Here is a 128,309-nt window from a genome sequence, read left to right on the forward strand (position 1 = left end):
GCACAAGAACTCTTCCACAAAAGAATGCTTGCGCAAGAAGCTGTCAGTGTGGAGGTAAGGTAGCCTGTGTGTTTGGGGGGGGCTGTCATCCTCCCTCCCTGATGTGTGTGCGGGGTGGGGGGGGTCGCTTTCCTCCTCCTCCCTCCCTGATGTGTGTGTGTGTGGGGGGGGAACTTTCCTCCTCCTCCCTCCCTGATGTGTGCGTGTGTGTGGGGGGGGAACTTTCCTCCTCCTCCCTCCCTGATGTGTGTGTGTGGGGGGGGAACTTTCCTCCTCCTCCCTCCCTGATGTGTGTGTGTGGGGGGGGGACTTTCCTCCTCCTCCCTCCCTGATGTGTGTGTGTGGGGGGAGGGGGGAACTTTCCTTCTCCTCCCTCCCTGATGTGTGTGTGTGGGGGGGGAACTTTCCTCCTCCTCCCTCCCTGATGTGTGTGTGTGGGGGGGGAACTTTCCTCCTCCTCCCTCCCTGCTGTGTGTGGGGTGGGGGGGTTTCCTCCTCCCTCCCTGCTGTGTGGGGGTGGGGGGTTTCCTCCTCCCTCCCTGCTGTGTGCAGGGCGCCTCCCCGTGCCGAGGCCTTGGGGGGAGGGAACTGACAGGTTTTAATCTACTACGTCAATAGCGTAGCCGCCCCGCCCCCATCCATTGCGACCGCCCCTTTACGCGAGCAGCGCAGCTGCCCATTAGCCTCCCCAGCGCACGCCGGCTGCGCTGCCGCCCCCTTCCGTTAGCAGCGTAGCTGCCTCGCCTTAAACCGTCCTCTTCCCAGGTCTTGGCCCTGCGCATGCGCCAGGCGTGACACCCAGGGCTAGTCAGTCCCGCCCGCACACGTGGGTCACGTGGACACAGAGCGAACGTCCGCGTGCCGGGCGCGATGGGGGAGGGGTCAGTGGGAAAGCTTACGATCGGTGGGCAGTTATTTACACCGATGGGGCAGTGTGCGCATGCGCGAAGGGAGACGCCGAGAGCGGCGCGTGCGCCCCATGCGCGGGGCGGTTTCGACACATGCGCTGGGAGCAGGGACAGGGCGGGACCGGATGTGGAGACGCATGCGCAGGGCGGGGTCGCGGGCGGCAGTTGCTGGGAGGCGCAGGACGCGCATGCGCAGAGGGATCGAAGGTGCCAGAAGAAACCAAGCGGCGGCTGAGGCGGCGAGAGCTGGGTGAGACGGGCGGGCCGAGTTGTGGGGGGAGTCGGACCGGCGGGGGGCGGGGCAGGGCTGGCTACCGTGGGGGGAGGGGCGGTACAGGGGGGGCAGGGGGAGGCTGCGGTTGCCCGTGGGGGAGGGGTGGTACGGGGGGGGCAGGGGGAGGCTGCGGGTGCCCGTGGGGGGAGGGGCGGTACGGGGGGGGCAGGGGGAGGCTGCGGGTGCCCGTGGGGGGAGGGGCGGTACGGGGGGGGCAGGGGGAGGCTGCGGGTGCCCGTGGGGGGAGGGGCGGTACGGGGGGGGCAGGGGGAGGCTGCGGGTGCCCGTGGGGGGAGGGGCGGTACGGGGGGGGCAGGGGGAGGCTGCGGTTGCCCGTGGGGGGAGGGGCGGTACGGGGGGGGCAGGGGGAGGCTGCGGGTGCCCGTGGGGGGAGGGGCGGTACGGGGGGGGCAGGGGGAGGCTGCGGGTGCCCGTGGGGGGAGGGGCGGTATGGGGGGGGCAGGGGGAGGCTGCGGGTGCCCGTGGGGGAGGGGCGGTATGGGGGGGGCAGGGGGAGGCTGCGGGTGCCCGTGGGGGAGGGGCGGTACGGGGGGCAGGGGGAGGCTGCGGGTGCCCGTGGGGGAGGGGCGGTACGGGGGGGGCAGGGGGAGGCTGCGGGTGCCCGTGGGGGAGGGGCGGTAAGGGGGGGGGGCAGGGGGAGGCTGCGGGTGCCCGTGGGGGAGGGGCGGTACGGGGGGGGGGGCAGGGGAGGCTGCGGGTGCCCGTGGGGGGGAGGGGCGGTACGGGGGGGGGCAGGGGGAGGCTGCGGGTGCCCGTGGGGGAGGGGCGGTACAGGGGGGGCAGGGGGAGGCTGCGGGTGCCCGTGGGGGAGGGGCGGTTCGGGGGGGGGCAGGGGGAGGCTGCGGTTGCCCGTGGGGGAGGGGCGGTACGGGGGGGCAGGGGGAGGCTGCGGTTGCCCGTGGGGGAGGGGTGGTACGGGGGGGCAGGGGAGGCTGTGTTTTACCGTGGGGGAGGGGTGGTATGGGGGGGAGGCTGCGGTTGCCCGTGGGGGAGGGTGGCACGGAGGGGCTGTGGAGGGCAGGGTGAGGTGGCTCCCTGTGGGGGGGCGGTGGCGGAGGGCAGGGTGAGGTTGTGGTTGCCCATGGGGGTGGCAGGGTGAGGCCGTGGTTACCTGTGGGAGAGGGGTATGGGGGGCGGGGGAGGGCAGGGTGAGGCTGTAGTTGCCTGTGGGGGAAGGAGTAGCACAGGAGGGGCTGTGGAGGGCAGGGTGAGGTGGCTCCCTGTGGGGAAGGGTGAGGGGGTGGTGGAGGGCAGGGTGAGGCTGTAGTTGCCCATGGGGGGAGGGGTGGTACCAGCAGAGAGGGGGGGGGGGTCCATAGTTGCCCATGGGGGTTGTTCTAGCTGGGTGCACGGTGGGCTGTGGTCAGGGCTGGTGCGGAAGGAACATCCTCGCTGTGAGGAGGCCTGTAGCCTGGGGGGCAAGGCATGGGCTGTGCGTGGGGAAGTGATACAGGCTGGGGGTGGGAGGGCAAAGTCCTGTTCCTGTGGGGGAGAAGGGCTGGGGGAGATCTGAGGCACCCAGCTGTGCTGGCAGGTCTTGTTGTTTGTTCCAGTCATCTGGTTGCTGCCACCTTGTGGTGCCTTTGCTCCAGGACACCTGCGCAGGGAGCCACCATGTTGTTGCTCAGCCATGAAATCGGGTTTTACTGCACAGGCTCACAGTCCAATGCAGCAAGGGGAGTGGTGCTGCGAGCCAGGGGTGGGGCTCCTAGAATCTGGCCCCAGCTTGGGGAGGGGTGCGAAGGCTAGAGGTTAGGGTGAGGCGCTGGGAGCCAAGATGCCTGGGTTCTGGGCGAGGAGCAGGGCATCAGGATTCCAAAGTTCATGACAGAATTGCAACCCATCACTTACAAATGCAGGACTAGGAAGGGAGCACAAGGGCCCTGGCTCCCTTTTCCCAGCGCTGTGCAGAGTCACTCCTGCCACTGTCTGACCTGACAGTGGATTCTGGTGGCATGTGACTCCTGGGCTTTTCTTGTCCCACTCGACTACACCAAAGTGCTCCTGCTCCAACTGACGGTCTTGTCCTGTCCTTTTGCAGACGCTGTTCAGACGCAAGTGCCTTAGCGAGTGCCCAGAGAGATCTCGTGGTGTAGGAGTCCTTACACATTCTCCATTCAGCCCTAAAACGTGTTAGACCCCAAGTCTCCTCCCAGTCACCTACCCCAAAGCACCTCCTATTCACTGCACTGCCCAAAGCCAGAGCTGATTTGCGGGCGTGTGACCTGGAATGGCTGAAATGAAGCGCCCGGTTGTTTCCCAAAGCTGGGAGGAGGAGGAGTGCTTGGAGTACTACGGCATGGTGTCCTTACACCGCATGTTTGAGGTGATCGGCTCCCAGCTGACTGAGAATGATGTGGCTGTGCTTTCCTTTCTCCTTGATGAGACCCAGCCCTGGACCCATCCCCTGGACCCTGGGCTGTGGGCTGTGGCAGAGGAGAGTGGAGCAGAGACCCCCTCACCTCTTTTAGAGAGCTGGCAAAGGAGGAACCAGCACAGGCGAGCTCCAGTGGAGGCAGCCGGGAGCCTAGAGGTGGTGGCTGAGCGGCACCAGCCCAGGAATGGGGTGGAGCTGCTGCTGGAGCTAGAAAGGAGGGGGAGATGCGACGAGACCAATTTCCTGCAGCTCTTGCAGCTCCTGCGGTTGCTGACCAGGCATGACCTGTTGCCCTACGTCACTTTGAAGAGGCAGCGAACAGGTACCAGGGCTTTGGGGGGCCTGGGGGGGTTGACTCCAGGTTGGGCTTGGGAGGGTGGAGAAGTCTGAGGGGTGCTTGTCCCTGGTGGTGCTGTCCCAAGGGAACTCACCTTTCTTCTCTTCCGTAGTGTCTCCTGAGAGATATACCTACGGCCCATCTGTGACAGCTTCCGACCGGCAGGTGGATAGTTGTCTCGGCTCAGCCTCTGCAGAGGCCCAGCCCGATCAGTGGGAAACAGGTACAGTGGCATGGCGGGGGCAGGGGGAACATACCACTCTATCGGCACTGGCCCCTTCCCCTTCCGTCTAGTTAGGAATCATTAGAGCTATTGGCCTCTCTTTAAGGTCTGCACCATCTAAGGAGGCCTCAGCTCTTTGGAAGTCTCCACCATGGCATGTGGGGGTGGAAAATTCTGTGCCTGCCCCTTGAGGTGTGGGAGGTGGTTCTAAATCCTTCTCTTCTCCCAGTATTGGAGTAGAATTCAGAGGTTCTGGCTGCTGGTGTCACTTCTCTAGCCTTGAAACCCTGCTCCCTTTTCAGAGCTCTGCTCCAAGTCCTTGCTCTGTGTTTTGCAAGGTTCCTACTGTTTTTCTTTTCCCTAGGCTCCAACTCCAGCAAGAGGAAGCGGGTGAGCAGAGGCAGGGCACGGGCCAATGCCCTTGGTAGGCGGCGTGGGGCCAAGACAGTCGCTACCCTCAAGCAGGAGCCCCCATCCCCCACCAAAGTGACCTGTGGTAGGTGTCTGACTGGCACATGGCCAGGGTCCTCTCCCCCACCCCCCAACTCTTGAACCACGCCATGGAAAGGTTCCGGTTCCTGGTGGGGTATTGATGGGTGCCTCCTGCTCTCTCCTCAGCTGGGGTGGAGCAGGGACACTGGTCTGAGTCTCTAAGCAAAGTGCAGTCTCCTTCTGAATCAGTGACCTTAAAAGGGGTGCTGTGTGTCCAGGGGGGTGCCGCAACAGCTTTCTGGGGTGGGGGAGCAGGGAGCCTTGGCCCATCCTACGAGCCTGTGGGTCCTGTCCCCTTGGCCATCCCACTCTGTTTCTTCTCTCATGGTTCTAACTGTCCAAATGGCTACACCCCACGAGAGGGCGGGAGGAAATGTCTGATGTGCCAGGCGCTGGCCTGGGCGGGGCCTGACTTCTGCCCCGTTATATGCTGGTCTAGGTGCTGAGCCGGGGCGCGCTAGCTAATCCCCAGGCCAATGCAGACTTGGAGGAAGGAGCAGAGAATTTATTGGGGACAAATACTGAGCAAAAACTATTCCTGCTGCTGGAATTCTAATCCCAAACCAGCCTCGATTCCAGATCTGTCTTTAGCACTAGTGTGGGGGGCTGCTGCAGGACAGTTGTTGGGGTGCTCTTCATGCTTATTCTTTCAAGTCCTGCCCATGGCACCCTGGCTGCTGGGGCTGTGCTTTGTGGTCACTTGGGGGACACAAGGTTCAGCTTTGCCTTCCATCACCATGCAGAGTGGAGTCTGCCTCATCAGAAACTTACTCCTCCGATGTGCCTGTAGACTAGCAGCAGAAAGGCCAGGGAGGTTGGCTCCTGCAGCACTTGTGTGTGCAAAGTGCCAGGCCCAAGTGCTACTGAACTTCTGGGCTCTAGGCCTGCTCAGCTGGTGCCGTGCTGGGGAATTAGGCAAGTCGTGCTGCCGTTCTGTGGCTCTTTCCTCTGGTGAACCGCTTTGAGACATACAGCGGGAAGCACTGTCGGTGCCATGGCTCAGTAGTATTCAGCTCTGGGCTCGCCGAGCTCCCTCCTGTCTAGGGGAGCCCCACCCCGCCCCACTAGCAGGGGTGGCTTCTAGCCATATGGGTGGCCTTTGGGGGTCAGACCCGTCCTGAGGGTAGACTAAGTAGTGGAGTGATCGTGTTGGGCCTCCGATTCTAGGACTCTGGTCTGGCACATGACCGCTCCCAAATACCCACCTAACTCTTGTCAGCCCTCAGCTGTTGCCTTCATGGGGGTAGCCAGTTCAATTCCAAGATGGTGGCCTGGATTTCTATCTCCAAGACCAGCATATAACCCTAGAACCTGGCTCAGCCAGCCAGGTGCCGAGCGCCTGCGTCACCACCGCTCTTGTCCTGTTATCTTGTGTCAGTGCGATGCGAATGACCGGAAAAGCAAACTGCACAAAAACGCTCTCTTCCCGTTTGACCAATTTGCAGGCCATGGGTTCTAACGAAGAAGGTTCAAAAATAATTCAATGAGTGTCAAAACTGCAACTTCACGGTGCAGCTAAGCCATCCGGCGGGTAGGTGCACGGATCGGACCGTAAGCTCCCTTCCACACTAGATTGTTGCCTGTCTGTTTGATAATGTTACCTTGCTTCTTGGGGGCACGAATCCCAGGCCCGCTGGCGAGGCCCAGACGGCAGCTCTGCATTTGTAACTTTCCTGAGCCGCAGGAGGCGCTGCGCTCCATTCTTCCTTCCAGGCTAGGGCCTGGCAACCACACTGATTTTCCTTGGTATCACAATTTTTTTGTTGCTGCTGCTGCTTGATTTCTGCCAATTCTCTCTCAATCCACCGTTTAAATTCCAGGTTACTAAGCAAAAGTTGATGGTAAAGAGACCCTGTGTCTCTAATGCAAGCTACTCAGAACTGTCTCGCAAAGGTAACTGACTCCAGCGCTCCCAATCTCGCCGGCAGGTGTTGGTGAAACCCATCCTGTTTTGAATGTGTGCTCTAGAGCTCCCCTGCAGGGCCCAGACAGGCTACCCCACATGCATGCTTATTCAGAGAGCTCTGCCGTGCTGAGCTCACCACCCTACGGGACAGCTCCTGCGTCCCTGCCAAGAGGGGCCAGCTGCTGCACAGGGCACTGCACGATGCCACAGATCCCCAGCAGGGTCTGATGGGATTGGTTGCTGCATGCCAGCTCGCATGCTGGGGTGCCAGGGAGAATGGGATGGACAGAGTAGCCCCCAAACCCCAGTGTGCTCCATCCAGGAGCAGGCAGCTGGTGGTTCATATCTCAGATGGCCTCCACCCCATGCTGCTGGTCATTGCTAGAGCCATTGGAACAAGCTTGGAATCTGGTACCTTCCTGCCAGCTGCCCAGCTCATGCGCCCCCAGCCACCACTCTGCACAGCCTGGCTAACAGCCGGCCCCTGCTGTGTCACTGGCTCCCACATGCTCTTGCCAGACAAGGGGGAAAGTCCATGTGCTCCCCAGTTTGCTGAGGGGGGCATCTCAACCCCACGGCCTGAAGTCCGTCCATCAGTCAACAGCTGGCTCTCACCCCACAGCTGAGGTTCTTTGCTGTATGGATGCCCAGAGTGATTTCTTGCTGTTACCATGTGCTTAAAAACTTTGAACCCTGTTTCTCTCGGTCCACAGTTGAGATCAGCCGCCCAGAAAAGCATTAAGTATTGGTCCATGCAAGCAGGCTCTGGTAAAATCCAACCTCACTTCTGAGCGCAGTGCCCTTGCACCTGGGAGGGACTGGGCCTATGGGCGCTGGTGGGGCCTGGGTCTGTGTCTGTAGCAGGCTCTGCGCTGGTCTGAGACTAGCTCACCAACCCAGAGTGGAGGGAATGTGGCCAAACCCCGCTCAGCTGGTCGTTCCGGCCAATGGGCTCAGCTCACCCCCGACCCTCGGGATGGCGTATGGGGAGCAGCACTGAACTGCTTGTTTGTGCTCCCCATGGCTTTCCCGGCTGCTGGTAATAGTGGGACTGGGCACGCCTCGCCCACATCCCGTTTGGGCCTCCACATGTCTGTAACCTCAGCAGCTGCTCAGGGCCCCATCTCTCCGTCCTGGGGGAGGAGGTGCTCCCAGTCCAGTCCAGTCCTGCCCTGCCATCCCTTCTGAGGAGGGAGCAGGATCCTAGTGTGTTCAGGCCATCCAGGGCAGCTCCCCATGCTGTGACTGGATTTGGGGCCCTAGGCACAATGGGTTTTGCTGTGTGTGGTGCCAGTACAAAGGAAGGAAGCTGGCGGCTGCTCTGTGTGTCACTGGCATCTGGGGGGGTGAGCAGGAGACTTAAGGGCTTGGATTGTTGCCAGAGCACCCTGTGACTTCCTCCCCCTACCCTAGTCTGGGTCTCACCCCGGTTACAGCTTATCCCAGGCAGGCCACAGCCCTAATGGGTGAGAAGGGCGCCACATCCACTCGGGGCCAAAACGGGCTCCTTTCTTGGCACGCCCGTCCGAGCCCACCGCCACCAGACTGGGGTGACTTCAGGCTGCTCCCTCTGTGGAAGGTGGGGCGGGCCTTGGAGCCTCAGCTGAATGGTTTGGTTCTGGGGGGCACGGGCTCCGGCCGGGGCTGTGACTGCACTCTGAGTTAATGCTTCTACAGGTGAGGACCACAAGAGAGAGCCATTAAGCAGACGGCCTTGTAGAGCGTATGTAACACCCACCTGCCTCTCAGGTTCTCTATTTGACTGTATCTTGCTCTGTAGCCATTGTACTTCCCCTTTGACCCCCTTTCAATTGTGGCCTAACAGGCGGCTGATCCAAAACTAAACCCCACCTCTTCCTGGCTGCATGGCTACAGCCAAACCCCGCCAAATCTGGGGGAAGGGGGGCCAGAAAAGCAGCTCTGACCAGCAGCGCTAGCTGTGGAGACAGTCAGCAGTGGGGCGCTGATCTTCCACTAGGGTACGGCCCATGGATTGGCTGTGTATTAGAGATGGGGGATTGAAGGAGAGAGGTGCCGAGGGGCTGCCCTGTGGGCTCTTGAGGGGGGGGGGCTGAGCTGAGGCATGCCCACAGCTGCTCTAGAGGGTCTTGGCTAGCTGGGGCTCTGGGTCTGAGCTGGCAGGGGTACAGGACATTTGGCAAGGCTTGGCTGTAGCCCTGTGCCAAGAGGAGGCTCTAGGGAGGGGGTCCAGAGCCCTTCGTGGGCCAGCCCCATGGTCTGTTCAGAGCCGCCCTCCCCCCAGCGTCACACTGCATGAGCGCGCGGTCTCTGTGTGCCGCTGGCCTGTGCCCTCTCGCTCTAACGCCTCGTTTGTCTTCTTCCCTCCCCTCTGTGTTTCTCTGTCGCTCTTCCCCCAGACATCCGGCTGCGGGTGCGTGCCGAGTTCTGCCAGCACGAGCCGGTCCTGCGCCAGAACGTGCTGTCCAACAAGCAGCACCGCCTGGAGCGCCAGTTCGACATCTTCGGCCAGTCCAACACCATCCTCAAGTCCCGTGACCTGGGCTCCATCATCTGCGACATCAAGTTCTCAGAGCTCTCTTACCTGGACGCCTTCTGGAGCGACTACATGAACGGCTCGCTGCTGGAGGCCCTCAAGGGCGTCTTCCTCACAGAGTCGCTCAAGGACGCCGTGGGGCAGGAGGCCATCCGCCTGCTGGTCAACGTGGATGAGGATGACTACGAGGAGGGGCGCCGGCTGCTGCTGGAGAGCCTGGGCCCCCAGTGACTGGCCTCTGGAGAGCTTGGTCTGGGTATGTAGCTACCCCCCTCCCTGCTAGGTGTTAACCCGCCTCTTTGCTGTCACTGCCAGCCCCATCTGACCCTGGGTGCTAGCCACTCCAGCTCCTCCTAGGTACTAACAGGAAGCCACCCAAGGTGGGGGAGGGAGGCCTACTGGAAAATTGGGGGTCCCTCTGCCATCTCCATGGGGAGGCAAACCCTCCCCCACCTTCCTAGCACTTACCCTCCCTTTTTTCTCTCCCAGGTCTCCGTAGTGTCTCTTGGCCCCTGGAGCACGCCCATTTGGGACATTGACTCTCGAACAGCCTGACCCCCTTGGTGCTGCCACGGGGCAAACCCAGCAGAGTGCACCTCCAGGCCTCTGACTGGGCCGGGCCAGCCGGCTCCGGGAGCCCTCGGCCAGGGTTGGATCGAGCACGGGACTCACTGACGCCCCTCCTGCGTTGGCACGGAGGCAGGACAAGCAACTCCAGATGCGCAGGGCGTGGTGGCAGGGCTGGCTTCCCCGGCCAGAGCACAGCCACAAGGAGCCGTGATCTTCATTTTTAGGGGACAAACCTCCTTTTCCTCCTGCTGCCATTTTGGCAAAGGCTGGGGAGCGTGGGGGCCGCACAGCAGGGGCCTGTGTCCCTCTTAGGGATGCGTGCCTGTGCTCGGGTGACTTGTACATACTGTCGGGGGGGGCGAGGCGTGGGCAGTGGCTGCAGGAGTGTGCCTGCTGCAGCTGGGGAGTGGGCGAGGGAAGCTGCCCAGTGTAGTATTTAAAAAGATGCTATTTTTTTAAGTAAAAAAAACAAAAAAAAACAAAAAAAAACCACCCTCCCCCCCACCCCAGAATCCCTCCCCCGCCTGGTCCTTTTGACAGGTGGTTTTGCAGCCTCTTGTATCAGCAGATGGGAAAAATCAATAAAAGCAGATTTGTAGAGGAAACTCCTGCCCTGGAAGTGAGCGTGTTCCTCGGCGGCTGCACAGAGCCCCAGGGCTGGGGGGGGACACGGGCCTGGCTCCCCTGTCCTCTCTCCAGCGCCGGCTGGGCCCGGCTCTTCTCCCCTCCCTCCCCCGGCAGCCTTGGGGAGAGCACTGGGCCTGGCTCCCCTGTCCTCTCTCCAGCGCCGGCTGGGCCCGGCTCTTCTCCCCTCCCTCCCCCGGCAGCCTTGGGGAGAGCACTGGGCCTGGCTCCCCTGTCCTCTCTCCAGCGCCGGCTGGGCCCGGCTCTTCTCCCCTCCCTCTCCCGGCAGCCGTGGGGAGAGCACTGGGCCTGGCTCCCCTGTCCTCTCTCCAGCGCCGGCTGGGCCCGGCTCTTCTCCCCTCCCTCTCCCGGCAGCCGTGGGGAGAGCACTGGGCCTGGCCAGCCTGAGGAAACGCTGCCATCAGCTCTCCCTGGGGTGGGGCAGGGCCTCGTACATGGCCCCTGCTGTGCTCTACCCTGAGTCCCCCTGTGGCTGGGGGAGTTGCTGCCGTTGGGTTTCCTGCGTTGCTGCTGTGGGGGCAGGGGCGTTCCAAACCAGCTCTGGGGCTAGGCCAGGAGCCCTCAGCAGCGGGGCGGTTACTGCGGGATCCAGCTCCCAGCAGTGAGAGGCAGGGGGCCCAGGCCTGGGGATCTGGTCCCTGCGCACCCTGGCTACTAGCCACGGCCGGGCACCGCCTCCAGCAGTGTCTCCGCCTGCTTCCTTTGGGCCTGGCCTGTCTCAGCGGCCACGGGCCATGCAAAGAAATGATTTGTGGGCTTCTCTGCCTGCTGCTCGTCACTGGGCCTGCACTGCTCATGTTCGGTCCCCTTGCTTCCCCTTAGTCCTCAGCTTTCCCGTGGGCCAGTCCAGCCTGGCTCCATCCCCCACAGCCACTTTCTACCTCACGAATTCCAGGGGGGCAATTGGATTTGCAGTAGGGGTGTGACTGGCTAACAGGTGGGGCCTGGGCAGCCTCTGTCCACTGGCCCCCCCAGGCATGGGGTGGAGGCGCACTCAAGATGTCTCACCCCATAGCCAATTCAACAGGATTTCACACCCCTAACTTGCAGGCCATAGTCACAGGGTGGGTGTCCCCGGGCTTAAGTAACTGGCTTTATGGGTTTGGTGGTCTGTCCCTTCTCGGGTGGGCCCCACAGACGCTGGTGACTGCGGGGGGCAGCTGCTGGAGAGCCCAGGCCGGTGCGGTCGGTGCGGGGTTATGGACCAGGGGCCTCGCTTTGCACTGGGCTTCACAGGCAGCTTGGGCCTTAAGGTTCCTGGAGGAATTTTGTATCCGCAGATGCTGCCACCTCCCAGCAAAGCCCTTTTCCCAGCTCCCTGAGGGCGGCTGCGCAGCCCTGGTCCCGGGACAGAGCCGGGTCTGACCCGGCTGGGACCAGGGCTCGCTTATTCCTAGCAGCTGGTCCAATTGTTTCCTCTTACCCCTTTGCAGCTTTGCTTCAGAGCAGGGGTGGGATTGCTGTGGGCCTGTCCTACCCCAGCCTGGCCGGCAGCTGCCCCCAGTGGCTGGGAAGCGCAGCCCATGGGAGTGGGGGCAGTGCTTCTCTACGGAGTGCAGGACCCCTGCAGTGGTCCCCCAGGAGCTGCACCAGGTAGGTGCCCCCCACCCCCTGCTATACCCCACCACCTGCCTGCACCCACAGCTCTTCCGGCCAGCCTGCTCCCGCACGCTGCCCCTCTCCGGGCACCCAGAGGAGTTATTCCAGCCCTAGGGAGCCGCCGCGCCTCCCCTGCCCCTGGCCTGGAGCATGGCGGTGGGTGTCGTCTTTTCCTGCTTCTCAGATGGGGGGCACATCTGAGAGGCGGGTTCTTTCTTCTGCTTGGGGGCCAGGGGTGCATTGGTGGGTTTGGGTCAGTGGCCCCCAACCCAAAAACAAGGGTCTCCACCCCTGCTGAAGCACATCTGGGGAGGGACCCTTTGGAAAGGCCACAGACGTTCTGCCCACTGGCTCCCCCTTGGCCACGTGCGCGCTGCCCCCTTGGAGCGTCCGGCCGGGGGGCAAGTGCCATTTCCCCGGGCAGGCCTTGCTCGTTCCCGTCTGTGTGTCTGACGACTCTGCCTTGCTCCGGCTTCAGCCTGGCGCCCTGGTACTGCCAAGCGAGCTGTAATGGCTGGAGCCTCTGCCGCCCCCTGAAACAGTGGGGTACCCTTAGGGGCCACGCAGGCGTCCGGCCACGCTCGTCAGCCCGCATCCTCCCAGCTGGCCCCGGTGAGCGCCTGCCCTCACTTCGGTTCCTCCTCTCCTGCCACCTCAAGCTGGGCTGGTTCTTTGGGTCTGTCCCCTCGGGCGGGGGCCTCTCCCTCCCGTACGCTGCAGTGAATTCCTTCGGCTCTGCCGCAGCCTCCGGGCCCAGGCCCGGGCCCCTGTGCGAAGCCTCCTGCTCTGGGTGGATTTCAACTCAAGCCTGCTGCTGGGTTTGGTCTCCTGCTAGTTCTTCAAATTCGCCACGTCTCGGCCTTGTTCCCCCTTTGCCCTGCCCTGCCAGCTTCTGCTCCCCCCGGGGGTAAGACGGCTGGCTGGGCCGGCCCGCATCAGGGAGGCCCTACGAGGCCAGTGGGGGGGACTAGTGCAGGGTTGCTCTGCGCGGGTGCTGCTAACCCCGCTTGCCTGGGCACCGGCTGCCAGGCGTCCCTGCCAGCTCTGGGCGAGGAGCGTGCTCCCTGGGGCGGGCACGAAGCCCCCGGAGCCTGGCCAAGCGCCCAGGAGGAGGCAGGATGGCTGGAACCAAGGGTCTCTGGCTCCGAGGGGGCTGGCCCAGAGGCTGGGGCGTATCACAGGCCCCTCCTAGCGGCTGTACTGGAGCTGGGGGTGCAGCACTGGGGCGGGGGCTCCCTACCGCCTGCCCCCCCACACTCAGTGGCCAAATCCTGCCCTGCTGGCTGGGAACGAGCCCCCCCCCCGTGCTCTCGGGGTTACCCCGGTTTGGGGGGGCTGGGCCACGCCTCCTTCCAGATGTCACCAGCTCTCTGGGGGCCCCGCACGCCGGCCCCTGCCCCTCTCCCGCGAGAGTGCCCTGACCTGCCCCAGCCCAACTACGGCAGGACATGGGGCAGCGGTCGCCCCCCGGCATCCCTGGCGGGGGGGCTCTGGGAGGAAACCTGCAGAGGGGCCGGGGGGGGGGGGGGCTCCTGAACAGAGCCTCGGGCAGGTGGCCTGGGAGGCGCTGAAGCAGCTTTGGCCACCAGGGGGCAGCACAGAGGCGCCCCCTTTCTACAGTTGCTGCTGTTCGCTGAGTGGCCGCCAGGTGGCGCCACGGCACTATGGCTTTGTCCCCCCCCACACCGCGGCACCGCCCCCCCACGCCAGGGGCTGCCCAAGACCACCAGCACGGCTCCAGCCCCCCCCCCAGCTAGGAGGAGCCCAGGAGTCTGGTTCACAACCCCCCCCAGCTAAGCAAGAACCCAGGAGACAGCTCCTGCCCCCCCCATATAGGTAGAACGCAGGAGTCCGGCTCCCACCATCCTGCCCCCCCCCAGCTAGGTAGAACCCAAAAGTCCAGGTCCCAGACCCTGTCATCTAGGGAGAACCCAGGAGTCCGGTTTCCAGCCTTCCCCCCCAGCAAGGGAGAACTCAGGAGTCCCCAGCTCCCACCCCCCCCAACTAGGCAAGAACCCCGCAGTCCAGCTTCTAGACACCCCCCAGCTAGGAGAGAAACCAGTAGTCCCCAGCTCCCAGGTCCCCCAAGCTAGGCAGAACCCAGGAGTCCAGATCTCCCACCCCCCAAGCTAGGCAGAACCCAGGAGTCCAGCTTCCCCCCCCCCCCCAAGCTAGGCAGAACCCAGGAGTCCAGCTCTCCCACCCCCCAAGCTAGGCAGAAACCAGGAATCCAGCTCCCCCTCCCAAGCTCGGCAGAACCTAGGAGTTCAGGTCCCCCCCCCCCCCCAGCTAGGCAGAACCCAGGAGTCCAGCTCCCCCCCCCCAAGCTAGGCAGAACCCAGGAGTCCAGCTCCCCCCCCAAGCTAGGCAGAACCCAGAAATCCAGCTCCCCCCCCCCAAGCTAGGCAGAACCCAGGAATCCAGCTCCCTCCCCCCCGCAAGCTAGGCAGAACCCAGGAGTCCAGCTCCCCCCCAAGCTAGGCAGAACCCAGGAGTCCAGCTCCCCTCCCCCCAAGCTAGGCAGAACCCAGGAATCCAGCTCCCCCCCAAGCTAGGCAGAACCCAGGAGTCCAGCTCCCCTCCCCCCAAGCTAGGCAGAACCCAGGAGTCCAGCTCCCCTCCCCCCCAGCTAGGCAGAACCCAGGAGTCCAGCTCCCCCCCCAAGCTAGGCAGAACCCAGGAGTCCAGCTCCCCTCCCCCCAAGCTAGGCAGAACCCAGGAGTCCAGATCTCCCACCCCCCAAGCTAGGCAGAACCCAGGAGTCCAGCTCTCCCACCCCCCAACCTAGGCAGAACCCAGGAGTCCAGCTCTCCCACCCCCCAAGCTAGGCAGAAACCAGGAATCCAGCTCCCCCTCCCAAGCTCGGCAGAACCTAGGAGTTCAGGTCCCCCTCCCCAAGCTAGGCAGAACCCAGGAGTCCAGCTCCCCCCCCAAGCTAGGCAGAACCCAGGAGTCCAGCTCCCCCCCCCCAAGCTAGGCAGAACCCAGGAGTCCAGCTCCCCCCCCCAAGCTAGGCAGAACCCAGGAGTCCAGCTCCCCCCCCCCAAGCTAGGCAGAACCCAGGAGTCCAGCTCCCCCCCCCCAGCTAGGCAGAACCCAGAAATCCAGCTCCCCCTCAAGCTAGGCAGAACCCAGGAGTCCAGGTCTCCCCTCCCCCAAGGTAGGCAGAACCCAGGAATCCCCCCAAGCTAGGCAGAACCCAGGAATCCAGCTCCCTCCCCCCAGCAAGCTAGGCAGAACCCAGGAGTCCAGCTCCCCCCCAAGCTAGGCAGAAACCAGGAGTCCAGCTCCCCTCCCCCCAAGCTAGGCAGAACCCAGGAATCCAGCTCCCCCCCAAGCTAGGCAGAACCCAGGAGTCTAGCTCCCCTCCCCCCAAGCTAGGCAGAACCCAGGAGTCCAGCTCCCCTCCCCCCCAGCTAGGCAGAAACCAGGAGTCCAGCTCCCCTCCCCCCAAGCTAGGCAGAACCCAGGAATCCAGCTCTCCCCCCCCCCCCCAGCTAGGCAGAACCCAGGAATCCAGCTCTCCCCCTAGCTAGGCAGAACCCAGGAGTCCAGCTCCCCCCCAAGCTAGGCAGAACCCAGGAATCCAGCTCCCCCCCAAGCTAGGCAGAAACCAGGAATCCAGCTCCCCCCCAAGCTAGGCAGAAACCAGGAGTCCAGCTCCCGCTCCCTCCCCCCCGCAAGCTAGGCAGAACCCAGGAATCCAGCTCTCCCCCCCCCCAAGCTAGGCAGAACCCAGGAATCCAGCTCTCCCCCCCCCCCAAGCTAGGCAGAACCCAGGAATCCAGCTCTCCCCCCCCAAGCTAGGCAGAACCCAGGAATCCAGTTCTCCCCCCCCCCAACCTAGGCAGAACCCAGGAGTCCAGCTCTCCCACCCCCCAAACTAGGCAGAAACCAGGAATCCAGCTCCCCCTCCCAAGCTCGGCAGAACCTAGGAGTTCAGGTCCCCCTCCCCAAGCTAGGCAGAACCCAGAAATCCAGCTCCCCCCCCCCCCCAGCTAGGCAGAACCCAGAAATCCAGCTCCCCCCCCAAGCTAGGCAGAACCCAGGAATCCTCTCAAGCTAGGCAGAACCCAGGAATCCAGCTCCCTCCCCCCCCAAGCTAGGCAGAAACCAGGAGTCCAGCTCCCCTCCCCCCAAGCTAGGCAGAAACCAGGAGTCCAGCTCCCCTCCCCCCAAGCTAGGCAGAACCCAGGAATCCAGCTCCCCCCCAAGCTAGGCAGAACCCAGGAGTCTAGCTCCCCTCCCCCCAAGCTAGGCAGAACCCAGGAGTCCAGCTCCCCTCCCCCCAAGCTAGGCAGAACCCAGGAATCCAGCTCCCCCCCCCCCCCAAGCTAGGCAGAACCCAGGAGTCTAGCTCCCCTCCCCCCAAGCTAGGCAGAACCCAGGAGTCCAGCTCCCCCCCCCCAAGCTAGGCAGAACCCAGAAATCCAGCTCCCCCCCCCCAAGCTAGGCAGAACCCAGGAATCCAGCTCCCTCCCCCCCGCAAGCTAGGCAGAACCCAGGAGTCCAGCTCCCCCCCAAGCTAGGCAGAAACCAGGAGTCCAGCTCCCCTCCCCCCAAGCTAGGCAGAACCCAGGAATCCAGCTCCCCCCCAAGCTAGGCAGAACCCAGGAGTCTAGCTCCCCTCCCCCCAAGCTAGGCAGAATCCAGGAGTCCAGCTCCCCTCCCCCCCAGCTAGGCAGAACCCAGGAGTCCAGCTCCCCCCCCAAGCTAGGCAGAACCCAGGAGTCCAGCTCCCCTCCCCCCAAGCTAGGCAGAACCCAGGAGTCCAGATCTCCCACCCCCCAAGCTAGGCAGAACCCAGGATTCCAGTTCTCCCCCCCCCCAACCTAGGCAGAACCCAGGAGTCCAGCTCTCCCACCCCCCAAGCTAGGCAGAAACCAGGAATCCAGCTCCCCCTCCCAAGCTCGGCAGAACCTAGGAGTTCAGGTCCCCCTCCCCAAGCTAGGCAGAACCCAGAAATCCAGCTCCCCCCCCAAGCTAGGCAGAACCCAGTAGTCCAGCTCCCCCCCCAGCTAGGCAGAACCTAGAAATCCAGCTCCCCCCCCCAAGCTAGGCAGAACCCAGTAGTCCAGCTCCCCCCCCCCCAGCTAGGCAGAATCTAGAAATCCAGCTCCCCCCCCCCAGCTAGGCAGAACCTAGAAATCCAGCTCCCCCTCAAGCTAGGCAGAACCCAGGAGTCCAGGTCTCCCCTCCCCCAAGGTAGGCAGAACCCAGGAATCCCCCCAAGCTAGGCAGAACCCAGGAATCCAGCTCCCTCCCCCCAGCAAGCTAGGCAGAACCCAGGAGTCCAGCTCCCCCCCAAGCTAGGCAGAAACCAGGAGTCCAGCTCCCCTCCCCCCAAGCTAGGCAGAACCCAGGAATCCAGCTCCCCCCCAAGCTAGGCAGAACCCAGGAGTCTAGCTCCCCTCCCCCCAAGCTAGGCAGAACCCAGGAGTCCAGCTCCCCTCCCCCCAAGCTAGGCAGAACCCAGGAGTCCAGCTCCCCTCCCCCCAGCTAGGCAGAAACCAGGAGTCCAGCTCCCCTCCCCCCAAGCTAGGCAGAACCCAGGAATCCAGCTCTCCCCCCCCCCCCAGCTAGGCAGAACCCAGGAATCCAGCTCTCCCCCTAGCTAGGCAGAACCCAGGAGTCCAGCTCCCCCCCAAGCTAGGCAGAACCCAGGAATCCAGCTCCCCCCCAAGCTAGGCAGAAACCAGGAATCCAGCTCCCCCCCAAGCTAGGCAGAAACCAGGAGTCCAGCTCCCCTCCCTCCCTCCCCCCCGCAAGCTAGGCAGAACCCAGGAATCCAGCTCTCCCCCCCCCCAAGCTAGGCAGAACCCAGGAATCCAGCTCTCCCCCCCCCCCAAGCTAGGCAGAACCCAGGAATCCAGCTCTCCCCCCCCAAGCTAGGCAGAACCCAGGAATCCAGTTCTCCCCCCCCCCAACCTAGGCAGAACCCAGGAGTCCAGCTCTCCCACCCCCCAAACTAGGCAGAAACCAGGAATTCAGCTCCCCCTCCCAAGCTCGGCAGAACCTAGGAGTTCAGGTCCCCCTCCCCAAGCTAGGCAGAACCCAGAAATCCAGCTCCCCCCCCCAGCTAGGCAGAACCCAGAAATCCAGCTCCCCCCCCCCAAGCTAGGCAGAACCCAGGAATCCTCTCAAGCTAGGCAGAACCCAGGAATCCAGCTCCCTCCCCCCCCAAGCTAGGCAGAAACCAGGAGTCCAGCTCCCCTCCCCCCAAGCTAGGCAGAAACCAGGAGTCCAGCTCCCCTCCCCCCAAGCTAGGCAGAACCCAGGAATCCAGCTCCCCCCCCCAAGCTAGGCAGAACCCAGGAGTCTAGCTCCCCTCCCCCCAAGCTAGGCAGAACCCAGGAGTCCAGCTCCCCCCCCAAGCTAGGCAGAACCCAGGAATCCAGCTCCCCCCCCCCAAGCTAGGCAGAACCCAGGAGTCTAGCTCCCCTCCCCCCAAGCTAGGCAGAACCCAGGAGTCCAGCTCCCCCCCCCCCAAGCTAGGCAGAACCCAGGAGTCTAGCTCCCCTCCCCCCAAGCTAGGCAGAATCCAGGAGTCCAGCTCCCCTCCCCCCAAGCTAGGCAGAATCCAGGAGTCCAGCTCCCCTCCCCCCCAGCTAGGCAGAACCCAGGAGTCCAGCTCCCCCCCAAGCTAGGCAGAAACCAGGAGTCCAGCTCCCCTCCCCCCAAGCTAGGCAGAACCCAGGAGTCCAGATCTCCCACCCCCCAAGCTAGGCAGAACCCAGGAGTCCAGCTCCCCCCCCAAGCTAGGCAGAAACCAGGAGTCCAGCTCCCCTCCCCCCAAGCTAGGCAGAACCCAGGAATCCAGCTCTCCCCCCCCCCCAGCTAGGCAGAACCCAGGAATCCAGCTCTCCCCCCCCAGCTAGGCAGAACCCAGGAGTCCAGCTGCCCCCCAAGCTAGGCAGAACCCAGGAATCCAGCTCTCCCCCCCCCAAGCTAGGCAGAACCCAGGAATCCAGCTCTCCCCCCCCCCAAGCTAGGCAGAACCCAGGAATCCAGCTCTCCCCCCCCCCCCAAGCTAGGCAGAACCCAGGAGTCCAGGTCTTCCCCCCCCCTCCCAAGCTAGGCAGAACCCAGGAGTCCAGCTCTCCCCCCCCAAGCTAGGCAGAACCCAGGAGTCCAGCTCCCCCCCCCCAAGCTAGGCAGAACCCAGGAGTCCAGCTCCCCCCCAAGCTAGGCAGAACCCAGGAGTCCAGCTCCCCCCCCAAGCTAGGCAGAACGCAGGAGTCCAGCTCCCCCCCCCTAAGCTAGGCAGAACCCAGGAGTCCAGCTCCCCCCCCAAGCTAGGCAGAACGCAGGAGTCCAGCTCCCCCCCCCTAAGCTAGGCAGAACCCAGGAGTCCAGCTCCCCCCCCCTAAGCTAGGCAGAACCCAGGAGTCCAGCTCCCCCCCCAAGCTAGGCAGAACCCAGGAGTCCAGCTCCCCCCCGCTAAGCTAGGCAGAACCCAGGAGTCCAGCTCCCCCCCCCCCAGCTAGGCAGAACCCAGGAGTCCAGCTCCCCCCCCTAAGCTAGGCAGAACCCAGGAGTCCAGCTCCCCCCAAGCTAGGCAGAACCCAGGAGTCCAGCTCCCCCCCCGTAAGCTAGGCAGAACCCAGGAGTCCAGCTCCCCCCCCCAAGCTAGGCAGAACCCAGGAGTCCAGCTCCCCCCCGCAAGCTAGGCAGAACCCAGGAGTCCAGCTCTCCCCCCCCCCAAGCTAGGCAGAACCCAGGAGTCCAGCTCCCCCCCCCAAGCTAGGCAGAACCCAGGAGTCCAGCTCCCCCCCCAAGCTAGGCAGAACCCAGGAGTCCAGCTCCCCCCCCCCAAGCTAGGCAGAACCCAGGAGTCCAGCTCCCCCCCCCCAAGCTAGGCAGAACCCAGGAGTCCAGCTCCCCCCCCAAGCTAGGCAGAACCCAGGAGTCCAGCTCCCCCCCCCCAAGCTAGGCAGAACCCAGGAGTCCAGCTCCCCCCCCCCCCAAGCTAGGCAGAACCCAGGAGTCCAGCTCCCCCCTCCCCCCTCCCAAGCTAGGCAGAACCCTGGAATCCGGCTCCTAGGTCCACACTCAGCTATGAGAGATCCCAGCCGTCCAGCCCCTGCTTCCCCCCCCCTCAAACTAGGAAAGAACTAATCCATGTGGCTCCCAAGCGCTCCTCCCCCCGCACAGCTAAGAGAGAACCCAGGAGTCCGGCTCCCAGCCCCCCCAAACCAGGAGAGAACTAACCTATGTGGCTCCCAGTCCCCCCTTCACCCTGTGAGGGCGCATTGGGTTCCCCCCCCGATCCTGCAGCCCCGTGGCAGCCAGAACAGGCTCCGCCAGCCGGGAGAACAGGGGGGTTTATTGGTCCCCCGGGCACAGCCCAGCCCAGACGTGACGTGGCCACAGGAGTCAGGGCCAGGACGCCCCAGCCCCCTGGAGATGGGTCCCTGGGCCCCTAGACTCCAGCCCCTCCTTAGTCTGTCTCCTTCATGGTTCCAGCCCAAGACTGCCCCTCCCCCCACACTCCCTTCCTTGGTTCCCTCCCTTCCCCTAACCGGTCCGACCGGTCCGGTCACTGTCATGGGGCCCGCCAGGCCCCCCCCGCCCCCGCTGGGCCGTGCTCTCAGACAGAGGCCAGTGGGGGGCACTCACAGCCCCCACCCCAAGCACAGCAGCCAGCAAGGTTCCCCCACTACATCACCCCCCCAGCTAGGAGAGAACCCAGCAGTCCAGCCCCCGGCCCCCCGCCCCCCCGAACTAGGAGAGAACCAATCACTGTGGCTCCCAGCCCCCCCCCAGCTAGGAGAGAACCCAGCAGTCCAGCCCCCGGCCCCCCGCCCCCCCGAACTAGGAGAGAACTAATCACTGTGGCTCCCAGCCCCCCCCAGCTAGGAGAGAACCCAGCAGTCCAGCCCCCGGCCCCCCGCCCCCCCGAACTAGGAGAGAACTAATCACTGTGGCTCCCAGCCCCCCCCAGCTAGGAGAGAACCCAGCAGTCCAGCCCCCGGCCCCCCGCCCCCCCGAACTAGGAGAGAACCAATCACTGTGGCTCCCAGCCCCCCCCAGCTAGGAGAGAACCCAGCAGTCCAGCCCCCAGCCCTCCGCTCCCCCGAACTAGGAGAGAACCAATCACTGTGGCTCCCAGCCCCCCCCAGCTAGGAGAGAACCCAGCAGTCCAGCCCCCGGCCCCCCCCCCCCCGAACTAGGAGAGAACTAATCACTGTGGCTCCCAGCCCCCCCCAGCTAGGAGAGAACCCAGCAGTCCAGCCCCCAGCCTCCCGCCCCCCCGAACTAGGAGAGAACTAATCACTGTGGCTCCCAGCCCCCCCCAGCTAGGAGAGAACCCAGCAGTCCAGCCCCCGGCCCCCCGCCCCCCCGAACTAGGAGAGAACCAATCACTGTGGCTCCCAGGCCCCCCCCAGCTAGGAGAGAACCCAGCAGTCCAGCCCCCAGCGCCCCGGCCCCCCGAACTAGGAGAGAACTAATCACTGTGGCTCCCAGGCCCCCCCCAGCTAGGAGAGAACCCAGCAGTCCAGCCCCCGGCCCCCCGCCCCCCCGAACTAGGAGAGAACCAATCACTGTGGCTCCCAGCCCCCCCCAGCTAGGAGAGAACCCAGGTGTCTGGTGTGGCGCTTTGGGGGGGGGGGGCTGTCTGCTCTGTGGCCCGGGCCCCCTGCGCTGGGCTGCGATTCCCACTGACCCCCCCACGTGTGGATTGGCCAGACACCCAGGCCCAGCCTGAGCAGGTAACAAGGCTCTTCGGGGGGGGGGGGGGGGGGGAGACGGCACCCGGCTGGGGGCAGGGCTTGGAGCTGGGCAGTTTCTGGCTGGGAAACATGAGGGGAACAGCCTAAGCTGGGTGCGGAGGGTTGGGGGGGGCGATGGACCCTGCCCCGAGGGCTCTGGGCGTCCTGGCCCTGACTCCTGTGGCCACCTCACGTCTGGGCTGGGCTGTGCCCGGAGGAGCAATAAACCCCCCTGTTCCACCGGCTGGCGGAGCCTGTTCTGGCTGCTGCGGGGGAGCAGGATCGGGGGGACCCACCCAGCCCTATCCAGCTGCAAGAGCTCCCAGGAGTTCGGCTCCCAGACGCGCCCCCCCAGCTAGGCAGAATCCAGGTATCAGACCCTGTCATCTAGGGAGAACCCAGAAGTCCCGTGCCCCCCCCCCCCCCCCCCCGCCCAGCTAGGAGAGAAACTAGGAATCCAGCTCCCAGCCCCCGCCCCAGCTAGGAGAGACCCCGGCAGTCCGGCCCCCAGTGCCCGCTCCTGGAGTGCTGAGCCAGGCTGGCTGGGGCTCTGCCAGCCCCTCTCAAGATGCCCCCGAGGGTTCGCCTGGGTTGCCGAGGAGCGTCTGAGCCAGGCCTAGCGCCAGGCCTGCCCACCCGCCCCCTCTCTAGGGAGCCAGGCAGGATCCTCTGCAGACACCAGGGGCGCAGGGCCGGTCCAGAGAGAAACCTCCCAGAGCCAGTGGGACTAGCCGCTTAGGAGACCACTTTGGAATGTGCCGCCTGCAGGCACCAGGGCTCCTGGGTTCTCTCCCTGCTCTGGGGCAGTGGGGCCTGGTGGTTAGAGCAGCGGCCGGGTCCCTGCTCTGGGGGCAGTGGGGCCTGGCGGTTAGAGCAGGGGCCGAGCTGGGACCAGGACTCCTGGGTTCTCTCCCTGCTCTGGGGGCAGTGGGGCCTAGCAGTTAGAGCAGGGGCCGAGCTGGGACCAGGACTCCTGGGTTCTCTCCCTGCTCTGGGGGCAGTGGGGCCTAGCAGTTAGAGCAGGGGCCGAGCTGGGACCAGGACTCTTGGGTTCTCTCCCTGCTCTGCGGGCAGTGGGGCCTAGCGGTTAGAGCAGGGGCCGAGCTGGGACCAGGACTCCTGGGTTCTCTCCCTGCTCTGCGGGCAGTGGGGCTTGGCGGTTAGAGCAGCGGCCGGGTCCCTGCTTTGGGGGCAGTGGGGCCTGGCGGTTAGAGCAGCGGTCGGGTCCCTGCTCTGGGAGCAGTGGGGCCTGGCGGTTAGAGCAGCGGCCGGGTCCCTGCTTTGGGGGCAGTGGGGCCTGGCGGTTAGAGCAGCGGCTGGGTCCCTGCTTTGGGGGCAGTGGGGCCTGGCGGTTAGAGCAGCGGCCGGGTCCCTGCTCTGCGGGCAGTGGGGGCTGGTGTGGGGGGGCGGGATGCAGCATGGAGGGGCAGTGGGGGCTGGTGGGGGGGGCGGGATGCAGCATGGAGGGGCAGTGGGGGCTGGTGGAGGGGGGGCGGGATGCAGCATGGAGGGGCAGTGGGGGCTGGTGGAGGGGCGGGATGCAGCATGGAGGGGCAGTGGGGGCTGGTGGAGGGGGGGCGGGATGCAGCATGGAGGGGCAGTGGGGGCTGGTGGGGGGGGCGGGATGCAGCATGGAGGGGCAGTAATTATTTCAAAGGACAGCAGCGCTTTGCCTGCAACACGCACAGGGAGAGGAACGTGGAGCCGTGTCCTTCCTACACGCACCCCGGCCCCAGCCCCCCGTCTTCCACCCCTGGGCTCTCTCCCGGCGCTGGAAGGGCAGTGGGGGCTGGTGGTGGGAGCAGGGGGGCTGGGACCAGGACCCTGGTTCCCCCGGGAGGGAGTGGGTCGGGGCTGGGGGCTGGGAGGGTTTTGCAGTCCCAGCCCTTCAGCCCGGCGGGGTGGGAGCCTGGCCGTGAGCATCCGCGAGGCCTTGCCCACCGCAGGCTGACATTTCCCGGGGCGGGGGTGGGCTCCGAGCATGCTCGGCTGGGGGGGTCAGGGCTTTGCAACTCAGGCTGGGATTTTTCCAGAGGCCACAGTTAATTTCCAGGCGCCCCCCCGGCCGCGGCGTGCGCGAGGTGTCTGCCTCCTTCCGAGCGGCGGACGTGACCTGCTGTCTGTTTTTTATTAGCCTGGACACAGGCTCTGCGGTCAGACGCAGGGGCTGGAATGACACACAAAGCATTAGACATGTCAGAGGCAGGCAGGCTGGGCGGGTGAGGATGAATTAGCAGGAAAGGAGCGCAGGGCCCTTTCTGCAAGGGATGCGTTCGGCGGGGGCCCAAAGGAAAGCCGATCTGGGGCCCAGTTTGCTTCCTCCCCCGCCCCCCGAGAAGGAATTCTCCTGATTCTTTCGGGCCTGTTTGCAGCCGGGGTGGGGTGCCGATGGGCTGCCCGGGCTCCGTGGGTTTCTCCCCGGGGTTTGGGCAGCGCTCGACGCACACGACATGACAATACTAGAAGCCCGGCCCCGCGCTGGGGCAAGTCGAGGGTTTTCTGCTGGTTTCCCTGGAGCAACACCATTGCAGACCTGGCTGCACAGTCTCACCCCCTCGCTCGCAGTGTCCACCCGCTCAGATAATAACCAGCAGCATTCCGAGCACTGTTCCGCACGGGTGACATATTCCAAAGCCAGGGCAGCCTCTAGCCAATTCATCCCAACCATTCCCAAGCGGGATTTTGCTCCTTCCAAAATTCGGCATTGAATCTGCTCTTAATTCCCAGGGTTAGTTCTGGCCAGGTCCTTCATTTCCAACCTGTGTTTTGTGCCTCAACCGTAGTGATTGGACTGAACAGTGAATCTACGGTGCATGCAGGTCTGATTCCAAGCACTAATTTGAATGATCACATGTGAATTTGTAGCGATCAGCATGCAGACGATGCTGAATTTATGTTGCATGCACCATGGATCTCAGGTAATTACTTAAAACGATCGCAAAACTTTGCATCCAACAAGGACAGACGACTGAATGTACAGTGCCTGCAATAATACAACTTCACATCTGTGCCGAATCCTTAATATACGTCGCACTCACCAGCCTCAATTCTCCACATGCATTACAACATGCACAAATTGTCAATATCATGTTATGTAACATTAATTCTCACTCCCAGAGCACTTGAAGTGAAATAGCCATTATAATATAGATTGCGCACTATACCTCCATCCGGCCATGTATCGCGCCGAGCTCTGCGTTTTCACACACACACGAGCCCGGTCTGTCTTCCACAACAGGATTCCAAATACAACAATTAATTTTCCAAATGGGGAGGAACCTTTCCCCCTGATTTGAAGTAATTTGCAAACATTTTAAACTCTGATATAATGCCTGAAATGCTCAATTCTTTGTATGAAATGCTCTTGATTCTACATGAGTTTATTTATCATGGTTCCAAATATCTTTCACATAATATTCTAATTTGCAAGAACTCTATATACACAGCACCCTCCTTTTATAAATGTCTATCACACTAACCAGCTAGGCCAAATTTTTCTAAGTTGCGTGGCTACAGGTAAACTGATAAAGGCATATTTAATAATTGTATTTCACTGACAAAACATGGCTTTCGGAGCACAACTGCACAACCCACTTTTGGAAATGTTAGCCTTAATATTTGCACATAGTACTTCAAATTCCAACAATGCTCTCAAGTAAATTTATTTTATCCTGTACTCTGAATGATGACTAATTTCTCTATTCATGTGATATTCTTTCTTCTCAGTGAGATTTGTCTGATAAGCGTCTTTCTCAATTTTGACTCAAATGTTTTAAAATCTTGGTTCATATTCTACTCAACATCTCATATTTGTTTTATGCTAAAAAAACCCCAAACCCAATCTCAATGATTTTTGCGTATCATATTTTTTATTTTCAGTGGAAAATACATAAAATGGTCTGAATTATTTTGAAATTCCTTGTATATAGTGTCACACAAGCCTTTTTATTGTTCTTCGTCTCTGTGAAACACAAATGCAGCAACTTCACATATTATATATAACGTTCTTAAATTTCCAACAGTCTGCAATTTTGGTCTGATTTTTGACAAATAATTCTGTTAGCTCCCATTATCCATGGCATGTAAAGCTCTAATAATTTTGGCATTCTATGATCTCTCTGTTCTTAGCAATTCTCTGGGTTATTTTTCATATTCTTCTAACTCTGAAAATAATGCTTTTAGATTGTAAGGAACAGTCTTAATACTTCTGCATGTAATACCATTAATTCTTCATACATGTTGCATGCCATACTTTCACAGATTGCATATCATATCCTTCTACATATTGCATTTATAATCCTTTCATCTTTTGAATATAAAATCCTTCAAATATATGGTTAATGATTGTATATAATATTGTACAATTTGTATTTACTGTAGTACTTTTATTTTTGTCTTCTCTTAATTATTTCTTATAATAATCTTAAAATTTCACTGTATTTATGCCCCAAACTTAAATTCAAATTTGAATTTCCAGACAACATGTAAAATTACCAATAATATATCTACTCTAAATCTCAAGATGCAATGCATAATTATTCTGTATGCTACTAATTTCCATATGCCTTACACACAAATAATATTTTTCATATAAATCCTTCCTATAAAATATATCTGTACATACTGCATACAGCACTCAATAGTTATATTAATGGGATATAAAACTCAACTATTGTATAGTATATCTTAAATATAAATATGCAGTTCATGCAATTAATTATTTTGCATACGATGTTTCAATACTAATTGTATCCAATGTTCTAAGCTTTCCCTAAACATCTTGCATGAAATGCTCAGTTCACAGAGCCTTACCTACCATAGTTTGGGTTTCTGTTTGCACAGAGTAGTTTGTGTCTCAATATGCATTGCATGAAACAATCTCTTAATGATTTTTGCATATCAAGTTGTTAATTTCCAAATAACGTGACATGCCATTTTCAGAGCAAAGCACACAATGGTCCTGTCCAAATGCATCCTGCAAACTATGGAATACAATCCTTTCGGTGGTCAGTATGCTTTGCATACAATTTTCTTAATTGCTTTGCCATAAAACAATTAATTTCCAAATTCTTGGACATGCAATACTTTGAAAATTTGCTACAATATTCTCCATTCTCTAACCATATTGCATACAAGATTCGGAATGCCTGCATGGCATATTCTAAATATGCATTTCATACAACAGTCTAATTAGTTTGTTTCAAACACTCAGTAGCAACTTCAGGCAACCTTCTTAAGCTTCATTGTATCTGGTTTATAGGTTTTACACTGCACTGCATATCATCATCTGAATGATTGTATGCAACGTGTCTACATTTGAATATGCATTGCATAAAAAGTTCTTGATTATTCTAATGTAATGCTCTTAATTTCCAAATCTGCCGTGGGTGATACGGTAACACAGTGCTTTCCCCTCCAAACAGAGCTTGCCAGTTACACTGAGAACGATGCACATCGTACTTCTAGTGCTGAATAGGCATTGCATAAAAAGTTCTTGCTTTTTCTTTGGCATGTAAGATTATTAATTCCCAAGCTCTCTTGCATGCTCCGTTCTCAGAGCCCGGGCGGAGGAACTCCGCTTCCAATGCATATTTCAAGTGCCATTTGGAATTATTGCATGAAGCACTTTACATGTGAGGTGTGCGGGGCACCAAGAGCCCGGGGTTAGTTGGCAGGTAAGCCTTCTTCGTGCCCAGAAACCCATCGCCTGCCCGCAGTGCCCTGACACAGCTCGCCGTGCTCCATAGAGACAGCACACAAAAGTGTGGCAGGGGAAACTTGGACGTCACAGTCTCCTCCGCATGCAAACTCCTCTCAATTTTGCAAATGATACCCCTCCATTTTCGGCGTGAAAGTTTGAAGCTGAAAAACAACGCGAGAGAGCCAGCCGGCTGGAGAGAGGGGTGCAGCGGGGAGAAAGCGGGTTGTGTTGCACACGCAGCCCCCCTTACAACACACAACCGTGCAGACATACCCCGCTCGGAGCCACGAGAGCCCTACAAACACACGCTCCCTTCCCCCTAAAACTGCCCTCCCCTGGGGCTCCTCGCTCCTGCCCCTCCCCCTTCCTCCTCCCAGTCCTGGGCACCCCCCTTTCTAGCCCTCCCCCAACCCTGGCCTCCCCGCTCCTCACCCTGCCCCTCCCCCTTCCTCATCCCCCCCCCGTATCCCGGATCTCCCCCCTTCCTAGCCCCCCCGAACCTTGGCCTCCCCGCTCCCAACCCTGCCCCTCCCCCTTCCTCACCTGCACCCTCCCCCCGTATCCCGGATCTCCCCCTTCCTAGCCCCCCAACCCTGGCCTTCCCGCTCCCCTCCCCCTTCCCAGCTGCCCCCTCCCCCCAAGTCCTGGGACTCCCCCTCCCTCCCCCCCAACTGCTGGCCTCCCTACTCCTAACCCTGCCCCCTTCCCAACCCACCCCTCCCCCCAGCCCTGCCCCTCCCCCCAAGCCCTGGGGCTCCCCCCCCTTCTCCCTCCCCATCCCCGGCCATTGCTTCTGCTGCCGCCCTGAGCATCCTTCATGCCTGGTGCTGATGCTGCTGCATCCTCCCCGTTGCCCGGGCAACCGCGGCCGGTGGCGAGGGGCGGGGGAGCGAGGATGGAGAGAAGCCGGCGCGCGCCCCGGCTCGCGCTCCGCCTGCTGCTGCCGCCGCCGCCCGCGCGTGTGTGGCTGCACCCATGCGCGCATGGAGGAGTCAGCGTGCGCCACCGATGGAGGCAGAGGTAGGTGCAGTCTCGGCGCAGCCCCCTCCTCCCGGCTCCTTGCCTCGCGCTCTCCCATTTAAAAATCTTTAAAACTTTGCATATTAATGCCCGCGCTTTGCATAAGGCCCCGCTCGGTATTGATTGCCAAGCGCTTAATGCAGCAGCCGGCCCCGCTCGCACGCGCGCGCCTGCCCTGCGCCCGCTGCCAGCGCCGCGCCGCGCAGCGCAGCTCAGCTCAGCTCAGCGCCGCGCAGCGCCGATTGTTCGCAGCCCTTTCTTGTCTGGCTCGCCGGGCTCGCCGGGCCCGGGCAGGGCGGCGGGGCGGCGGAGGGCAAAGCCGCCGGCCCCGGCCCCCGGGCGAGCGGGCTCCGGCTCCGGCTCCGGCTCCGCTCCGCTTCGCCTCGCCGGGCGTGTGCACCCGCCGGCGCGCCCGGAGCGGAGCCGCCGCTGCCGGCGAGATGCGCCCGGCGGGCTGGCAGATGAAAGCCGGGCGGGCAGCGGCGGGCTCGGCTCGGGCGAGGCTGCGGGAGCGGCGGGCGGGGAGGGGACGGGCAGGATCGGGAGGAAAAAGGAGCCGGTGGAGAGGCGCGGGGGGGCTCGCCTGCGTGGGAATCGGAGCGCGATGCTGCGCGAGGGGCTGGGGGCGCCTCCGGGGGGGCTTGCTCGCGTGTCCGGGGTGGGGGGCTCGGGTTGTTTGGGGGTGGGGGGCTCGCGTCTCGGGGGGCTCGCGTGTCCGGGGTGGGGGGCTCGGGTTGTTTGGGGGTGGGGGCTCGCGTCTCGGGGGGGCTCGCGTCTCTGGGGTGGGGGGCTCGGGTTGTTTGGGGGTGGGGGGCTCGGGGGGGCTCGCGTCTCGCGGGGCGGGGGTCGGAGCAGCTGGAGCGCTGCTGCGTCGCGGGGGGCTCCCATGCGGGCTTGAGGGGGCTGCAGGTGCGGGGCGGGCTCTGGCTGCACAGAGCCGGGGAAGTGGATGGTCCGGAGTGGGGGAGGGGGCAGTGGCCGGAGGGGGGGGGCGCGGTAGGATGGGGGGGATTCAGCCGGCGATGGACTCGCCTTTTGTCCAGGCGAGGAGTGGGCAGCCGGGCTATGACCAGCGACCAGCAGCGGCTCCTGGCGGAGCCCGGGGCCGGGTTTGCGGGCGGGGGCGCGGGGAGAGGAGATCGGGGTGGCCGGGGAGGTGCGGGGCGAGGGCGCAGGGAGAAGGGGGCACGGCCGCGCCTGGGGCGCCAGCGGGGTTCACTGCCCCCCGTCCCGTCCCTGCCCTTCATCCCGCATCTCCAAATGAAAGGGCTTTGGAGAGAAATAAACCGACCCGAGAATCGCTGAACCCCGGCGCCCCCAAACCCAGAGTCACCCCCAGATCTCCACGCCAAGCGCCCTTCGCACCCGCCCGCTGCCCCCCTTCCAGAGGCTGCGCTGGGGGTGGGATGAAGGGGGAGCTGGCTGGGGCCCCTCCCCCATTTCATTCCTCCTTGCTGCCTCCTTGGATGGCCTCCGAGCTCAAAGAGGCTGAAAATACCAGGTGATGCTGATAAGACACTGCTGCGGGGCGCTCGCAGCACCAGGGGTCCATGCTGGGCACTGCAGTGGGAAGACCACAGCCCTGGTGGGGGGCCCTGCTGGGCACCGCTATAGGAACATGGCAACTGGGGGGGGTCCCCCTGGGCACTGCTGTGGGGAGTTCACAGCACCATGGGATCCCTGATGGGCACTGCTGTGGGGAGTTCACAGCACCATGGGATCCCTGATGGGCACTGCTGTGGGAAGCTCGCAGCACCATGGGATCCCTGATGGGCACTGCTGTGGGAAGCTCGCAGCGCCATTGCCCAGGTGTATGGGGGGTTGTTGTCAGGAGGTGGGCAGGGGCCAGATCTGTGTGAATCTGCAGGTGACCTGTCCCCAGCCCTTCTAGCCCAAGTGACAGTGTGTGACTGGCAGTGCGTGTGTGACTGGCAGTGTGTGTGTGGTGTGTGGCAGTGTGTGACTGGCAGTGCGTGTGTGACTGGCAGTGTGTGTGTGGTGTGTGGCAGTGTGTGACTGGCAGTGCGTGTGTGACTGGCAGTGTGTGACTGGCAGTGCGTGTGTGACTGGCAGTGTGTGACTGGCAGTGCGTGTGTGACTGGCAGTGTGTGTGGTGTGTGGCAGTGTGTGACTGGCAGTGCGTGTGTGACTGGCAGTGTGTGTGTGGTGTGTGGCAGTGTGTGACTGGCAGTGCGTGTGTGACTGGCAGTGCGTGTGTGGTGAGTGGTATTGTGTGTATGACTGGCAGTGCATGTGTGTTGTGTGGCAGTGTGTGACTGGCAGTGCGTGTGTGACTGGCAGTGCGTGTGTGGTGAGTAGTATTGTGTGTATGACTGGCAGTGCGTGTGTGTTGTGTGGCAGTGTGTGACTGGCAGTGCGTGTGTGACTGGCAGTGTGTGTGTGGTGTGTGGCAGTGTGTGACTGGCAGTGTGTGACTGGTAGTGCGTGTGTGACTGGCAGTGCGTGTGTGGTGAGTAGTATTGTGTGTATGACTGGCAGTGCGTGTGTGTTGTGTGGCAGTGTGTGACTGGCAGTGCGTGTGTGACTGGCAGTGTGTGTGTGGTGTGTGGCAGTGCGTGTGTGACTGGCAGTGTGTGTGGTGTGTGGCAGTGTGTGACTGGCAGTGCGTGTGTGGTGTGTGGCAGTGTGTGTGTGGTGTGTGGCAGCGTGTGTGTGACTGGCAGTGCGTGTGTGACTGGCAGTGTGTGACTGGCAGTGTGTGTGTGACTGGCAGTGTGTGTGTGGTGTGTGGCAGCGCGTGTGTGACTGGCAGTGCGTGTGTGACTGGCAGTGTGTGACTGGTAGTGCGTGTGTGACTGGCAGTGTGTGTGTGGTGTGTGGCAGTGTGTGTGTAACTGGCAGTGCGTGTGTGACTGGCAGTGTGTGTGTGGTGTGCGGCAGTGTGTGTGTGACCGGCAGTGTGTGTGTGACTGGCAGTGCGTGTGTGACTGGCAGTGTGTGTGGTGTGTGGCAGTGTGTGTGTGACTGGCAGTGCGTGTGTGACTGGCAGTGTGTGACTGGTAGTGCGTGTGTGACTGGCAGTGTGTGTGTGGTGTGTGGCAGTGTGTGACTGGTAGTGCGTGTGTGACTGGCAGTGTGTGTGTGGTGTGTGGCAGTGTGTGTGTGACCGGCAGTGCGTGTGTGACTGGCAGTACGTGTGTGTATCTGCCTGCTTAGCCAGATGACACTGTTTTGCCCCTGGGTTTATGCCTGTGTAGGGGGCTGGGAGCCAGGACCCCTGGGTTCTGTCCTTGGTGCTGGGAGCGGAGTGGGGGCTAGTGGTTAGAGGGGCTGGGAGCCAGGACTGTGGGCAGCAGACGTTCGTTGGCTTGATAAACAAAGCCCTCCTGGGACGGGGGGGCTCTGCACTTTGCCCCAGGAGCCTTGGGGTCCCCCTGCCCCCCAGCCCGTGGGTAGGGCCTGTGGGACGCAGGGACCCCGGCGTGCGTATGGCCCAGGCGGGGGATACACCGCGGGGTGAGGCTCCTGTGCACTGTCGTGTGGGTCTCCGTGCAGTGTGCGTGTGCCTCTTATTGTTTGCCACCAGGGCCGTGGTGTGTGCACGCCACTCAGCCGGGGGGGTGTTGCACTGAGTGTGAGTCGGAGCTTGGGATGTGTGTGCGGGCCGAGTTACGGGGCAGCGTGTGCTTGCATCTCTCCACGCGCAGTGTGTGTCTGTGGCGTGTGGTGCCTCGCTGTGTGTCGGGGTTCTCTCTCCCCGGCATGTGGCTTGTGCTGCTAAGCGAGACTCGCTTCTCTGCAGTGACCTTTTGTATTGCTGCCTGCAGCGTGTGCGTGCGTGTGTGTCTGGTCAGGTGTGTGTGTGTGTGTGCATGTGTGGTCAGTGCCTGTGTGTGTCTGGTCAGGTGTGTGTGTGTGTGTGTGTCTCTAGTCAGTGTGTTTGTGTGTGCATGTGTGGTCAGTGCCTGTGTGTGTCTGGTCAAGTGTGTGTGTGTGTGTGTCTCTAGTCAGTGTGTTTGTGTGTGCATGTGTGGTCAGTGCCTGTGTGTGTCTGGTCAGGTGTGTGTGTGTGTGTGTGTGTGTGTGCATGTGTGGTCAGTGCCTGTGTGTGTCTGGTCAGGGTGTGTGTGTGTGTGTGTGTAGTCAGTGTGTTTGTGTGTGCATGTGTGGTCAGTGCCTGTGTGTGTCTGGTCAGGTGTGTGTGTTTGTGTGTGTGTGCATGTGTGGTCAGTGCCTGTGTGTGTCTCATCAGGTGTGTGTGTGTGTGTGTGTAGTCAGTGTGTTTGTGTGTGCATGTGTGGTCAGTGCCTGTGTGTGTCTGGTCAGGTGTGTGTGTGTGTGTGTCTCTAGTCAGTGTGTTTGTGTGTGAATGTGTGGTCAGTGCCTGTGTGTGTCTCATCAGATGTGTGTGTGTGTATGTGTGTGTGTGTGTGTCTAGTCAGTGTGTTTGTGTACCTGGTCAATGTGTGTGTGTGTGTGAGTGTGTGTCCCAGTGTTTCTGCCTCCCCTCAGCAGTGACTGGGTACGGGGTGTCCGTCTTGTTGGGGGGGTGTCTATCTGGGAGGAGAGGAGCGTCTGGGTGGGGGGTGTCCATCTGGGAGGAGGGGTGCGTCTGGGTGGGGGGTATGGTGGGGGGTGTCCGTCTGGGAGGAGGGGTGCGTCTGGGTGGGGGGTATGGTGGGGGGTGTCCGTCTGGGAGGAGGGGTGCGTCTGGGCGGGGGGTATGGTGGGGGGTGTCCGTCTGGGAGGAGGGGTGCGTCTGGGTGGGGGGTATGGTGGGGGGTGTCCGTCTGGGAGGAGGGGTGCGTCTGGGCGGGGGGTATGGTGGGGGGTGTCCGTCTGGGAGGAGGGGTGCGTCTGGGTGGGGGGTATGGTGGGGGGTGTCCGTCTGGGAGGAGGGGTGCGTCTGGGTGGGGGGTATGGTGGGTGGGGGTGTCTCTCTGGGCAGGGGGTGCATCTGGGGTGTGGTGCGTCTGTCTGGCCTCGGGGTTTGGCCTCTGGTCCTTTGCCACACCTGTCCCATGCAGGGAATTTCACCTGGACGCCCCCCCCGGGAGACCCCTGCCCCCCCCGTGCAGGCTGCAGAGTGCCCCGGACCAGGACCTAGCTGGCTTCACAAAAGGCCCTGGCCAGAGAACCCCCCTGCCCCCTCCCCGGTTCCCTGCCTCCCTCCCCCCACCTGCCCTCCTGGCTCGGCACCTTTCCCAGGCTGCTCCCCGCCCCCCTTTTCCTTCGCCGGTCTCCTGCCTTCTCCCCCTGCACCAGACCCCCCCCACTCGCCCTTCCCCCCTCCCATCCCCTGGCTCAGTCTCCCCTTCTATACAGGCCCCCACCCCCCTTCTTACCACCCCCTCGTCCACCAGCTGATCAGGGACCCCCTCCCCCCCAGCCCTGTGCGCCCCCCATGTGACCAGTAACGAAGCAGCATCCCTGGGCTTGTGTCATTGGGGGCTGCCCCCCGGCCCGGCGGGATCCCGCTGTGTACCTGACAGCAGCCATTTCCTGGCCAAGGCCTGACCGTGGCTTTCTCCATCTCAGCCGGCCCTCGGCAGGGATCCCCCCCCGCTCTGCAGAGCCTGGGGATCCCCTCCCTGCCTGCCGGGGGGTGGAGGAATCCCCTCAAAGCGGGGGCGGGGGATGGGCGGGCGGGGGCCAGGACCGAAGGCAGCCGCCGCGCGCCAGGCAGTGAACCCCAGAGCCGGGCGGCCTGGCTGCCTGCACCCCCCGGCGGGGGCTGCCCCGGGGCACGTGCACAAGCCAAAGCGGCCCCCCGGGGGCAGCCTGCGCCCGCCCTGGGCCACTCAGCCCCGCTGGTCTCCCGCCAGCAGCTCCGGGTGCCCCCTGCCCCTCGCGCTCTGGCCCGGCCCGGTAGGAACGGCGTCCCCGCCCCTGGGGAGCTCTGTGCCGGGCCGTGTGGCCGGAGACCCCCAGCGCCTGCAGGTCCAGCGCCCGCCGCACGAGCAGCCTCTTGCCAGTCGCGCCGGGGGCCTCCAAATGCGGCCGCCGCCTGATCCCGGCGCCCGGGTCCCCAGCTCGCTCCCGCCCGGAGGCCTGGGCTCCCCGGGGCGCAGGTCCCACAATCCGTCCCCGTTCGCCTGATGGAGAGACTGCAAACCGCCAGGTGTCCGGCGTCGGCGCCCGCCGGCTGGCCATGCCCGCACCCCCGGCTCTGTCTGTCCGTCCGTCCCTCCCTCCGTCTGTCCCCGTGCGCTCTGTCTGTCTGTCCGTCCCTCCGTCTGTCCCCGTGCGCTCTGTCTGTCTGTCCGTCCCTCCGTCTGTCCCCGTGCGCTCTGTCTGTCCGTCCCTCCGTCTGTCCCCGTGCGCTCTGTCTGTCCGTCCCTCCCTCCGTCTGTCCCCATGCGCTCTGTCTGTCTGTCCCTCTGTCTGTCTGTCCCCGTGCACTCTGTCTGTCCATCCCTCCGTCTGTCCCCATGTGCTCTCTCTGTCTGTCCGTCCCTCCGTCTGTCCCCATGCACTCTGTCTGTCTGTCCCTCTGTCTGTCTGTCCCCGTGCACTCTGTCTGTCCGTCCCTCCGTCTGTCCCCATGAACTCTGTCTGTCTGTCCCTCTGTCTGTCTGTCCCCGTGCACTCTGTCTGTCCATCCCTCCGTCTGTCCCCATGCACTCTCTCTGTCTGTCCGTCCCTCCGTCTGTCCCCATGCACTCTGTCTGTCTGTCCGTCCCTCCGTCTGTCCCCATGCGCTCTGTCTGTCCGTCCCTCCGTCTGTCCCCATGCACTCTGTCTGTCTGTCCCTCTGTCTGTCCCCATGCGCTCTGTCTGTCTGTCCCTCTGTCTGTCTGTCCCCGTGCACTCTGTCTGTCCATCCCTCCGTCTGTCCCCATGCACTCTGTCTGTCTGTCCGTCCCTCCGTCTGTCCTCATGCACTCTCTCTGTCTGTCCATCCCTCCGTCTGTCCTCATGCACTCTCTCTGTCTGTCCATCCCTCCGTCTGTCCCCATGCACTCTGTCTGTCTGTCCATCCCTCCGTCTGTCCTCATGCACTCTCTCTGTCTGTCCCTCTGTCTGTCCGTCCCCATTCACTCTGTCTGTCTGTCCCTCCATCTGTCCCCATGCTCTCTGTCTGTCTGTCCCTCCGTCTGTCCCCATGCACTCTCTCTGTCTGTCCCTCTGTCTGTCCCCGTACACTCTCTCTGTCCATCCCTCCATCTGTCCTCATATACTCTGTCTGTCCGTCCCTCTGTCTGTCCCCATACACTCTGTCCGTCTGTCCGTCCCCATGCACTCTGTCTCTCCGTCCCTCCGTCTCTCCCCATACACTTACTCGGTCTATCCCTCTGTCTGTCCCCATATACCCTGTCTGTCCGTCCATCTGTCCATCCCCATACACTCTGTCTGTCCGTCCATCTGTCCATCCCCATACACTCTGTCTGTCCGTCCATCTGTCCATCCCCATACACTCTGTCTGTCTGCACACCTGTCTGTCCATAGTTGTCCGGGATTCTTTCTCTGCTTGAGTTGCTCTCAGACTTGCTGACAGGTTCCCTGGCTCTGGGGGGGATTTGGGGGCTCTGTGAATGGCCCCCCCGGGGAGGGGTTGTAGCTGGTTTGCAGGGCTGGGGGGGGGGATTGGCACAAGGAGCCAAGTGACTCCAGCTGCAGTTAATGAGCCTAATCCGGAGTGACTGGCCGGGCTTGGTGCTGGACTTGGGGCCGAGATCAGGGCCCGGCGGGCCGAGCGCCCCCAGGCGCGCAGCCAGAGAGCGCCTGCCCGAGAGCTTGTAGTGTAGCACTGGCGGGGGGGGCGGGGTGACTCGGCGGCGCAGGCTCCGGGTTGTTCTTCGGGTGTCCACACTCAGGTTTGCTGACCTGGAGGTCGCGTAACAGAGTAAAACCCCCTCCGCTCCGAGGGTCAATGAGACCCCCCCGACTTTAACCACTAGACCTCCCTGCCCAAGCTGGGGCTGTAACCCAGGGGTCCTGTCCCCGCCCCCCGGCTCCTTGCAGCCAGCCCATAAGTGGATTCTGCTAACCAGATTTCAGTAGCCAGCCGCTTTTCATAGGGTCAGCAGTTTTGTGTGTGTGTAGGGGGCCTGGGGGTGTGCACAAGCACACACCCATTCCCACTCTCAGTTGTGAACTCCTGCACCATCGCACACACGTTCACGTGCACACGCACACTCCCAGTCCCACATGGATTGTGAAAATGCGTCTCTGTTCTGGGGTGCCTTGGTCTGGGGGTGCTGATGTCCCTGTGTCCCCTGCTGACGCCCGGGCCGCAGAACAGGGTGAGGGTGGGGACAAGGGGGTGTCTGTGTGTGCGTGTGCTTGTGCAAAAGGGGCACAGAGCCGGGAGGTGTGTTGCTGCGTCGGCTGTGCCCACGCCGGGGGCGCGTGCGAGTGCACAGGGCGGGGGGGCGACGTTTGTGCTCTGGTCTCTGTGCTGGGTCTGTTGTGCGCGTGCGCGGCCCGTGTGAGTTCTCTGGCCATGTTTGTGGCTGTGTTGTTGTGAGGTTTCCTCTGCCCCTGTGTGGTGGGGAGTGCACGTCGCCCGGAGCCCTGGGGCAGTTGTGAGCAGCCGACACCACCCCCCTCTGCTGGGGCCCCACCCCCACCTGCACCACGGGGGATGGGGGGGGAATCCATATTTAGAGGCCCCTCTCTGCGAGGGGGGGCTGTGGGTAGGCCGAATGTGGACCCAGGCATCCGAGAGGTTAACCCTCTGGGTGCCCAAAGGGGGAAATACACACTCTGCCCACCAAGCACAGCACCCCCTCAGCGCGACCCCGTCAGGCAGGGCCCTGGGGTGGGAGCCGGGAGCAGAGGGATGGTGGCGGTTTTGAGGTATTGCTGTGGTCTGGGTCAGATGTAGGCGGTTGGGGTGTAGCCAGGCCCTGAATCGAGCTGTAGGGTGTGGGATGTAGCCAGGCCTTGGATCAGGGTGTAGGGGGGTTGGGGTGTATCTACACTCTGGATCGGGGTGCAGGGGATTAGTGTGTAGCCAGGCCCTGCCTTGGGCTGTATGGGGTTTGGGTGTAGCCAGGCCCTGGATCGGGTGTAGGGGGGTTGGGGTGTAGCTGCTCCCTGGATCAGGATGCAGGGGGTTTGGGTGTAGCCAGGCCCTGGATCGGGTGTAGCAATGGAGCTGGGCCTTGCTGTACCATCGGCCCCTCACGCTGCACTCGGGGGGTGTTTCTCAGGATCCCTGCTGAGTCCCACGTCTCCCTGTCCAGTGTCCCTGGGACCCGGGCGCGTGGGCGGCCCCTCAGCAGAGATTCCAAGGCTGCCCAGCTGATTAGTGGAGCCCTCGCTGCGTTTGTGCTTCTCCTGGGGGTGCACATTCCCACAGGCCTTGGTGCACCCAACAATGTTTATTCTGCACATGGTAGAACATATTAGAGGGGATGTTGCTCCTGCCCCTCCAGTGGAAGGGGGTCCCAGAGGGCTGCTGGTGCCAGGCCTCCTCCCATAGTGCCCCGGGGGTCTCTAGCACTGAGGTCTGACTCCCGAGGGACAGTGACCCCTGCATCCAGCCAGTGGTATCTCCCCAGCCCATGGGGCCTTGCTGACACCCCCATGCCCTGGCAGGCCCTTCCCCTGCCCAGGGCCCTTCCCCTGCCCAGGGCCGACCACCCACAGCCTGTGCCAACCTGGTGCCCCCCTGCCCGGAGTTGTCCCAACCCCTCACCCATACCGGCCTGGCGCCCCCCCGCCCGGGACCCAACCACCCCCAGCCCGTGCTGGCCTGGCGCCCCCCCGCCCGGGGCCCAACCACCCCCAGCCCGTGCTGGCCTGGCGCCCCCCCGCCCAGGACCCAACCACCCCCAGCCCGTGCTGGCCTGGTGCCCCCCCGCCAGGGACCCAACCACCCCCAGCCCGTGCTGGCCTGGCGCCCCCCCCCCCCCCGCCCGGGGCCCAACCACCCCCAGCCCTTGCTGGCCTGGCGCCCCCCCGCCCGGAACCCAACCACCCCCAGCCCGTGCTGGCCTGGCGCCCCCCCGCCCGGAACCCAACCACCCCCAGCCCGTGCTGGCCTGGCGCCCCCCCCCCCCGCCCGGGGCCCAACCACCCCCAGCCCTTGCTGGCCTGGCGCCCCCCCGCCCGGGACCCAACCACCCCCAGCCCGTGCTGGCCTGGCGCCCCCCCGCCCGGGGCCCAACCACCCCCAGCCCGTGCTGGCCTGGCGCCCCCCCGCCCAGGACCCAACCACCCCCAGCCCGTGCTGGCCTGGCGCCCCCCCGCCCGGGGCCCAACCACCCCCAGCCCGTGCTGGCCTGGCGCCCCCCCGCCCGGGGCCCAACCACCCCCAGCCCGTGCTGGCCTGGCGCCCCCCCGCCCGGGACCCAACCACCCCCAGCCCGTGCTGGCCTGGTGCCCCCCCGCCCGGGGCCCAACCACCCCCAGCCCGTGCTGGCCTGGCGCCCCCCCGCCCGGGGCCCAACCACCCCCAGCCCGTGCTGGCCTGGCGCCCCCCCGCCCGGGGCAGTCCCCCGCCTGTCGATAGGTTAAGTGGCAGGGTCAGGGCTATCGACAGGCCGATTAGCGCCTGTCAGCTCCCTCCTGGGCTGGGCTCCGCGCGGCCGCCAACGCTGCGCATTGATTTTCGGGGATTCCCAGCGACCCCGGCGCTGACACATCGATTGGGCTTCTCGCTCCAGGCTGCCTCGCCTGGCCCCCTCCCCCATGCCAACTCCCACCCCCTCCCCATTCCCAGGGCACCGCTAAGGAAGCTCACAGCACCCTGCCCCCGTGCTTCCTTGGGCATCCGTGCTAACACCGAGGGAGGGATTGTCCCCTCCCCGAGCACAGGCTGAGTGCACCGAGCCGGTCCTGCCCCCCATGTCACTTCCTCCTGGCCCCATCTGCCCCCCCATCACTCCCTGCTGGGCCCCCCTCACCACTCCCTGCTGGGCCCCCCCTGCACCACTCCCTGCTGGGCCCATCTGCCCCCCCATCACTCCCTGCTGGGCCCCCCGTCACCACTCCCTGCTGGGCCCCCCTCACCACTCCCTGCTGGCCCCATCTGCCCCCCCCCCACCACTCCCTGCTGGGCCCCCCCACCACTCCCTGCTGGGCCCCCCTCACCACTCCCTGCTGGGCCCCCCCTGCACCACTCCCTGCTGGGCCCCCCCCGCACCACTGCCTGCTGGGCCCCCCTCACCACTCCCTGCTGGGCCCCCCCCCCGCACCACTGCCTGCTGGGCCCCCCTCACCACTCCCTGCTGGCCCCCCCCCGCACCACTCCCTGCTGGGCCCCCCCACACCTCTCCCTCCTGGCCCCATCTGCCCCCCCATCACTCCCTGCTGGGCCCCCCTCACCACTCCCTGCTGGGCCCCCCCTGCACCACTCCCTGCTGGGCCCCCCGCACCACTCCCTCCTGGCCCCATCTGCCCCCCCATCACTCCCTGCTGGGCCCCCCTCACCACTCCCTGCTGGGCCCCCCTGCACCACTCCCTCCTGGCCCCATCTGCCCCCCCCCCACCACTCCCTGCTGGCCCCCCCCTCACCACTCCCTGCTGGGCCCCCCCTGCACCACTCCCTGCTGGGCCCCCCCGCACCACTCCCTCCTGGCCCCATCTGCCCCCCCCCTCACCACTCCCTGCTGGGCCCCCCTCACCACTCCCTGCTGGGCCCCCCCCTCACCACTCCCTGCTGGGCCCCCCTGCACCACTCCCTCCTGGCCCCATCTGCCCCCCCCTCACCACTCCCTGCTGGGCCCCCCTCACCACTCCCTGCTGGGCCCCCCGCACCACTCCCTGCTGGGCCCCCCGCACCACTCCCTCCTGGCCCCATCTGCCCCCCCATCACTCCCTGCTGGGCCCCCCCCGCACCACTCCCTCCTGGCCCCATCTGCCCCCCCATGTCACTCCCTCCTGGCCCCATCTGCCCCCCCCGCACCACTCCCTGCTGGGCCCCCCTCACCACTCCCTGCTGGGCCCCCCTCACCACTCCCTGCTGGGCCCCCCTGCACCACTCCCTCCTGGCCCCATCTGCCCCCCCATGTCACTCCCTCCTGGCCCCATCTGCCCCCCGTCATCACTCCCTGACAGGCCCCATCTGCCCCCCCCGCACTTCCTGCCGGGCCCCCGCAGCCCCCGCGCTGCGCTCCCTCCCCGCCGCCCGGCTGTCCCCCGGGACCCCATCGCTCAGGGCGCGGGTGACGCTAATGGCGTGTAGCAGGTTGTAGAACATCCCGTCGTTCTAATTGTTGTGACGGGGATCGGCAGCCCGATTAAACCCATCGATTTCCTCCCGCTAACCGCATTGATTTTTAAATTTCCTATTGATTCCTGCCCTAAATCTCTTTAAGCAAAGACTTGGCTCCGCAGATGACATCCCCTGATTAGCAGGCGCTGGGCGGGCTGGGCCTGGCGCCCCCGGCCGGGGTAGCAGGGCGCCTGGGCTGCCCGGGCTGGGGGGCGGGAGGCAGAGCGCCTGCTTCTCTCACCGGCTCGGGCGGGCATGTCTGGGCGTGCGTGCACATGTGGAGGGGCACACGGGTGTGGGGGGCATGTGCATACATGTACACGCCAGTGTGCGTGGGTGCACATGTGTGCGTGTGGGGGGCGTGCATGTCTGCGTGCACGTATGTGTACATGTGCATGTTTGTGTGCATGAGGGAGGCATGCACGTCTGTGCGCAAGTGTGTGTACGTGTGCATGTCTGCGTGTGTGCGCGGGGGCGTGCATGTCTGTGTGCACATGTGTGTGCGCGGGGGCATGCATGTCTGTGTGCACATGTGTGTGTGCGGGGGCATGCATGTCTGTGTGCACATGTGTGCGTGCATGGGGCGTGCACGTCTGTACGTGCATGTGTCTGTGCACATGTGTGCACACTCAGACTGCTGTGTGTGCTTGGGCTGTGTCCAAGCCCTCAAGTGTGCCATGGGGGTGTCGGGGTGTCCCAAGGGCCGTGTGACCCTGGTGGGAGCGCGGGGGACAAGTGCGTGGCTGGAAGGGGTTGAAGAGGGTGTTGCCTGCACCCCAGAGAGGCTGCGATTTTTATGGGGACATGGTTCAGGGATCCTGGCCGGGGCCAGTTCCAAAGAGGGGCAGGAAGCCCTTCCCAGCCAAGGCGGGCCCAACCTGTGGAACTCCCTGCCCCTGGAGTGGAGGGGCCAGGCCCTTTTCCCAGCAGATCCCCAGTTAGGGGCATTCTGGGCTTGGAAAGCGACGGCTCCAGGCTTGTGCGAGCGAGGGAGCGGGGCAGCACTTAGCCCTGCCCCCCAGCCTGGCTGCTGGTGCCTCTGCCCCGGGCCCTTGGCGCGGCCCCAGTTCTGACCCAGTTGCTCTCTTCCCAGGTTCTGGACTGGACTGGAGTGAATGTTTTACAGCTGCCACTTCTGCCTGCAAGGTCAGTGCGTCGGCGTGGGGGGGGCAGAGATTGTGGGTCGCTGGCTGGGGGAAGGATTGAGGAGTCGGTGGGGGGCAGAGATTGGGGGTGGCTGGGGGCAGAGATCTGGGGGTCACTGGCTGGGGGCAGAGATCTGGGGTCGCTGGCTGGGGGCAGAGATTGGGGGGTCGTTGGCTGGGGGCAGAGAAGGGGCTAGTGCGGGTGCCTGTGGCATGTAGCTCAGGACTGTTGGGTTTTCTCCTGGTGCTGGGGAGGGGGCGTGAGGCCCAGTGGTCGGAGCAGGGGGCTGGGGCCCGGTTCTCATGCTGGTTCAGTGACTTGGTTTCCCTTGCTCCCCCACCGAGCCGTCCATCTGTTCGCCGGGGCCGGGGGCCTCGGTGGTTCTCAGATGGGGATTTGGGGGGCATGTTGCAGTGGTCTGGGGTGTCTGTGTCAGGCAGGGGCATTGGCTGCCCTTCCCCGACCCTCCCCCAGGACACACGGAATCATGGGTCCTGTCTGGGTGACAGGCCAGGGTGGGGGTGCAGGACCCAGCGTGGGAGGTTTGTGAGTGACGGGGGGTGACTGCCCAGCGGTGCAGTCGGGGACTAGCTGGGGCGGCGCAGAGCGGGGCTGGCGGAAGCTTGGGGGCGGAGGGGTGCTGGTGGGAGGGGTGTCCGTGGCACAAGGGGGACTGGAGAGGGGGGGCAGCGGGAGGGGAAGATTTGTCTTGTGGAGCCTGTCGGGAGTTGCTGGAGCAAAGTTATTAATACTGGGGGGTGGGCACAGGCCAGAGGGCTGGATCGGTGCCCGTGTGCGCGGGTGTGTGCGGATCGGTGCATGTGCGCGGGTGTGTGCGGATCGGTGCGTGTGCGTATCAGTGTGTGTGTGCGGATCGCTGCGTGTGCGCGGGTGTGTGCGGATCGCTGCGTGTGCGCGGGTGTGTGCGGATCGCTGCGTGTGCGTATCAGTGTGTGTGTGCGGATCGCTGCGTGTGCGTGGGTGTGTGCGGATCGCTGCGTGTGCGCGGGTGTGTGCGGATCGCTGCGTGTGCGCGGGTGTGTGCGGATCGGTGCGTGTGTGCGGGTGTGTGCGGATCAGTGTGTGTGCACGGGTGTGTGCGGATCAGTGCGTGTGCGCGGGTGTGTGCGGATCAGTGCGTGTGCGTGGGTGTGTGCGGATCGGTGCCTGTGCGCACGGATGTGTAGAGATAGCTGCGTGTGTGCATGTGTGTACGGATCGGTGTGTGTGCGTGAGTGTGTGCGGATTGCTGCGGGTGTGGGTGTGTGCGGATCGGTGTGTGCGGGTCGGTGTGTGTGTGTGCAGGTGTGTGCGGATCGGTGCCCATGTGCGTGGGTGTGTGTGGATCGGAGTGTGTGCGCGGGTGTGTGCGGATCGGTGCGTGTGTGCGTATCAGTGTGTGTGCGGGTGTGCGCGGATCGCTGCGTGTGCGCGGGTGTGTGCGGATCGCTGCGTGTGTGCATATCAGTGTGTGTGTGCGGGTGTGCGTGGATCGGTGCCCATGTGCGCGGGTGTGTGCGGATCGCTGCGTGTGCGCGGGTGTGTGCAGATTGCTGCGTGTGTGCATATCAGTGTGTGTGCGGGTGTGCGCGGATCGGTGCCCATGTGCGCGGGTGTGTGCGGATCGCTGCGTGTGCGTATCAGTGTGTGTGTGCGGATCGCTGCGTGTGCGTATCAGTGTGTGTGTGCGGATCGCTGCGTGTGCGTGGGTGTGTGCGGATCGCTGCGTGTGCGCGGGTGTGTGCGGATCACTGCGTGTGCGTATCAGTGTGTGTGTGCGGATCGCTGCGTGTGCGTGGGTGTGTGCGGATCACTGCGTGTGCGCGGGTGTGTGCGGATCACTGCGTGTGCGTATCAGTGTGTGTGTGCGGATCACTGCGTGTGCGCGGGTGTGTGCGGATCGCTGTGTGTGCGCGGGTGTGTGCGGATCGCTGCGTGTGCGTGGGTGTGTGCGGATCACTGCGTGTGCGTATCAGTGTGTGTGTGCGGATCGCTGCGTGTGCGTGGGTGTGTGCGGATCGCTGCGTGTGCGCGGGTGTGTGCGGATCGCTGCGTGTGCGTGGGTGTGTGCGGATCACTGCGTGTGCGTATCAGTGTGTGTGTGCGGATCGCTGCGTGTGCGTGGGTGTGTGCGGATCACTGCGTGTGCGTGGGTGTGTGCGGATCGCTGTGTGCACGTGGGTGTGTGCGGATCAGTGTGTGTGTGCGGATCGCTGCGTGTGCGTGGGTGTGTGCGGATCACTGCGTGTGCGTGGGTGTGTGCGGATCGCTGTGTGCACGTGGGTGTGTGCGGATCACTGCGTGTGCGCGGGTGTGTGCGGATCGGAGCGGCAGGACCCCGAAAAGGAGCGCGAGGACCGTAGGGAGCAGCGGCAGCATGAGCGGGCCGTGGCGGGGCGGAGGAGCCGAGGGGCCCGGCTGCGCTGAGTGGGGAGGACCCCAGGGGGCCGTGGCGGGGCGGAGGAGCCGAGGGCCCCGGCTGCGCTGAGTGGGGAGGACCCCAGGGGGCCGGGACTTGTCCCAGTCCTGCGGGTGCTGGTGCATAAAGGGCCTTAGCATCTGCTTCCGAGTCCCATTGAACCTCCCCACCAGCCCGTTGGTCTGGGGGTGCTACGCCGAGGCCCAGGGGTGCTGGACCCCGCACTTCCCCACAAGCACTGGAGCGGGGCCGCCATGAAGTTGGATCCCTGGTCCGTGAGGACTCCTGGGGGACCCCCCTGCTGAACAGGGCCAGGGGCGCGTCTGCCACCGGGTCTGCCTGGATAGAGGGCAGGGCCACGGCCTGGGGTAGCGGGTGGTGAAATCCCCACTAGATCCATCGCCACCCCCCGTGGAACGGCTCCTCTACGATGGGCCGGCGCCTCGAGGCAGCTTCCCCCCGTCTCGGGCGTCCCGCCCCCTGGCAGGAGTCGCAGGCCCGGCAGTGCCGCTGCACGGCGCAAAGATCCCCGGCATCGCCGTGACAGTGGTAGCAGAGGATGGTTCAGCTGCACCGTGGATGGAGCATCCAGCAGTATGTGTCTGGGGCGCAGAGCGAAGCGGTTCCTGGCAGTCGTGGGCGCTGCAGCACTCGGCCGGGGAGTCTGCACCCCGGGGACCGGCGGGGCGATGGCCTGCGCCCGACTCCTGGGGGCAGAGCTGGTGGGGCTGTGCGGAGAGGGGCCTGCCCGCGGGAAAAGCAACCAAGGCCCAGCTGATTGCCCGGCTGCAAGAGAGAGACCCGTCCAGGGGCCTGGATCCTGTCCCAGCGGGGAGCAGCCAGACCCCCCGGGGAGCGTCTCAGGCTCTCAGACTGGAGGGAGGGCTGGCGCCCGCCGGAGACGCGGTGCCCACCAGGACAGGCTCTGCCAGGCGCGGTCTGTCCAGGGCGGGGTCCCTCCTGGCAGAGCTGCGGCGGCGGGAGATGGAGCTGCAGATAAAGGAATTGGAGGCGCAGGAGAAGGGGTCTGTCTACACTACCCCGCTAGTTCGAACTAGGAGGGTAGTGTAGACAGACCCAAGGAGAAGGAGCGGCAGGACCCCGAAAAGGAGCGCGAGGACCATAGGGAGCAGCGGCAGCATGAGCGGGCCGTGGCGGGGTGGAGGAGCCGAGGGGCCCGGCTGCGCTGAGGGGGAGGACCCCGGGGGGCCGTGGCGGGGTGGAGGAGCCGAGGGGCCCGGCTGCACTGAGGGGGAGGACCCCAGGGGGCCGTGGCGGGGCGGAGGAGCCAAGGGCCCGGCTGCACTGAGGGGGAGGACCCCGGGGGGCCGTGGCGGGGCGGAGGAGCCAAGGGCCCCGGCTGCACTGAGGGGGAGGACCCCGGGGGGCCGTGGCGGGGTGGAGGAGCCGAGGGGCCCGGCTGCACTGAGGGGGAGGACCCCAGGGGGCCGTGGCGGGGCGGAGGAGCCGAGGGGCCCGGCTGCACTGAGGGGGAGGACCCCAGGGGGCCGTGGCGGGGCGGAGGAGCCGAGGGGCCCGGCTGCGCTGAGGGGGAGGACCCCAGGGGGCCGTGGCGGGGCGGAGGAGCCGAGGGGCCCGGCTGCACTGAGGGGGAGGACCCCGGGGGGCCGTGGCGGGGCGGAGGAGCCGAGGGGCCCGGCTGCGCTGAGGGGGAGGACCCCGGGGGGCCGTGGCGGGGCGGAGGAGCCGAGGGGCCCGGCTGCGCTGAGGGGGAGGACCCCGGGGGGCCGTGGCGGGGCGGAGGAGCCAAGGGCCCGGCTGCGCTGAGGGGGAGGACCCCAGGGGGCCGTGGCGGGGCGGAGGAGCCAAGGGCCCGGCTGCGCTGAGGGGGAGGACCCCGGGGGGCCGTGGCGGGGCGGAGGAGCCGAGGGGCCCGGCTGCGCTGAGGGGGAGGACCCCAGGGGGCCGTGGCGGGGCGGAGGAGCCGAGGGGCCCGGCTGCGCTGAGGGGGAGGACCCCAGGGGGCCGTGGCGGGGTGGAGGAGCCAAGGGCCCGGCTGCGCTGAGGGGGAGGACCCCGGGGGGCCGTGGCGGGGCGGAGGAGCCGAGGGGCCCAGCTGCACTGAGGGGGAGGACCCCGGGGGGCCGTGGTGGGGCGGAGGAGCCAAGGGCCCGGCTGCACTGAGGGGGAGGACCCCGGGGGGCCGTGGCGGGGCGGAGGAGCCGAGGGGCCCAGCTGCACTGAGGGGGAGGACCCCGGGGGGCCGTGGCGGGGCGGAGGAGCCGAGGGGCCCGGCTGCACTGAGGGGGAGGACCCCGGGGGGCCGTGGCGGGGCGGAGGAGCCGAGGGGCCCGGCTGCGCTGAGGGGGAGGACCCCAGGGGGCCGTGGCGGGGCGGAGGAGCCGAGGGGCCCGGCTGCACTGAGGGGGAGGACCCCGGGGGGCCGTGGCGGGGCGGAGGAGCCGAGGGGCCCGGCTGCGCTGAGGGGGAGGACCCCAGGGGGCCGTGGCGGGGCGGAGGAGCCGAGGGGCCCGGCTGCACTGAGGGGGAGGACCCCAGGGGGCCGTGGCGGGGCGGAGGAGCCGAGGGGCCCGGCTGCACTGAGGGGGAGGACCCCGGGGGGCTGTGGCGGGGCGGAGGAGCCGAGGGGTCCGGCTGCACTGAGGGGGAGGACCCCGGGGGGCCGTGGCGGGGCGGAGGAGCCGAGGGGCCCGGCTGCGCTGAGGGGGAGGACCCCAGGGGGCCATGGTGGGGCGGAGGAGCCGAGGGGTCCGGCTGCACTGAGGGGGAGGACCCCGGGGGGCCGTGGCGGGGCGGAGGAGCCGAGGGGCCCGGCTGCGCTGAGGGGGAGGACCCCAGGGGGCCGTGGCGGGGCGGAGGAGCCGAGGGGCCCGGCTGCGCTGAGGGGGAGGACCCCAGGGGGCCGTGGCGGGGCGGAGGAGCCGAGGGGCCCGGCTGAGCTGAGGGGGAGGACCCCAGGGGGCCGTGGCGGGGCGGAGGAGCCGAGGGGCCCGGCTGCACTGAGGGGGAGGACCCCAGGGGGCCGTGGCGGGGCGGAGGAGCCGAGGGGCCCGGCTGCGCTGAGGGGGAGGACCCCGGGGGGCCGTGGCGGGGCGGAGGAGCCGAGGGGCCCGGCTGCACTGAGGGGGAGGACCCCAGGGGGCCGTGGCGGGGCGGAGGAGCCGAGGGGCCCGGCTGCGCTGAGGGGGAGGACCCCAGGGGGCCGTGGCGGGGCGGAGGAGCCGAGGGGCCCGGCTGCGCTGAGGGGGAGGACCCCGGGGGGCCGTGGCGGGGCGGAGGAGCCGAGGGGCCCGGCTGCGCTGAGGGGGAGGACCCCAGGGGCCGTGGCGGGGCGGAGGAGCCGAGGGGCCCGGCTGCACTGAGGGGGAGGACCCCGGGGGGCCGTGGCGGGGCGGAGGAGCCGAGGGGCCCGGCTGCGCTGAGGGGGAGGACCCCAGGGGGCCGTGGCGGGGCGGAGGAGCCGAGGGGCCCGGCTGCGCTGAGGGGGAGGACCCCAGGGGGCCATGGTGGGGCGGAGGAGCCGAGGGGCCCGGCTGCACTGAGGGGGAGGACCCCAGGGGGCCGTGGTGGGGCAGAGGAGCCGAGGGGTCCGGCTGCGCTGAGGGGGAGGACCCCAGGGGGCCGTGGTGGGGCGGAGGAGCCGAGGGGCCCGGCTGCACTGAGGGGGAGGACCCCAGGGGGCCGTGGCGGGGCGGAGGAGCCAAGGGCCCGGCTGCGCTGAGGGGGAGGACCCCAGGGGGCCGTGGCGGGGCGGAGGAGCCGAGGGGCCCGGCTGCGCTGAGGGGGAGGACCCCAGGGGGCCGTGGCGGGGCGGAGGAGCCGAGGGGCCCGGCTGCACTGAGGGGGAGGACCCCGGGGGGCCGTGGCGGGGCGGAGGAGCCGAGGGGCCCGGCTGCACTGAGGGGGAGGACCCCGGGGGGCCGTGGCGGGGCGGAGGAGCCGAGGGGCCCGGCTGCGCTGAGGGGGAGGACCCCAGGGGGCCGTGGCGGGGCGGAGGAGCCGAGGGGCCCGGCTGCGCTGAGGGGGAGGACCCCGGGGGGCCGTGGCGGGGCGGAGGAGCCGAGGGGCCCGGCTGCGCTGAGGGGGAGGACCCCAGGGGGCCGTGGCGGGGCGGAGGAGCCGAGGGGCCCGGCTGCGCTGAGGGGGAGGACCCCGGGGGGCCGTGGCGGGGCGGAGGAGCCGAGGGGCCCGGCTGCGCTGAGGGGGAGGACCCCGGGGGGCCGTGGTGGGGCGGAGGAGCCGAGGGGCCCGGCTGCACTGAGGGGGAGGACCCCGGGGGGCCGTGGTGGGGCGGAGGAGCCGAGGGGCCCGGCTGCGCTGAGGGGGAGGACCCCAGGGGGCCGTGGCGGGGCGGAGGAGCCGAGGGGCCCGGCTGCGCTGAGGGGGAGGACCCCGGGGGGCCGTGGCGGGGCGGAGGAGCCGAGGGGCCCAGCTGCACTGAGGGGGAGGACCCCGGGGGGCCGTGGCGGGGCGGAGGAGCTGAGGGGCCCGGCTGCACTGAGGGGGAGGACCCCAGGGGGCCGTGGCGGGGCGGAGGAGCTGAGGGGCCCGGCTGCACTGAGGGGGAGGACCCCAGGGGGCCGTGGCGGGGCGGAGGAGCCGAGGGGCCCGGCTGCACTGAGGGGGAGGACCCCGGGGGGCCGTGGCGGGGCGGAGGAGCCGAGGGGCCCGGCTGCACTGAGGGGGAGGACCCCAGGGGGCCGTGGCGGGGCGGAGGAGCCGAGGGGCCCGGCTGCACTGAGGGGGAGGACCCCAGGGGGCCGTGGCGGGGCGGAGGAGCTGAGGGGCCCGGCTGCACTGAGGGGGAGGACCCCAGGGGGCCGTGGCGGGGCGGAGGAGCCGAGGGGCCCAGCTGCACTGAGGGGGAGGACCCCGGGGGGCCGTGGCGGGGCGGAGGAGCCGAGGGGCCCGGCTGCACTGAGGGGGAGGACCCCGGGGGGCCGTGGCGGGGCGGAGGAGCCGAGGGGCCCGGCTGCACTGAGGGGGAGGACCCCGGGGGGCCGTGGCGGGGCGGAGGAGCTGAGGGGCCCGGCTGCACTGAGGGGGAGGACCCCAGGGGGCCGTGGCGGGGCGGAGGAGCCGAGGGGCCCAGCTGCACTGAGGGGGAGGACCCCGGGGGGCCGTGGCGGGGCGGAGGAGCCGAGGGGCCCGGCTGCACTGAGGGGGAGGACCCCAGGGGGCCGTGGCGGGGCGGAGGAGCCGAGGGGCCCGGCTGCACTGAGGGGGAGGACCCCAGGGGGCCGTGGCGGGGCGGAGGAGCCGAGGGGCCCGGCTGCACTGAGGGGGAGGACCCCAGGGGGCCGTGGCGGGGCGGAGGAGCCGAGGGGCCCGGCTGCACTGAGGGGGAGGACCCCAGGGGGCCGTGGCGGGGCGGAGGAGCCGAGGGGCCCGGCTGCGCTGAGGGGGAGGACCCCAGGGGGCCGTGGTGGGGCGGAGGAGCCGAGGGGCCCGGCTGCACTGAGGGGGAGGACCCCGGGGGGCCGTGGCGGGGCGGAGGAGCCGAGGGGCCCGGCTGCACTGAGGGGGAGGACCCCCGGGGGCCGTGGCGGGGCGGAGGAGCCGAGGGGCCCGGCTGCACTGAGGGGGAGGACCCCAGGGGGCCGTGGCGGGGCGGAGGAGCCAAGGGCCCGGCTGCGCTGAGGGGGAGGACCCCAGGGGGCCGTGGCGGGGCGGAGGAGCCGAGGGGCCCGGCTGCGCTGAGGGGGAGGACCCCAGGGGGCCGTGGCGGAGGAGCCGAGGGGCCCGGCTGCGCTGAGGGGGAGGACCCCGGGGGGCCGGGACGGACATGCACTTGGAGAAGCTCCTGCTGGCCCAGTGTAAGGACGTGGGGGACGTGGACGGGTTTCTGAGCCCCTTCGAGCAGGCCTGTGAACTGCCCCAGACCCCCAGCGGACCGGCTCCGGCAGCTCCCCCCTTGCTGGGTCAGGAGGCCGCAGGGGGCTCGACCAGCTGGAGGATCTGCAGCCGGGTGACTCCGAACGGGCCAAGCAGGCCCTGCCGCACAGTCCGGGCTGACCCCAGGAAAGTGCAGGGAAGGGCTACAGGGGCGCAGAAGTGGCCAGAGACCGTCTCAGACCTGGCCTCCCGCCTGGCGCCACGCTGCCGGGAGTGGGTGTTCGGGGGGGGCGGGAGCGCAGCGGCCCTGGTCAGGCTGATGGTCCCATGCAATGTGCCCGGCCGACCTGGCTGTGGCGGGCGCACAGGGATCCGGAGGGCTGTTCGGGGCGGCTGGTGGACGAGTTCACGGACAGCTGGTCCGGGTGTGAGGGAATCAGGCGGAGATCAGCTCGTGGCTGTGCCAGGGAGGGGTCCCAGGAGGGAGGCCCAGCAATCCTTCCCCCAGAGGGCCAGCCAGGGCCGGACCCATCGCACCTGACCGGCCATCGCTGGGGTCAGGGCCCCAGGCACCAGGACAGGCCCCACGGCCCAAGACCTCCTTGGAGGAGGAGCAGGCTCCTCCTGGGGGTCCGACCCTCGGGAGGCGGGTCTCTCCGTGTGCCGGGTGGGGGCGGGGCGGCTCGTACCCCTGCAGGTGGGTGGCAGGGCGGGGACGGGCCACTGGGACACGGGGCGGAGGTGACGCTGGCCCGGCCGAGGTCGTAGCCCAGACCACGTGGTGCCAACACCCAGCTGACCCTGAGGGGCACAGACGGGCCCATTCACGGTGCCCGTAGCCCGGGTGCCTCTGGAATGGGGGCTACGGAGGGCCTCAGGGAAGTGGGGGTGCACCAGCTGATGGGGGCGACCTAGAGGAGTGGCCAGACGGACCCCACAGGGCCCCGGCCACCAATCGTAGCCAGAGCAAGCGAGGGGCTCGTGGCCCCTGTTGTACTTAAAAGTGCCGCACGGGATCTGTCCACGGTTATTGGTAACACACATACAGCAGTCAACACTTATCATGTGCATATGATATAGCACCCCCCCCCACACGTACACCGACACCCCCCACATACACACACACATACACACCCGCACACACACACCCATACACACACTGACACCCCCCCCCACACGTACACCGACACCCCCCACATACACCCGCACACACACACCGACACCCCCCATACACCCCCACATCCCCCACATCCACACACACACACACACCGACACCCCCCCACACACCCCACATACACACACACACACACACACATACACCGACACCCCCCACATACACACACACATACACACCCGCACACACACACCCATACACACACTGACACCCCCCATACACCCCCACATCCCCCACATCCACACACACACACACACAACACCCCCCCCCACACACCCCACATACACACACACACACACACACATACACCGACACCCCCCACATACACACACACATACACACCCGCACACACACACCGACACCCCCCATACACCCCCACATCCCCCACATCCACACACACACACACACCGACACCCCCCCACACACCCCACATACACACACACACACACACACATACACCGACACCCCCCACATACACACACACATACACACCCGCACACACACACCGACACCCCCCATACACCCCCACATCCCCCACATCCACACACACACACACACCGACACCCCCCCACACCCCCCCCCCACACACACACATACACCGACACCCCCCACATACACACACACCGACACCCCCCATACACCCCCACATCCCCCACATCCACACACACACACACACCGACACCCCCCCACACACATACACCGACACCCCCCACATACACACACACATACACACCCGCACACACACACCGACACCCCCCCACACACCCCACATACACACACACACACACACACACACCGACACCCCCCACATACACACACACATACACACCCGCACACACACACCCATACACACACTGACACCCCCCATACACCCCCACATCCCCCACATACACACACACACACTGACACACACACACACCCCACATACACACACGCATACACACCCCACATACACACACACACACACACACACACTGACACCCCCACACACACCCATACACACCCACACCCACACACATACACCCCACATACACACACACCCATACACACACCCACACATACACAAACACATACACACTGACACCCCCACCCCCTCATACACCCACACCCACACATACACCGACACCCCCCCATACACACACACCCATACACCCATACACACACACACCCATACACCCCCCCCACACACACACACACTCCCTCTCACTGCACGGGCCGGGTGAGTTAGGTGGGGCAGGGGTGGAGCCGGGCTCCTGCCAATCCGGATCGCTGCTCCCGGGTTCCCTGCAAGACGCCTTCAGTCAACAGCGTCTTCCCCCTCCTGCACATCTCCCCCGTTAGCCACCACGTGCACCCGCATCGCCTGTGCGAGGCACCATGTGCACGTGCAGTTTGCCACGTGTGGGCCTTGGTCTGGGGGTGTCTCAGCGCGGCCACGTTCCCCTTCACAGAGGGCTTCCCAACGCAGGCCCTTGCTGCCGACTCCTAGGGCGGCCGTAGGTCCAGGCCACTTCACGGGTCCCATTGTTCGTCTCATAGTTCCGGGCTCTGGCTCCCACCCCTCGCCGACCTCCCCCAGGGCCAGGGGGCGGGGGCGGCCGTTCACCCCTCGCCCACGCAGCAGGACGGTGCGTGTAGCCAGAGGGGACGGAGCCTGCACAGGAGCAGGTGAGGAGACTCCAGCCGACACAGAAAAGGGCGGCTCGCTGCAGAGCTGCGGCTCCCTGCAAGGCTAAAGGGGCTGGGTACAAAGTTGAACTAAAGGTTTCAGTGAGACAGTGGTTAACACGGAGAGCAATGAGATGTATCCGCACCCCGCCCTGGGAGAGGGGCCCGGGGCCCCGGCCCAGCAGACAAGATGCCCCAGGGGGCCGGGCTCAGCAGGGCTGGGACTCCGGACCCAGGCAAGGGGGGGAACAGGTCCCAGCGGCTGAACTCCAGGCGGAGGTGCAGGCAGACCCCCCCTTGCAGACGCTGAGGGACCAGACTGGACTCGGCACAGCTCAGCCCCTCGGGGGAGGCTGCCGGGAGGGGTTCCTGTGGGGGAGGGGTTCCTGTCCGGGAACGGCTCCCCCAGGAAGGTGGGGACGTGGGGGGTCCAGTGGCAGCTGGTGGCTCCCCCAAAGCGTCACCCCAGGCTGCTGTACCTGGCCCATGGCGTCCCGGTCAGGGGATCCAGCGCACCCGGCTGAGGCTGCTCCAGGCCTCCTGCCGCCCGGGGATCTTTGCGCCGTGCAGCGGCACTGCCGGGCCTGCGACTCCTGCCAGGGGGCGGGACGCCCGAGACGGGGGGAAGCTGCCTCGAGGCGCCGGCCCATCGTAGAGGAGCCTTTCCAGAGGGTGGGGATGGATCTAGTGGGGCCAGGCCACCCAGACGGGGGAGAAATACGTCCTGGGAGCCGGGGATCTGGCTCCCGACTGCCCCGGGGCCGTGGCCCTGCCCTCTAGCGAGCAGACCCGGTGGCAGACGCGCCGCTGGCCCTGTTCAGCAGGGGGTTCCCCCAGGAGTCCTCACGGACCAGGGATCCCACTTCATGTCGGCCCCGCTCCGGTGCCTGTGGGAGACACACGGGGCCCGGCTCACCTGGACCCCAGCGTAGGGCGCCCGGCCCAGCGGGCTGGTGGGGAGGTTCCCGGGGACCCTGGCGCAGATGCTGGAGGCCTTTATGCTCCGGCACCCGCAGGACTGGGGCGAGTACCTGCCCCCCCTGCTCTCTGCACACAGGGAGGTGCCCCAAGAGTCCAGCAGGGTTCTCCCCATTGGATCCATGGTGCAGAATGGGGAGGGGCCCCCCGGGCTTACTGAGAGAGTTATGGGGGGGGGAGGGACGTCTTGGCCTTCCAGGAAAGGCTCCCTGGGCTCGTGGGCCCGGCCAGAGACCCTGGGCAGAGCCTGAGGGAGGCGGAAGGGCTGGTCCGACCACGGTGCACGGGGGCCAGGGGCTGGGCCAGGGGGAAGGGCCGGCGGGGCTGCACCGGGCCGGGGCTGGGCCAGGGGGAAGGGCCGGCAGGGCTGCACCGGGCCGGGGCTGGGCCAGGGGGAAGGGCCGGCGGGGCTGCACCGGGCCGGGGCTGGGCCAGGGGGAAGGGCTGGCGGGGCTGCACCGGGCCGGGGCTGGGCCAGGGGGAAGGGCCGGCGGGGCTGCACCGGGCCGGGGCTGGGCCAGGGGGAAGGGCCGGCAGGGCTGCACCGGGCCGGGGCTGGGCCAGGGGGAAGGGCCGGCGGGGCTGCACCGGGCCGGGGCTGGGCCAGGGGGAAGGGCTGGCGGGGCTGCACCGGGCCGGGGCTGGGCCAGGGGGAAGGGCTGGCGGGGCTGCACCGGGCCGGGGCTGGGCCAGGGGGAAGGGCCGGCGGGGCTGCACCGGGCCGGGGCTAGGCCTGGGGGAAGGGCCGGCGGGGCTGCACCGGGCCGGGGCTGGGCCAGGGGGAAGGGCCGGCGGGGCTGCACCGGGCCGGGGCTGGGCCAGGGGGAAGGGCCGGCGGGGCTGCACCGGGCCGGGGCTGGGCCAGGGGGAAGGGCCGGCGGGGCTGCACCGGGCCGGGGCTGGGCCAGGGGGAAGGGCCGGCGGGGCTGCACCGGGCCGGGGCTGGGCCAGGGGGAAGGGCCGGCGGGGCTGCACCGGGCCGGGGCTGGGCCAGGGGGAAGGGCCGGCGGGGCTGCACCGGGCCGGGGCTGGGCCAGGGGGAAGGGCCGGCGGGGCTGCACCGGGCCGGGGCTGGGCCAGGGGGAAGGGCCGGCGGGGCGGCACCGGGCCGGGGCTGGGCCAGGGGGAAGGGCCGGCGGGGCTGCACCGGGCCGGGGCTGGGCCAGGGGGAAGGGCCGGTGGGGCTGCACCGGGCCGGGGCTGGGCCAGGGGGAAGGGCCGGTGGGGCTGCACCGGGCCGGGGCTGGGCCAGGGGGAAGGGCCGGTGGGGCGGCACCGGGCCGGGGCTGGGCCAGGGGGAAGGGCCGGCGGGGCTGCACCGGGCCGGGGCTGGGCCAGGGGGAAGGGCCGGCGGGGCTGCACCGGGCCGGGGCTGGGCCAGGGGGAAGGGCCGGCGGGGCTGCACCGGGCCGGGGCTGGGCCAGGGGGAAGGGTGAGTCTCGGCTGGGCTGGGAGGAGAGAAGGGGCTTAGGGCAGGGAAGGGCGGAGCGGCCGGGTTCCCCCCTCCCCCCCGAGAGGAACGAGGCCGCCGGCCCTGGGCCCTGCGCTGACGTCGATCCGGCCGGCACCGTGTCCCTGGGACCCACAGACCTTCGGTGCCACCTGCCGCCTGAGATCGGGAACTCCCCCCCACCCCGTGACAATGTCACAGAAGGTTCCAGGACTGGAACGTTCGGGTGGGAAGGTTCCAGGTGTGGAACATTGGGGTGGGAAGGTTCCAGGACTGGAATGTTGGGGGTGTGAAGGTTCCAGGTGTGGAACATTGGGGTGGGAAGGTTCCAGGACTGGAATGTTGGGGGTGTGAAGGTTCCAGGTGTGGAACATTGGGGTGGGAAGGTTCCAGGACTATAACTTAGGGGTGTGAGGGTTCAAGGCTGGAAAGTTCTGCTGACAGAGTGATGGAGGAATCAAGGACTTTGGGGTGCCCCCTTCCTCAGCCAGTCGCTTGGCTCCTTGGCTGGTGCCCCCCGTTGTGCTCAGGGCCCAGATAACAGAGCAGCCTGGCAGGGAGAAGGGCGGCAGGGCGGCGATGGGGGGGCTGAGCGAGCCTCTCTCCTCATCAGCATGTAATGAGGTTGGAAGCAAGAGCCACTTAATGACGTTTCATGGAGGTTTAATTAGCGGCAGGTCTGCTGGGACAGCAGGCGAGAGGCAGCCCTGCCTGCCCTGCTTTCCCCAACCCCCAGGCCTCTCCCCTCTAGGGGGTGCCAGCCCCGATCCCGGCCAGCGCTGGGCACTAGCTGGCTCAGGGCCAGGGGCCAGGACATGGGGCCTGGCCCCGCAGGAGGTACCGGCTCCTATCTGGCCCCATCAGATGCTTGTCACTGGCCCACCTGTGATGGGGGTTCACCGGGACTTGCCCCCCTTCCCTGCCCCCAGCAGCGGTTTCCTCAAACTTCCCCCAGGCTCCGAAGGCAGCAAGCTGTGGGCCCCCCATTCCTGCAGCCTTGTGACCCCCCGACCCCACTCCCAGCCCCCTGAGGGGACAGTGTCCAGCCTCCCAGCGGGGACGCGAGGCTGACGGACAGCTCTGCCAATCGGCCAAATTGGGCGGGGGCGGGAGGCTGGGAGCAACCCAGAGACTGGGGGGCTCCAGTTGTGGGGCTGAAGGGGGCTGGGGGGAGGGAGTGGCGTTCAGCCCTGCCTCCGTATCCCCCTCGGTCTCCCCATCCCAGCTCAGCTTGGGGCTGTGGCGCTGCGAACTTCCCCCAGCAGTGCCCTGCCAGGGTTGGGACTGAGTATTAGCAGGTGAATGCGGTGTAGTGGGATAGAGGGGCGGGCGGGGGGCAGGACTCCTGGGTTCTTTGCAATTCCCTTCCTTTTGCCTTTTTCTCCATCTCTGCCCACGCGGCTGGTGTGTGCGTGTTCACATGTGTGCGCGTGTGTTCACACAGGTGCGCAAGTTCATGCGTGCATGGGTGCACATGTATGTGTTTGTATGTACATGTTGATGCGTGTTCATGCATGTGCACACGGGTTTGGGTGTGTATTTTCACGCATACACAATTGCATGCACATGCGTGTTTTTGCGTGTGCGTGTGTGGGCTCATGCATGAGCGTCTTCGAGTACCGAATCCACCTCTCTCCTGATAGTTAATTCTCTCCCACGGTGAACCCGGGGGAGGGTCGGGAGTCCCCCAGGTCTCCCTCGACCCCTTAGCCATGTGCGGCCGTGACCTGGGTGCGGTGGGGGTGGGAGCAGATGGAGAGGAGGCAGTACGGAGGGCTGGCTGGTTGGAGCCAATGGCCCCCTGCTGCCCCACGTCGGATGGATGGGAGTGAGATGCTGCAGCGTTTCATTGTCTGACAAACTCCCGGGGGGGGGGGCATTTGAGTGATGTACGATGCCCCCAGGCCCCCCCCGCCCGCCAATCATTCACCAGCTGTTTTCTTTCCCCCTACACCTCCCTGGCTCCAGGCCTGCTCCCAGTGAATCCTCCGATTGCCGGTGAAATGCCGTGAGTCCCACGGCGCCCTCAGCAAGAAGAGAATGATTGTGGGGCCGACAATATGGGGTCTCTCACGTACTATGCCTCCTGGTGGGCCTCCGGGAGCGGAGAGCCCAGGGGAAAAGGCAGTGCCGCTGAGTGCACAAGGGCAGGGCAAGTGCCGCTGAGTGTGCGAGGGCAAAGGAAAAAGTAGGAGAGTGCGAGGGCAGGGGAAGAGGTAGGAGAGTTCGCGAGGGCAGGGGAAGGTGCTGCTGAGTGTGCGAGGGCAGGGGAAGGTGCTGCTGAGTGTGCGAGGGCAAAGGAAAAAGTAGGAGAGTGTGAGGGCAGGGGAAGGTGCTGCTGAGTGTGCGAGGGCAGGGGAAGAGATAGGAAAGTGTGCGAGGGCAGGGGAAGGTGCCGCAGAGAGCAGGCAAGTGTGCAGGCACAGACGTGCAAATGGGAGCTGTTCCCTGCCCTTCCCTGGCACTGGTGCCCTGCATGTCTGGCCCAGCTCAGGGCGAGGCCGGGTGGCACCCTTGCCCACAGTTCACCCCCATGCCTCGGTCTCCCCCCCAACTGAACCCCCCCCTCCCAGCCTCTGCTCCTGGCTCCAGTCTGGGAGGCCTGAGGAGTGGGGCGCAGCAGGTTTGGAGGTGGCGGGGAGAGGGGAGTCTGGGTGCATTCAATGCCCTCCCCCGCTCTCCCTCCTACTCGGGGGGGGGTGGCAGGTGCATTCCCCTGCCCCCTCCAGCCTCCCCCTCCCCCAAGACTGCAGCCCAGGGCGCCTGCCTGGATCCATAGGGCAGAGCAATGGGCCCCGGGCCTGCCCTTCTCCCCGGCTGCCCGGCCCTGCCTCCCCTTCAGCCTCCTCTGTCCCACATGCCTGCCACAGCCTGGGGGCGGGAGGGGGGCTCACTCCCACGGCAGCCCTGAGCTGGGTGCACCAGGGCTGGGTGTGAATGTTCACGAGGCCCTGCTGCCCTCTGGTGGGCAGCAGCTGACGTGCAGGTGCGGACTCAGCAGTGCGTGCGTGTGTGTACAAAGGCCCTCAGGTACATGCCGTGTGTGTCAGAGCCAGGGACCCTCTCGCGTGGCGGGTGCATGGGTCCATGCCAGGAGCTGTCGCACGCCGGGTGTGCGTGTGTCTGTGCTGCGGGCCCTGTCGCACGCCGGGTGTGCGTGTGTCTGTGCTGCGGGCCCTGTCGCACGCCGGGTGTGCGTGTATCTGTGCTGCGGGCCCTGTCGCACGCCGGGTGTGCGTGTGTCTGTGCTGCGGGCCCTGTCGCACGCCGGGTGTGCGTGTGTCTGTGCTGCGGGCCCTGTCGCACGCCGGGTGTGCGTGTGTCTGTGCTGCGGGCCCTGTCGCACGCCGTGTGTGTGTGCGTCTGTGCTGCGGGCCCTGTCGCACGCCGGGTGTGCGTGTGTCTCTGCTGCGGGCCCTGTCGCACGCCGGGTGTGCGTGTGTCTGTGCTGCGGGCCCTGTCGCACGCCGGGTGTGCGTGTGTCTGTGCTGCGGGCCTGTCGCACGCCGGGTGTGCGTGTGTCTGTGCTGCGGGCCCTGTCGCACGCCGGGTGTGTGTGTGTCTCTGTTGCGGGCCCTGTCGCACGCCGGGTGTGAGTGTGTCTGTGCTGCGGGCACTGTCGCACGCCGGGTGTGCGTGTGTCTGTGCTGCGGGCCCTGTCGCACGCCGGGTGTGCGTGTCTGTGCTGCGGGCCCTGTCGCACGCCGGGTGTGCGTGTGTCTGTGCTGCGGGCCCTGTCGCACGCCGGGTGTGTGTGTGTCTCTGCTGCGGGCCCTGTCGCACGCCGGGTGTGCGTGTGTCTGTGCTGCGGGCCCTGTCGCACGCCGGGTGTGCGTGTGTCTGTGCTGCGGGCCCTGTCGCACGCCAGGGGTGCGTGTGTCTGTGCTGCGGGCCCTGTCGCACGCCGTGTGTGTGTGTGTCTCTGCTGCGGGCCCTGTCGCACGCCGGGTGTGCGTGTATCTGTGCTACGGGCCCTGTCGCACGCCGGGTGTGCGTGTGTCTCTGCTGTGGGCCCTGTCGCACGCCGGGTGTGCGTGTGTCTGTGCTGCGGGCCCTGTCGCACGCCGGGTGTGCGTGTGTCTGTGCTGCGGGCCCTGTTGCATGCCGGGTGTGCGTGTGTCTGTGCTGCGGGCCCTGTTGCACGCCGGGTGTGTGTGTGTCTCTGCTGCGGGCCCTGTCGCACGCCGGGTGTGAGTGTGTCTGTGCTGCGGGCCCTGTCGCACGCCGGGTGTGCGTGTGTCTGTGCTGCGGGCCCTGTCGCACGCCGGGTGTGCGTGTGTCTGTGCTGCGGGCCCTGTCGCACGCCGGGTGTGCGTGTGTCTGTGCTGCGGGCCCTGTCGCACGCCGGGTGTGCGTGTGTCTGTGCTGCGGGCCCTGTCGCACGCCGGGTGTGCGTGTGTCTGTGCTGCGGGCCCTGTCGCACGCCGGGTGTGCGTGTGTCTGTGCTGCGGGCCCTGTCGCACGCCGGGTGTGCATGTGTCTGTGCTGCGGGCCCTGTTGCACGCCGGGTGTTTTCCTCGCTGTTCTCCTCCCCTGCAGTTTCCTCCCAGCTGCTTCCTGCTGCCCGCATCCCCCTGGCCCCCCCTTGTGCTCCTTCCCTCTCCTGGGGGGGGCTGGGAACTCCCCCTGCTCTGCCCCTCCCCCGTCACTCCTCACCCTCCCCAGCTGGGCACCATGCAGATGAGCCCCCCGCCATGGCGAGCCCGCCAGGTGGTGCCAGGTAGGGGTGGGGACGGGAGCCGGGGCAGGCTCCCTGCACAGACAGCCTGGCCCCTGGCACTGTTCACGGCCGGCCCGGCCCTACCCAGCAGGGGGAGCTGTGGGGCAGGGCTCCGGCTGTGGGGAGGGGCTGCCCATGTGGGGAGTGCACTGGCTTTGGGGGATGCTAGCTGTGGGGCACCGGCTGTCTGGGGCTGGCTATGTGGGGGGGGCTGGCTGTGAGGTGGGGGACTGGCTATGGGGGGGACTGGCTGTGAGGTGGGGGCTGGCTGTGAGGTGGGGGGCTGGCTATGGGGGGGACTGGCTGTGAGTGGGGGCTGGCCATGCGGGGACTGGCTATGGGGGGGACTGGCTGTGAGGTGGGGGCTGGCTATGGGGGGGCTGGCTGTGAATGGGGCTGGCCATGCGGGGGACTGGCTATGGGGGGGGCTGGCTGTGAGATGGGGGCTGGCTATGGTGGGGGCTGGCTGTGAGGTGGGGGCTGGCATGGGGGGGACTGGCTGTGAGGTGGGGGCTGGCTGTGAGGTGGGGGGCTGGCTATGGGGGGGACTGGCTGTGAGGTGGGGGCTGGCTATGGTGGGGGCTGGATGTGAGGTGGGGGGCTGGCTATGGGGGGCTGGCTGTGAGGTGGGGGCTGGCTATGGTGGGGGCTGGCCATGGGGGGGACTGGCTGTGAGGTGGGGGGCTGGCTATAGGGGGGTTGGCTGTGAGGTGGGGGCTGGCTATGGTGGGGGCTGGCCATGGGGGGGACTGGCTGTGAGGTGGGGGCTGGCCATGCGGGGGACTGGCTATGGGGGGGGCTGGCTGTGAGGTGGGGGGGTTGGCTGTGAGGTGGGGGCTGGCTATGAGGTGGGTGACTGGCTATGGGGGGGACTGGCTGTGTGGTGGGGGGCTGGCTATGGGGGGGACTGGCTGCGTGGTGGGGGCTGGCTGTGAGGTGGGGGACTGGCTATGGGGAGGACTGGCTGTGAGGTGGGGGCTGGCTGTGAGGTGGGGGACTGGCTATGGGGGGGACTGGCTGTGTGGTGGGGGGCTGGCTATGGGGGGGACTGGCTGTGTGGTGGGGGGCTGGCTGTGAGGTGGGGGACTGGCTATGGGGAGGACTGGCTGTGAGGTGGGGGCTGGCTGTGAGGTGGGGGACTGGCTATGGGGGGGACTGGCTGCGTGGTGGGGGCTGGCTGTGAGGTGGGGGGCTGGCTGTGAGGTGGGGGCTGGCTATGGGGGGGACTGGCTGTGTGGTGGGGGGGTGGCTGTGAGGTGGGGGCTGGCTATGGGGGGGGACTGGCTGTGAGGTGGGGGCTGGCTGTGAGGTGGGGGCTGGCTATGGGGGGACTGGCTGTGTGGTGGGGGGGTGGCTGTGAGGTGGGGGGCTGGCTATGGGGGGGGCTGGCTGTGAGGTGGGGGCTGGCTGTGAGGTGGGGGGCTGGCTATGGGGGGGGCTGGCTGTGAGGTGGAGGCTGGCTATGGGGGGGACTGGCTGTGTGGTGGGGGGGTGGCTGTGAGGTGGGGGCTGGCTATGGGGGGGGCTGGCTGTGTGGTGGGGGGTGGCTGTGAGGTGGGGCTGGCTATGGGGGGGGGCTGGCTGTGTGGTGGGGGGGTGGCTGTGAGGTGGGGGCTGGCTATGGGGGGGACTGGCTGTGTGGTGGGGGGGTGGCTGTGAGGTGGGGGCTGGCTATGGGGGGGGGCTGGCTGTGTGGTGGGGGGGTGGCTGTGAGGTGGAGGCTGGCTATGGGGGGGGCTGGCTGTGTGGTGGTGGGGTGGCTGTGAGGTGGGAGGCTGGCTATGGGGGGGGCTGGCTGTGAGGTGGAGGCTGGCTATGGGGGGGGCTGGCTGTGAGGTGGGGGGCTGGCTATGGGGGGGACTGGCTGTGTGGTGGGGGGGTGGCTGTGAGGTGGGGGGCTGGCTATGGGGGGGCTGGCTGTGAGGTGGGGGGGTGGCTGTGAGGTGGGGGCTGGCTATGGGGGGGGCTGGCTGTGAGGTGGGGGCTGGCTGTGAGGTGGGCTGGCTGTGTGGTGGGGGGGTGGCTGTGAGGTGGGGGGCTGGCTGTGAGGTGGGGGCTGGCTGTGAGGTGGGGGCTGGCTATGGGGGGGACTGGCTGTGAGGTGGGGGCTGGCTGTGAGGTGGGGGCTGGCTATGGGGGGGACTGGCTGTGTGGTGGGGGACTGGCTGTGAGGTGGGGGCTGGCTATGGGGGGGACTGGCTGTGTGGTGGGGGGGTGGCTGTGAGGTGGGGGGCTGGCTATGGGGGGGGCTGGCTGTGAGGTGGGGGCTGGCTATGGGGGGGCTGGCTGTGAGGTGGGGGCTGGCTGTGAGGTGGGGGCTGGCCATGGGGGGGGCTGGCTGTGAGGTGGGGGCTGGCTATGGGGGGGGCTGGCTGTGAGGTGGGGGCTGGCTGTGAGGTGGGGGCTGGCTATGGGGGGGGCTGGCTGTGAGGTGGGGGGCTGGCTATGGGGGGGGCTGGCTATGAGGGGGTCTGGCTATGGGGGGGGCTGGCTGTGAGGTGGGGGCTGGCCATGGGGGGGCTGGCTGTGAGGTGGGGGGGTGGCTGTGAGGTGGGGGCTGGCTATGGGGGGGGCTGGCTGTGAGGTGGGGGGTGGCTGTGAGGTGGGGGCTGGCTATGGGGGGGGCTGGCTGTGAGGTGGGGGCTGGCTGTGAGGTGGGCTGGCTGTGTGGTGGGGGGGTGGCTGTGAGGTGGGGGCTGGCTGTGAGGTGGGGGCTGGCTGTGAGGTGGGGGGCTGGCTATGGGGGGGACTGGCTGTGAGGTGGGGGCTGGCTGTGAGGTGGGGGCTGGCTATGGGGGGGACTGGCTGTGAGGTGGGGGCTGGCTATGGGGGGGACTGGCTGTGTGGTGGGGGGGTGGCTGTGAGGTGGGGGGCTGGCTATGGGGGGGCTGGCTGTGAGGTGGGGGCTGGCTGTGAGGTGGGGGCTGGCTATGGGGGGGCTGGCTGTGAGGTGGGGGCTGGCTATGGGGGGGCTGGCTGTGAGGCGGGGGGCTGGCTATGGGGGGGGGCTGGCTGTGAGGTGGGGGCTGGCTATGGGGGGCTCTGGCTGGTTCCGGGGGGGTATTTTTAGCCTGGGTTTCAGTAAATTGGAGGCTGTTTTTAACCCAGCTAAAAATGCGAAAGGGAAACAAATAGGAGAAGTGAAAGTGCTGGCGGGGGGGGGGGGGGGGGGGGGCTCTGGCGGGCCCTGCCCCCCGGCCCGGGGCCGTGTTCTCTCTCACACCCGCACACACACGTGCGCACTCGGCAGGGCCCAGCCCCCACAGGGGCGACAGGCCCGTGTCAGGGCCGCGCTGCCCGGGGCTCAGGCTGGGCCCTGCGGGCGCGGTGGCAGGCGGTTCCTCAGGCCAGGGGCCGGCGGGGCAGGGCTGGGCCGCAGCCCCAGGGAGCCCCAGGGAGCAGAGCCGGATGGGGGGGGCTGGGGCCGCCCCAGCTAGGGAAGGGCACAGCTTGCGGGACGGGGCCCCCTGGAGCCCCCACCCTGTTGTGCCCCAGTCCCCCCATAACCCGCCCGTCCCTGCCCCCAGCACCCAGCCGCGGGCCCCTCCTCCCACTGTGACCTCCGGGCCCCACGGCTCAGCCCCCGGGATCCCCGGCACGGAGCCCCCCCCGCCTGGTGACTCAGTCCCTATGCAAATGAGGCAGCATGCAGCTCCTGGCAGCCCGGGGCTGCGGGCCGGGCAGGGCGCCCGGGGCCGGCCGGCGCGCGAGGACGGGCTGAGCGCGCCCGCCAGGAGGTAACCCCCGGGCCTCGGGGGCAGGGCGGGCCGGGGGCCGGGGCTTGGGGCACCCCACATGCGGGTCAGCGGGGCGGGGCTCTGCTGGGGGGGCCAGGCGGGAGACAGCCCAGGGCCCGTCCCCCCGGACAGTCCACTGCCGGACCCACCTCAGGGCTGGTGGCCCCTAAAGGGGGCAGGCCTCATGTCCCATTCCCTGCCCCCCCCCCCCCCACGCTCGGCCCCACCTGTCCCCCCACCTGCAGGCCCAGCTGCAGACCTGCCACCGCGGAGCCAGCGGGGCCCGGCACAGAAGGGACTGGGAGCCGGGACGCCTGGGTTCTCTCCTGGCTCTAGGAGGGGAGTGGGGCCCAGTGGTTAGGGGCGGGGGAGCCGGGACGCCTGGGTTCTCTCCTGGCTCTAGGAGGGGAGTGGGGCCCAGTGGTTAGGGGCGGGGGAGCCGGGACGCCTGGGTTCTCTCCTGGCTCTAGGAGGGGAGTGGGGCCCAGTGGTTAGGGGCGGGGGAGCCAGGACGCCTGGGTTCTCTCCTGGCTCTAGGAGGGGAGTGGGGCCCAGTGGTTAGGGGCGGGGGAGCCAGGACGCCTGGGTTCTCTCCTGGCTCTAGGAGGGGAGTGGGGCCCAGTGGTTAGGGGCGGGGGAGCCAGGACGCCTGGGTCCCATTCATCACTCCCCTTCTCTCTAGAAATAAGAATGTCTAAACCCCTGGAGCTGGAGAAGGTGCGAGTGGAGCTGCATGGGGAGCATACAGGTACTGCCGGCGCCCCAGCTACGGCTGCCCCCCGGCGCCCCGGCTACGGCTGCCCCCCGGCGCCCCGGCTACGGCTGCCCCCCTGGCGCCCCGGCTACGGCTGCCCCCTGGCGCCCCGGCTACGGCTGCCCCCTGGCGCCCCGGCTACGGCTGCCCCCCGGTGCCCCGGCTACAGCTGCCCCCCGGCGCCCCGGCTACGGCTGCCCCCCGGCGCCCCAGCTATGGCTGCCCTCCCTGGTGCTCCGGCTATGGCTGCCCCCCGGTGCCCCGGCTACGGCTGCCCCCTGGCGCCCCAGCTATGGCTGCCCACCGGCGCCCCAGCTACGGCTGCCCCCTGGCGCCCCAGCTATGGCTGCCCCCCGGTGCCCCAGCTATGGCTGCCCCCCGGCGCCCCGGCTACGGCTGCCCCCCGGCGCCCTGCTGGGGCTGCCCCCTGACCCCCTGCAGGGTCACTCAGCCAACCTGGGGGTGTCTCCCCCCAACGGAGCTGGCGAAGGGGGTCAGGAACGAGGCCCTTAGCAGGCCCTGCGGGTGCCCTGGTTGGGGGGGGGCAGTGTGAGGGTGCAGCCCTGGGGTGGGGGTTGTGAGGGTTTGATCCCTGCTGGGGGGGATAAAGGGTCATTTTCTCTCTTCTTCCAGACACAGAACGAAACGGCCCCGACACAAACCACCAGGTAAGTAAGGGGGGGGGGCGTGGGGAGAGTCTGGGGGGCAGTGCAGTGTTCGGGGGGAGGAGAGGCCGTGGGGGGGGGCGGTGCAGTGTCCGGGGGGAGGAGAGGCTGTGGGGGGGGGGGCGGTGCAGAGTCCAGGGGGAGGAGAGGCCGTGGGGGGCGGTGCAGGGTCCTGGGGCAGGAGAGGCCGCAGGGGGGGCGCTGCGGGGTCCGGGGGGAGGAGAGGCTGTGGGGGGGGGGCGGTGCAGAGTCCAGGGGGAGGGGAGGCCGTGGGGGGCGGTGCAGGGTCCTGGGGGAGGAGAGGCCATGGGGGGGGCGGTGCAGTGTCCAGGGGGAGGAGAGGCCGTGGGGGGGGGGCGGTGCAGGGTCCTGGGGCAGGAGAGGCCGCAGGGGGGGCGCTGTGGGGTCCGGGGGAGAGTCCGGGGGGGCCGTGCAGGTGGGGGGAGCGTGGGGGGGATACGAGGGCACGGAAACGTCCCCACCCCCCGCTGACTCGGGGCCTCCCGTCTGTGGCAGACCCAGCAGAGCAAAGTGGCTCCGTTCTCCCCGGCCCCCACCGGCCCCAGCCCCAAGGTGAGCGCCGCGCCTGGGGGGGGCGGGCCGTGCCGGTTCCCAGGGTTTCCAGCCCCCGCCGTTCCTGTTTTCGCGCGGTCGGCTGGCTGCGGGCGATGACTCAAGGGGTGGGGGTGGGGGGAAATCCCGGGGCCCCCGGGGCGGCAGCAAAACAGGAAGCGGCTCAGCGGGAGGGGGGAACGCAGGCGGGCGCCCCGCCCCCGGGCAGGGCCGCTGAACCCCTCGGAGATCCTCAGGCGCTGCCGATGCCCAGCCCTGCCCCCCGCCCGCCCCGGAGCCGAGCCAGGTCCGTGGGGGGGGCGGGGGGAGCAGCTCAGACTGGCCGAGGGCCACAAGTCCCCCCCTCCTACCCCTGACCTCCCTCTGACCCCACCAATCCCCCCTCTGAGCCCTGCCCCCTGCCAGACCTCTGCCCCTGAGCCCCCTCTCCTCTCCCCCAGATCAAGGCCGAGGACCCCCCAGCCCTGCCTCCAGCTCCAGCGCCCGGCCCCCCTGCCCAGCAGCCGCACCTGCCCCAGGCCCAGCTCATGTTAGCCGGCAGCCAGCTGGCCGGGGTGAGTGGGGGCCCTAGTGGGGGGAGCACGGGCCCTTTCCCCTTCAGGGCAAGGGCTCACTGGCTTGGGGGTGGGCAAGGAATGGGGGGTGGCCCCAGGGCGAGGGGCTGGGGAATGGGTCCCGGGCTTGTTCGGGGGGGGGTCCCAGGTGGGTTCCCGCGCACTGGTGGGGGGCGGGGGCTGCTTTGCTGCTCGCTGGCGCTGCTGGGGGGACGCGCTGGGACTAACCTGCTGCTTCCCCTCCCCCCGGCCCCCCGGCCCCCCAGCTGACGGCCCTGATGCCGGCCCAGCAGCAGCTCCTCCTGCAGCAGGCCCAGGCGCAGCTCCTGGCCGCGGCCGTGCAGCAATCCAGTGCGGCCGCTGCAGCTAACGCGGCAGCCAGCCAGCCGCTGGGGGGGGAGGCGCCCCAGAGCCAGCCGCAAACGCCGCAGCTTGCGCTGTCACAGCCCATCCAGCTCACTGCGCAGGTAAGGGACCGGGCACCGCGGGGCCGCGCTGCACTGGGCCTGGCATTGCTGCCTGGCACTGGCCACTGCGGGGCTGGCACTGGGCACTGCGGGGGTGTCACTGGGCACTGCGGGGCTGGCACTGGGCACTGCAGGGCTGGCACTGGGCACTGCGCGGGTGTCACTGGGCACTGCGGGGCTGGCACTGGGCACTGCGGGGCTGTCTCTGGGCACTGCGGGGCTGGCACTGGGCACTGCGGGGGTGTCACTGGGCACTGCAGGGCTGTCATGGCATCATTGCGGGGGTGTCCCTTCGCTCTGGGCACCATGGGGCCATCGCTGCACTGGGCACTGTGGGGGTGTCACTGCATCACTCTGGGCAGCACGAGGCGTCACTGCATTGTGCTTGACATTGCAGACACTCACTGCATCATTCGTTGCATGACGGGTCACTGTATTGTGCTGGGTGCTCAGCACAGTGGGGGACACTGCACCGGGCACTGCGGGAATCTGTGTGTGTGTCACTGCACCAAGCACTGCAGGAATCTGTGTGTCACTGCACTGGGCACTGCGGGAATCTGTGTGTCACTGCACCAAGTACTGTGGGAATCTGTGTGTGTCACTGCACCGGGCACTGCGGGATTCTGTGTGTCACTGCACCAAGTACTGCGGGAATCTGTGTGTGTCACTGCACTGAGCACTGCGGGAATCTGTGTGTCACTGCACCAAGTACTGCGGGAATCTGTGTGTGTCACTGCACTGAGCACTGTGGGAATCTGTGTCACTGCACCGGGCACTGCGGGAAACTGTGTGTCACTGCACCGAGTACTGCGGGAATCTGTGTGTCACTGCATCAGACACTGTGTGTGTGTGACTGCACCATGCGGGCCACCATAGGTGGGGGGAGCTGTCACTGGCCATGCACTGGGGCTGCGCTGAGGCTCTGGGCAGCACAGTGTGCTGGGCCCTGCCCCCCATCTGCCCCCTGACTCTCGCTCTGTCTCAGGACATCCAGCAGCTCCTTCAGCTCCAGCAGCTGGTACTTGTTCCCGGGCATCACCTCCAGCCGCCCACCCAGTTCCTGCTGCCACAGGCCCAGCAAGGACAGCAAGGTACGTCTCCCCAGCACCCTGCCCCCCAGCGCCCTGCCCCCCCAGCGTCCTGTCTCCCCAGCGTCCTGCCCCCCCAGCGCCCTGCCCCCCCAGCGCCCTGCCCCCCAGCGTCCTGCCCCCCTGCCCCCCTGCCCTGCCCCCCCAGCACCCTTCCCCCCAGCGTCCTGCCCCCCCATCACCCTGCCCTCCAGTGCCCTGCCCCCCAGTGCTCTGCCCCCAGCACCCTGCCCCCATCATCCTGTCTCCCCAGCGCCCTGCCCCCATCAACCTGCCCCCCAACGTTCTGTCTCCCCAGAGTTCTGCCCCCCAGCACCCTGCCCCCCATCACCCTGCCTCCCCAGTGCCCTGACCCCCCAGCACCCTGCCTTCCCAGCGCCCTGCCCCCCCAGCACCCTGCCCCCCCCCATCATCCTGCCTCCCCAGTGCCCTGCCCCCCAGCGCCCTGTCACCCCAGCACCATGCTCTGATTCACCCTTCCCCCCAGTGCCCTGCCGCCATACCCCGCCCCCCAGCACCCTGCCCCCCAGTACTCTGCCTCCTGTGCCTTGCCCCCCCAGCACCCTGACCCCTTGTGCCCGGGGGAGGGTCCCCGTCTGCCTGGCCCCCCACCCCCAGCAAGCCCTGGCGGGGGCGGGGCACCTGGCCTGACCCTCTCTCCTCCCCTGCAGGGCTGCTCCCGGCACCTAATCTCTTTCAGCTACCTCAGCAAAGCCCAGGGGGGCTCCTGTCGGCCCCCCCCCGCGCCGGGCTGCCCGCACAGGTGAGCCACGCAGCCGGCGGGAGGGCTCGCTCTGCCCCGTCCGTCTGTCCGTCTCCCCGCTCGTCCCTTCTCCGACCCCCTGTCCGTCCGTCTGTCCCTCCACCCGGTCCTCCCTTCTCCGACCCCCTGTCCGTTTGTCTGTCCGTCTCCCCATCCCCTGTCCATCTGTCCGTCCCTTCACCCGCTCGTCCCTTCTCTGACCCCCTGACCGTCCATCTGTCCGTCCCTCCACCTATTCGTCCGTTCTCCCACCCCTTGTCCGTCCATCTGTCCGTCTCCCCAGCCCCCGTCCGTCTTTTCACACCCCCCATCCATCCGTCTGTCTGTCCCTGTCTGTCCCTCCACCCCCATTCATCCATTCACCCACCCTCCATCCGTCCGGCTGTCCATCCCCATCCGTTACCCCCACCCCATCAGTTTGTCTGTCCATCCCCCCACCGCCCATCCATCCCTCTCTTCATCCATCTGTCAGTCCATCTCTGCAGCCCCCCATCCATCCGTCTGCCCATCCCTCCACCCCATTCAGCCATTCCCCCACCCCCTATCCGTCCATTCCTGTCCCTTCCCCCACCTCACATCCATCCGTCTGTCCATCCCTGTCCGTCCCTCCACCCCCATCCATCCGTCTGTCCGTCCCTGTCCATCCCTCCACCCCCATCCATCCGTCCATCTCCCATGCCATCTATCCAGCAGTCTGTCTGTCTGTCCGTCCCTTCACACTCCGTGCATGTCTCCCCCACACCATCCACCTGTCCCTCTGTCCATCCATCTGTCCCCCACTCAGCAGGGGGTGCAGGTCTGCTGGGTGCATGGATCCCCCTGTCTCCTGTCCCCCCCAGCCAGGGACTCGGCCGGGCCTCCCCGAGTCCCACCTCGCGCACCCCCAGCCCCCGAAATGCCTGGAGCCGCCGGCGCCGCCTGAGGAGCCCAGCGACCTGGAGGAACTGGAGCAGTTTGCCCGAACCTTCAAGCAGCGCCGCATCAAACTGGGCTTCACGCAGGTATGGCCCGGGGGGGAGCATGGCCTGGGGGGGTACAGTGGGGGGGGCTGGGCACCTGGGTCCTCCCGGCTGGGGGGAGGGGAGCGCGGCCTGGGGGGTACAGTGGGGGGGGCTGGGCACCTGGGTCCTCCCGGGTGGGGGGAGGGGAGCGCGGCCTGGGGGGGTACAGTGGGGGGGCTGGGCATCTGGGTCCTCCCGGCTGGGGGGAGGGGAGAGTGGCCTTGGGGGTACAGCAGGGGACGAGGGGGGGGGCTGGGCACCCGGACACCTGGGTCCTTCCTGGTTGGGGGAGGGGAGCACGGCCTGGGGGGTACAGTGGGGGAGACTGGGCACCTGAGTCCTCCCGGGTGGGGGGAGGGGAGCGCAGCCTGGAGGGTACAGCGAGGGAGGGAGGGCTGGGTACCTGGGTCCTCCCAGGTGGGGGGAGGGGAGCATGGTCTGGGGGGTACAGTGCGGGAGGGGGGGCTGGGCACCTGGGTCCTCCTGGGTGGGGGGAGGGGAGCACGGTCTGGGGGGTACAGCGGGGGGGCTGGGCACCCGGACACTTGGGTCCTCTCCCGGCTCTGATTGGGGAGTGGAGCCTAGTGGTTGGAGCAAGGGACTGGGCTCCGCTCTCTGGAGCTGCCTGGCCCTGCCACAGCCCAGGGAGGAGCCCCCAGGTCGGATGGGCGAGAGACGCCAAAGTGCGCCCAGACGCCTCCTCTTGGCCCTGCCAAAGGGCCCCACCCCAGCCAGAGCCTCACTGCCCTGCCCCTCTATCCTACCCCCCCCGAGCCCCTCGGTCCCGCCCCCGCCGTGGGCGTTTGGCCATGTGCCCGGGGAGCTGATGTGCTGCACAGAACAAAATTCATTGCGCACGCAGGTGAGGTACCAGGCGCTGGGAGGGGCGTGGGGCCTAGTGGTTACAACGGGAGGTGCAAACCAGGGGTCTCCCCTGGCTCTGGGATGGGGGGCAGCCCTTGGGGGGAGCCCGGGCTGTCTTGGAGGGGCCCTGCGGCTGACTCTGCCCCCTAGGGCGACGTGGGGCTGGCCATGGGGAAGCTGTACGGGAACGATTTCAGCCAGACGACCATCTCCCGCTTCGAGGCCCTGAACCTCAGCTTCAAGAACATGTGCAAGCTGAAACCGCTGCTGGAGAAATGGCTCAACGACGCCGGTGAGGGGCAGGGGGCTGGCTGGGCTCTGAGGGGCGGCACGGGGCAGGGAGAACCAGGAGGGGGGCAGGACGCAGGTCTCCCCACACTCCGAGAAGGGAGTAGGGCCCAGTGGTTAGAGCGGGACTGGGGGGCAGGACTCAGGTCTCCCCTGGCCCTGGGAAGGCAGTGGGGCCCAGTGGTTAGAGGAGGGTGGGGGGCAGGACTCAGGTCTCCCCCGGCCCTGGGAAGGCAGTAGGGCCCAGTGGTTAGAGCGGGACTGGGGGGCAGGACTCAGGTCTCCCCCGGCCCTGGGAAGGCAGTGGGGCCCAGTGGTTAGAGGAGGGTGGGGGGCAGGACTCAGGTCTCCCCCGGCCCTGGGAAGGCAGTGGGGCCCAGTGGTTAGAGGAGGGTGGGGGGCAGGACTCAGGTCTCCCCCGGCCCTGGGAAGGCAGTGGGGCCCAGTGGTTAGAGGAGGGTGGGGGGCAGGACTCAGGTCTCCCCCGGCCCTGGGAAGGCAGTGGGGCCCAGTGGTTAGAGGAGGGTGGGGGGCAGGCCTCAGGTCTCCCCCGGCCCTGGGAAGGCAGTGGGGCCCAGTGGTTAGAGGAGGGTGGGGGCAGGACTCAGGTCTCCCCCGGCCCTGGGAAGGCAGTGGGGCCCAGTGGTTAGAGGAGGGTGGGGGGCAGGACTCAGGTCTCCCCCGGCCCTGGGAAGGCAGTGGGGCCCAGTGGTTAGAGGAGGGTGGGGGGCAGGCCTCAGGTCTCCCCCGGCCCTGGGAAGGCAGTGGGGCCCAGTGGTTAGAGGAGGGTGGGGGGCAGGCCTCAGGTCTCCCCCGGCCCTGGGAAGGCAGTGGGGCCCAGTGGCAGGGGAGGGGGACGGTGGGGGTGGGGGTAGAAGCTGAGTGACCGGTCTGTGCCCCCCAGAGACCATGTCGGTGGACTCGACCCTCCCCAGCCCCAACCAGCTGAGCAGCCCCAGCCTGGGCTTTGACGGGCTGCCAGGCCGGCGCCGCAAGAAACGGACCAGCATCGAGACCAACGTGCGCTTTGCCCTGGAGAAGAGCTTTCTCGCGGTGAGCCCCCCATAGCTCCCTCAGGGCCCCCCGCTCCCCTCCGGAGAGACCCCCGCCCTGCGCCTCCTGGAGAGACCCCCGTCCTGCCCCCCTCCGGAGAGACCCCTGCCCTGCCCCCCTCCGGAGAGACCCCCGCCCTGCGCCTCCTGGAGAGACCCCCGCCCTGCCCCCCTCCGGAGAGACCCCCACCCTGCGCCTCCTGGAGAGACCCCCGCCCTGCCCCCCTCCGGAGAGACCCCCGCCCTGCGCCTCCTGGAGAGACCCCCGCCCTGCCCCCCTCCGGAGAGACCCCCACCCTGCGCCTCCTGGAGAGACCCCCGCCCTGCGCCTCCTGGAGAGACCCCTGCCCTGCCCCCCTCCGGAGAGACCCCCGCCCTGCGCCTCCTGGAGAGACCCCCGCCCTGCCCCCCTCCGGAGAGACCCCCGCCCTGCGCCTCCTGGAGAGACCCCCGCCCTGCCCCCCTCCCCCCTCCGGAGAGACCCCCGCCCTGCCCCCCTCCACCCTGCCTCCTGCCCCCGCCCTGCCCCCCTCCGGAGAGACCCCCACCCCTGCCCCCCCCTGCCCCCCTCCGGAGAGACCCCCACCCTGCGCCTCCTGGAGAGACCCCCCCACCCTGCCCCCCCCCTCCCCACCCTGCGCCTCCTGGAGAGACCTCCCCTCTGCCCCCCCTGGAGAGACCCCTGCCCTGCCCTGCCCCCCTCCGGAGAGACCCCCACCCTGAGCCTCCTCATTCCACGAGGAATAACCGTTAATCCGAACTAAGGACTTAGTCCGAATTCCCGTGTCACTGCGTAGTCCGGACTAAGGGCATTTGGAAACGGCGACCGGCCGGGAACATGCAAATGAAGCCCAGGGTGTTTAAATCCCAGGCTGGATTTGCAAGTTGGAAAGCCCACATGAGCCTCCCTAGTTCGGACTCGGGGCTAGTGTAGACAGACCCATGGGGGTCTTGGGCTCATCTTGTAGGTGCCTCTCTCCGTCGCTCAGCCGAGATCCGGTCTCTGCGCGGTTCCCTCTCTCGCCACGATTCCCGTTCACCCCCAGACCGGCTCCCTGTGAACTCGTCCGCCAGCCCCCGGCCTCCTGGGGGTCCTCTGGCCACCGGTCCTGGAGCCAGGCCTCAGGCTGGGCGGGCAGGCTCCATGAACTGCTCCGGCATCATCAGCTTTCGCAGCTCCTCTGCGGCCTGGGCCCCGCCCCGCACACCCACTTGCGGCAGGATTGCGCAGGCGGGAGGCCAGATCCACATGGGTCTCCCTTGGCCCCTTCTGCAGCCCCCAGAACTTCCTCCTGTACATCTCGGGGGTCAGCCCGGACTGTGCAGCAGGGCCTCCTTGACTCGGCTGTAATCCCCTGGCTGTAGGTCCTCCAGCTGACTGAGCACTCCGGCCGCCTCCTGGCTCAGTGCGGGGATGAGCTCCTGCAGCCGGTCCGCTGGGGGATCTGGTGGAGCTCACAGGCCCGCTCAGAGGGGCTGAGGAACCGCCCACGTCCCCCACGTCTTTCCATTGGGCCGACACGAGCGTCTCCGAGCGTCTGGCCGCCCCGGGCCCCCTGGGGTCCTCCCCCTCAGCGCAGCCGGGCCCCTCAGCTCCTCCGCTCTGCAGGGCAGCTCATGCGGCCACGGCCTCTCGGTCCAGGAGCTTCTTCTTAGTCCTGGACTTCCAATTCCTTCATCCGCAGCTCGATCTCCAGCCGCCGCAGCCCTGGACCCTGCCCTGGCAGAGCGTGGCCCAATGGGCACCGCGTCTCCAGCGGGCACCAGCCCTCCCGCCGGTCTGCGAGCCTGAGACGCTCCCCGGGGGGTCTGGCTGCTCCCCGCTGGGACAGGATCCAGGCCCCTGGACGGGTCTTTCTCTTGCAGCCGGGCAATCAGCTGGGCCTTGGTTGCTTTCCCCGCGGGCAGCCCCTCTCCGCACAGCCCCACCAGCTCTGCCCCCAGGAGTCGGGCGCAGGCCATCGCCCCGCCGGTCCCCGGGGTGCAGACTCCCCGGCCGAGTGCTGCAGCGCCCACGACTGCCAGGAACCGCTTCGCTCTGCGCCCCACACGCCTGGCTCCAGGCTCTTCCTTCTACTGTGCCCTGACACTCTCTCCCTCCACGGGTGCAGCGCATCCCACTCCTGACACCAGTGCGATGGCGCGTCGGGTCCCCCCGGATCCTGCAGCCCCGCGGCAGCCAGAACAGGCTCCGCCAGCCGGGAGAACAGGGGGGTTGTTGCTCCCCCGGGCACGGCCCAGCCCAGACGTGACGTGGCCACAGGAGTCAGGGCCAGGACGCCCCAGCCCCCTGGAGATGGGTCCCTGGGCCCCTAGACTCCAGCCCCTCCTTAGTCTGTCTCCTTCATGGTTCCAGCCCAAGACTGCCCCCCCCCCCCCACACTCCCTTCCTTGGTTCCCTCCCTTCCCCTAACCGGTCCGGTCACTGTCATGGGGCCCGCCAGGCCCCCCCCCCCACCCCCTGCTCACACAGCCACCAGTGGGGTCGCCCCCAGGCCAAGCCCAGCAAGCAGCCAGGGCCTGACACTACCTCAGACCCCCCCCCCCGGACCTCAGGGAGAAACCCACAACTCAGGAGCCCAGGCTGATCCCCAGCTCACTGACACCCCGAGACCCACAGGGAGACCCCCCCATGACCCCAACGCTGCCTGTTTGTAGCTGTGGAATGGTGCAGGCGGCTCAACAGCTGGAGGGACCATCTCCTTCATCCCCGTCTCCCCACGGCCCCCAGCGCCCCACGCTGCCCGTCCCCCCGCGGCTCCCAGCGCCCCACGCTGCCCGTCCCCCCGTGGCCCCCAGCGCCCCACGCTGCCCGTCCCCCCGCGGCTCCCAGCGCCCCACGCTGCCCGTCCCCCCGTGGACCCCAGCGCCCCACGCTGCCCGTCCCCCCGTGGCCCCCAGCGCCCCACGCTGCCCGTCCCCCCGCGGCTCCCAGCGCCCCACGCTGCCCGTCCCCCCGTGGCCCCCAGCGCCCCACGCTGCCCGTCCCCCCGTGGACCCCAGCGCCCCACGCTGCCCGTCCCCCCGTGGACCCCAGCGCCCCACGCTGCCCGTCCCCCCGTGGACCCCAGCGCCCCACGCTGCCCGTCCCCCCGCGGCTCCCAGCGCCCCACGCTGCCCGTCCCCCCGTGGACCCCAGCGCCCCACGCTGCCCGTCCCCCCGCGGCTCCCAGCGCCCCACGCTGCCCGTCCCCCCGTGGCTCCCAGCGCCCCACGCTGCCCGTCCCCCCGTGGACCCCAGCGCCCCACGCTGCCCGTCCCCCCGTGTCCTCCAGCGCTCCACGCTGCCCGTCCCCCCGCGGCTCCCAGCGCCCCACGCTGCCCGTCCCCCCGCGGCTCCCAGCGCCCCACGCTGCCCGTCCCCCCGTGGACCCCAGCGCCCCACGCTGCCCGTCCCCCCGTGGCCCCCAGCGCCCCACGCTGCCCGTCCCCCCGCGGCCCCAGCGCCCCACGCTGCCCGGCCCCCCGTGGCCCCCAGCGCCCCACGCTGCCCGTCCCCCCGCGGCTCCCAGCGCCCCACGCTGCCCGTCCCCCCGCGGCCCCCAGCGCCCCACGCTGCCCATCGCCCCGCGGCCCCAGCGCCCCACGCTGCCCGTCCCCCCGCGGCTCCCAGCGCCCCACGCTGCCCGTCCCCCCGTGGACCCCAGCGCCCCACGCTGCCCGTCCCCCCGTGGCCCCCAGCGCCCCACGCTGCCCGTCCCCCCGTGGACCCCAGCGCCCCACGCTGCCCGTCCCCCCGCGGCCCCCAGCGCCCCACGCTGCCCGTCCCCCCGTGGCCCCCAGCGCCCCACGCTGCCCGTCCCCCCGTGGACCCCAGCGCCCCACGCTGCCCGTCCCCCCGTGGCCCCCAGCGCCCCACGCTGCCCGTCCCCCCGTGTCCTCCAGCGCCCCACGCTGCCCGTCCCCCCGCGGCCCCCAGCGCCCCACGCTGCCCGTCCCCCCGCGGCCCCCAGCGCCCCACGCTGCCCATCGCCCCGCGGCCCCCAGCGCCCCACGCTGCCCGTCCCCCCGCGGCCCCAGCGCCCCACGCTGCCCGTCCCCCCGCGGCCCCAGCGCCCCACGCTGCCCGTCCCCCCGCGGCCCCAGCGCCCCACGCTGCCCGTCCCCCCGCGGCCCCCAGCGCCCCACGCTGCCCGTCGCCCCGCGGCCCCCAGCGCCCCACGCTGCCCGTCCCCCCGCGGCCCCAGCGCCCCACGCTGCCCGTCCCCCCGCGGCCCCAGCGCCCCACGCTGCCCGTCCCCCCGCGGCCCCAGCGCCCCACGCTGCCCATCGCCCCGCGGCCCCAGCGCCCCACGCTGCCCATCGCCCCGCCCGGCCCCCAGCGCCCCACGCTGCCCGTCAGCGCCCCCGCGCCCGCCCCCCCCCAGCGCCCCACGCTGCCCGTCGCCCCGCGGCCCCAGCGCCCCACGCTGCCCGTCCCCCCGCGGCCCCAGCGCCCCACGCTGGCCCCAGCGCCCCACGCTGCCCGTCCCCCCCCCCGCAGCCCCAGCGCCCCACGCTGCCCGTCCCCCCGCGGCCCCAGCGCCCCACGCTGCCCGTCCCCCGCGGCCCCAGCGCCCCACGCTGCCCATCGCCCCCCGCGGCCCCCAGCGCCCCACGCTGCCCGTCCCCCCGCGGCCCCAGCGCCCCACGCTGCCCGTCCCCCCGCGGCTCCTAGCGCCCCACGCTGCCCGTCCCCCCGCGGCCCCAGCGCCCCACGCTGCCCGTCGCCCCGCGGCCCCAGCGCCCCACGCTGCCCGTCCCCCCGCGGCTCCCAGCGCCCCACGCTGCCCGTCCCCCCTCGCCCCCCAGCGCCCCACTCTGCCCGCCCCCCGCCCCCCAGCGCCCCACGCTGCCCGTCTCCCCGCGGCCCCCAGCGCCCCACTCTGCCCGTCCCCCCTCGGCCCCCAGCGCCCCACTCTGCCCGTCCCCCCTCGGCTCCCAGCGCCCCACTCTGCCCGTCCCCCCTCGGCCCCCAGCGCCCCACTCTGCCCGTCCCCCCGCGGCCCCCAGCGCCCCACGCTGCCCGTCTCCCCGCGGCCCCCAGCGCCCCACTCTGCCCGTCCCCCCTCGATCCCCAGCGCCCCACGCTGCCCGTCCCCCCGTGGCCCCGCCCCTCTCTGCCCGTCTCCCCGTGGCCCCGCCCCTCTCTGCCCGTCCCCCCGTGGCCCCGCCCCACGTGGCCTGGCAGGTGCAGCCAAGGGCTCTGCCGGCTCCTCCCCTTCCCTAGTCGGGGGGGGGGAGCCGCTGCTGTGGGCTAGGCCAGGGCGCCCTCTGGCGGGCCTCCGCGGCGCTGCAGCAGCCTTTTCCGGGGGAAAAAATGAAAAAGAAGTGCAGGTCGCTGAGCGTGCGCAGCCGCCTCCCTCGGACCGGCCTCCCTTCCTCCACCGGCCCGTACCGCCCCCCAGAGTGGGACTGGCCCCTTTGTCTTGCGGCCCGGCTGCTAAGTGAGGTCACACCGGGTCCTGTATGGCGCACGGGGAAACTGAGGCACCCACGGGATTCAGTCACACTAGTGAGAAAGTCCCCTACCTCTTCGCACTGTGAGGGGACAAACACTGGGCACAGTGAAATCTCACACAGCGGGGTCATGCGCCTCAAGGGACTGACATCGCAAAAATGATTCCCCTGTACATATACAATGGAGACCTTGGAGTGTCCGAAAACATCCCCTCGGCCCACAGCAAACAGAACGCTGGGAGCCATGAGGACGGGACAGAGAGCACAGCAGAGAATAGCAGATCGCCGCTAGACCGCTCCACGTGGTGCCCATCTTGTGTGCAGCTGTGGTCACCCCATCTGAAAAAAGATCTCTTGGCATTGGAAAGGCTTCAGGAAAGGGCAACAAAAATGCCTCGGGGTATGGACCGGCTGCCATGTGAGGAGAGATTAATAGGACTGGGACTGAGACGACAAAGGGGGATACAATCATGACCGGTGTGGAGGAAATGAATGAAGAAGAGTTCTTTAGTCCTTCCCATAGCACAAGAACTAGGGTCACCCAGTGAGGTGAATAGGCAGCAGGTTTAAAACCAAAGGAAGTGTTTCTTCACACAGTGCACAGTCAACCTGTGGAACTCCTCGCCAGAGGAGGGTGTGAAGGCCAGGACTTTAGCAGGGATCCGGAAAGAGCCAGATAGATTCACGGAGGTGAGGTCCATCAATGGCTGTTAGCCAGGCTGGGCAGGGGGGGTGTCCTTGGCCCCTGTGTGCCAGAGGCTGGGCATGGGTGACGGGTGGGATCACTGGGCAATTCCCCGCTCTGTGCATTCCCTCCGGGGCACCCGGCACGGGCCACTGTTGGGAGGCAGGACACGGCGCTGGATGGACCTTGGGTCTGATCCCGTCTGGCCGCTCTTATGTTCCTCCCCCAGAACCAGAAGCCTACCTCAGAGGAGATCCTGCTGATTGCAGAGCAGCTGAACATGGAGAAGGAGGTGATCCGCGTCTGGTTCTGCAACCGCCGCCAGAAGGAGAAACGCATCAACCCCTGCAGCAGCAGCCCCATGCTGCCCACCCAGGGCAAGCCCCCTGGATACGGCCCCCACATGGTACGTCCCGCCCCCCCGGGTACAGCCCCCACATGGTACGTCCCGCCCCCCCAGGTACGGCCCCCACATGGTACGTCCTGCCCCCCCAGGTACGGCCCCCACATGGTACGTCCCGCCCCCCCGGGTACAGCCCCCACATGGTACGTCCCGCCCCCCCAGGTACAGCCCCCACATGGTACATCCCGCCCCCCCGGGTACGGCCCCCACATGGTACATCCCCCCCCCAGACCCCCCCCCCCCCCCCCCGGGTACAGCCCCCACATGGTACGTCCCGCCCCCCCAGGTACGGCCCCCACATGGTACGTCCCGACCCCCCAGGTACGGCCCCCACATGGTACGTCCTGCCCCCCCAGGTACGGCCCCCACATGGTACGAACCGACCTCCCCAGGGTACGGCCCCCACATGGTACGTCCCGACCCCCCCCCCCCGGGTACGGCCCCCACATGGTACGTCCTGCCCCCCCCCGGTACGGCCCCCACATGGTACGAACCGACCCCCCCGGGTACGGCCCCCACATGGTGCGTCCCGACCCCTAGGTAGGGCCCCCACATGCAGGAGCGGCCCTAGATGAGCTGCCGGCAACTGGCGCCCTGGGGGAAACGCGCGATCGGCGCCCCTGCCCCCAAAGCCCGCGACGGCCGTTTTTCTTGGCGCTCTACACGACCGCCTAGAACGCCTGTATTGACGGGCTGCCATTGCCCACATGGTACGTACCGACCCCCCTGGGGTACAGCCCCCACATGTTACCCCCAGGTAGGGCCCCCACATGGTACGTACCGACCCCCCGGGGTACAGCCCCCACATGTTACATACTTACCCCCAGGTAGGGCCCCCACATGGTACCTACCGACCCCCCAGGGTACAGCCCCCACATGTTACATACTTACCCCCAGGTAGGGCCCCCACATGGTACGTACCGACCCCCCGGGGTACAGCCCCCACATGTTACCCCCAGGTAGGGCCCCCACATGGTACGTACCGACCCCCCGGGGTACAGCCCCCACATGTTACCCCCAGGTAGGGCCCCCACTTGGTACGTACCGATCCCCGGGTACTGCCCCCCCACATAATGCATACTGATCCCTGGGTACTGCCCCCCCACATGGTATGTACCGATCCCCGGGTACTGCCCCCACATAGTGCATACCAATTCCCGGGTACTGCCCCCCCACATAATGCATACTGATCCCTGGGTACTGCCCCCCCACATGGTATGTACCGATTCCCGGGTACTGCCCCCACGTGGTACGTACCAGTCCCAGGGTACATTCCCCACATGGTACGTACTGATTCCTGGGTACAGGCCCCCACATGGTACGTACCATTCCCCAGGTACATCCCCCACATGGTACGTACCAATCCCTGGGTACTGCCCCACATGGTGCATACCAATCCCCAGGTACATCCCCCACATGGTGCGTACCATTCCCCAGGTACATCCCCCACATGGTACGTACCAATCCCTGGGTACTGCCCCACATGGTGCATACCAATCCCCAGGTACATCCCCCACATGGTGCGTACCAATCCCCAGGTACATCCCCCACATGGTGCGTGCTAGTCCCCGGGTGCAACCCCCACATGGTATGTACCAATCCCGGGTACATCCCCCACATGGTGCGTACCAATCCCCGGGTGCAACCCCCACATGGTATGTACCAATCCCGGGTACATCCCCCACATGGTGCATACCAATCCCCGGGTGCAACCCCCACATGGTGCGTACCAATCCCCGGGTGCAACCCTTACATGGTGCGTACCAATCCCCGGGTACATCCCCCACATGGTGCGTACCAATCCCCGGGTGCAACCCCCACATGGTACGTACCAATCCCCGGGTACATCCCCCACATGGTATGTACCAATCCCGGGTACATCCCCCACATGGTGCGTACCAATCCCCGGGTACATCCCCCACATGGTGCGTACCAATCCCCGGGTACTGCCCCCACATGGTGCGTACCAATCCCGGGTACATCCCCCACATGGTGCGTACCAATCCCCGGGTGCAACCCCCACATGGTATGTACCAATCCCAGGTACATCCCCCACATGGTATGTACCAATCCCGGGTACATCCCCCATATGGTGCGTACCAATCCCCGGGTGCAACCCCCACATGGTGCGTACCAATCCCCGGGTGCAACCCCCACATGGTGCGTACCAATCCCCGGGTACTGCCCCCACATGGTGCATACCAATCCCGGGTACATCCCCCACATGGTGCGTACCAATCCCGGGTACATCCCCCACATGGTACGTACCAATCCCGGGTACATCCCCCACATGGTGCGTACCAATCCCGGGTACATCCCCCACATGGTACGTACCAATCCCGGGTACATCCCCCACATGGTACGTACCAATCCCCGGGTACATCCCCCACATGGTATGTACCAATCCCGGGTACATCCCCCATATGGTGCGTACCAATCCCGGGTACATCCCCCATATGGTGCGTACCAATCCCCGGGTGCAACCCCCACATGGTGCGTACCAATCCCCGGGTGCAACCCCCACATGGTGCGTACCAATCCCCGGGTGCAACCCCCACATGGTGCGTACCAATCCCCGGGTACTGCCCCCACATGGTGCGTACCAATCCCGGGTACATCCCCCACATGGTGCGTACCAATCCCGGGTACATCCCCCACATGGTGCGTACCAATCCCGGGTACATCCCCCACATGGTACGTACCAATCCCGGGTACATCCCCCACATGGTGCGTACCAATCCCGGGTACATCCCCCACATGGTGCGTACCAATCCCGGGTACATCCCCCACATGGTACGTACCAGTCTCTGGGCACATCCCCCACATCACCACCGCCAGCTGTCCCATAGGATATACCTTCGCACTATGGTACACTCCCCACCTGGACCTCCACCCTCCTTGCAGCCCCCACATGGTACCTATGTGGCACAGCCTCCCCCCATGGGATGACCCCTGCTACAGCCCTCACGTGGTACATTCTGCTCCTGCCTGTGGGGGTTCCCTGCGCCCCCCAGAGGTGGCCACCTGTCCTCCATTGATCTTGATCCGTCTCTCTCTGGCCAGGTGCCGAGTCCAGGCCCCGGCGTGAATCTCCCGCTCTCTCAGGCTTCCAGCAGTCTGAGCACAACAGGTATGTCCTTGCCTTGTGTTTACATAGGCCCTACCCAAACTCCACTCAGCCAGCAGGGAGACTGAGGCACTGTGTTTACATAGGACCTACAGCAATGGGACCTATTCGGTGGGCGTGACAGAACCAGTGAGGCACTCGTGTTTACATAGGACCTACACAAACTATATCTGACCCACAGGAAGCAGACTGAAGGGAATGTTTGAGGGCCTCTGTTTACGTAGGACCTACCGAAACTCAGCTAGCAGGGGAGACCAAGGCAGTGTGTTTCCCTAGGGCCCGCTGGGCTGAGCCCTCCCTCTGCTGACCCCCTTCCCCATCTCCCCTTTTCTCTTGCAGTGACTACCTTGTCCTCGGCGGTCGGCCCCCTGGCCCCCAGCCGGACGGGGGCGGGTGGGGGGCCTTCCGCCCTCAATTCTGCCACGCCGCCTCCCAGCAACAGCACTAACCCCAGTCCCCAGAGCAGCACCCACCCGGCCATCAGCCTCTCGGGCCTCAACCCCAACACAGGGTAAGCAGCGGGGGGCCGCGACGGGCCCCGGGGGGGGTACAGCACTGGCCCAGGGTAACACGGCGACTGCCCCATGTGGGCAGAGTCTTCCAGTGCCAACGGGCCTGGGGCCAAGGTCACGTAGCGTGGGGAGGCCAGTGGCATGGGGGTGCTGAGGGGGTTCCCCGGCCTAACCTGCACGTCTGGTTTGATTTTCAGAAGCACAGTGCTAGGGGTGAACGCGGGGTTAAACCCGGCACTAATGGCCACCAACCCGCTGGCCACCATCCAAGGTTCGTGGCACGAGCAGGCATGCCGCCATCTGCTCTGCCCGCCGGCCAGCGCCAGCGTGCCTGGTGTGTGCAAGGGTGTGGGTGTGAGTGCAAGGCTGGAGCCAGGGCTGCTTGGAAAAGCAGGGCGAGGAGGCACGTGCATGGGAGCACAAGTGTGACAGGCCAGGAGTGAGTGGAAACTGGCCTTTGTGAGCGTGCGAGGACACCTGAGAGTACAGAGCTTGAAAGGGTGACTAGGCAGTGTGCGTGCAAGGAGAGCAGACGTGCAGAGATCCGTGTGTTTGTGTGAGGGTGAGGAGGGTGCGTGCAAGGCGAGCAGACGTGCAGAGATCCGTGTGTTTGTGTGAGGGTGAGGAGGGTGCGTGCAAGGCGAGCAGATGTGCAGAGATCCGTGTGTTTGTGTGAGGGTGAGGAGGGTGCGTGCAAGGCGAGCAGACGTGCAGAGATCCATGTGTTTGTGTGAGGGTGAGGAGGGTGTGTGCAAGGTGAGCAGACGTGCAGAGATCCATGTGTTTGTGCGAGGGTGAGGAGGGTGCGTGCAAGGAGAGCAGGCATGCAAAGATCCGTGTGTTTGTGCGAGGGTGAGGAGGGTGCGTGCAAGGCGAGCAGACGTGCAGAGATCCGTGTGTTTGTGTGAGGGTGAGGAGGGTGCGTGCAAGGCGAGCAGACGTGCAGAGATCCGTGTGTTTGTGTGAGGGTGAGGAGGGTGCGTGCAAGGCGAGCAGGCGTGCAGAGATCCGTGTGTTTGTGCGAGGGTGAGGAGGGTGTGTGCAAGGCGAGCAGACGTGCAGAGATCCGTGTGTTTGTGCGAGGGTGAGGAGGGTGCGTGCAAGGCGAGCAGACGTGCAGAGATCCGTGTGTTTGTGCGAGGGTCAGGAGGGTGTGTGCAAGGCGAGCAGACGTGCAGAGATCCGTGTGTTTGTGTGAGGAGGGTGCGTGCAAGGCGAGCAGACATGCAGAGATCCGTGTCTTTGTGCGAGGGTCAGGAGGGTGCGTGCAAGGAGAGCAGACGTGCAGAGATCCGTGTCTTTGTGCGAGGGTCCGGAGGGTGCGTGCAAGGAGAGCAGACGTGCAGAGATCAGTGTGTTGGTGCGAGGATCAGGAGGGTGCGTGCAAGGAGAGCAGACGTGCAGAGATCCGTGTGTTGGTGCGAGGGTCAGGAGGGTGCGTGCAAGGAGAGCAGACGTGCAGAGAGCTCCCGGGCCCTGGACCCCCCTTTGTGCTCTCAGGCCCCTCTCCTCATCCTACCCAGCAGAGACCAACCCACACGCCCAGGCCCTGCCCCCAGCCAGGTGCCACCTCCCCCCTCCCTCCCCCCGGGAAGAGCCTTGTTCCTTGCCCAGGCTGGGCAGGGGTGTCTGGGCCAATCCACATGGGGGAGTCAGTGGGAATCGCAGCCCAGCGCAGCCAGGTGGGGACACCAGGTTACAAAGCAGACAGCCCCCCCGCTATGTCACAGTGCGCAAGGAGTGGAGATGTGCAGAGATCCGTGTGTTTGTGCGAGGGTAAGCGCAAGGAGTGGAGATGTGCAGAGATCCGTGTGTTTGTGCGAGGGTAAGTGCAAGGAGTGCAGATGTGCAGAGATCCGCGTGTTTGTGCGAGCGTAAGCACAAGGAGTGGAGATGTGCAGAGATCCGTGTGTTTGTGCGAGCGTAAGCACAAGGAGTGGAGATGTGCAGAGATCCGTGTGTTTGTGCGAGGGTAAGTGCAAGGAGTGGAGATGTGCAGATTGGTGTCCAAGGGTCAGGAGGGAGCGTGCGGGCAAGGAGGGTGAATCTGTGCAGAGATCTGTGTGTTTGTGCAAGGGTGAGGAGGGTGCATGCAAGAAATGGACACGTGCAGAGATCCATGTGTTTGTGCAAGGGTCAGGAGGGTGTGTGCAAGAAGTGGACACGTGCAGAGATCCGTGTGTTTGTGCAAGGGTGAGGAGGGTGAATGCAAGAAGTGGACACGTGCAGAGATCCATGTGTTTGTGCAAGGATGAGGAGGGTGTGTGCAAGAACTGGACACGTGCAGAGATCCGTGTGTTTGTGCAAGGGTGAGGAGGGTGCATGCAAGAAGTGGACACGTGCAGAGATCCATGTGTTTGTGCAAGGATGAGGAGGGTATATGCAAGGACTGGACACGTGCAGAGATCTGTGTGTTTGTGCAAGGGTGAGGAGGGTGTGTGCAAGGACTGGACACGTGCAGAGATCCATGTGTTTGTGCAAGGGTGAGGAGGGTATGTGCAAGGACCGGACACATGCAGAGATCCGTGTGTTTGTGCAAGGATGAGGAGGGTGTGTGCAAGGACTGGACACGTGCAGAGATCCGTGTGTTTGTGCAAAGGTCAGGAGGGTGTGTGCAAGGACTGGACACGTGCAGAGATCCATGTGTTTGTGCAAGGATGAGGAGGGTATATGCAAGGACTGGACACGTGCAGAGATCCGTGTGTTTGTGCAAGGATGAGGAGGGTATGTGCAAGGACTGGACACATGCAGAGATCCGTGTGTTTGTGCAAGGATGAGGAGGGTGTGTGCAAGGACTGGACACGTGCAGAGATCCGTGTGTTTGTGCAAGGATGAGGAGGGTATGTGCAAGGACTGGACACGTGCAGAGATCCGTGTGTTTGTGCAAGGATGAGGAGGGTGTGTGCAAGGACTGGACACGTGCAGAGATCCGTGTGTTTGTGCAAGGATGAGGAGGGTATATGCAAGGACTGGACACGTGCAGAGATCCGTGTGTTTGTGCAAGGATGAGGAGGGTATGTGCAAGGACTGGACACGTGCAGAGATCCGTGTGTTTGTGCAAGGATGAGGAGGGTGTGTGCAAGGACTGGACACGTGCAGAGATCCGTGTGTTTGTGCAAGGATGAGGAGGGTATATGCAAGGACTGGACACGTGCAGAGATCCGTGTGTTTGTGCAAGGATGAGGAGGGTATGTGCAAGGACTGGACACGTGCAGAGATCCGTGTGTTTGTGCAAGGATGAGGAGGGTGTGTGCAAGGACTGGACACGTGCAGAGATCTGTGTGTTTGTGCAGCGATCTGTGTGTGAGGATGAGAAGCGAGTGTGGCTGTGGGGCCAGGCACATGTGTTGTCCTGCCAGGTGAGTGTGCGAGGAGTGTGCGAGGCCGGCCGGTGGCACCCCAGACACCCCCGCCTGCTCATTCAGTCTGGGCCCCCCTCATCCCATCCATGGCCTGTAGCCGGCTGTAGAGCCCAGTAACCATCCATCCCACCCGCTCACTAACCACCCCTCCCTCGCCGTGTCTGTTCTGTGTCATACACACTCGCTGGGGGCAATGGGGCACGGGGATTTCCCCTCTAGGCAGGGCCTGGCCCCTCCAGGGGGGCTGACCCGGGGAAGGGAGGGCGGCCGCTTGGGGGGCAGGGGAGGAACGGGGCGCAGGGCCTGTCCCTTCCAGGGGGGCTGACCCAGGGAAGGGAGGGCGGCCGCTTACGGGGCAGGGTAGGAACGGGGCGCAGGGCCTGTCCCCTCCAGGGGGGCTGACCCAGGGAAGGGAGGGCGGCCGCTTGGGGGGCAGGGGAGGAACGGGGCGCAGGGTCTGTCCCCTCCAGGGGGGCTGACCCAGGGAAGGGAGGGCAGCCGCTTGGGGGGCAGGGGAGGAACGGGGCGCAGGGCCTGTCCCCTCCAGGGGGTCTGACCCAGGGAAGGGAGGGCAGCCATTTGGGGGGTAGGGGGGAAACGGGGCGCAGGGCCTGTCCCCTCCAGGGGGTCTGACCCAGGGAAGGGAGGGCAGCCATTTGGGGGGTAGGGGGGAAACGGGGCGCAGGGCCTGTCCCCTCCAGGTGGCGCCGGCCCCCATCTGGCCCCAGGCAGGGGCGGGGCCTATCCCCTCGAGGGGCGGGGCCTCTGGCTCACGCGCCGTCTCTCCGCAGCGCTGGCCACTGGTGGAACGCTGCCCATCACCAGCCTTGACGCCAGCGGTAACTTGGTCCTGGGCACCGCGGCCGGCGCGGCAGGCACCCACAGCATCGTCACCTCGCCGCTGTTCCTCAACCACGCCGGGCTGCCGCTGCTGGGCGCCACCCCCGGGGGCGTGGGGCTGGTCTCGGCCGCCGTGGCCGCCTCCCTGTCCAGCAAGTCCCCCAGCCTCGCCTCCTCCTCCTCCTCCTCCTCCTCCTGCTCCTCCTGCAGCTCCTCCAGCGAGGCGGCCGGGCCGCCCCCGGGCCACGCCGGGCCAGCCGCCTCCGAGCCCGACGCTGCGACGGAGTGAGGGGCGGCGGGGTGCAGCCCGCCACGGCCGCGCAGGCGGCAAGAGACGCGTGAAAGCAAAACCAAACTGTCAGCAGCAGCCAAACGAAGAAATCAACCAAAAATAACCCAAAGCAGCCAAACCACGGGCGAGGGGCGGAGGAACCACGGCCGGCTCCCCGGCGATCCACGGCCGTGCTCTGCATCTCCCGTGTCCCGGAAGCGGCCTGTCGTGGGAACCACTGCTTTTCCCGCGCTGGAGCACTTCCTCGAGGAAGCCAGGGGAAAACCACTGACCCTCCAGCTCGGGGAAAATCGTGGGCCCGTGACCCTGAAGGGGCCCAAAGCAGAATGCAAAGAACCCAGCTTGGATTGTGGTTTTTTCTTTCCTTTGCAATCTCGAGATTTAACGGCAATCTCGCTTTTTTGTTTTCACCGTTCGCTGACAGCGGGGGGCTGGCCGGCCGGGTGACGCGAGTTGCTCTTCCGCCAGCGGGGTTGGTTTTTGGAATTTCTTTTTGATTTTTCTCGGAGTGTTTCTTGGACATTTTTGTGGGGGAGACGTAAGGAAAAATAGGTGTTTTTTTTAATTGCACAGGAAGAATAGGGGAAATAATAAGAAAAAAAAATCTCACACCAAAAAACCCCAACCCATGACCAGTCCCTAGCTTCGCCCAAAGGCTTTTTACAAACTTTTCTAACCTCTGTGTCCGGTCGAATGTCTTTTGAAACCTTTTATTTATTAGTAATCAATTTTTATTTGCCATGCGGGAAGGGGGCTCGCAGGGGGCGGGCGGGAGACTTTTCACGGCAGAGTCACGCTCCCAACGAACTCGCTTTTGCTTTCGATTTGATAAATCTCTATTTTTTCAATTTGCTTTTATTTTTGTAAAGAACTAAGCGGGCGTGGAGGTGGCTTTTCCGCAGCGCCTGGGAAGACGCTTCCGAAAGGGCTTCGGCTCTGCCTGCCGGACCGCTCAGAGCCAGCTCTGCATGAGGACCTGGTGCCCCAGTTTAACCCAGCCGCCTCGCTCTGCTTTTCCCAGCCTGCCAGGGAGCCCGGGAAAGCCGCCGGCTGGGGGACGGCCAGCTAGCACAAGAGCTCAGGAGCTTCTTAGAAGCAAGCGGGGGAGGAGACGTGAAAACAGCATCTGAGCATTTTCACGGGAGGAAAATCTTCCGCCTAGCGGAGCAAGGCAAACCAAGAGCGCAGTTCCAGCAGGAAGTGAGCGCCAGGGACTGGCAGTGCGAGGGGTTAGCCCGTGGGGCGCGCTCTCTCTCACTTTAGCGACTTGCCCTCGGCTTAAACTGCCGCACGGTCTTCATGCAGACGCTGGCTCCCAGCCTTTGCGCCGCTCCGGCCGTCAGCGGGGCTACTCAAAGAGCTGCGAGCGGCCCACGGGCCCGCCGCTTTGCTCGCCTGGGGCCTCGTCTCAGAACCAACCCGAGCCTCGACCCCTCCCAGGCAGGCCGCCCCAAGCAGTCTTTTCCATTCCGTTTTTTCCGTTTTCCGTTCAGCGCGGGTATCTCTGGGGTTGTTTTCTGAAGTAGGGGAAGGACATATAATGGGTTGTTTTTATTTTTATATCTATGTTCTGAAAAAAGATCATATTCCAGTGCCTGACAAAAAGACAAACAAAGAAAAACGGGAATTTCAGCTTTCTTTACATTTTCCAAAAGAAACCAAAAAATCGCTGGATCTGTGTACAGGAAACCATTGGCATGAAGACTTTTGCTCTCACTGCAAAGACTCGGGATGTGATGGGAAACTTTGAACCAAAAAAATTCGTAACAAAGTGATCTAAGAAAACTCAAATATTGAAGAAGAAAGGATTTTAACACATGGAACTAAAGGGGCGTGTTGACTTTTTTGATGGCCTAACGCTCTTTCTCTGTCTTGAAAAAAATACCTCATGGACTGTGCGTTGAGAAGCCCTGGTTTATGTGACAAAGGGACAAAAAAAACCAGTTCAAAATAAACCAAATCACCCGCCAGATTGGGGCAGGGCTGACGGAGAGCTCCGAGCGCCCTTCCCCACGGCCTGAAAAGCTTTAAAAACGGCTTCTCGAAACGCCGATCGATCGTCTGTTTGTTTTTAAACACAAAGACAACTTTTCCTTTGGTTGGTTTTGTTTCTTTTTTAGTTGGATGAATTTCTGTGCGTGATCCTTTTGTTTTGTTTTTTCAACGCCTGCGAACCAAAGTCTTGCTCCTTTCAGAGAAGGAAGTTAGCCATGAGAAAACGCCATCCGGCAACTAACGAACAGAACGGAAAAGTTTAAAAAAAAACACACTGAAAACAAACAAACCTTTCTTTAAAGGAAAAACAAAGAAGAATCTTGACCTCATTTTAGCTCCTGCTTTTAGCTGTGTTCTTAGAGTTCAGGTGGGTTTGAGACAACGCAAACTAAACATACTGTGAAACTTTGCTTTACAAAGAAACTGACCGAAACACCTAGTTTTAAACCCAAAAAATACCAAAAACCCCCAAGAACCAAACAAAAGACCCAGACGTGAAAGCGCCGGTTTTTCACCCTGTTAGGTGCGTGGGGAAGAGAGCCGGGCGGAGGAATGGTGGTTCTCTCCACGGCAGAGAGGGGGCTCTCCCGCACGCGCTGCCTGAACACGTTTTCTAGGTGGAATGTAACTGTTTTAGTGAACTCTCTTCTTTCTTTTGGGAAGGGTTTTGGTTTTGGGGGTGGGGGGAGAGGGCGCGGGAATTCTTCCTTTTTTTTAGAGAGAGAAATTCTATGTTCTGCTTTATCGCTTCTTACTGTATATAGAAAAATGACAAAAATGAAAAAAACCAAAAAACAAACAAACAAAAAAAAACCAAACGCAAAAAGTTTGAGACGACAAAAAAAAGCCAAAAAACCAAAAATTGTTAAAAAAAAAAAAGGATTTTAGACCAAAAATGCCCCTATCTCCAGGAGCGGAACAGGGAGCGCTGGGCGCACGGCACCACGGGCAGAGGCCCGAACTAGCGGGGAAGAGGCGTGGGAGGGGGCGGCGGATGGCTGTCAGCGGGGCACGGATCTCTCTGGGGTCTGGGCGTGTGTCCGTGGCTAGCCCGGGCCGCGGGGTGCATTTCACGGGGGCAGGGGCGGGGAGCCAGGGCCCCGCTCTGCTCCCGTCTCTCTGCAAGGCGTGGCTGGCTCCCGGCGGTTCGCTGACAGCCTCGGCGGGGCCAGAGACGGGTGCACACGATGAACCTCTGAAATGCCTCCGTGCCCCCCCCAGAGGGGTTCGGAATAAGAATCCAAACAAGCTTTAAACTACAGCTGTGAAACCAAATATTGAGGGCTGGGCTGGGGGGCGCCTCCTCCCTCGGTGCCGCGGCGCCCACCGCGCGGTTCCCTGGAGATAGTCTGCCATATACCTCATCTACTTTAAAGAGAAACCAAATAGAAACGCTTGACAAGGGTGCGTGCCGGACGGGGCGGGTGAGTGGCCACCTCCCCACGGTCCTGCGGAGCCCCCGGAGCGACTCTCATTTCCTTTCCTTCGTGGGTTTCCCTTTTCGTCGCGGGGCGGGGCGGGGCGGGGGCAGGAGTTTGGCAGCTCCTCCGGGCTCGGCCCCGCGGGGCACCAGACCAACCCCCACCCAGACTCAGCTGGGAACCCTCTGGCCGACGGTGCTTCGCTGTCCGAGCCCAGTTGCATCGGGGGGAGTGCCGGCCACTGCGAGCCGCTCCGAGAGGGCAGTACCAGCGTCCCAGCCCTGCCGGAGCCGCCCTGCCGAGTGGCTGACCCAGGAGGGAGATCGCGATGGATAACTTTGCCAAAGGTAGTCAGTTCCTAGTGTTTAAACGTTTTAAGTTGTAATCTTCCAGGGTCTGAGCCTGTCTTGTTAATTTATTTGTAACTGTGGGACTTAGAAGTGACTTGACAAATGAATAATACCAATGTACCAGACCCTCGGCCTGGCTTTTCTCTTCTGTTCTGGGGCTTCTCTGGGTTTCACTGTCGTCATTTCTACCAAAACGTCTGGAATGAAAAACACTCTCGCAACCAAAGACGAGTTGAGGGGGATCGGGAGCCTGTCAGCCAGTGCGGGGGGGGGGGGGGGGGGGAGAGCATCTGTATTGGTGGTGCCAACCCCCCCCGGAGTACAGCTCTCCCCTCCAGCTCGCTCCCTTGTGCGGTGTGATGAGAAGGGAACAGGGGCCGCTGGCCTCGGTGCCGCTTTCATGCCAGAGCTGGGCACTGGAGTGTTTGCTGGCCCAGATGGCTCCGACACCGGAGAATTGTGGCTTGCTCCGTGGTGGTCCACGTCCCGGGCACGGGGCCGGCCGCAGCTGCTCCAGGGGACTCGGGCACTCGGTGAGCTACGCGGCCGTGGAGTCCCTGGGCCAGGCCCGCTGCCGCCCATTCCTCTGCACTGCTGGCTCTGTTCCCGGAGGCCGCCGGCCACGCCGGCTGTTCTGGGTGGTGGTGGGCATTCTAGTGGCTCTTGGCACTGCGGAAAGGGGTCAGTTGGCAGTGGGGAGGCGTCCCTCCGGCTGCTCCGGGCCACGCTTGGCTCCTGAGCTCTCTGCGGCGACCTGTGGGTCCTAGCCGTGGGCTGACAGCACTGGCTGGCGCGTGGCACTCTCCGTCCCGCGTGGTGCTCGGAGCAGTTCTGAGCGCTCCCAGCTGAGCGCAGGGCCCGCGGGAGGCTCCAGGGAGCAGCCAGCCCTCCGAGGGCCCAGGGCCACCCTTGCCACCCCGGGACGGAGGCCGGAGAACGCTCCCAAGCTGCTCGGAGCCCCTTGGCTGCAGGGGGGCAGGAGCCTTCCCGCGGGGTGGGCTGGCCTCAGTTCTCATGGCTGCAAACCTGCCATGGCCACGGGGGCTGCAGGGCCGGAAGCTGGAGGTGGTGTCCAAGGGGCTTGCGCCAAAGGGGGGGCAGGAGAAAATCACTCGGGGGCACCGGCATTTGTTGGGGGGGGGGGGGCCAAGGGCGCCTAAACCTGGGGGGCGGGGGCAGGGCAAGAACGTCCCACTGGCCATGGCGGGGAACACGGGCAGCGGGGCGGCCCTTCTTTTTCCATACAGGGTAACGCTTCTTTGCATCAGGGTTGGACTTCCCGTTATTCACAGGGCGGGACTTCCTCTTTGTGTCTGGGAATGACTGTCGGTTCTCTGAGAACTGGGACTTCCCCTTCTCTGCAGAGCACAGCTTCCTCTTTGTATCAAGGAGGAACTTCCTGTCCTCCGCAGGGCGGGACTTCCTGTCCTCCGCAGGGCGGGACTTCCTGTTCTCCACAGGGCGGGACTTTCTTTTCTCCGCAGGGCGGGACTTCCTGTCCTCCGCAGGGCGGGACTTCCTGTTCTCCGCAGGGCGAGACTTCCTTTTCTCCGCAGGGCGGGACTTCCTGTTCTCCGCAGGGCGAGATTTCTTTTTCCACATCCAGGCAGAAGAGATACCAAAGTCTTATACCATAGCAGCCTCCTGGATGTTGGCAGGGTTGCCCTCCAAATTCCTTCTTACCCCATAGCTGCACAGTGTGGGGGGCTTTTCTGCCTGGCAGGGGGTTCTAAGCCTACAAGTGCTGACTCCACTTAATGCAGGGTTGTATGGGGCGAGGGGGGCTTCCTCCCACCCCCTCACCTGCTGGCAACTGACAGGTCCCTCCACCCTTTAGAGAAAAGCACCAAGCGCGTAGGGTAGGAGGGGCCCGTGGTGCTCTGCCAAACGCCAGGTCCCGGCTCAGCGCCACGCGCAGACATGGGCGCAAGTGGAGTCTTTGCCGGGCGGGGTCAGGACTTGGGGAGAGGAGGGGCGCGCCGAGCCCCACTTCCACCCCAGCGCGGGGTAGCTGAGCGAAGGAGGCCCCCCGCCCGCAGGGGGATGTTCGGGGACGGGGTGTGAATTGGAAGGCGCCTGCCGCACGGATTAGCGAAAGCGGCCTCGGTGGGGACGTGAATGAAACCGAGCGAAGCCCCTTGTGTGGGGAAGGCGAGGAGCACGCGCCGGGCCCCGGGCTTCCACTCAGCCCCTCGGAAGGCCCCGTCAGACGAACGCCGAGCGCCCGAGTGTGGCCGAGTCCCCGGGGCCACGTGTGGTGCCACGGAGCTCAGCCCCACCAGCCGGGCGCCAAGTGGATCCGCGCCCGTTTCCATGTGGCCGCCGCTGGGACCCCACCCGCCCAACTGCCTGGTGTGGCGCCTGTGGACGGGGCTGGCGAGGCGCCGCCGCTGGGACTCCACCCACCAGACGGCCGGGCGCGGTGCCCATGGACGGGGCTGGGGAGGCGCCGCCGCTGGGACTCCACCCACCAGACGGCCGGGCGCGGTGCCCATGGACGGGGCTGGGGAGGCGCCGCCGCTGGGACTCCACCCACCAGACGGCCGGGCGCGGTGCCCATGGACGGGGCTGGGGAGGCGCCGCCGCTGGGACTCCACCCACCAGACGGCCGGGCGCGGTGCCCATGGACAGAGCTGGGGAGGCGCCGCCGCTGGGACTCCACCCACCAGACGGCCGGGCGCGGTGCCCATGGACAGAGCTGGGGAGGCGCCGCCGCTGGGACTCCACCCACCAGACGGCCGGGCGCGGTGCCCATGGACGGGGCTGGGGAGGCGCCACCGCTGGGACTCCACCCACCAGACGGCCGGGCGCGGTGCCCATGGACAGAGCTGGGGAGGCGCCGCCGCTGGGACTCCACCCACCAGACGGCCGGGCGCGGTGCCCATGGACGGGGCTGGGGAGGCGCCGCCGCTGGGACTCCACCCACCAGATGGCCGGGCGCGGTGCCCATGGACGGGGCTGGGGAGCCGCCGCTGGGACTCCACCCACCAGATGGCCGGGCGCGGTGCCCATGGACGGGGCTGGGGAGGCGCCACCGCTGGGACTCCACCCACCAGACGGCCGGGCGCGGTGCCCATGGACGGGGCTGGGGAGGCGCCACCGCTGGGACTCCACCCACCAGACGGCCGGGCGCGGTGCCCATGGACGGGGCTGGGGAGGCGCCGCCGCTGGGACTCCACCCACCAGACGGCCGGGCGCGGTGCCCATGGACGGGGCTGGGGAGGCGCCGCCGCTGGGACTCCACCCACCAGATGGCCGGGCGCGGTGCCCATGGACGGGGCTGGGGAGGCGCCGCCGCTGGGACTCCACCCACCAGACGGCCGGGCGCGGTGCCCATGGACGGGGCTGGGGAGGCGCCGCCGCTGGGACTCCACCCACCAGACGGCCGGGCGCGGTGCCCATGGACGGGGCTGGGGAGGCGCCGCCGCTGGGACTCCACCCACCAGACGGCCGGGCGCGATGCCCATGGACGGGGCTGGGGAGCCGCCGCCGCTGGCTCTAGGGGTGAGCTCCCTGGGCACACGTCTGGGCCGTGCCTGGCTCCCCAAGCGGATCGCTTGTTCCTGGAGCAGCAGGACGGCTCCACCGTGCGGGGGCAGGGACATTCATGCTGAAATTGCAGAGAATGTCCCCCCCCCGGATAAGGCCCTGGGGTGGTTTGGTACCAGTCACAGCCGGCCTGGTACCGGCCTAAGGCGACCCGTTGCCAGGCAGGCTGGCGGAGAGCTGTCCTGGGTAGCGAGGGTGCCTGTCCAGCGGCTCTGGGCCGCGGCGCCCGCACGCTGGGGTCTGGCTTTGCGCAGTGCAAAGGGGCGTTTGGCCCGGCGTGTGGCTTCAGCTGGCCGGCCGGGGCAAGAGGCGAGGTGGCGAAGGGGCGGCTGAGTTAAATCCCGGGGGGGCTGCTATTCCCAGGTCACCGGGCGGCGCTGGCTCTGCTGCTCCCGGCAGCCTCTGGCTTTGCTCTGGGCGGCGCCAGGCCGGGGCGCAGGCCGGCAGCTCCTGAGCGAGGCAGGGCCCCTGGGCCCGGCTGGCTTGCACGCACGGTGGGCGCGTGCCCAGAGGCGGCCGAGGGGGGGTTCCCGGGGTAGGGCAGCAATGGGAGCACAAACCACCCCCCCCCGCTCCCCGCCTGAGAAGAGAGGAAGGGACCCGGGGAGAACGCGCAAACGTAACAGCAACAGCGCGGCCGCCCCCAGCGCCAGAGCACATCGGGCAAGCGCAGCCCCAGATCCAAGGGGGGCCGGGGCGGGGGGTTCCTGGGCTCTGCCCGCCTGTCTCCCGCCCTCCCGCATCCTCTCCTTCCTCCTCGCTGGAGGGCCACAGGGCCCCCCATCCCGGCTTCCCTTGTCCCTCCACGGCCCGTGCAGCCCCCCACAAGTACCTGCCCTGCCCCTTGCCCCTCCCCTCCCCGGCTCACAGCCTCACCCTCTTCTGCCCCTGCACATGCCCCCTTGCCCCAGGCTCTGCCCCCTCCCCAGAGAAGTGCAGGGGAGCCCTTGGTCTCTGGCTGGCATGTTGGGAGGGGCTGGGAGCCAGGACTTCTGGGTCCCGTCCCGTTCTGGGTGGTAGCAGATCCTGTTGTGGGGCTTGCTCTGGGCTGGGGTGAGTCTGGCTTCTCACCAGCACCGTCACGTTGGGCGCCCCTGCTGGAGCCCCCATGTCTCTCTCCTGCCCCCCCATCCCCATGGCTCCCTGCTTTCCCTTAGCCCCCTACTTCCACCTTCTTGGTCCCCCCATTTCCACAGCTCCCTCAGTGCCCTTTCTACTCTCATCTCTGCCAGAGCCCCACAACCCTGCCCCCCCCATCCCTCGCCTCTGTGCCCTTCCACCTCCCAGCTCTTTGTTGTTCGTGGGGGCTTTGCTTCTTTTAATGCCATTTTTGTAACTGTGTGTGTTGCCCACGGGAAATAAAGAAATGTACAGAGCCAGCTGCTGTCCGCCTGTTCCTGTGCGCCTGTCCCCCTCCCCGCAGTACAGCTCTACAGAGCCAGCTGCTGTCTGCCTGTTTGTGTGCGCCTGTCCCCCTCCCCGCAATACAGCTCTACAGAGCCAGCTGCTGTCTGCCTGTTCGTGTGCGCCTGTCCCCCTCCCCGCAAAACATCTCTACAGAGCCAGCTGCTGTCTGCCTGTTCATGTGCGCCTGTCCCCCTCCCCGCAATACAGCTCTACAGAGCCAGCTGCTGTCTGCCTGTTCGTGTGCGCCTGTCCCCCTCCCCGCAATACAGCTCTAGAGCCGGCTGCTGGGCGCCTGTTCGTGTGCGCCTGTCCCCCTCCCCACAATACAGCTCTAGAGCCGGCTGCTGGGCGCCTGTTCGTGTGCGCCTGTCCCCCTCCCCACAATACAGCTCTAGAGCCGGCTGCTGGGCGCCTGTTCGTGTGCGCCTGTCCCCCTCCCCGCAATACAGCTCTAGAGCAGGCTGCTGGGCGCCTGTTCGTGTGCGCCTGTCCCCCTCCCCGCAATACAGCTCTAGAGCAGGCTGCTGGGCGTCTGTTCGTGTGCGCCTGTCCCCCTCCCCGCAATACAGCTCTAGAGCCGGCTGCTGGGTGCCTGTTCGTGTGCGCCTGTACCCCTCCCTGCAATACAGCTCTACAGAGCCAGCTGCTGTCTGCCTGTTCGTGTGCGCCTGTCCCCCTCCCCGCAATACAGCTCTAGAGCCGGCTGCTGTCTGCCTGTTCGTGTGCGCCTGTCCCCCTCCCCGCAATACAGCTCTAGAGCCGGCTGCTGGGAGCCTGTTCATGTGCGCCTGTCCCCCTCCCCGCAATACAGCTCTAGAGCCGGCTGCTGGGCGCCTGTTCGTGTGCGCCTGTCCCCCTCCCCGCAATACAGCTCTAGAGCCGGCTGCTGGGCGCCTGTTCGTGTGCGCCTGTCCCCCTCCCCGCAATACAGCTCTAGAGCCGGCTGCTGTCTGCCTGTTCGTGTGCGCCTGTCCCCCTCCCCGCAATACAGCTCTACAGAGCCAGCTGCTGTCTGCCTGTTTGTGTGCGCCTGTCCCCATCCCCGCAATACAGCTCTAGAGCCGGCTGCTGGGCGCCTGTTCATGTGTGCCTGTCCCCCTCCCTGCAATACAGCTCTACAGAGCCAGCTGCTGTCTGCCTGTTTGTGTGCGCCTGTCCCCCTCCCCTCAATACAGCTCTAGAGCTGGCTGCTGGGCGCCTGTTCATGTGCGCCTGTCCCCCTCCCCGCAATACAGCTCTAGAGACGGCTGCTGGGCGCCTGTTCATGTGTGCCTGTCCCCCTCCCCGCAATACAGCTCTAGAGCCGGCTGCTGGGCGCCTGTTCATGTGCGCCTGTCCCCCTCCCCGCAATACAGCTCTAGAGCCGGCTGCTGGGCGCCTATTCGTGTGCGCCTGTCCCCCTCCCCTCAATACAGCTCTAGAGCCGGCTGCTGGGCGCCTGTTCGTGTGTGCCTGTCCCCCTCCCCGCAATACAGCTCTAGAGCCGGCTGCTGGGCGCCTGTTCGTGTGCGCCTGTCCCCCTCCCCGTAATACAGCTCTAGAGCCGGCTGCTGGGCGCCTGTTCGTGTGCGCCTGTCCCCCTCCCCACAATACTCCTCTAGAGCCGGCTGCTGGGCGCCTGTTCGTGTGCGCCTGTCCCCCTCCCTGCAATACAGCTCTACAGAGCCGGCTGCTGTCTGCCTGTTCGTGTGCGCCTGTCCCCATCCCCGCAATACAGCTCTAGAGCCGGCTGCTGGGCGCCTGTTCATGTGCGCCTGTCCCCCTCCCCGCAATACAGCTCTAGAGCCGGCTGCTGTCTGCCTGTTCGTGTGTGCCTGTCCCCCTCCCCGCAATACAGCTCTAGAGCCGGCTGCTGGGCGCCTGTTCATGTGCGCCTGTCCCCGTCCCCGCAATACAGCTCTAGAGCCGGCTGCTGGGTGCCTGTTCGTGTGCGCCTGTCCCCCTCCCCGCAATACAGCTCTAGAGCCGGCTGCTGGGCGCCTGTTCGTGTGCGCCTGTCCCCCTCCCCGCAATACAGCTCTAGAGCCGGCTGCTGGGCGCCTGTTCATGTGCGCCTGTCCCCCTCCCTGCAATACAGCTCTACAGAGCCAGCTGCTGTCTGCCTGTTCGTGTGCGCCTGTCCCCATCCCCGCAATACAGCTCTAGAGCCGGCTGCTGGGCGCCTGTTCGTGGGCGCCTGTCCCCCTCCCCGCAATACAGCTCTAGAGCCGGCTGCTGGGCGCCTGTTCGTGTGCGCCTGTCCCCCTCCCCGCAATACAGCTCTAGAGCCGGCTGCTGGGCGCCTGTTAGTGTGCGCCTGTCCCCCTCCCCGCAATACAGCTCTAGAGCTGGCTGCTGGGCGCCTGTTCGTGTGCGCCTGTCCCCCTCCCCGCAATACAGCTCTAGAGCCGGCTGCTGGGCGCCTGTTCGTGTGCGCCTGTCCCCCTCCCCGCAATACAGCTCTAGAGCCGGCTGCTGGGCGCCTGTTCGTGTGCGCCTGTCCCCCTCCCCGCAATACAGCTCTAGAGCCGGCTGCTGGGCGCCTGTTCGTGTGCGCCTGTCCCCCTCCCTGCAATACAGCTCTACAGAGCCAGCTGCTGTCTGCCTGTTCATGTGCGCCTGTCCCCCTCCCCGCAATACAGCTCTAGAGCCGGCTGCTGGGCGCCTGTTCATGTGCGCCTGTCCCCCTCCCCGCAATACAGCTCTAGAGCCGGCTGCTGTCTGCCTGTTCGTGTGCGCCTGTCCCCCTCCCCGCAATACAGCTCTAGAGCCGGCTGCTGGGCGCCTGTTCGTGTGCGCCTGTCCCCGTCCCTGCAATGCAGCTCTAGAGCCGGCTGCTGGGCGCCTGTTCGTGTGCGCCTGTCCCCCTCCCCGCAATGCAGCTCTAGAGCCGGCTGCTGGGCGCCTGTTCGTGTGCGCCTGTCCCCCTCCCCGCAATACAGCTCTAGAGCCGGCTGTGGGCGCCTGTTCGTGTGCGCCTGTCCCCCTCCCCGCAATACAGCTCTAGAGCCGGCTGCTGGGCGCCTGTTCGTGTGCGCCTGTCCCCCTCCCCGCAATACAGCTCTAGAGCCGGCTGCTGTCTGCCTGTTCGTGTGTGCCTGTCCCCCTCCCCGCAATACAGCTCTAGAGCCGGCTGCTGGGCGCCTGTTCGTGTGCGCCTGTCCCCGTCCCCGCAATACAGCTCTAGAGCCGGCTGCTGGGCGCCTGTTCGTGTGCGCCTGTCCCCCTCCCCGCAATACAGCTCTAGAGCCGGCTGCTGGGCGCCTGTTCGTGTGCGCCTGTCCCCCTCCCCGCAATACAGCTCTAGAGCCGGCTGCTGGGCGCCTGTTCATGTGCGCCTGTCCCCCTCCCTGCAATACAGCTCTACAGAGCCAGCTGCTGTCTGCCTGTTCGTGTGCGCCTGTCCCCATCCCCGCAATACAGCTCTAGAGCCGGCTGCTGGGCGCCTGTTCGTGGGCGCCTGTCCCCCTCCCCGCAATACAGCTCTAGAGCCGGCTGCTGTCTGCCTGTTCGTGTGTGCCTGTCCCCCTCCCCGCAATACAGCTCTAGAGCCGGCTGTGGGCGCCTGTTCGTGTGCGCCTGTCCCCCTCCCCGCAATACAGCTCTAGAGCCGGCTGCTGGGCGCCTGTTCGTGTGCGCCTGTCCCCCTCCCCGCAATACAGCTCTAGAGCCGGCTGCTGTCTGCCTGTTCGTGTGTGCCTGTCCCCCTCCCCGCAATACAGCTCTAGAGCCGGCTGCTGGGCGCCTGTTCGTGTGCGCCTGTCCCCGTCCCCGCAATACAGCTCTAGAGCCGGCTGCTGGGCGCCTGTTCGTGTGCGCCTGTCCCCCTCCCCGCAATACAGCTCTAGAGCCGGCTGCTGGGCGCCTGTTCGTGTGCGCCTGTCCCCCTCCCCGCAATACAGCTCTAGAGCCGGCTGCTGGGCGCCTGTTCATGTGCGCCTGTCCCCCTCCCTGCAATACAGCTCTACAGAGCCAGCTGCTGTCTGCCTGTTCGTGTGCGCCTGTCCCCATCCCCGCAATACAGCTCTAGAGCCGGCTGCTGGGCGCCTGTTCGTGGGCGCCTGTCCCCCTCCCCGCAATACAGCTCTAGAGCCGGCTGCTGTCTGCCTGTTCGTGTGTGCCTGTCCCCCTCCCCGCAATACAGCTCTAGAGCCGGCTGCTGGGCGCCTGTTAGTGTGCGCCTGTCCCCCTCCCCGCAATACAGCTCTAGAGCCAGCTGCTGGGCGCCTGTTCGTGTGCGCCTGTCCCCCTCCCCGCAATACAGCTCTAGAGCCGGCTGCTGGGCGCCTGTTTGTGTGCGCCTGTCCCCCTCCCCGCAATACAGCTCTAGAGCCGGCTGCTGGGCGCCTGTTCGTGTGCGCCTGTCCCCCTCCCCGCAATACAGCTCTAGAGCCGGCTGCTGGGCGCCTGTTCGTGTGCGCCTGTCCCCCTCCCTGCAATACAGCTCTACAGAGCCAGCTGCTGTCTGCCTGTTCATGTGCGCCTGTCCCCCTCCCCGCAATACAGCTCTAGAGCCGGCTACTGGGCGCCTGTTCATGTGCGCCTGTCCCCCTCCCCGCAATACAGCTCTAGAGCCGGCTGCTGTCTGCCTGTTCGTGTGTGCCTGTCCCCCTCCCCGCAATACAGCTCTAGAGCCGGCTGCTGGGCGCCTGTTCGTGTGCGCCTGTCCCCGTCCCCGCAATGCAGCTCTAGAGCCGGCTGCTGGGCGCCTGTTCGTGTGCGCCTGTCCCCCTCCCCGCAATGCAGCTCTAGAGCCGGCTGCTGGGCGCCTGTTCGTGTGCGCCTGTCCCCCTCCCCGCAATACAGCTCTAGAGCCGGCTGTGGGCGCCTGTTCGTGTGCGCCTGTCCCCCTCCCCGCAATACAGCTCTAGAGCCGGCTGCTGGGCGCCTGTTCGTGTGCGCCTGTCCCCCTCCCCGCAATACAGCTCTAGAGCCGGCTGCTGGGCGCCTGTTCGTGTGCGCCTGTCCCCCTCCCCGCAATACAGCTCTAGAGCCGGCTGCTGGGCGCCTGTTCATGTGCGCCTGTCCCCCTCCCTGCAATACAGCTCTACAGAGCCAGCTGCTGTCTGCCTGTTCGTGTGCGCCTGTCCCCATCCCCGCAATACAGCTCTAGAGCCGGCTGCTGGGCGCCTGTTCGTGGGCGCCTGTCCCCCTCCCCGCAATACAGCTCTAGAGCCGGCTGCTGGGCGCCTGTTCGTGTGCGCCTGTCCCCCTCCCCGCAATACAGCTCTAGAGCCGGCTGCTGGGCGCCTGTTAGTGTGCGCCTGTCCCCCTCCCCGCAATACAGCTCTAGAGCTGGCTGCTGGGCGCCTGTTCGTGTGCGCCTGTCCCCCTCCCCGCAATACAGCTCTAGAGCCGGCTGCTGGGCGCCTGTTCGTGTGCGCCTGTCCCCCTCCCCGCAATACAGCTCTAGAGCCGGCTGCTGGGCGCCTGTTCGTGTGCGCCTGTCCCCCTCCCCGCAATACAGCTCTAGAGCCGGCTGCTGGGCGCCTGTTCGTGTGCGCCTGTCCCCCTCCCTGCAATACAGCTCTACAGAGCCAGCTGCTGTCTGCCTGTTCATGTGCGCCTGTCCCCCTCCCCGCAATACAGCTCTAGAGCCGGCTGCTGGGCGCCTGTTCATGTGCGCCTGTCCCCCTCCCCGCAATACAGCTCTAGAGCCGGCTGCTGTCTGCCTGTTCGTGTGTGCCTGTCCCCCTCCCCGCAATACAGCTCTAGAGCCGGCTGCTGGGCGCCTGTTCGTGTGCGCCTGTCCCCGTCCCTGCAATGCAGCTCTAGAGCCGGCTGCTGGGCGCCTGTTCGTGTGCGCCTGTCCCCCTCCCCGCAATGCAGCTCTAGAGCCGGCTGCTGGGCGCCTGTTCGTGTGCGCCTGTCCCCCTCCCCGCAATACAGCTCTAGAGCCGGCTGTGGGCGCCTGTTCGTGTGCGCCTGTCCCCCTCCCCGCAATACAGCTCTAGAGCCGGCTGCTGGGCGCCTGTTCGTGTGCGCCTGTCCCCCTCCCCGCAATACAGCTCTAGAGCCGGCTGCTGTCTGCCTGTTCGTGTGTGCCTGTCCCCCTCCCCGCAATACAGCTCTAGAGCCGGCTGCTGGGCGCCTGTTCGTGTGCGCCTGTCCCCGTCCCCGCAATACAGCTCTAGAGCCGGCTGCTGGGCGCCTGTTCGTGTGCGCCTGTCCCCCTCCCCGCAATACAGCTCTAGAGCCGGCTGCTGGGCGCCTGTTCGTGTGCGCCTGTCCCCCTCCCCGCAATACAGCTCTAGAGCCGGCTGCTGGGCGCCTGTTCATGTGCGCCTGTCCCCCTCCCTGCAATACAGCTCTACAGAGCCAGCTGCTGTCTGCCTGTTCGTGTGCGCCTGTCCCCATCCCCGCAATACAGCTCTAGAGCCGGCTGCTGGGCGCCTGTTCGTGGGCGCCTGTCCCCCTCCCCGCAATACAGCTCTAGAGCCGGCTGCTGTCTGCCTGTTCGTGTGTGCCTGTCCCCCTCCCCGCAATACAGCTCTAGAGCCGGCTGCTGGGCGCCTGTTAGTGTGCGCCTGTCCCCCTCCCCGCAATACAGCTCTAGAGCCAGCTGCTGGGCGCCTGTTCGTGTGCGCCTGTCCCCCTCCCCGCAATACAGCTCTAGAGCCGGCTGCTGGGCGCCTGTTTGTGTGCGCCTGTCCCCCTCCCCGCAATACAGCTCTAGAGCCGGCTGCTGGGCGCCTGTTCGTGTGTGCCTGTCCCCCTCCCCGCAATACAGCTCTAGAGCCGGCTGCTGGGCGCCTGTTCGTGTGCGCCTGTCCCCCTCCCTGCAATACAGCTCTACAGAGCCAGCTGCTGTCTGCCTGTTCATGTGCGCCTGTCCCCCTCCCCGCAATACAGCTCTAGAGCCGGCTGCTGGGCGCCTGTTCATGTGCGCCTGTCCCCCTCCCCGCAATACAGCTCTAGAGCCGGCTGCTGTCTGCCTGTTCGTGTGTGCCTGTCCCCCTCCCCGCAATACAGCTCTAGAGCCGGCTGCTGGGCGCCTGTTCGTGTGCGCCTGTCCCCGTCCCCGCAATGCAGCTCTAGAGCCGGCTGCTGGGCGCCTGTTCGTGTGCGCCTGTCCCCCTCCCCGCAATGCAGCTCTAGAGCCGGCTGCTGGGCGCCTGTTCGTGTGCGCCTGTCCCCCTCCCCGCAATACAGCTCTAGAGCCGGCTGTGGGCGCCTGTTCGTGTGCGCCTGTCCCCCTCCCCGCAATACAGCTCTAGAGCCGGCTGCTGGGCGCCTGTTCGTGTGCGCCTGTCCCCCTCCCCGCAATACAGCTCTAGAGCCGGCTGCTGGGCGCCTGTTCGTGTGCGCCTGTCCCCCTCCCCGCAATACAGCTCTAGAGCCGGCTGCTGGGCGCCTGTTCGTGTGCGCCTGTCCCCCTCCCCGCAATACAGCTCTAGAGCCGGCTGCTGGGCGCCTGTTCGTGTGCGCCTGTCCCCCTCCCCGCAATACAGCTCTAGAGCCGGCTGCTGTCTGCCTGTTCGTGTGTGCCTGTCCCCCTCCCCGCAATACAGCTCTAGAGCCGGCTGCTGGGCGCCTGTTCGTGTGCGCCTGTCCCCGTCCCCGCAATGCAGCTCTAGAGCCGGCTGCTGGGCGCCTGTTCGTGTGCGCCTGTCCCCCTCCCCGCAATACAGCTCTAGAGCCGGCTGCTGGGCGCCTGTTCGTGTGCACCTGTCCCCCTCCCCGCAATGCAGCTCTAGAGCCGGCTGCTGGGCGCCTGTTCGTGTGCGCCTGTCCCCCTCCCCGCAATACAGCTCTAGAGCCGGCTGCTGGGCGCCTGTTCGTGTGCGCCTGTCCCCCTCCCCGCAATGCAGCTCTAGAGCCGGCTGCTGGGCGCCTGTTCGTGTGCGCCTGTCCCCCTCCCCGCAATGCAGCTCTAGAGCCGGCTGCTGGGCGCCTGTTCGTGTGCGCCTGTCCCCCTCCCCGCAATGCAGCTCTAGAGCCGGCTGCTGGGCGCCTGTTCGTGTGCGCCTGTCCCCCTCCCCGCAATGCAGCTCTAGAGCCGGCTGCTGGGCGCCTGTTCGTGTGCGCCTGTCCCCCTCCCCGCAATACAGCTCTAGAGCCGGCTGCTGGGCGCCTGTTCGTGTGCGCCTGTCCCCCTCCCCGCAATGCAGCTCTAGAGCCGGCTGCTGGGCGCCTGTTCGTGTGCGCCTGTCCCCCTCCCCGCAATGCAGCTCTAGAGCCGGCTGCTGGGCGCCTGTTAGTGTGCGCCTGTCCCCCTCCCCGCAATACAGCTCTAGAGCCGGCTGCTGGGCGCCTGTTCGTGTGCGCCTGTCCCCCTCCCCGCAATACAGCTCTAGAGCCGGCTGCTGGGCGCCTGTCCGTGTGCGCCTGTCCCCCTCCCCGCAATACAGCTCTAGAGCCGGCTGCTGGGCGCCTGTTCGTGTGCGCCTGTCCCCCTCCCCGCAATGCAGCTCTAGAGCCGGCTGCTGGGCGCCTGTTCGTGTGCGCCTGTCCCCCTCCCCGCAATGCAGCTCTAGAGCCGGCTGCTGGGCGCCTGTTCGTGTGCGCCTGTCCCCTCCCCGCAATGCAGCTCTAGAGCCGGCTGCTGGGCGCCTGTTCGTGTGCGCCTGTCCCCCTCCCCGCAATACAGCTCTAGAGCCGGCTGCTGGGCGCCTGTTCGTGTGCACCTGTCCCCCTCCCTGCAATACAGCTCTAGAGCCGGCTGCTGGGCACCTGTTCGTGTGCACCTGTCCCCCTCCCTGCAATACAGCTCTAGAGCCGGCTGCTGGGCGCCTGTTCGTGTGCGCCTGTCCCCCTCCCTGCAATACAGCTCTACAGAGCCAGCTGCTGTCTGCCTGTTCGTGTGCGCCTGTCCCCCTCCCCGCAATGCAGCTCTAGAGCCGGCTGCTGGGCGCCTGTTCCTGTGCGCCTGTCCCCCTCCCCGCAATACAGCTCTAGAGCCGGCTGCTGGGCGCCTGTTCGTGTGAGCCTGTCCCCCTCCCCGCAATACAGCTCTAGAGCCGGCTGCTGGGCGCCTGTTCGTGTGCGCCTGTCCCCCTCCCCGCAATGCAGCTCTAGAGCCGGCTGCTGGGCGCCTGTTCGTGTGCGCCTGTCCCCCTCCCCGCAATGCAGCTCTAGAGCCGGCTGCTGGGCGCCTGTTCGTGTGCGCCTGTCCCCCTCCCCGCAATGCAGCTCTAGAGCCGGCTGCTGGGCGCCTGTTCGTGTGCGCCTGTCCCCCTCCCCGCAATACAGCTCTAGAGCCGGCTGCTGGGCGCCTGTTCGTGTGCGCCTGTCCCCCTCCCCGCAATACAGCTCTAGAGCCGGCTGCTGGGCGCCTGTTCGTGTGCGCCTGTCCCCCTCTCCGCAATACAGCTCTAGAGCCGGCTGCTGTCTGCCTGTTCATGTGTGCCTGTCCCCCTCCCCGCAATACAGCTCTAGAGCCGGCTGCTGGGCGCCTGTTCGTGTGCGCCTGTCCCCGTCCCCGCAATACAGCTCTAGAGCCGGCTGCTGGGCGCCTGTTCGTGTGCGCCTGTCCCCCTCCCCGCAATACAGCTCTAGAGCCGGCTGCTGGGCGCCTGTTCGTGTGCACCTGTCCCCCTCCCTGCAATACAGCTCTAGAGCCGGCTGCTGGGCACCTGTTCGTGTGCACCTGTCCCCCTCCCTGCAATACAGCTCTAGAGCCGGCTGCTGGGCGCCTGTTCGTGTGCGCCTGTCCCCCTCCCCGCAATGCAGCTCTAGAGCCGGCTGCTGGGCGCCTGTTCGTGTGCGCCTGTCCCCCTCCCCGCAATGCAGCTCTAGAGCCGGCTGCTGGGCGCCTGTTCGTGTGCGCCTGTCCCCCTCCCCGCAATGCAGCTCTAGAGCCGGCTGCTGGGCGCCTGTTCGTGTGCGCCTGTCCCCCTCCCCGCAATACAGCTCTAGAGCCGGCTGCTGGGCGCCTGTTCGTGTGCGCCTGTCCCCCTCCCCGCAATACAGCTCTAGAGCCGGCTGCTGGGCGCCTGTTCGTGTGCGCCTGTCCCCCTCCCCGCAATGCAGCTCTAGAGCCGGCTGCTGGGCGCCTGTTCGTGTGCGCCTGTCCCCCTCCCCGCAATACAGCTCTAGAGCCGGCTGTGGGCGCCTGTTCGTGTGCGCCTGTCCCCCTCCCCGCAATACAGCTCTAGAGCCGGCTGCTGGGCGCCTGTTCGTGTGCGCCTGTCCCCCTCCCCGCAATACAGCTCTAGAGCCGGCTGCTGTCTGCCTGTTCGTGTGTGCCTGTCCCCCTCCCCGCAATACAGCTCTAGAGCCGGCTGCTGGGCGCCTGTTCGTGTGCGCCTGTCCCCGTCCCCGCAATACAGCTCTAGAGCCGGCTGCTGGGCGCCTGTTCGTGTGCGCCTGTCCCCCTCCCCGCAATACAGCTCTAGAGCCGGCTGCTGGGCGCCTGTTCGTGTGCGCCTGTCCCCCTCCCCGCAATACAGCTCTAGAGCCGGCTGCTGGGCGCCTGTTCATGTGCGCCTGTCCCCCTCCCTGCAATACAGCTCTACAGAGCCAGCTGCTGTCTGCCTGTTCGTGTGCGCCTGTCCCCATCCCCGCAATACAGCTCTAGAGCCGGCTGCTGGGCGCCTGTTCGTGGGCGCCTGTCCCCCTCCCCGCAATACAGCTCTAGAGCCGGCTGCTGTCTGCCTGTTCGTGTGTGCCTGTCCCCCTCCCCGCAATACAGCTCTAGAGCCGGCTGTGGGCGCCTGTTCGTGTGCGCCTGTCCCCCTCCCCGCAATACAGCTCTAGAGCCGGCTGCTGGGCGCCTGTTCGTGTGCGCCTGTCCCCCTCCCCGCAATACAGCTCTAGAGCCGGCTGCTGTCTGCCTGTTCGTGTGTGCCTGTCCCCCTCCCCGCAATACAGCTCTAGAGCCGGCTGCTGGGCGCCTGTTCGTGTGCGCCTGTCCCCGTCCCCGCAATACAGCTCTAGAGCCGGCTGCTGGGCGCCTGTTCGTGTGCGCCTGTCCCCCTCCCCGCAATACAGCTCTAGAGCCGGCTGCTGGGCGCCTGTTCGTGTGCGCCTGTCCCCCTCCCCGCAATACAGCTCTAGAGCCGGCTGCTGGGCGCCTGTTCATGTGCGCCTGTCCCCCTCCCTGCAATACAGCTCTACAGAGCCAGCTGCTGTCTGCCTGTTCGTGTGCGCCTGTCCCCATCCCCGCAATACAGCTCTAGAGCCGGCTGCTGGGCGCCTGTTCGTGGGCGCCTGTCCCCCTCCCCGCAATACAGCTCTAGAGCCGGCTGCTGTCTGCCTGTTCGTGTGTGCCTGTCCCCCTCCCCGCAATACAGCTCTAGAGCCGGCTGCTGGGCGCCTGTTAGTGTGCGCCTGTCCCCCTCCCCGCAATACAGCTCTAGAGCCAGCTGCTGGGCGCCTGTTCGTGTGCGCCTGTCCCCCTCCCCGCAATACAGCTCTAGAGCCGGCTGCTGGGCGCCTGTTTGTGTGCGCCTGTCCCCCTCCCCGCAATACAGCTCTAGAGCCGGCTGCTGGGCGCCTGTTCGTGTGCGCCTGTCCCCCTCCCCGCAATACAGCTCTAGAGCCGGCTGCTGGGCGCCTGTTCGTGTGCGCCTGTCCCCCTCCCTGCAATACAGCTCTACAGAGCCAGCTGCTGTCTGCCTGTTCATGTGCGCCTGTCCCCCTCCCCGCAATACAGCTCTAGAGCCGGCTACTGGGCGCCTGTTCATGTGCGCCTGTCCCCCTCCCCGCAATACAGCTCTAGAGCCGGCTGCTGTCTGCCTGTTCGTGTGTGCCTGTCCCCCTCCCCGCAATACAGCTCTAGAGCCGGCTGCTGGGCGCCTGTTCGTGTGCGCCTGTCCCCGTCCCCGCAATGCAGCTCTAGAGCCGGCTGCTGGGCGCCTGTTCGTGTGCGCCTGTCCCCCTCCCCGCAATGCAGCTCTAGAGCCGGCTGCTGGGCGCCTGTTCGTGTGCGCCTGTCCCCCTCCCCGCAATACAGCTCTAGAGCCGGCTGTGGGCGCCTGTTCGTGTGCGCCTGTCCCCCTCCCCGCAATACAGCTCTAGAGCCGGCTGCTGGGCGCCTGTTCGTGTGCGCCTGTCCCCCTCCCCGCAATACAGCTCTAGAGCCGGCTGCTGGGCGCCTGTTCGTGTGCGCCTGTCCCCCTCCCCGCAATACAGCTCTAGAGCCGGCTGCTGGGCGCCTGTTCATGTGCGCCTGTCCCCCTCCCTGCAATACAGCTCTACAGAGCCAGCTGCTGTCTGCCTGTTCGTGTGCGCCTGTCCCCATCCCCGCAATACAGCTCTAGAGCCGGCTGCTGGGCGCCTGTTCGTGGGCGCCTGTCCCCCTCCCCGCAATACAGCTCTAGAGCCGGCTGCTGGGCGCCTGTTCGTGTGCGCCTGTCCCCCTCCCCGCAATACAGCTCTAGAGCCGGCTGCTGGGCGCCTGTTAGTGTGCGCCTGTCCCCCTCCCCGCAATACAGCTCTAGAGCTGGCTGCTGGGCGCCTGTTCGTGTGCGCCTGTCCCCCTCCCCGCAATACAGCTCTAGAGCCGGCTGCTGGGCGCCTGTTCGTGTGCGCCTGTCCCCCTCCCCGCAATACAGCTCTAGAGCCGGCTGCTGGGCGCCTGTTCGTGTGCGCCTGTCCCCCTCCCCGCAATACAGCTCTAGAGCCGGCTGCTGGGCGCCTGTTCGTGTGCGCCTGTCCCCCTCCCCGCAATGCAGCTCTAGAGCCGGCTGCTGGGCGCCTGTTCGTGTGCGCCTGTCCCCCTCCCCGCAATGCAGCTCTAGAGCCGGCTGCTGGGCGCCTGTTAGTGTGCGCCTGTCCCCCTCCCCGCAATACAGCTCTAGAGCCGGCTGCTGGGCGCCTGTTCGTGTGCGCCTGTCCCCCTCCCCGCAATACAGCTCTAGAGCCGGCTGCTGGGCGCCTGTCCGTGTGCGCCTGTCCCCCTCCCCGCAATACAGCTCTAGAGCCGGCTGCTGGGCGCCTGTTCGTGTGCGCCTGTCCCCCTCCCCGCAATGCAGCTCTAGAGCCGGCTGCTGGGCGCCTGTTCGTGTGCGCCTGTCCCCCTCCCCGCAATGCAGCTCTAGAGCCGGCTGCTGGGCGCCTGTTCGTGTGCGCCTGTCCCCCTCCCCGCAATGCAGCTCTAGAGCCGGCTGCTGGGCGCCTGTTCGTGTGCGCCTGTCCCCCTCCCCGCAATACAGCTCTAGAGCCGGCTGCTGGGCGCCTGTTCGTGTGCACCTGTCCCCCTCCCTGCAATACAGCTCTAGAGCCGGCTGCTGGGCACCTGTTCGTGTGCACCTGTCCCCCTCCCTGCAATACAGCTCTAGAGCCGGCTGCTGGGCGCCTGTTCGTGTGCGCCTGTCCCCCTCCCTGCAATACAGCTCTACAGAGCCAGCTGCTGTCTGCCTGTTCGTGTGCGCCTGTCCCCCTCCCCGCAATGCAGCTCTAGAGCCGGCTGCTGGGCGCCTGTTCCTGTGCGCCTGTCCCCCTCCCCGCAATACAGCTCTAGAGCCGGCTGCTGGGCGCCTGTTCGTGTGAGCCTGTCCCCCTCCCCGCAATACAGCTCTAGAGCCGGCTGCTGGGCGCCTGTTCGTGTGCGCCTGTCCCCCTCCCCGCAATGCAGCTCTAGAGCCGGCTGCTGGGCGCCTGTTCGTGTGCGCCTGTCCCCCTCCCCGCAATACAGCTCTAGAGCCGGCTGCTGGGCGCCTGTTCGTGTGCGCCTGTCCCCCTCCCCGCAATACAGCTCTAGAGCCGGCTGCTGGGCGCCTGTTCGTGTGCGCCTGTCCCCCTCCCCGCAATACAGCTCTAGAGCCGGCTGCTGGGCGCCTGTTCATGTGCGCCTGTCCCCCTCCCTGCAATACAGCTCTACAGAGCCAGCTGCTGTCTGCCTGTTCGTGTGCGCCTGTCCCCATCCCCGCAATACAGCTCTAGAGCCGGCTGCTGGGCGCCTGTTCGTGGGCGCCTGTCCCCCTCCCCGCAATACAGCTCTAGAGCCGGCTGCTGGGCGCCTGTTCGTGTGCGCCTGTCCCCCTCCCCGCAATACAGCTCTAGAGCCGGCTGCTGGGCGCCTGTTAGTGTGCGCCTGTCCCCCTCCCCGCAATACAGCTCTAGAGCTGGCTGCTGGGCGCCTGTTCGTGTGCGCCTGTCCCCCTCCCCGCAATACAGCTCTAGAGCCGGCTGCTGGGCGCCTGTTCGTGTGCGCCTGTCCCCCTCCCCGCAATACAGCTCTAGAGCCGGCTGCTGGGCGCCTGTTCGTGTGCGCCTGTCCCCCTCCCCGCAATACAGCTCTAGAGCCGGCTGCTGGGCGCCTGTTCGTGTGCGCCTGTCCCCCTCCCCGCAATGCAGCTCTAGAGCCGGCTGCTGGGCGCCTGTTCGTGTGCGCCTGTCCCCCTCCCCGCAATGCAGCTCTAGAGCCGGCTGCTGGGCGCCTGTTAGTGTGCGCCTGTCCCCCTCCCCGCAATACAGCTCTAGAGCCGGCTGCTGGGCGCCTGTTCGTGTGCGCCTGTCCCCCTCCCCGCAATACAGCTCTAGAGCCGGCTGCTGGGCGCCTGTCCGTGTGCGCCTGTCCCCCTCCCCGCAATACAGCTCTAGAGCCGGCTGCTGGGCGCCTGTTCGTGTGCGCCTGTCCCCCTCCCCGCAATGCAGCTCTAGAGCCGGCTGCTGGGCGCCTGTTCGTGTGCGCCTGTCCCCCTCCCCGCAATGCAGCTCTAGAGCCGGCTGCTGGGCGCCTGTTCGTGTGCGCCTGTCCCCCTCCCCGCAATGCAGCTCTAGAGCCGGCTGCTGGGCGCCTGTTCGTGTGCGCCTGTCCCCCTCCCCGCAATACAGCTCTAGAGCCGGCTGCTGGGCGCCTGTTCGTGTGCACCTGTCCCCCTCCCTGCAATACAGCTCTAGAGCCGGCTGCTGGGCACCTGTTCGTGTGCACCTGTCCCCCTCCCTGCAATACAGCTCTAGAGCCGGCTGCTGGGCGCCTGTTCGTGTGCGCCTGTCCCCCTCCCTGCAATACAGCTCTACAGAGCCAGCTGCTGTCTGCCTGTTCGTGTGCGCCTGTCCCCTCCCCGCAATGCAGCTCTAGAGCCGGCTGCTGGGCGCCTGTTCCTGTGCGCCTGTCCCCCTCCCCGCAATACAGCTCTAGAGCCGGCTGCTGGGCGCCTGTTCGTGTGAGCCTGTCCCCCTCCCCGCAATACAGCTCTAGAGCCGGCTGCTGGGCGCCTGTTCGTGTGCGCCTGTCCCCCTCCCCGCAATGCAGCTCTAGAGCCGGCTGCTGGGCGCCTGTTCGTGTGCGCCTGTCCCCTCCCCGCAATGCAGCTCTAGAGCCGGCTGCTGGGCGCCTGTTCGTGTGCGCCTGTCCCCCTCCCCGCAATGCAGCTCTAGAGCCGGCTGCTGGGCGCCTGTTCGTGTGCGCCTGTCCCCCTCCCCGCAATACAGCTCTAGAGCCGGCTGCTGGGCGCCTGTTCGTGTGCGCCTGTCCCCCTCCCCGCAATACAGCTCTAGAGCCGGCTGCTGGGCGCCTGTTCGTGTGCGCCTGTCCCCCTCTCCGCAATACAGCTCTAGAGCCGGCTGCTGTCTGCCTGTTCATGTGTGCCTGTCCCCCTCCCCGCAATACAGCTCTAGAGCCGGCTGCTGGGCGCCTGTTCGTGTGCGCCTGTCCCCGTCCCCGCAATACAGCTCTAGAGCCGGCTGCTGGGCGCCTGTTCGTGTGCGCCTGTCCCCCTCCCCGCAATACAGCTCTAGAGCCGGCTGCTGGGCGCCTGTTCGTGTGCACCTGTCCCCCTCCCTGCAATACAGCTCTAGAGCCGGCTGCTGGGCACCTGTTCGTGTGCACCTGTCCCCCTCCCTGCAATACAGCTCTAGAGCCGGCTGCTGGGCGCCTGTTCGTGTGCGCCTGTCCCCCTCCCCGCAATGCAGCTCTAGAGCCGGCTGCTGGGCGCCTGTTCGTGTGCGCCTGTCCCCCTCCCCGCAATGCAGCTCTAGAGCCGGCTGCTGGGCGCCTGTTCGTGTGCGCCTGTCCCCTCCCCGCAATGCAGCTCTAGAGCCGGCTGCTGGGCGCCTGTTCGTGTGCGCCTGTCCCCCTCCCCGCAATACAGCTCTAGAGCCGGCTGCTGGGCGCCTGTTCGTGTGCGCCTGTCCCCCTCCCCGCAATACAGCTCTAGAGCCGGCTGCTGGGCGCCTGTTCGTGTGCGCCTGTCCCCCTCCCCGCAATGCAGCTCTAGAGCCGGCTGCTGGGCGCCTGTTCGTGTGCGCCTGTCCCCCTCCCCGCAATACAGCTCTAGAGCCGGCTGTGGGCGCCTGTTCGTGTGCGCCTGTCCCCCTCCCCGCAATACAGCTCTAGAGCCGGCTGCTGGGCGCCTGTTCGTGTGCGCCTGTCCCCCTCCCCGCAATACAGCTCTAGAGCCGGCTGCTGTCTGCCTGTTCGTGTGTGCCTGTCCCCCTCCCCGCAATACAGCTCTAGAGCCGGCTGCTGGGCGCCTGTTCGTGTGCGCCTGTCCCCGTCCCCGCAATACAGCTCTAGAGCCGGCTGCTGGGCGCCTGTTCGTGTGCGCCTGTCCCCCTCCCCGCAATACAGCTCTAGAGCCGGCTGCTGGGCGCCTGTTCGTGTGCGCCTGTCCCCCTCCCCGCAATACAGCTCTAGAGCCGGCTGCTGGGCGCCTGTTCATGTGCGCCTGTCCCCCTCCCTGCAATACAGCTCTACAGAGCCAGCTGCTGTCTGCCTGTTCGTGTGCGCCTGTCCCCATCCCCGCAATACAGCTCTAGAGCCGGCTGCTGGGCGCCTGTTCGTGGGCGCCTGTCCCCCTCCCCGCAATACAGCTCTAGAGCCGGCTGCTGTCTGCCTGTTCGTGTGTGCCTGTCCCCCTCCCCGCAATACAGCTCTAGAGCCGGCTGTGGGCGCCTGTTCGTGTGCGCCTGTCCCCCTCCCCGCAATACAGCTCTAGAGCCGGCTGCTGGGCGCCTGTTCGTGTGCGCCTGTCCCCCTCCCCGCAATACAGCTCTAGAGCCGGCTGCTGTCTGCCTGTTCGTGTGTGCCTGTCCCCCTCCCCGCAATACAGCTCTAGAGCCGGCTGCTGGGCGCCTGTTCGTGTGCGCCTGTCCCCGTCCCCGCAATACAGCTCTAGAGCCGGCTGCTGGGCGCCTGTTCGTGTGCGCCTGTCCCCCTCCCCGCAATACAGCTCTAGAGCCGGCTGCTGGGCGCCTGTTCGTGTGCGCCTGTCCCCCTCCCCGCAATACAGCTCTAGAGCCGGCTGCTGGGCGCCTGTTCATGTGCGCCTGTCCCCCTCCCTGCAATACAGCTCTACAGAGCCAGCTGCTGTCTGCCTGTTCGTGTGCGCCTGTCCCCATCCCCGCAATACAGCTCTAGAGCCGGCTGCTGGGCGCCTGTTCGTGGGCGCCTGTCCCCCTCCCCGCAATACAGCTCTAGAGCCGGCTGCTGTCTGCCTGTTCGTGTGTGCCTGTCCCCCTCCCCGCAATACAGCTCTAGAGCCGGCTGCTGGGCGCCTGTTAGTGTGCGCCTGTCCCCCTCCCCGCAATACAGCTCTAGAGCCAGCTGCTGGGCGCCTGTTCGTGTGCGCCTGTCCCCCTCCCCGCAATACAGCTCTAGAGCCGGCTGCTGGGCGCCTGTTTGTGTGCGCCTGTCCCCCTCCCCGCAATACAGCTCTAGAGCCGGCTGCTGGGCGCCTGTTCGTGTGCGCCTGTCCCCCTCCCCGCAATACAGCTCTAGAGCCGGCTGCTGGGCGCCTGTTCGTGTGCGCCTGTCCCCCTCCCTGCAATACAGCTCTACAGAGCCAGCTGCTGTCTGCCTGTTCATGTGCGCCTGTCCCCCTCCCCGCAATACAGCTCTAGAGCCGGCTACTGGGCGCCTGTTCATGTGCGCCTGTCCCCCTCCCCGCAATACAGCTCTAGAGCCGGCTGCTGTCTGCCTGTTCGTGTGTGCCTGTCCCCCTCCCCGCAATACAGCTCTAGAGCCGGCTGCTGGGCGCCTGTTCGTGTGCGCCTGTCCCCGTCCCCGCAATGCAGCTCTAGAGCCGGCTGCTGGGCGCCTGTTCGTGTGCGCCTGTCCCCCTCCCCGCAATGCAGCTCTAGAGCCGGCTGCTGGGCGCCTGTTCGTGTGCGCCTGTCCCCCTCCCCGCAATACAGCTCTAGAGCCGGCTGTGGGCGCCTGTTCGTGTGCGCCTGTCCCCCTCCCCGCAATGCAGCTCTAGAGCCGGCTGCTGGGCGCCTGTTCCTGTGCGCCTGTCCCCCTCCCCGCAATACAGCTCTAGAGCCGGCTGCTGGGCGCCTGTTCGTGTGCGCCTGTCCCCCTCCCCGCAATACAGCTCTAGAGCCGGCTGCTGGGCGCCTGTTCGTGTGCGCCTGTCCCCCTCCCCGTAATACAGCTCTAGAGCCGGCTGCTGGGCGCCTGTTCATGTGCGCCTGTCCCCCTCCCCGCAATACAGCTCTAGAGCCGGCTGCTGTCTGCCTGTTCGTGTGTGCCTGTCCCCCTCCCCGCAACACAGCTCTAGAGCCGGCTGCTGGGCGCCTGTTCGTGTGTGCCTGTCCCCCTCCCCGCAATACAGCTCTAGAGCCGGCTGCTGGGCGCCTGTTCGTGTGCGCCTGTCCCCCTCCCCGCAATACAGCTCTAGAGCCGGCTGCTGGGCGCCTGTTCGTGTGCACCTGTCCCCCTCCCTGCAATACAGCTCTAGAGCCGGCTGCTGGGCACCTGTTCGTGTGCACCTGTCCCCCTCCCTGCAATACAGCTCTAGAGCCGGCTGCTGGGCGCCTGTTCGTGTGCGCCTGTCCCCCTCCCTGCAATACAGCTCTACAGAGCCAGCTGCTGTCTGCCTGTTCGTGTGCGCCTGTCCCCCTCCCCGCAATGCAGCTCTAGAGCCGGCTGCTGGGCGCCTGTTCCTGTGCGCCTGTCCCCCTCCCCGCAATGCAGCTCTAGAGCCGGCTGCTGGGCGCCTGTTCGTGTGCGCCTGTCCCCCTCCCCGCAATACAGCTCTAGAGCCGGCTGCTGGGCGCCTGTTCGTGTGCGCCTGTCCCCCTCCCCGCAATACAGCTCTAGAGCCGGCTGCTGGGCGCCTGTTCGTGTGTGCCTGTCCCCCTCCCCGCAATACAGCTCTAGAGCCGGCTGCTGGGCGCCTGTTCGTGTGTGCCTGTCCCCCTCCCCGCAATACAGCTCTAGAGCCGGCTGCTGGGCGCCTGTTCGTGTGCGCCTGTCCCCCTCCCCGCAATGCAGCTCTAGAGCTGGCTGCTGGGCGCCTGTTCCTGTGCGCCTGTCCCCCTCCCCGCAATACAGCTCTAGAGCCGGCTGCTGGGCGCCTGTTCGTGTGCGCCTGTCCCCCTCCCCGCAATACAGCTCTAGAGCCGGCTGCTGGGCGCCTGTTCGTGTGCGCCTGTCCCCCTCCCCGCAATACAGCTCTAGAGCCGGCTGCTGGGCGCCTGTTCGTGTGCGCCTGTCCCCCTCCCCGCAATACAGCTCTAGAGCCGGCTGCTGGGCGCCTGTTCGTGTGCGCCTGTCCCCCTCCCCGCAATACAGCTCTAGAGCCGGCTGCTGGGCGCCTGTTCGTGTGCGCCTGTCCCCCTCCCCGCAATACAGCTCTAGAGCCGGCTGCTGGGCGCCTGTTCGTGTGTGCCTGTCCCCCTCCCCGCAATACAGCTCTAGAGCCGGCTGCTGGGCGCCTGTTCGTGTGCGCCTGTCCCCCTCCCCGCAATACAGCTCTAGAGCCGGCTGCTGGGCGCCTGTTCGTGTGCACCTGTCCCCCTCCCTGCAATACAGCTCTAGAGCCGGCTGCTGGGCACCTGTTCGTGTGCACCTGTCCCCCTCCCTGCAATACAGCTCTAGAGCCGGCTGCTGGGCGCCTGTTCGTGTGCGCCTGTCCCCCTCCCTGCAATACAGCTCTACAGAGCCAGCTGCTGTCTGCCTGTTCGTGTGCGCCTGTCCCCCTCCCCGCAATGCAGCTCTAGAGCCGGCTGCTGGGCGCCTGTTCCTGTGCGCCTGTCCCCCTCCCCGCAATGCAGCTCTAGAGCCGGCTGCTGGGCGCCTGTTCGTGTGCGCCTGTCCCCCTCCCCGCAATACAGCTCTAGAGCCGGCTGCTGGGCGCCTGTTCGTGTGCGCCTGTCCCCCTCCCCGCAATACAGCTCTAGAGCCGGCTGCTGGGCGCCTGTTCGTGTGTGCCTGTCCCCCTCCCCGCAATACAGCTCTAGAGCCGGCTGCTGGGCGCCTGTTCGTGTGTGCCTGTCCCCCTCCCCGCAATACAGCTCTAGAGCCGGCTGCTGGGCGCCTGTTCGTGTGCGCCTGTCCCCTCCCCGCAATGCAGCTCTAGAGCTGGCTGCTGGGCGCCTGTTCCTGTGCGCCTGTCCCCCTCCCCGCAATACAGCTCTAGAGCCGGCTGCTGGGCGCCTGTTCGTGTGCGCCTGTCCCCCTCCCCGCAATACAGCTCTAGAGCCGGCTGCTGGGCGCCTGTTCGTGTGCGCCTGTCCCCCTCCCCGCAATACAGCTCTAGAGCCGGCTGCTGGGCGCCTGTTCGTGTGCGCCTGTCCCCCTCCCCGCAATACAGCTCTAGAGCCGGCTGCTGGGCGCCTGTTCGTGTGCGCCTGTCCCCCTCCCCGCAATACAGCTCTAGAGCCGGCTGCTGGGCGCCTGTTCGTGTGCGCCTGTCCCCCTCCCCGCAATACAGCTCTAGAGCCGGCTGCTGGGCGCCTGTTCGTGTGCGCCTGTCCCCCTCCCCGCAATACAGCTCTAGAGCCGGCTGCTGGGCGCCTGTTCGTGTGCGCCTGTCCCCCTCCCCGCAATGCAGCTCTAGAGCCGGCTGCTGGGCGCCTGCCCCCCAAGAGCTCTGGAGGCGCCACTGGACCCCCCCAGCTGCAGCCCCCCCCCCGTGTCTGGATGCCCCAGTGCAGTGGTCCCCACCCTTTTCAGGCTGTCGGGGGCGCGGGGGCGGGGCCAGCCCCAGCACCGGGCGGGCGATGCAAATGGGGACCGCGGCCCCGTGTCTGTTGCCCTCTGGCCCCCCCGCCCAGGGCGGGTGCTCCGGCTCTCGGGGCTCGAGAGGGTCCGTGGAGCCCCCCCCCAGGCTGCCAGCGGGGGGGTCACATGGGCCAGCCCCGCCCCCCGCACGAGGGCTCTCGGTGCGGCCCCGCCCCGAAGTGTTGCGCTGTGTCCCACCCCCCTGCGCCCGCCCACGCGGTGGTTTGATCCCCCCCCCCTAGTGTGAGCCAATCCCCGCGCGCATTGGTTTGGCCCAACGGGCTCCCTTTCCCCTCTCAACCAACATGGCCGCGGCGGCCTCGCTTTGATTCGGGCTCGACGTCATTGGGAAACCTCCCTATGCAGGTCCGCGCGGGAGGGGGCGGGCCTAAGGGGCGTGCGCTCCGATTGGTCCGGCGCTGAGTAATGCGCCTCTCGATTGGCCGGGAGTCCTGGGCCAATGGGCAGGCCGCTTGTTCCCGGGCTGACAGCGAGCGAGAGGGAGCGCGAGCGCGGGGGCCTGGCAGGTGAGCGGGGGGGTCTCGGCTCCGGCACCCCCTGGCCGGGAGGGGCCAGAGCTCCCGGGGGCGGGGCCAAAGGGCCCTGGCTGTGCGGGCCCCGCCCCTTGTCCTTCCCCCCCGGGTCCCCCCGGCCCCTCCCCCCGGGGCCACCCCGAGCCCCCCCCCGGGTCCCCCCGGCCCCTCCCCCCGGGGCCCCCCCCGAACTTCCTCCGGGTCCCCCCGGCCCCTCCCCCCGGGGCCCCTCCCGGGTCCCCCCGGCCCCTCCCCCCGGGGCCCCCCAAACTCCCCCCGGGTCCCCCAGCCCCTCCCCCGGGTCCCCTCGGCCCCTCCCCCAGGGGTCTCCCCGACCCCCCCGGCCTCCCGCCCCCGAAGTGCCCTGGCGTGACTGTGCCTCCCCCGGGCAGGAGCCGGCATGGCGGAGATGGAGCCGGCGGCGGAGACGCTGCTGTACGTGGAGCACCGCTACGTCTGCTCGGAGTGCAGCCAGCTGTACGGCTCGCTGGAGGAGGCCCTGCTGCACCAGCAGAGCCACCTGGGCCAGGAGCAGCAGTACGAGGTGGTGGGGCTGGCGGGCGAGGGCGAGGCCGGACTGTACCAGACCCTGGGGGTGCAGGAGAGCAGCCAGTACCAGTGCCTGGAGTGCGGGCAGCTGCTGCTCTCGCCGGGGGAGCTGCTGGAGCACCAGGACCTGCACCTCAAGCGCCTGAGCCAGGAGCCGGAGGCGCCCGCCAAGCTGCCGGCCTCCAGCCAGATCCACTACGAGTGCGTGGAGTGCAAGGCGCTCTTCCTCAGCCAGGACGTGTGGCTGGCCCACCGGCAGGCCCACCGGGCCCCCCCGGAGCCGCCCGCCCCCGAGGCAGCCCCCGCCGGCCAGAGCCAGGCCCTGGTGGACCTGGAGCACTCCTACCGTAAGCTGGAGGAGGCCGCGGCGCCCGACGGGGAGGGCTGTGCCGTGCAGCTCCTGCTCTATGAGTGCGGCGAGTGCTTGCAGCTCTTCCAGACGCCCAAGGACTTTCTGGAGCACCAGGCCACCCACCTGGGTGCCGCGCCCACAGAGGAGCTGGCTGAGCCCGGCCCCTGCCCGGCTGAGCCCCTGCAGCCTGCACCGGCAAGCCTGCTCAATGGAGCAGCCCCCGCCCCCTCGGAGCCCGGCTGCGCGGCCAGCGACCACAGCTACGAGCTGAAGGATGGGCCCGAGGCAGCGGCGGTGGTGGCGCCGCGCCGGCCGAAGCGGGGCGGGCAGGAGCCGTGGTGTGCCGAGTGCCAGCAGGCCTTCCCCTCCGCCCACCAGCTCCAACTGCATCTACGCTGCCACCGCCAGGGGGCCTTCCAGTGCCCGCTCTGCAGCAAGGTGCTACCCACCCCGCAGGCCCTCCGGCAGCACCGCAGCGAGCACAGCGGCGAGTCCCGCTACCTGTGTGTGGACTGCGGCCTGGCCTTCGACACGGAGGCCGTGCTGCTGGCCCACCGGCGCGGCCACTCCCCGAACCCCCTGCACCGCTGCGCCTGCGGCAAGGCCTTCCTCAATATGACCAAGTTCCTCTACCACCGCCGCTCCCACGGCCCCCTGCCGCCCCTCCCGCCGGAGCCCCCCCTGCCCCCTCCGCAGGAGCCCCCGCCCACCCCGCCGGCACCCAAGAAGCCGGACGACGTCGTGCCGCTGGCCATCATCTACTCGGTGGAGAACGCCGAGGCCCACGGGCCCAGCTTCCGCTGCCTCATGTGCAGCAAGGTCTTCTCCAAGCACCTGCAGCTGGTGCGGCACCAGCGCTTCGTGCACAAGCTGGAGCGGCGCCACAAGTGCCAGACCTGCGGCAAGATGTTCAAGAAGAAGTCGCACGTGCGCAACCACCTGCTGACCCACACGGGCGAACGCCCCTTCCACTGCAAGGAGTGTGGCAAGAGCTTCAACTCCCAGGCCAACCTGCTGCGCCACCGCCTGACCCACACGGGCGAGCGCCCCTACCGCTGCGAGATCTGCCAGAAGGCCTTCACCCAGTCCTCCACGCTGCAGCAGCACCTCTTCGTGCACAGCCGCCACTACCCCTACAAGTGCCAGGAGTGCGGCATCAACTTCCACCGCCCCTACCGCCTGCTCATGCACCGCTACCACCACACGGGCGAGTACCCCTACAAGTGCCAGCAGTGCGGGCGCTCCTTCCTCCTGCGCCGCCTGCTGGACGTGCACCAGCTGAGCCACGCCGGGCGGGAGCCCCAGGTGTGCGCCGGCTGCGGGGCCGCCTTCGTCACCGCCCTGCAGCTCCGGGAGCACAAGTGCGGCAAGGTGAGCCGGCGCTTCGAGTGCCCCACCTGCGGCAAGAAGGTCAGCTCGGCCGCCCGGCTCCACGCCCACGAGCTGCTGCACGACGGCGGGGGCACTGGCGCCGCTGCCGCGCTGAAGGAGGAGCCCCCGGCCCTGCCCCCGCCGCCTCCCCCCGCCCGCCGGGCCCCCTGCTCCAAGAGCTTTGAGTGCGCCGACTGCAAGAAGCTCTTCAGCACGGAGACCTCGCTGCAGGTTCACCGCCGCATCCACACCGGGGAGCGGCCCTACCCCTGCCCGGACTGCGGCAAGGCCTTCCGCCAGTCCACCCACCTCAAGGACCACCGGCGCCTGCACACCGGCGAGAAGCCCTTCAAGTGCGAGGAGTGCGGCAAGGCCTTCACCATCGCCGTGCGGCTGGCCGAGCACCGGCGCATCCACACGGGCGAGCGCCCCTACCACTGCGCCGACTGCGGCAAGGCCTACCGCTCCTTCTCCAACCTCTGGAAGCACCGCAAGCTGCACCAGCAGCAGCTCCTGCCCAGCAGCCAGGAGGCCCTGGCCGAAACGGCCACCGCCGCCGCCATGGCGGCCGCCGCCACCCCGGACTACGGCAACACCCTGACCATCATGGAGACCATCGAGATCTACCCCGCCACGGCCGCCGAGCCGGAGGGCGCCCCGCTGGAGAGCATCCAGCTGGGAGGGGTCTGAGCTGGGGGGGCGCCGGGCTGTGAAGGGAGCCTCTTTCCCCTCCTCAGTGCTGGCCCGTGTGGCCTCTGGTCTGGTCACGGCTGGCGAGAGCTGCTGCTCCTGCTCTCGCGGGGCGTCCTGGTGCCCAGGGTCATGTGGCTCTGCCCCCGTGAATCCCCCTTGTGGCCATGTCCCCGTGCTCGGGGCCACGTGGCTCCCCCACCCGTGGCCGCGGTCAGGTCACACAGGGCACTTGCACTTCTCTGGCTGCCCCGGAGGCTGTGTCGCGTCCGGGCGGCTGCGGGACTCCTCCCCCTCCCGCCCCCCAGGCCTGAGCCGCTGAGCTTGGACCGCAAGGAACTAACTTTTTCTATTGACCCTCCTCCCCCGCAGCCATTCCCACCTGTGGAAACGCCTCCCCTCGGCCGGGGGGCCGCTTTGGTATGTATGTTACAATTAAACACGTCACTCGTCAGGCTGCAGTGCCGTTTGTGTGGGGGGGGATTGGAAACGAGCCCTGCTGCGGGGGAAGGGGGGTGGGGCGTCCTAAGGGGCCGCACGGAGTCAGACCAAAGGTCCAGCCAGCCCGGTGTCCTGTCCTCCGGATGCCCAGAGCGAATGAACAGCCGGTAACCACCAAGTGATCCTCCTCGGCGGCCCATTTCCAGCCTCCGACACACAGGCCAGGGACACCCTCCTTGCCCATAACCTCCGTGAATTTAGCAAGCTCGTTTCTGAACCCTGTTATAGTCCTGGCCTTCTCAGCATCCTCTGGCAAGGAGTTCCACAGGTTAACTGCGCCGTGTGAAAAGCAGTTGCCTTCAGTGTGTGTTTAAACCTGCCACCTGTTTTCATTTGGTCACCCCCAGGTCTTGCGTTATGAGAAGCAGCAAATCTTTATTCCCTTTCTCCACATGATTTTACAGACCTATCCCTCCTCAGTCGTCTCTTTTCCAAGCTGAAAACTCCTGGGTTTATTGTTCGCGTCCTGTGGCAGCCGTTCAAACCCTCCTCATTTTCGTTTGCCTTTTCTGAACGTTCTCCAGTGCCGGTCTCTGTCTTTGAGAGGAGGTCACCACGTCTCTGCAGGATTCAAGGTGTGGGCACCCCATGGGTGGACAGAAGAGTCTGTCTCATTCGCTGTCCTGTTCTAGTGATTCCCAACATCCTGTTTGCTTTTCTGACGCCGCTGCCCCGTGCGTGGGTGTTGGCAGAGAACTGTGCACAGGGAGGGCAGCGCTCTCGTGACAGCTCACCTGGCCCCCGGCGGTCTGTGCGCCGTTGGGATGCAGGTCCCCATGTGCATTGCTTTGCATTGATCACCATTAAAATTCATCTGCCGTTTTGTTGCCCAGTTCCTGAGCGTGGGGGGATCTTTGGGGAGCTCTTCCGTCAGTTTGGGATCATCTGCCAATGTCGCCACCTCCCTGGTTCCCCCTTTCTCCAGGTCATTTGTAACTAGGGCCGGGCCCAGTACGGACCCCTGGGGGGCACCCCCGGTTACCTTTCTCCGCTCGGAAAACTGACCATTTCTTCCTGCCCTCTGTTCCCTGCCTAGTCACTGGCTGTCAGCTCGTGGGGCCCTTCCCTCTTCTCCCATGACGGCTTCCTTCGCCCGCGAGCCTCTGCCGAGGGCCCTTATCAAAGGCTTTCCGGAAACCCTAGTGCGCTGCAGCCCTTGGGCCTGCCCATAGGCCTGTGGGCCCCTCCCAGAGCGCGGGGGGGGGGCAGGATCCCTCTGGCAGACCCACCTCGCCTCTGCCCCCCCAGGCTCGCTTTCCCCTGGTCAGACTGTCCCAGCCAGTCTGCCGGGCGCAGGCCAACCGGCCGGGGGCTGCCAGCCCCTGTGGAGCCGTTCAAAGGTCGGCGCCACGTTGGCTCCCTTGGCCCGTGGGTCAGACGCGGTTGGGGGCGGGGCCCAGGCCCAGGCCCAGTTTGTGGTTCCACATTTGGGTTCTCTCTGCACTCGGGCACGTGGCATCCGGCCCCCGGGCCTGTTCCTGTCCCTTGGTCCCTTGCCCCGCAGCCTGGGCCAGGCCCTCGGATCTGCACCCCCCCCCCCCCCCGGCCGTGCAGCCTGAAGCAGAGAATTCAGGGAGTTTCTCTGCAGTGACCTCGACCTTGAGGGCTCCTTCGGTTCTCGCGGGTCCAGGGCCCTGCTGGTCGTCAGCAGCTTCCTGCTTCTGGTGGACGCGGCTGCGGGCCGGCGTTGGGGCTTGGCGAGCCGGTCTCAGATTCTCGCTTGGCCTTTCCGTTCCGCTCTTCCCCTTCATTTGCCGGCTGATGCTTCTGCCTCTGTCCGTGCCAGGACTGAGCGTCCCGTGGGAAGCCCTGCCTCTGTCTCCCGGCCTGCGCCTTCCCGGGGCTCAGCCGCGCTGGCTCCTGTGTTCTCTGGCGTGGGCTGTGGGAGTGGAGCCTCCCCGAGGGCGTGGGAACCGCTCGCAGGGCTCTTCCTTCCAGCACTGTCCCTCTGACGCTCCGTGCCGAGCCGCCGCGTGCGGGTGGGGTCCCCTGCCTGCCTCAGCGCGGGCTGCTGGGTCCTTCCCCGCCCCCGGGGCGCTACGTGGGGGACATGCTCGCTGGTTCCACGGGGTCCGTTCTCTTTCCCTCCGACACCAGCCCCTGCCCACTTCGCACTGTCAGCAACTGCCTCTCCCCTCGTGGCTTCCACAGCCAGCAGCTCCACCAAGGGGCCAGAAACGTTCCCCCTCCAGCCGCCACGTGCGCCCAGGCTCCAGTGGGTTTATTTTTCTAGCCTCTCCCGCCTCCTGGAGCATTTCTGGTCCCTGTGCCTGTCCTGGCGGGTGGCTGGTCCTAGATCCCTGCGAGAGCAGAGCCGGGAGAGCGGCCGAGAGCGGCCCTGACTTGGGCCGGGGCCAAGCGCCATCCGGGCCAGACAGGGTGCGTGGGCCGGGTTGGGCCCGAGCCGTTCCCTGTGGCCTGCCCGCCCGGGCCCCGGCGCTGCTAGCGAGTGCGTGTGTGCAGGGGTCCTAGGCCAAGTGCCCCCGGCCAGAGCCTGCGCCGGGCACCCCACCTCCCCGCTCACCCCCACAATCTCTGCACTCCCTGCCCCCAGCTGGTGACTCCCTCCTCCCCCCCCCCCAGGCCAGACTCCTCTCCTGCACCCCCTGACCCGACCCTGCCCCCCCCTCCAGGCCAGACTCCTCTCCTGCCCCCCCTCCAGGCCAGACTCCTCTCCTGCACCCCCTGACCCGACCCTGCCCCCCCCTCCAGGCCAGACTCCTCTCCTGCACCCCCGACCCTGCCCCCCCCAGGCCAGACTCCTCTCTTGCACCCCCAACCCGACCCTGCCCCCCCCTCCAGGCCAGACTCCTCTCCTGCACCCCCGACCTTGCCCCCCTCCTCCAGGCCAGACTCCTCTCCTGCACCCCCGACCCTGCCCCCCCCAGGCCAGACTCCTCTCTTGCACCCCCAACCCGACCCTGCCCCCCCTTCCTGCACTCCCCCTTCCCCCCTGTCCCTGGATCCTCTGCCCTGGTTACACCCCCTGCCCCCCAAACCCTCAATTCCCACACTGCCCCACCCCCGCTCCCTCCCGCAGCCCCTCCATGGAAAAGTGCAGCCCGTGACCCCTTCCCAGCTGCAGGGAGCGGCCCCGCCCCAGGCAGCGTTATGGATGCCTGTGGGGAGCAGTGGGGCTGGGAGCGACTAGTGGAGAAGCAGAAGCTGCCGGGCGGGGGCGGGGGAGGATGCGTCGAACGGGCAGCGCTGGGGGGGGCTGCTGCCGATTTGGAACCGCCGGGAGCCCGGGTCTGACGCTCACGGACACCGGGGGGCCTAGGGCCGGCGGGGGGCCCAGGGCCAGTGGGGGGACATTTCAGGGCGGCAGTGCTGCGGGGGGCGTTTCGAGGCAGCAGTGCCGTGGGGGGTCCCGGGCACAGGAGGGCGTGGGGGTCGCGCCACAGCACACGCCCCCGCCACGCCCTCCTCCTCCCCGTGCCCGTGGCCACGGTATACACCCCCGCCACGCCCTCCTCCTCCCCGTGCCCGTGGCCACGGTATACACCCCCGCCACGCCCTCCTCCTCCCCGTGCCCGTGGCCACGGTATACGCCCCCGCCCCGCCCTCCTCCTCACCGTGCCCGTGGCCATGGTACGCTCCCCCATCCCGCCCTCCTCCTCCCCGTGCCCGTGGCCACGGTATACACCCCCGCCACGCCCTCCTCCTCCCCGTGCCCGTGGCCACGGTACGCTCCCCCATCCCGCCCTCCTCCTCACCGTGCCCGTGGCCATGGTATACGCCCCCGTCCTGCCCTCCTGTGTCCGTGGCCCACGTGTTGTAGGCCGTTCTCCCCAGCAAATCGAGCTCTCTGGGCTCCTGGGGTGTGAGACCCTGGTGCTCTCTGTCCCGCAGCCTGCCCCCCACTGAGCCTGAATTTCCGCAAGACACTGACGATCTCATGTAAGAAATCAGCGCTGCTTGCGGAAATGCCATGCAGCTCCCGTTCGGGCAAAAGTCCTTTGGCGCAAAAGGACCCGTGTACACAGCTCAGGTTGTTTGGCGCACGGGGGCCCGTGTACGCAGCTCAGGTTGTTTGGCGCACGGGGGCCCGTGTACGCAGCTCAGGTTGTTTGGCGCACGAGGGCCCGTGTACGCCGCTCAGGTTGTTTGGCGCACGAGGGCCCGTGTACGCCGCTCAGGTTGTTTGGCGCACGAGGGCCCGTGTACACAGCTCAGGTTGTTTGGCGCACGAGGGCCCGTGTACGCAGCTCAGGTTGTTTGGCGCACGGGGGCCCGTGTACGCAGCTCAGGTTGTTTGGCGCACGAGGGCCCGTGTACGCCGCTCAGGTTGTTTGGCGCACGGGGGCCCGTGTACGCCGCTCAGGTTGTTTGGCGCACGGGGGCCCGTGTACGCAGCTCAGGTTGTTTGGCGCACGGGGGCCCGTGTACGCCGCTCAGGTTGTTTGGCGCACGGGGGCCCGTGTACGCCGCTCAGGTTGTTTGGCGCACGGGGGCCCGTGTACGCCGCTCAGGTTGTTTGGCGCACGGGGGCCCGTGTACGCCGCTCAGGTTGTTTGGCGCACGAGGGCCCGTGTACGCAGCTCAGGTTGTTTGGCGCACGAGGGCCCGTGTACGCCGCTCTGGTTGTTTGGCGCACGAGGGCCCCGATTGCGGAAAAGCGTCCTGCCGATCTCGACGCACTTTTCCATTAAAAGCATTTGCAGAAAATCCTGCCAGTCTCGACGTAGCCCAGGTGCTAAAGTAGGAGCCGCATTTCCTCCCTCCTCGAGCCCCCTGGTAGATACGTGCAGGCGGCTCCCTTGTGCCCCTCGGTCGGCTCCTCCCCACGAACCCGGCCCAATTCCTCCAGCCTCCCTCGCAGCTCGTGTTCCCCAGGCCGGCCCTCAGCCGCGCGGCTCTTCTCTGCTCCGTCTCCAGTGTCTCACAGAGCACCAGGACCGGCAGGGCCCTCGCGAGGCATCGAGTCCCCCGCCCCACGGCAGGGCCCGGCCCCGTCTCCCCACATCTCTCCTAACCGTGGGGCCCACACTGGACACCACGCCCCAGCTGGGGCCCAGGGCGCAGCGCCGGGGGGGGGACGACGCCTCGTGCCCGGCTGTTCACGCAGCCCGGAATCACATTTGCTCTTTCGCCCTGGTGACTCCTATTTCGCTTGTACCCCCCCCCCCCCCCGAGCCCTTCTGCAGGGTCCTCCCTGGCCAGTCGCTTCCACCCTGTGCCGGGTCGGCCCCCCGCCGTGCAGCACTTTGCACTGGTCCGAATCCCCCCCAGCCCGGTGCCCTCGGCCCATGTCCGGTGTGTCCAGATCCGGTCGAACGCGCCCCCCCAGCCGGCTCCGGGGCTGCTGTCCTGCCGTGGTCTGACGGCTGGTCCGTGTCGGCCCCTGCCCCAGTCGCCCCACCTCGGGGGGGAGGCCGTGCACCCCCCGGGAGCCTGCGCAGGACGGGGGGCAGCATAAGCCTGTTGGGTGTTACCAGAGCCAGGCCCCGCCCAGCCTGACGCCAGCCCCCTCGCCTCAGCTTCGCCTGCGCCCCCCCCCCCGGTCTGCACTGACGCCGCCGGCTTCCCCTTTGGGCCCTGGCCTTTCCCGCCGCCTGCGGGCATCCGGCCTCCCCCCCTCCCCTCCGGCGCGGCGGCTGGCAGGCCCCTGCCCAGGCCAGGGAGCCGGGCCCCGACCAGCCCTTGCTCTGGGCCCGCGGGCGCTGACTCAGTCCCTGCTGTGGCCACGAGGGGGGGCTCTTCTGCCTGCCCCCAGGAGGGAGTGGGGGTCTCTCCTGGGGCAATGGGTTCAGGCCTTTGGGAGCTGGGGGGGGCCTTGCCACTGCAGGTCCCATGACTCTGGATGCGGTGGGGGCTCCACCCCCCCACGGCTCTCTCACAGTCATGTCCTGTGATACCCCCTGCACGGACACAACACCCGCCGCCCGGCTGTCACGAACCCTCTCCCGCACTGACACAACACCCGCCGCCCGGCTGTCACGAACCCTCTCCCGCGCTGACACAACACCCGCCGCCCGGCTGTCACTAACCCTCTCCCGCGCTGACACAACACCCGCCGCCCGGCTGTCACTAACCCTCTCCTGCGCTGACACAACACCCGCCGCCCGGCTGTCACTAACCCTCTCCTGCGCTGACACAACACCCGCCGCCTGGCTGTCACGAACCCTCTCCCGCGCTGACACAACACCCGCCGCCCGGCTGTCACGAACCCTCTCCCGCGCTGACACAACACCCGCCGCCCGGCTGTCACGAACCCTCTCCCGCGCTGACACAACACCCGCTGCCCGGCTGTCACGAACCATCTCACATGCCAAACCCCTGGTGCTGAGACCACACCTAGTGTCCCTCTGTCACTAAGAATCTTCCTGGGTGACACAACCCTTGTTGATACAACACCTGGTGCCCCGCCATCCTCACAGTGACACCCCGGCTCTCAGATTTCCACTGACACATCGCCCTACAGCTAACACACCCCGCAGTGACAACACCCGCCGCCCGGCTGTCACTAACCCTCTCCCGCGCAGACACGACACAACACCCGCCGCCCGGCTGTCACGAACCCTCTCCCGCGCTGACACAACACCCGCCGCCCGGCTGTCACGAACCCTCTCCCGCGCTGACACAACACCCGCCGCCCGGCTGTCACTAACCCTCTCCCGCGCTGACACAACACCCGCCGCCCGGCTGTCACTAATCCTCTCTTGCACTGACACAACACCCGCCGCCCGGCTGTCACTAACCCTCTCCTGCGCTGACAAACCTGTGGTGACACAACACCCAGACACATTCCGATTTCCACTGACGCATCCTGCTGCAGCTACCGCCCCTCGCAGTGACAACACCCGCTGCCCAGCTGTCACTAACCATCTCACATGCCAAACCCCTGGTGCTGAGACCACACCTAGTGTCCCTCTGTCACTAAGAATCTTCCCGGGTGACACAACCCTTGTTGATACGACACCTGGTGCCCCGCCATCCTCACAGTGACACCCCGGCGGTGACACGACACCCAGGCTCTCAGATTTCCACTGACACATCGCCCTACAGCTAACACACCCCGCAGTGACAACACCCGCCGCCCGGCTGTCACTAACCCTCTCCTCGCAGCCCACGGTGACAACACCCAGAGGCTCTCAGTGGCAGTGTGAAGTGTGAGTATTTCACCCCCCCCGCAGTAACGCAACACCCGCCGGCTGCCGCTAGCCCCCCCTCCGTGGGAACGCCTGGCCTGGCTGCGGGTGTTCCCACCGGCGCCCGTCTCTCCATGCCCTGGAAGCGGGGCTGGGGCTCAGCAGGGAGCCCCCAAAGCTCTGACACCCCGAGGGCTGTTAGGTCCCTTCCCCGCCCGTGTGCAGGGGAGGCTGAGGGGGGCCCAGGGGCTCTAGCTCCGCCGGTGTTAATCCAGGGCCCTGAGGCCAGGCTCCCTGCTCGCCCCACATTGCCCGGCACCCGACTGGTGAGCCACGCCAGCCGCAGGCTCCCCTGCACGGTTCATGGCAGTGCCCCCACGTGCCAGCCTCGTGCCTGCTCTTACACGCTTCCCCACACTCCCTCCCCTGCTCACTGAGAGCTGCCCCCCAGCTCCTGGGCTCCTGCCATGTGCATGCTCCCAGCCACATGATGGGGGGCTGCACCTAGCTCTGCCCTGTTACACGGGCTAGTGTAACGTGCGCACACTCGACCCGCTGTGCACGCTCTCGTGCATCACGTGCAGCTACAGCCTGCTGGGCACACTAGTGCAATGTGCACCACCCCACTCCTCTCCCAGCAGGCTCCGTGCACAGCACCTCCTTGCCCTTTGGGCACGCTCCCTGGTGCGATGCACACGCCCTCTGGCAGTGCACTGACGTCAGGTGTGCATGAGGCAGCCAAGCCTTATGGGGCTCACACAGAGATGTGCATGACCCACGAAGCACTAGTGGGAGCCCATCTTCCTCTCCGGAGGGGCGGGGCAGGGCCGGGGGCAGCGCCATCTGGCCTGGAGCAGAGACATTTGCCCCTGTGCTTGGTGCATGGAGGGGGCTTTCCCCCAGGAACAAAATTCTGTGGGGGGTAATGTCCCCACACAGCCTGACGCACTGGGGGGCTGCTGAGGTGTGCCCAGTGCGGGCCCAGTGCTGGGGGGGAGCATGGGGCCCAGCGCCGGGGGGGGAGCACGGGGCCCAGCGCCGGGCGGGGGGGGGAGCACGGGGCCCAGCGCCAGGCATGGATTCAGCTGTGTGTTCCTCAGGCCAAACCCAGAGGGGGCCTCCCGACGTGTCCCCCCCCCCCCCCGTGATACCCTGAGACACTCGCTCCTGGGTTACGCACATGCCACCCCCTCCCCCAGACACAAGTTGGAGGGGACCCACCTCGGGTATTTCCATCTGCCCCCCACTAGACTCCAGTGGGACATGGTCCCCTCGCTGCCGGCCCCAAACTGCGCTGGCTCATAACCACCCTCCCCTGCCCCACCCCAGAGGTGGCTGCATCGCCCTTGTCTGCCAGGAGCTGCTAGGTGGGGGGCCGGGTTGGGCCTGGCCTAGGCAGGAGGGAGGCAGGTCCCCACT

At 66.6% G+C, this 128,309-nt stretch overlaps 3 protein-coding genes across 10 annotated transcripts; all 3 read left to right on the forward strand.

The window, feature by feature from the left end:
* The first annotated feature begins 1,001 nt into the window (after positions 1–1,001).
* Positions 1,002–10,228, forward strand: DEDD2 (death effector domain containing 2). Its single transcript, XM_006127888.5, has 6 exons — positions 1,002–1,158; positions 3,245–3,902; positions 4,030–4,140; positions 4,505–4,636; positions 8,917–9,309; positions 9,543–10,228. Exons 2-5 carry the CDS (start codon positions 3,434–3,436, stop codon positions 9,282–9,284), a joined length of 1,080 nt encoding a protein of 359 aa, XP_006127950.2. The 5' UTR covers positions 1,002–1,158; positions 3,245–3,433; the 3' UTR covers positions 9,285–9,309; positions 9,543–10,228.
* A 17,949-nt stretch (positions 10,229–28,177) lies between these two features.
* POU2F2 (POU class 2 homeobox 2) lies at positions 28,178–91,121 on the forward strand. Of its 8 annotated transcripts, XM_075916040.2 has the most exons (18): positions 28,178–28,301; positions 41,522–41,574; positions 64,220–64,285; positions 64,925–64,959; positions 65,473–65,529; positions 65,970–66,083; positions 66,350–66,550; positions 67,536–67,641; positions 68,310–68,401; positions 69,241–69,402; positions 70,417–70,558; positions 71,459–71,607; positions 77,643–77,735; positions 77,960–78,136; positions 81,197–81,263; positions 81,600–81,771; positions 81,970–82,043; positions 85,926–91,121. In XM_075916040.2, the coding sequence occupies exons 2-18, from the start codon at positions 41,544–41,546 to the stop codon at positions 86,261–86,263; spliced, it is 2,076 nt and encodes a 691-aa protein (XP_075772155.1). In that variant the 5' UTR covers positions 28,178–28,301; positions 41,522–41,543; the 3' UTR covers positions 86,264–91,121. The 8 variants fall into 8 exon arrangements, with proteins under 8 accessions (XP_075772155.1, XP_089628441.1, XP_075772149.1 ...); XM_075916034.2 differs by lacking the exons at positions 28,178–28,301; positions 41,522–41,574 and adding an exon at positions 59,452–59,800; XM_089772314.1 differs by lacking the exons at positions 28,178–28,301; positions 41,522–41,574 and adding an exon at positions 62,982–63,537.
* Positions 91,122–116,179: 25,058 nt separating this feature from the next.
* Positions 116,180–121,036, forward strand: ZNF574 (zinc finger protein 574). Its single transcript, XM_075916045.2, has 2 exons — positions 116,180–116,330; positions 116,729–121,036. The coding sequence occupies exons 1-2, from the start codon at positions 116,264–116,266 to the stop codon at positions 119,296–119,298; spliced, it is 2,637 nt and encodes an 878-aa protein (XP_075772160.2). The 5' UTR covers positions 116,180–116,263; the 3' UTR covers positions 119,299–121,036.
* Positions 121,037–128,309: the final 7,273 nt, after the last annotated feature.

Source organism: Pelodiscus sinensis, chromosome 22, assembly GCF_052426305.1.
Source record: "Pelodiscus sinensis isolate ZL-2025 chromosome 22, ASM5242630v1, whole genome shotgun sequence".
In the NCBI taxonomy this organism is placed as follows: Eukaryota; Metazoa; Chordata; order Testudines; family Trionychidae; genus Pelodiscus; species Pelodiscus sinensis.

Coding starts and splice junctions, on each gene's coding strand:
- DEDD2 (XM_006127888.5), top strand. CDS start 3,434: ATGGCTGAAATGAAGCGCCCGGTTGTTTCCCAAAGCTGGGAGGAGGAG. Junction 3,903..4,029: donor TTTGAAGAGGCAGCGAACAG/GTACCAGGGCTT, acceptor TCTCTTCCGTAG/TGTCTCCTGAGAGATATACC. Junction 4,637..8,916: donor CCCCACCAAAGTGACCTGTG/GTAGGTGTCTGA, acceptor CTCTTCCCCCAG/ACATCCGGCTGCGGGTGCGT.
- POU2F2 (XM_075916034.2), top strand. CDS start 59,755: ATGCAGATGAGCCCCCCGCCATGGCGAGCCCGCCAGGTGGTGCCAG. Junction 69,403..70,416: donor TCAAACTGGGCTTCACGCAG/GTATGGCCCGGG, acceptor TCTGCCCCCTAG/GGCGACGTGGGGCTGGCCAT. Junction 78,137..81,196: donor CTGGATACGGCCCCCACATG/GTACGTCCCGCC, acceptor CTCTCTGGCCAG/GTGCCGAGTCCAGGCCCCGG.
- ZNF574 (XM_075916045.2), top strand. CDS start 116,264: ATGGGCAGGCCGCTTGTTCCCGGGCTGACAGCGAGCGAGAGGGAGCGC. Junction 116,331..116,728: donor CGAGCGCGGGGGCCTGGCAG/GTGAGCGGGGGG, acceptor TCCCCCGGGCAG/GAGCCGGCATGGCGGAGATG.